Source organism: Dipodomys spectabilis, unplaced genomic scaffold, assembly GCF_019054845.1.
Source record: "Dipodomys spectabilis isolate Male_0828 unplaced genomic scaffold, ASM1905484v1 ptg000436l, whole genome shotgun sequence".
NCBI classification, from domain to species: domain Eukaryota; kingdom Metazoa; phylum Chordata; class Mammalia; order Rodentia; family Heteromyidae; genus Dipodomys; species Dipodomys spectabilis.
Window position 1 is genome coordinate 4,276,751 of NW_024871113.1, and position 122,308 is coordinate 4,399,058.

The 122,308-nt window shown below is 39.4% G+C and overlaps 1 protein-coding gene and 2 pseudogenes across 2 annotated transcripts; 2 read left to right on the top strand and 1 right to left on the bottom strand.

The window, feature by feature from the left end:
• Positions 1-14,230: 14,230 nt before the first annotated feature.
• Positions 14,231-46,574, bottom strand: Nudt9 (nudix hydrolase 9). 2 transcript variants are annotated; one of them, XM_042668453.1, is made up of 8 exons: positions 46,499-46,574; positions 34,450-34,689; positions 33,402-33,497; positions 30,936-31,022; positions 28,614-28,725; positions 26,721-26,867; positions 18,392-18,476; positions 14,231-14,723 (listed from the first exon to the last, which is right to left on the bottom strand). In XM_042668453.1, the coding sequence occupies exons 2-8, from the start codon at positions 34,644-34,646 to the stop codon at positions 14,557-14,559; spliced, it is 891 nt and encodes a 296-aa protein (XP_042524387.1). In that variant the 5' UTR covers positions 34,647-34,689; positions 46,499-46,574; the 3' UTR covers positions 14,231-14,556. The 2 variants fall into 2 exon arrangements, with proteins under 2 accessions (XP_042524387.1, XP_042524386.1); XM_042668452.1 differs by lacking the exon at positions 46,499-46,574 and adding an exon at positions 43,597-43,933.
• A 10,608-nt stretch (positions 46,575-57,182) lies between these two features.
• On the top strand, positions 57,183-63,117 carry LOC122097812 (annotated as a pseudogene).
• A 58,513-nt stretch (positions 63,118-121,630) lies between these two features.
• Positions 121,631-122,308, top strand: part of LOC122097813 — a 1,588-nt pseudogene continuing 910 nt past the window's right edge.

Below are 122,308 nucleotides of genomic sequence, written 5' to 3' on the forward strand. Positions count from 1 at the left end.
TAGAAGATTTCTCTCAGAATCCATAGACTGGTAAAGGCCATATTGAGTTACTTTACTGAATTCACTCCTATTGTGCTTATATTCTATTATGACGTATAATTTTTTTGCTAAGAAATGGTAACTGTCCACACCACATCCAGACCTCTAGCAAAACTGGTAAGTCTCAAGCTCCAGATGAATATGTGTTTTATATAAAGTTGTCCTCTCATTTTAGCTAGTCATGATGGTTCCCAATAATATGCATTATGCAACATGAAAGACTAAAGATTTGTGTACAGAAAGCATAAACTCAAATAACTCCGGGGGCTGAACAGGTACACACTGAACTGCAAGGTATAAGGAAGAGTGGAAGGTGGGGTGATATTCTGAGCCCATCTGTGTCCTGTCTAAAGGCACTGGAGGTTTTTTCACATGTTCTTCTAACCTTAAGAAACCTGTCTGGAGGCAGAAGTCAGCCTGATCGATCTTAACAATTGACAATGGAAACAAAACTCAGAAAGAAAAAAAAAAAAAAGTAGACATGATCTCCTCACGCTTCAATTCCAGGCTCTACCTCAGCATGAAACTGCTCATCCTGGCTGGCCTTTTGTGCACTGCTGCTGCTCTGCCCATCCCTGTGAGTACTTTCTCCTAGTTCAGATTCGGACTTGGAGTCTTGGAGTTTCTGAGCTAGGAAGCCTCTCCTCTCTCTTTCCATTTCACTACAAAGGAAGGTCATAGGACAAGGCATAAGCCACTCTTGCTCAGTCTAAGTCCCTGCTTGGTATACATCCCAGCTCTGTACCATTTGCTAGCTGAGTGACCTTGAGCAACAAGTTAACCCATACGCTCCCTGTTATAAAAATGACCTTGGAATGGTCTGAAGATGATTTTTTAAAAAAATAAAACTTCGAAAGCACTTAAAATTCCTAATTGAAACAGGAAACTTTTCGAACTCAGCAATATAGAACAAGGCTTCTGAAATGGCCCAAATCTCAATTATGCAACTGAAGAGATTCATTTATCTCCGGTTCTCTCTTTTTCCTCTCTCCTCGCTCCTTTTTGGCAGTACTACTAGGATTTGAACTCAGGGCTCGGCACTTGCTTGGCAGGTACCCTACCACTTAAGCCATATTCCCCCAGCTCTTTTTTTCTCTGGTTGTATCTGAGATAGGATCTCATTTTTTTTTTTACCTGGACCACAATCCTTGGATTTGCATTTCCTGCCATAGCTGGATGACAGACAAATATTACTGCCCAGCTATTTATTTTTCTTAATTTTATTTTATCCAGATTGGCTTGGACCGTGGTTCTCTTGACCTCCATCTCCAGTATAGCTGAGGTCACAGAAGCACACTACTGCTTTTGGTTTAAAGGGGGTCTTGAGAACTTTCCCAGCTCGTCTCAAACTGCGATTCTCCCAGGAAAAAAGGCCAGTGTGAGCCACCAGCTCCTCCTAGCTCAGGTTTTTGTGTGTTTTTTTTTTTTTAAGGCTCTTGCAGAGATGCTCTGACACCAACTGATGATCTACTTCTTTGCATCTGATTTTATGGAAAAAAATTTAAGGCTACCTATTCTGGTTACTAAGTTATGGATGTAAAATCTTCTGTCTGAACTATACAGTCCACTATACAGATGAATCCTAAAAAGATTCTATGTGGAAGTCTTTGGATTAACAGTTCTAGCTGGGCACTGGTGGCTCACACCTATAATCCTAGCTACTCAGGAGGCTGAGATCGGAAGGACTGACATTTAAAACCAATGTGGGCAGAAGAGTCTACAAGTTTCCATCTCTAATATAACAGCTAAAGGCTGGCTGGAGGCATGACTCAAGGGGTAGAATGCCAGGCACGTGAGCCTTGAGTTAAAATCCATTCAATACAACCAAAAAAGGAAAAAAATTGAAACTGCTAGAACGATTTCTATCCTTGTTTTTGTGCATTGATATATACTTACTTTTTCCTTAGAAAACAACTAGGAATAAAATAGCTGATGCTTTCTAAGCTTTTTTATTTTTTATTTTTATTTTTTGCAATACTAAGGTTTGAACTCAGGGCCTCATACTTGTAGGCAAATGTAAAAACCATTCCCTGGGTAACAAACCTAATTTCTTTAGATCACAAACTTCGTTTTGCCAGTAATGCTAGTATTGTTGATGGTCTGTTGTGGGTGTTTTGTTTTGTTTTGTGGTGCTAGGGATCAAACCCAGGACTTTATGCATGTTCAGCAAGCACTTTTCACTTTTTACCAAGTTCTATACCCCTAACCTGACAAGTATTTTTAATTATCTAAATCACCAAACAATTCATATTTCCTATTCCTTTAAGAGTATTTACCCCAAAATGTTGTAGTACATATATGTTGTTAATTCTAAGATGCACTCTATCTCATGGCTTAGCATCTTGGAAATCAAGATGCACCTCACAGACAAGATGAGATACAGCCTCTGTTTATTTTTACCTACATTTTTATTAGTACCAATTAGTTTGTAGAAAGGGGTTTGATTTTGACATGTCCATATATTCATAAAAAGTACCTTGATCAGACTCACCCTCTCATCACTCTCTCTCATTCCTCTTACCCCCTTCCCAAACTAATCTCAACGAGTCTCATTCCTTTTTCACACGTGTGTAATGTATTTGGCCATATGTACCCTCCTTTACCATTTCTGTTGACCCTCCTACCTCTCACTTAAGTGTCAGTTTATTAGTAGCATATTCTCTTTTTTGTCCTATACAATGCATTTTACAATAGCATTTTAGAATATATGCAATGTAGCGATCCCAGATAAACATTAACTTCACCTTAATAGACTTTTGCTATGAATGGACTCTAGTCACACCTTCCACATCTGTATAGCTAAGATCTACAAGTCCTATCTGTGTAATGGGTTGTAGCCTGAATATGTAGGACACCAATTAGGCCACCATCTCCTCTGTGACAGAGGACTGCTAATAAGGAGTCTTGCAAAACTTGTGTTTGAGGATACAAAGTTTAAGTTCATACTCCTATACTCCCTACACTTTGAACTTACATTGGAAACTAAATGGAACACACTTGATTTCAAGCATTTTTAAGGCATGTAAAAAAGTAATCTTAAGAAATATAAATAAAGGCATTCTTTGGATGTAAGTTTACGAGCAAAAGGGATTTTGTATTTTTAATTATTGGACAAAATGAACTCAACTTCTTCCCATTCTCTCTTAAACATTGAACTGTTTTATTTCGGAGGTGAGGTTAGGTCATGGACAGGTATAATGCTCAATCGTGGCTTGTATCTATTCTCATCTCAATCCAAATCTCTTCTTAATATATTATGTGTTACCACATGAGGCTCACCTTGTTGCTTTTATCATTTTACAAGGTGAATCTATCTGGAGGAAGTTCCAGTGAGCAGGTACACATCGTTATTTTTTCAAAAGACATTTGTCATTTTATAGGTTTGTAACTGTCCAAAATGACTGACATCATGTTTCTTCTTATAGAGATTTAACTTTTACCCACAAGTACCACCATTTTCCCCTCCGTTCTCATTCCCCCAGGCACCACAGCTGGTAAGCATGGGTTTGGGCAATCTCAAAGTTATCATTTGGGTGATATGAAATTGTTCATAATTTAATATAGGAATATGAGGCTTTAAAAGGAAGGGGTTTGGCTGCTCACATTCTTTTCCTCACAGCTTGTGGAGTGTGACAGAACTTACAAATACCCTCAAATCATCAATGACCATCCCAGGTCTCATTATACTGACCATCTTGGGTCAGTATAATCAACTGCCCAAACTTGATCACTTTGACTTTTTTTCTTTACAAAGAGTGCCAACCTTGTCTGACATTCATTCTTCTGCTTTTACTAAAACACCTTGATGCTTTCTATTCTCAAAAAAAAAAAGTTTTCCCATATTTCTATTAACTTTTCTCAAGACAATGAAATGTCTGCTCTTCCTGCTAACTTTTTCAATAAAGGCCAGAACAAAACTAAACACATGCGAGTTCCCTTCAGTCCTGTAGGAGAAGACATCTTCAGTCAGTTAATATTGACTGCCTATGATGGAATAGGCTCACTGGTGAGTGGCAGAAATACAGAAGGCATAAGGTAAATTCATGATCTGGTGAGGAAGAATCACAAATAAAATGTAATGTAGTTTGTTAAGTGCTACAAATGAAAAAAAATACAAGGCTAGTTAGACTGTAGGTCAGACTTCACAAAGCAGGAATACTTGAGCAAGGTCAGGGAGGAGGAGAAGGTAGAGAAATGTGCGTGGCACAGACCTGCAAAGCACAAGAGAACTGAAGGAAGAATCATTGCTACAATGAGGCTATAACACAGTTCGGCACCATAGTGAATTTGGACAGTATTTAAGAACTGATGCTTTCAAAAGTATACTGGCATTTTACAATGGCATCCTGCTAAAGTTCTTGTCTGAGTCCTAAGCATTCTAAAAGTACAAACATGATTTTGTATTAATTTCATTTTATGTCTAAATGTAATAAATACTTTACCACATTATTTCTAAATGTTTCTCATTTGTGAGTAGTCTTTGGAAATGTGTTACTGAAATTATCCTTGATAGAATATTTCTTTATCTTTAGTGGTTTCACATGTCAAATCCTAGCCACTTAATTTCTTGGTACTGGCATTTATAATTAAATACTAATTATTTTGGTTATAAGTGGTGTTGAGGTGCATTGTTTTCTTTTTCCTAGGCTTTTTTTTTTTTTGCTGAAACTCAGTAAGATTTGTCTTAAGTTGGCACAAATCCCTAAAGTCTTGCTTTATAATTAGAATTCAGGCACTTTAATTAACATTGTATGTATTTATGGTATTTGTGGGTGTGTGCCTACCTGGAGGAAGTGGGGGTCAAAAAGGAATTGTTACCATAAAGGCTCAATGTTAAGGAATAGAGTTATATTGTCAAATATGTCAACAAATAAAAGGGAAAATGATTTAGTTACTTAAAATGCAACGATAAAATTCTCTATTACCATATATTTAAAATTACCTAAGTGAAAGTGTCACTAACATTTGGAATGGAAACTCTTCTTACCACTAGATGGCAGAATGGTATTTAAAAGAAGGCAGAGAATGAAACTACTGTAGAGTAATTTGCAGTAATGGTCAACAAGGACACATAAAACAGAATCCTGGGTTTCACAAATTCAGCAACGTAACCATACTTCTTTAAAATAGAATCCAGAGCTTCCTAGGGGAAATGTCTTGTTTACTGCTATCCCTAGACCTAGACACACAAAACTGATCAATACTACTATGTGGTGGGATGCATACATACATGGATGGGTGGAAGGATAAAAGAAATGAAGACAAAAACAAAAGCTAAAAGGAAATGTTCATTATTTGTTTTATTTACAATTCACTTTTTTTCTTTGTATAGATTCCAATTCCTTTCCCTTTTTTTTATGATCCAAATCAGGTAATTATACATAAAACTTCCTTTAAGAAAATATTTGTCACAATGAAATCCTGTACAAATAATTTTTGGTAATAAAATATGTATTAATAAGACATTGAGCTGGGTACTGGTGGCTCATATCTGTAATCCAAACTACTCAGGAGGCTGAGATCTGTACATTGAAGTTCGAAACCAGTCAGGGCAGAAAAATCTATGAAAGCGGGGCACTGGTGACTCAAGCCTGTAATCTTAACTACTGAGATCTGAGGATTGAAGCCAGCCTAGGCAGAATAGTTTTCATGAGACTCTTATCTCCAGTTAACCACTCAAAACCCAGAAGTGGTGATGTGGCTCAAGTGGTAGAGCGCTAGCCTTGAGAGAAAGAGACTCAGAGACAGGGCCCTGGCTCTGAGTTCAAGCCCCACAACCAACCTCCCTGCAAAAAAAAAAAAAAAGTCCATGAGATTCTCCAGTTAACCAGCAAAAATGCCAGAACTGGAGCTTTGGCTAAAGGGGTAGAGTAGCAGCCTTGAGTGAAAAAAAAGCAAAAGTGTGAAGCCTGGAGTTCAAGCCCCAATACTGGGGGAAAAAAGTTTTTTAATTAATACAAATAAAAATCGAAAATCTTCTAGACTTAAACTTGATACCAAGAATTAATAATTGTCTTTTCAAACTGTTATTGATATTTTAGATGATTTGAACAATTGAATGTACAAAATTCTTCTGCCTTTGAAAAACACAGCTACTTATGCTCTGAAACATTCTGTGATTATGTAAACACAGAGACTGGTAGAGAACACTGAATTTGAAATCAAAGTCTAGGGATCTTCAGCTCTGATGTTTCTTTGAAGTAATCAGAACTACTGAGCCTTACTTTCCTTCTTCTAGAATACAAATGAAAGCAGATGATTTATAAAGTCTATTTTACCTCTATAATTGTCCTTAATGGTGAAAACTGTAGTATGTATGTGTGCATGTTGATACTGGTGCTTGAACTCAGGACCTCACACTCTCACTCGACATTTTCATGTCTGACACTCTACCACCTAAACCATACTTCCAGTCCAGACGCTTTGCTGGTTAATTGGAGATAAGAGTACTACAGACTTTTCCACCCCATACTGGCTTTACATTTCAATCCTCAAATCTCACTCTCCTGAACTAGGATTGTAAGAAAACACTACTACTGGTGCCAGTGGCTCATGCCTGTAAACCTAGCTACTCAGGAGGCTAGACCTAAGGATTACCTTTCGAAATTAGCCAGGGCAAGAAAGTCTGTGAGATTCTTATCTCCAATTAAATCACAGTGGCACTGTGGCTAGCTTTGTGCAAAAGGAGCTCAGGGACAGCACCCAGCTCCAGTAAAATATTTATAAAAATTTTTAAAAGAATGAGGTAAAGTACCTGGCAAAGAATAAATTCTTACTGAAATATAACTTGTCCTAGAAACCTTTGAAATGATGTTAAGGTTATGAACATGGAATAAACTGTTTAAATTTTACTTTTAACAACATTTTGTGGAGATAGTGGTTAACTATATATGAGATTGAGTTAAAACCCCAAAAAGAAAAAAAAATGTGTATACCATATTGATTTTAAATCTTTAAATTATACTTTATTGAAATTGCAGGCTACAGCACTATTAAAGCTTCCTTTCTTAAAAACTGCCTTAAAAAATAGAACTTTTTACAATCTAGTAAGCATAGGCTTAGTAACCTTCACAAGAAGTCCCTTTTCTATGTTTGAAACCCACAAAAGGAACTAGGGACTAGAGGTATGATGACACATGTCCGAAATCCTAGCTCTCAGGAGATGGGGAAATTGAGAATTTGCCTGGGATACTGAGCTAGAGACCTTGTCTCAAAAATGAATTTTTTTTTTAAAGGAGAGGGAAGTATGGACTTCATGTTTCTAGAGCTAGGTTTGGAAAAGAGGTAGAGGGAGGGTACTTAATGTATCAGCAAATATGAATCTTAATTACAGAATTTTAGAAAAATGCAGAATCCCAAAGGCATGCTTTTCACTTACCAAGCTAATATAAAATTATAAAACAGGAAAAAAATTCTGAATTATAACTGATTGTTTTATGTTTCCTTCATTCTAGACTTTGACAACTAATCAATTTATAACGGTAAATATATTTTTCCCTGTTAATCTATAAAGTCTATAAAAAATGTCACATTTAATCCTACAGAAGATGTGCTGGTTCATTCTGATAATTCAAACACATAAAAATGCACAGCTGTGTGAATGTAACCAGAAAATAACTTCAATGCATGAGAATAATTCTACATTTACTCAGTCCATCTAAACTATGATAGGACATAATGATTTCTGCTTTCATTTATGAACCTGAGAGTGAAGAACAGTAAGAAGACAGGGCTACAGAAAAAAAAAAAAGACAAAAAAACAAAAAACAAAACTGCTTGTGAAAAGTAACATAGATTTAGTTATTTATTTACTAGTGAAAAATTACCACAAAACACATTAAGCATTCTCAAATCTAAATCCCAAAAGATGTTTTATGATAAACTTCACTTTTTGATGTTTGTTACCACAAAACACATCAAGCATTCTCAAATCTAAATCCCAAAAGATGTTTTTTGATAAACTTTTAATGAGGCCCTTTAGTAGTACAATGTTACTCAGAATCTAAGTTTAGGAAAATATAGTACTAAAATGTAGCTATAAAAGATAACACTAAAAAAAAAAATCCCATTTCTCTGTCTAAAATGTAATTTTCAGTTGAGCACCTGTAATTCTAGCTACTTGGAAGACTGAAATCTGAGGATCATGTTTCAAAGCCAGCCTGGACAGGAAAGTTCATAAGACTATCTTCAATTAACTACTCAAAAAACTGGAGTGGTACAAAGTGATAGAGTTCTAGCCTTGAGCAGAAAAGCTCCCAGACAGTGAGTGCCCAAGCCCTGATTCAAGCCCTACAACCAACAAAAACATAATTACTCCATGTAATCATTTCTGAAATCAGGATACATCTCAAATTAGTCAAAATACACTTAATCTAAGATTTTCTTTTCTTCACAATATCATAATGAACTAGAGCATTTATAGTTCATGGTATTGTGAACTCATGGAAATGCAGTACTTTTTTTTCTTTTAAAAATCTTTTTGTTACTATAAGATGACATAAAGAAGGAGTTGTTGCAGTTATACAGGTCAGTAATGAGTGCATTTTTTTCACCCCTTCCCTTGCTTTTCCAGTTTTTCCCTCTCACCCCTACTATAAGTTCATTTTCAATAGTGTCCAGTGAATACCACTGCTCCATTTATTCACTCTTTGTCCCTCCATTTCTGTGCCTGCCCTTCCCTCCCCCAAAGACAGAACAAACAAATAAGGCAAAAAAGGAAAAAGTCTGAATTTTATGTCGTGGGACTTGAACTCAGGGCCTGGGTGCTGTTACTACTTTGAGCCACATCTCCACTTCCATCTGGTGGTTAATTGGAGCTAAGTCTCATAGCCTTTCTTGCCCAGGCTAGCTTTGAACAGCTATCCTCAGATCGCAGCCCCTTGAGGAGCTAGGATTATAGATATGAACAACCAGGCACCTAGCCCAAAACTCTGAATGCTTATCTCAACAATCGTGTTAAATTTTTTCTGACAGAGGAATTTCCCAGGATTTTCTAATGTGAGTGCCAGGCCATGATCCACTTAGATTTTGGAAGTGGTGGTTCCTCCATGTGAGAACCTTTCTAAATCCCCATGGAACAATCTGAACATTCCCCTACCTTCTTCAGCTGAGACATGCCTTCCCACCATAAGTCTTCATCATTTGTGTGCCTGAGATAAAAAGTTTCAGATTTCTTCAATACAGTAATCATGAAAGCATTTTTTAAATATGCCAGGGAGCTTAGGAGCCAACAGTAGCTCCTGATCCTAGAATAACCTAAGTCTTAGTTCAAATAGTGTGTGTTCTTCCTACAACCCATTCTTTTTACCAACATTAGAGTTGACTTCCAAGGGCAAATCATAAAGTCTCTAATTATGTATGTTTTAGAAACTACCTTCTATGATTTAATTATTATTACAAAATTAGCAGTTTCACCTTTACATTCAAGCATAGCCTAAATTTCATTTGCACTACTTAGGTACCTGTATAAACATAGTAAATCTATTTGAAAAGCAAATATTGACTTTTCTAAGACATTTGACTCATTCAAATTACCTTTTTTTCAGCATTGTTAGCATTCTCACAGAATAACTTAGAAAATACTCTCCCTCCCTTCTTTCCCTACCCATCCTTCCTGTTCATTTTTGTTGTTCTTCTCTTCCTTCCTCCCTTTCCTTTTCCTCTCCTCTACCCCCATGTTAGTAGGGGAGAAAGCAGGAAAAGGCATCCTGAGAATAAAACAATAATACAACTAACTAAGCATTGTTTATGCCTAAGAACTGTCATAGTTAAGCAGTGTTTTGCTTAAATATTCTTACATATGTTCTCAGACATCTTTCAAGTAGAAAGGTTCCCCATTTAGAGTAGATTTGTTGGGCAAACTGCTGACCTCTTCAAACAGAAGGTTCACATGGAAGCTACAAAGTAAAACTTTTCCAATAAAAGTTATGTAAGTAAATCTTCAAAAACAATGTGTATTCATAACTGCCCTAAAATTTCTGTTCAAGTATCATTCAACAGGGAGCTTGTCACTAACCAAACACAGTACTTGCATAAAGTGTACACAGTATGTTTCTCCAAGCCAGTTCCATAACTTTCAAATACAGTGAGACAGTTAAAAGACAAAAACCTTCTAATGAATTAAAGGAATTTTCTAGATACTGAATCTTCACTTCAAATTCTTATATTATGTAATACAATACTAAGAAATAATTACTCAAAATACTTTACCCATTAACAACGTCAAAAAAAAAAAAATAAACCCACTGGAGGAAAGCAAAGGAAAGGGTGACATTGTCCAGAAAGAAATGTACTTGTTATCTGACTTATAAAACAGTAATCCCTCTGTATATCTCTTAATAATAATAGATCACTGATAATACTGATCATTGATTTTTCTTTCACAGTTAATCACTTCTATTCTAAATCAACTGGGGGTAAGTCCCCAGTTTTATGCTATTATTAACTATATATTTGCTGAATGGATAAGAGACAGTGGCTTATTAATTTTTCTTATTTTCTAGGGCTTCTTTGGGGTAAGATTTTATTTCTGATTATATTGACAAAAGTAAGTGACAATGGGGCTGGGAAGGTGGCTCAGAGGTAGAGCGCTTGCCTTGCATGCATGAGGCCCTGGGTTTGATTCCTCAGCACCACATGAGCAAAAAGAAAAAAGCCGGAAGTGACGCTGTGTCTCTACTGGTAGAGTGCTAGCCTTGAGCTGAAGAGCTGAGGGACAGCGCCCAGGCCCAGAGTTCAGGCCCCACGACCGGACCCAAAAAAAAAAAAAAAAAAAGTAAGTGACAATGTCAAAGAAGGTAAGAATAACTCCTCTATACAATAAAAACGTATGCAAATTCAATCCGAATGGATCCACCCACTTAGAACCCATCTCCCCCAAAACCTTTAGATCAAAGTTTCTGCATATCTATAAAGGTAATCTTTTCACAAGGCATGCTATCTCACAAAATCTAAGGTTAAACAAATTATGCAATACTAGGTGAAGAACTTTTAAATAGGCTTTTGTCTATAGACAGTGAGAAATGCCTTCTAAAATTATATGGTCTTGACCAAACTAGGTTATGGTTTGACCAAACCTAGTTAGTTATGATTACCTTGCCTTTTCACGTGGCAAGTTAATACATCTTACTAACACAAGAGCATTAGCCTGCTTGGTGAAAAGAATAAAAACTTGAAACTTCTACTTTGAATATCCATCAAATTTGTTTCCATTTAAAATAAACATTTTTAACTGAGTGCAGGTGGTTCATACCTTCTAGCTACTCAGGAGGCTGAGATCTGAGGATCACGGTCTGAAGCCAGCCTGGGCAGGTCCATAAGACTCTTATCTCCAAAGGACCAGCGAAAAACTGGAGGTAGAACTGTGGCTCAAGTGGTAAAGCGCCAACCTTAAAAAAAAAAACTCAGGAACAGGCTCTGAGGCCAAGCCCCAACATACACACACACACAAAAACCGAACACACAAGATGTGTATGTGTGCATGTATAATATATATGTATCTGTACAAACACACAAAATGTGTGTGTACATAAGTATCTGTGTATACATATATATTTAAATATATAAACCAGAAAAGTATTTTTCTTGTTATTAAATATCTGAATCAATGTTATTAAATTTTATACAGAAAGTGTTTATTACAATTTATCTTGGAAGAAGCTAATGAATGGAAATATTTTCAGTCCCAATTTTGAGAAAGATACTGAATTTTCTCTCACCTAGCAACTTTCCTGCTATTAAAGTTTTACTGCCTTAAAGTACTTATCAGTACTTTTGCCACTTCAAATACTGTGTCAGGCCCACCAGAGACAAATTGGGAAAAGTTAAGATCCATGTTGTAGATAAGACAGTTGATGCTTCAATGTACCAGCATCTAAGCATAACAGAGCTATATTGTTTTCTATCCTAATTCACAATCACACTTGTATCAACATATCATCAATATCACAAAATGGGAGAGATGGCAAGATGAAGAAAAAAATTACAGTGGACATACTTTCATATACTAACTGTAACTTGTACTATTTCAACAGAAATAATTCCCACAACTCATGCCGGAAGCTAAATACGGTTAGTAAAATCTCCAAATATCTTTCAAGCACTATTATGTATTTTAAGCATTTTAAATCCTTAAAGAGTTTTACCCCCTAAGGTTCTGTTCATACTAGTAAGTCAATATCATGATAAAAGTAAATGTAAATAAGACTAACTTGATTAAAAAGTTTCTTCAAAGGATGTTATTTTTAATCAATTTTATTACATGGGCTGGTTGTATACCTCAATGGTCAAGTGCTTGCCTAGAAGGCTCAAGGCCCTAGGTTCAATCTCTCAGAATGCCAAACAAAAACAAACAACAAAAAAAATTTTATAAGTTAAAATTTCAAACACTAAAAGCAGCTGGAATTTTCAAATTGCTTCTTTAACTACCAAATTTTTAAACTTTTAATAATTATGACCTTATGTAAATCTGATTTTATTTGAGATTTATTTCAAAAGTTAAAGAGTACTTGCTGGCAAGACAAATACTGATTGTGGCCATTTATCCTTAAATAAATGATATCAAATAGATAGATGATATCAAATAAACTGTCTTCCAGCTAAAGTTGAACAATTTCAACAATGCTAGCCAATTAGGAGCAATTATAAACTTCAAGCTACCAATCATAGTCAAATTATTTTGTAATGCCAATACTGATTATGTAACATATAACCTTCCAAATTATATCCTTAAAGTAGCAAGTCACAGGACCTCCTAACTTTAGTACATGCTATGACAAAGAATAAAGTTTGGAACTAGATAGATTGGAATTGAAATCCAAGTTGTTTCCCTAAAGATTGCCCAATAGGGCAAAGGCAATCTTTGAAAATACCAAATTCCTCATCTATAAAACAGGACTACTACTGTCTAACTTCACAGGCTTTATGTCTTAAGGGGTATAATTACATAGATGTTCAATAAATAATGTCTATTATTTTACCAGTTTTATTAAATATCCCTAAAAGAAAAAAATATTTCTTATGCCTAAGGAATATTTTCCTAAGTCATGAAAAAAGTCATGAAATAAAGAAGGGAGTATTACCTAGTAATACAGAAGCAAGTATTTCTCTCAGAAGGTCTTAACATTAACATCTTAATCTGTTTTTTTTTTCAATAGATGGTGCTGGATATTACAGTTATGAGAAGATTATAGGCTTCTATTTTATCATTAGTTGATAGTAGCTTTGTCATTTTGCATGTGCTATATACGTTCCCAGTGAAAAATGCCACAAAAATCTATTATCTACAGACTATTTGTTTTAAGTATTTTAAGTAAAATTTTAGTATGTCTTTATGAATTTCAGTTCAAGTGTATCAAAACTATAAAGCATAAGTAGATGTCACATTTCATAAAAATTGTTCAAACTCTCTTAAAAGCCTTTGCAAGTAGTTTCAGAATTAGCTCACAAGGACAGGTAGCAGTCTTTTCCTTTCCTGTTTGTTGCCTGTATCCTAGAGATCCTGGTACACTATCCTCTCTTTTCTGCTGTGACTTATATTAGCCATGTGTCTCTTTAAAAACTGTTTCAATCTTTAACATGCCTCTCCAACAAAAACAAAAAACACAATCAATTCTGTCCTTTCCTGATTTCAATTCCTTGTTAGTTTTTACCTATTAATTAAGCTATAACTTTTAATATTTATAGGAAAGTAAGTATCTATAAATGACCAATTACCTGAATATTTTCTAAGTTGAAAATGTCTTAATATGAGTTCTTGGGCTGGGAAGGTGGCTCAGTGGTAGAGTGCTTGCCTTGCAAGCATGAGACCCTAGGTTCGATTCCTCAGCATCACATAAGCAGAAAAAGCCAGAAGTAGTACTGTGGTTCAAGTGGTAGAGCGCAGGCCTTGAGCTGAAGAGCTTAGGGACAGTGCCCAGGCCCAGAGTTCAGGCCCCACAAAGAAAAACAAAATTTAATCTTTATTGATTAAAATAACGGAAAATTCCTTATAAAGCTGCTTAAATACAAGGTTTCTAAATCAGAGTCCATAAGATCATTTGAAGGAAAATACTGAAGGGAAATCAGATTAGACATTAAACTATACACATCTAATGGTAGAACTCCCCCAAGGAGTCTGCTGTGGTGGAAACATCCTTTAGGCCTCTGAAGATAAGAAGGGAAAAGAACTAACCAACAAAGACTACATGGAAAGTACATGTCTATATTTTTATTCTCAATACAATTCTTCAAAAAAAAAAAGGTTATTTAAATTTAATATAAGCCATGCTTAAATTTAGAATACTTGTAAAATATGACAATTTTTAAACTTTTTTACAAGAAAGTTTACAATTCCATGTTCAATTTCAACATACTTGCTCATTTTATTCTGATGCAAAATCTTCTATATACAAACATTCTGAAAGAGAATAAAATAATTTCCAAATGACCTTTTTATAGTATGGTTTCTGTGTACTGCCTTCTTCTCAGCACAGGTCTTGGGTGGCCTTTGGCTTACACTGAGACCAGCAATAGTCCATGTTAGTCAGTTTCAGAGTCTTCACTCCAGTGTGCATCTCGTTTCTCTGCCACAAGTTTGATGAAGTGAGAGTGGCTGGCATAAAGCTTGAGTTTATCACTGATATCCACCCATTTCACTTTTCCAGCATCATCTCCAGCTTCTAGATTAAGATTATCCATTATCTCACCTGGTCATCAAATTAAAAATACACACACACACAAAAAGGAATTTATTTATCCATATTATCAGCATAATTCTCTATCTTCTTCTGTTCTTACTATAAACTTAAATCATAAGCTAGGTACTCATGGCTCATACATGTCATCCTAGCTACATCCTAGCTGAGATATGAGGATCATGGTTCAAAGCCAGCCCCAGCAGGAAAATCCCTGAAACTCTTATCTTCAATTAACTACCAAAAGCTGGAAATGGAGCTGTGTTTCAAGCAGTAGAGTGCTGCCCTTGAGTACAAAGGCTGAGAGACAGTGGCCAGGCCCTGAGTTCAAGCCCCAGGGATGGTATAAAAAATAGACAAACAAACAAACTTAAATCAGCACTATATTAGTAGTTAAGGAAATTAGAAAACAAAACATTCCAAATGCCTGAGTTCAACTAATTTCCCAAATATTAGGTGGAGGTTCCAAAAAGAAAACTGTTCCTTTAGCTGGCTCAAGCTTGTAATCTTCACTACTTAGAAATCAGAGATCAAGATCAGGGATCTAAGACAGCCCAGGTAAAAAGAAGTTTGAGAGACTCATCTCCACTAATGGCTGGGTACCATGACATGTAGCTTTATCCCAGCTATAAGAGAAGCACACAGCTGGGTGCAGTATTGCACACTGTCATCTCTAGCAATAGGGTAGCACAAGTAGGAGAATTGCAGCCCAGGCAGGCTCTGGCAAAAAGTGAGACTCTACCTTAAAAATAACAAGGAGGTTGGAGATATAGTAGAGTAGCTGCCTAGCAAGCAAAGGTTCTAAGTTCAATCTCCAGTATTGCCAAATTTTTTTTTTAAAGGAACATTTTTAAAAGGGGGATTACTCCTTTTCTTGTCTGTGATGATTTAAGATTTTTAAATTTGTGTAAACTAGTTGTACAGGAGGATTTTATTGTGCCATTTCCATATCCTCATACAATGTACCCTTATCACCCTTCCCCCCTCTATCACGCTAAAGCCCCTGGCCTCTATTCCTAAAACACGTTCAACAAGTTTCATTGTTCTATTTTCTCTCTCTCTTTTTTTTTTTTTTGTTGGTTATTGGGCCTGAACTCTGGGCCTGGTTGCTGTACCTGAGCTCCTCAGCTCAAAGCAAGCACTCTTAACACTTGAGCCACAGCGCCACTTCCGGCTTTTTCTATTTATGTGGTGCTGAGGAATCGAACCCAGGGCCTCATGCATGCTAGGCAAGCACTCTACCATTGAGCCACCTTCCCAGCCCATTGTTCTATTTTCATATATGCACATTTACTCTCTCCATTCAAGCCTTCTACCTCCCTCTCATTCATTTTTAAGTATTAATTGTACCAAAGGATTTCACCATGGCATTTAGCACATACACATATATATATATTTTTTTTTTTAATGGAATAACCATTTCTATTATTCTTAAAAACAAAACAAAACAAAAAAAGAGAGTCGGGAGGGAAAGGGAGAGAATCAGGCAAAGTGGTTCAAGTCTGTTACCTACTTGGAATGCAGTGGTCAAGGGTAGGACATTCAAAGCCAGTCCAAGTAGAAAAGAAGTTTGAGCGACTCCATCACAACCAATGGCTTGAATATAGGTAGCATATACCTATCATCCTAGTGTCATGGGGTAGCACAATCAAGAGGATTACAGCCCAGGATGAACCAGGCATTCAGTGATATTTGACCTTGAAAATAACCAGGGTCTATGTCTATTGTCATGTAACTGCAACATACAGCCATCAATGGAAAGAGAGAAGTGAAAAGTAAATCTAAACCCAAATAGTTAACTGTTGGATTTTGTAAATAACAACTTCCTCTAAAATCATGTTTTACCAGAATTAATAGTTTTCCACTCATGTCTGTGGGCACTTAATTCTATTATACAAATATTATACAAAATTTTTAGCAGTTTAGATTGGTGTAATCTGACATGTAGAGTTCAAGAGTCACCTCTGTCATCATCACATGAAAAAAGCTAAACTAAAAATTAACAGTTCTTAGATCTCAGAGAACTGAGGTTAGGGGCACCCTGCCAGCCCTCACTGGAGAAAAATTCTCTCTGTCTTCCAGCAGGGTGAAGAGAAAATAATAATTTTGAAAACATCTAAAGTACACTGCCCTCATGTACAATTTTTTTTTTATAAAGGCCTAGATAACTGGGAGGAGGGTAATACCAACTGCAGGCCAACTAACCTGGGTGATCTGAGGCAGAAAGGAGGAGAAGCAAAGCTGAGAAGCACTTGTGGAGGCTGCAGCTCAGGAGCACAGACAAGCTCAGGGAAAGAAAGTCATAGGATCCTCCTAGGGTTCCCTTATCCTAAAACTTACAGTAAAGGAAGATACTACTGAGAGAGGAGCATATCTCAGACCTGATTAAGGAAGGAGTCTGGAGAGAAAAACAAGGGCATGGCTGGGAATGTGGCTTAGTGGTAGAGTGCTTGCCCAGAATGCAAGAGGCCCTGGAATTGATTCCTTGGTATCACACAACAAAAACAAAAACAACATAAAACAAAGACATCTGTCAGGTGCCTGTGGCTCCCACCTGTAAATCTAGCTACTCAGAAGACTGAAATGTGAAGATCACAGTTCAAAGACAACCTGGGCAATAAAGTCCTTGAGACTTTTCTCTCCAATTAACCAGAAAAAAGCTAGAAGCAGACTTACGTTACTCAAGCCTTGAGTGAAAAAACTCAGAGACAGTACATAGGCTCTGGGGTTCAAGCTCCAATACCAGCATGTGTGCATGTGTGAGTCTGCATGTGCACATCCACATGAGCACACATGCACATGCACACACAGACACCAGAGTAAATTTTAGCTTTTGATACCTGTGGCTATAGTAAGCAAATACAGCATAACTAGCCAGATAAACATATAACCTTACACTACTTACACTAAGGCCTACTTGCCTTAAATCTTGTCCAACTTCCAAAAGAAACTGCAAGGTACACTAAAAGGCAAAACTAAACAGTCTAGAGACAAAGCCAAGCAACAGAATCAAACTCAGATATGCCAAAGATCTTGGAATTAGAAGTACAGCTTTTTTTCTTTAATTTTTAGAAAGAGAAAAGACATGGGGTAAAAACAGTAAACAACTCATAAACTAATCAACTTCTGAAGGATCAGTTTTTAAACCTCAAAATAACAAATATGTCAGCAGTTTTGTACAATTCACTCTAAACTACATTTACATATTTCTCTTAAGTTCTCAGTCCTAGAAGGATGAACTGTTTCAGCATCAGAGGTGTTGTATAAAAATAACAAACAACTTTGCTCCCATAAAAATCTATCCTAAAATCAGTAGCTCTTGGTCTACATATGGTTGTGCTCCAGTATGGTGGCTGAACCTGATTCTCTAATCCAAACAATATAGTAAATGTGAGTATAAAATTACCTGTCTCAGCTGGGCACACGCCTGTAATCCTAGCTATTCAAGAAGCTGAGATATGAGTTCAACACCAGCCTAGGCAGGAAAATCTGAGATTCTAATCTCCAATAAATTACTCAGAAAAAGACAGAATTGGTACTGTGGCCCAAGTGGTAGAGCATTAACCTTGAGCGCCAAGAGGCTCAAGAACAGAGTCCAAATTCCTAAATTCAAGCCCCAGGACTGGCAATAAATATATACACACATACATACATACATACATATATGCATGCATACATACCTGTCTCATCATGGTAGTTTACAGCTTCTGTTTCCATCCATGCATTATCAGTGTTTCGAGGATCATCAACATATCCCTTATATATCTATTTATTAAAAGAGAAAGATTAAAAAAAAAAGTCTAGGGTGAAACAGGAATAGGCAGAACAAAAGCATGTTACCTTCATCAGATTCAGGAACATAAACATGAACATATTTAACAATGCAGACTATTATGCTTAAAAATGTTAAGATAAACCTGCGTTTGATAGCTCATCCCTATAGTCCCAGCTACTTGGTATGAGAGAGATCAGGATGACAGCTGTTGAATACCAGCCTGGGAAAAGAGTTAGTGAGATCCTATCTCAACCAACAACCCAGGCATGGTAATTTATATCGGTAATCCCAGCTACTCAGGAGGCTTAAGTAGTAGACTGTGTAATCTAAGACCAGAATTGGTCAAAAATACAAGATTCTAATTGGATAAAATTCTGAAAAAAAAGGGGGGGGAGGATGGAGCTGGCGCATGGCTCATGTGGAAGGGCTCTGGCTTAGTAAATGCAAGGCCCAGAATTCAAAACTTGGTGCCACCAAAGAAGAAAAAAATGTAGGACTGGCATGTGGCTGGGGTGGTAACAAGTGCAAGACCCTGACTTCAAAACTTTTTAGAAAAAGAAATGTAACTATCATGGAGCCTTCAGCATCGCTTCTATATACTTGTTTACATTCCTGCAGGGTAATATTCTCTTTTGAAGCAATTTTAAAATTCATTAAATTCATTACTCTTAAATTTCAAAACTTGAGAGAGATTGGGGGGGCATAGCTCAGTAAAAGAATATGTACTAAGCATGTAGGGGCTCCTAAATTCAATCACCAGCAATAAAAAGAGTATTTGAGGAGGGGGGACCAAGATGGCGACGGGGCAGTAGGGAAACGCCACAGCTCTCTCCAACCAAAAAGAGAGTTCGAGTTCCAACCTTTAATCTCCCCAAGAGACCGACAACAACAAAAAGACGAACACTCAGAGAAAAACCAGAGGTGGAAAATAACAAAAAAAGAAAGAGAGGAAAAGAAGAATTTCAGAACAGAGAAGAGCGAAGACCCCTCCCCCAACCTTTACTGGCCGCGCGGCAGTGCGCCAAGCCGCCGCCAGCCGGCCCGGCGGGGGCTGCCGGAGCCACAGAGACACAGGGGGCTGCTTGCAGATCACCAGGTACCGGATTGCAGAACAGCGGATCGCCAGGAACAGAGAAACCTAACAGCCGGGAGTCTCCACGAGGATCCCACCCCCATCCATCACTCTCCACCGGAGCGGAGAGGCTCCATCCCGCCAAAGCCGCCCAGCACCAGCAGCGCCACAAAGGGACCTGTCGGCAGAACACCCGCCCAATCGCCATAGCAACTACCCGGCGGGGGGCCGCCCAACCCAGCCCGCAACCACCCCAACTGAACTCGGATTGCAACAACTGACGACCTACAGGGTGAATAACAGGGGACAGTGAATCCCTCAAGGGAGACCAGAGCTGGAGGGAATCCCCAGACCCTGACCTAGACTCCCTACCCCAACACCTGGACCACAGGACCCACTAAAACTGGGAACTGTTCAAGAGCTCCACCAGCCGGTGGAGCACACTCTGCTGGCCAGGCCAGAGCAAGAGCGCCCCTGGAAGGGAGCTTAAATGCTCAAGCCAGGAACAGCGCCCCTGGGTCAAGACTACCAACAGTAGAAGAAATTTGAACTGTGTCCTCCAGGCTGCATAACCTAGGTGGTATACACATTAGCACAGGCCTAACGAGCGCGCTCCAGGCTGGGGCCGGAACCAGGCCTGGAGACCGGCACCTGAACAAAGCAAAAAGGGTCAGAAGTGGGGCTGTGACTCAAATGGTAGGGTGCCAGCCTTGAGCTGAAGAGCTGAGGGACAGCACCCAAACCTAGAGTTCAAGCCCACAACCAGCCCAAAACAAACAAACAAAAACACATCAGGAGCCCATAGCAGACTCCAGTATTTGGGAGAGTGCATCCAGAGCATCTGATCTTCCCAAGAGCACCCGCAGGAGCAAACACAAGCAGTCTAGGCTGCTCAACCCTTCCAAAGGCGGGAATTGCTACAGCAGAGAGCTGAGAATCCTAAGTAAGTCAGAATAGCAGCTGGAAATAGGCTCCCAACAGAATCCAGATCAGGCACAGACTCTCTCTACCAATACAGAATCAGCAACCAAGCAAAGACAGACACACCAAAACAAGATTGAAGAGCAGTCTCCTGAACCCCCATGCGAAAATCACAGAGAAAAATCACAAGGTTTACCACTACCCAGGACAGCAAGCTCACCTCAAAAGCCAGCAGCCACGCAGGGGAGAGCCCCAGTGGGAGCAAAGCAGGAATGGAAGACAAAAACTACATCCAAGGGTTGCTGGAGGCAATGACTCAAGAAATAAAGCGAGAAATGGATCAGAAATTGAAAGAGCACAAGGATGAACTATCAAAAGATATACAGGACATCAAACAAAAGTTGGATGCAAAAATAGAAGCTGCACAAACCTCAGTAAGAAGTGAGATAAACGCCAAATTAGAGGTAATGCATACTGATCTCACCTCATTGAGAGGTGAGATCAGTACTCTGAGAACCAACATTGAATCCATAAAGGGATCCATTTCCACCATGCAAACCACAATAGAAGCCACGGTCAACAGACTGAATGAAATGGAAGGTAGAGTGTCAGATACAGAAGACAGAATACCAACTGGACCAAAAAGTGACAGATATGGAAAAATCACTCAAATTAAACCAAAGGGAAATTCAAGAGCAAGCAGATAATGCTAAAAAATTTAACCTTCGCATAATCGGAGTGGACGAAGGTGAGGAATTCCAGAGCAAGGGAATGCAACACCTATTTAACAAGATAGTCAATGAAAATTTTCCCCACCTCAAAAACGACCATCTTAACTACATCACAAAAGCTTATCGAACACCCAACAAGCAAGATCCCAGGAGAAACACTTCTAGGCACATTATAGTAACAATGATGGATCTGAATAATAAGGAAACAATCCTGCATGCAGCAAAAATGAAGAAGGAGCTATACTACAACGGGAAAAAAATTAGAATCACTGCAGATCTCTCCACACAAACAATGAATGCAAGAAAAGCCTGGGAAAGCACCATACGAGCCCTGAGAGCCAATAACTGCCAACCCAGACTGATATACCCGGCAAAGCTAGCATTCACATTCGATGGAGAACTGAAAACTTTTAATAGCAAAGAAAAACTAAATGAATACATAAACATTAAGCCAGCATTACAAAGAATTCTAAGAGGGGGGACACAACCTGAAGAAAGCAACCAGGAACTGGGACCTGCCCCAAACAGGCATTACTCAAAGTCTAACTGAGCAAGCACAGGAGGAAAGGAAAGAAGAAAAACTTAGGAAAACGGAATGGCAGGGACAACAATGCATCTCTCTATACTTTCTCTTAATATAAATGGGCTGAATTCGCCAATTAAAAGAAAACGAACTGAGGACTGGATCAGAAAACAAGACCCATCCATCTGTTGCCTTCAGGAGACCCACCTCTCAGCCAAACATACAAACAAACTCAGAGTGAAGGGGTGGAAAAGGATCTACCAATCAAATTCCCCCAATAAGAAAGCAGGTGTAGCTATCCTGATATCTGACAAAATAAACTTTTCATTAAAATCAGTACAGAAAGACAAGGACGGACACTACATATTAATAAAGGGAACAATCCAAGAGGAGGATATAACCATCATCAACTTATATGCCCCAAATATCGGTGCACCCAGATATGTTAAACAAATGCTCTCAAACTTACAGAATAAAATAGATCCCAATACGATAATACTAGGAGACTTTAACACGCCACTCTCACCAAAGGACAGGTCTACCAACCAGAGGATTGGCAAAGAAGCTACCGAATTAAGTGAGGCCATACTTCAAGCGGAATTAACTGACATCTACCGAGTATTTCACCCTAAAACAACACAGTACACATTCTTCTCAGCAGCTCATGGAACTTTCTCCAAAATAGACCATATCATAGTTCATGCAAGGAACTTAAGCAAATACAAAGGGATCGACATAATCCCCTGTATCCTATCTGACCACAGTGGAATCAAGCTAGCTCTCAATAACAAAGCATACCGCAGAAATTTCTCTAATACATGGAGATTGAACAGCACACTCCTTAACAAGGCCTGGGTAACAGAAGAGATCAGAGAAGAAATAAAGCATTTCCTACAACTCAATGAAAATGAAAACACCTCACAAAGAAACTTGTGGGACACAGCAAAAGCAGTCCTGAGGGGCAAATTTATTGCCCTCAGTGCCCACATCAAGAGAATGGAGACAGACCAAGTAAATAATCTCATGTTGCAACTAAAACAGCTAGAAAAACAAGAAAAAATGGGACCTAAAGCTACTAGACGAAGCCAGATAACCAAATTGAGAGCAGAGATTAACCAATTAGAAAATCAGAAAACCATAACCAAAATAAACCAAACAAAAAGCTGGTTCTTTGAAAAAATAAACAAAATTGATGGCCCGTTGGCAAGATTAATTAAAAAAAGAAGAGAGGAAACCCATATTAATAGGATTAGGGATGCCACGGGAAACATCACAACACGTACCCAAGATATCCAAACAATTCTAACAGACTACTTTCAAAAGCTATACTCTCTAAAGGAAGAAAATCTGGCGGAAATGGATGCATTTTTAGAGAAATACAAGTTACCCACACTGAGCAAAGAAGAAGTTAACCAATTAAATAAGCCAATATCCTATAATGAGATACAGGAAGCTATCAAAAGTCTTCCAACAAAAAAAAGCCCAGGACCAGATGGATTCACAGCAGAATTCTATAAGACCTTTAAAGAAGAACTAATACCCATACTCCTCAAGCTCTTCAGAGAAACAGAGAAGGAGGGAGCTATCCCAAACTCATTCTACGAAGCCAATATCACACTCATCCCCAAACCAGGCAAAGACCCAACCAAAAAGGAGAATTACAGGCCAATTTCCTTGATGAACACAGATGCAAAGATCCTTAACAAGATTCTAGCTAACAGAATCCAGAAACACATAAAAAAAATAATACACTATGATCAGGTAGGCTTCATCCCAGAAACACAGGGATGGTTTAACATACGTAAGTCAATAAATGTAATCCAGCATATCAACAGAGCCAAGGTCAAGAATCACATGATTATCGCCACAGATGCAGAAAAGGCCTTTGATAAAATTCAACATTCATTCATGCTAAAAGCTCTGGAGAAAATAGGAATAGAAGGAACATTTCTAAAAACAATAAAAGCCATTTATGACAGACCAATAGCCAATATTATACTTAATGGGGAAAAGCTACAACCAATCCTCCTAAAAACAGGAACAAGGCAAGGATGTCCACTGTCTCCACTCCTCTTCAACATAGTCCTAGAACCCTTAGTCAGGGCAATAAGGCAAGAAAAAGACATTAAAGGGATCCACATAGGGAAAGAAGAAGTGAAACTATCCCTTTTTGCAGACGACATGATACTATACCTCCACGATCCCAAAAACTCCATCCCCAAACTTTTAGAAATCATAAGTCACTTCGGCAAAATAGCAGGATACAAAATAAACCCACAAAAATCAGTTGCCTTCCTATACACTGATAATGCACAGGAAGAGAGGGAAATAAAGGGAGCAACCCCATTCACAATAACCTCCCAAAAAATAAAATATTTAGGAATTAACCTAACCAAAGATGTAAAAGAACTATTTAATGAGAACTATAAAAAGTTAAAGAAAGAAATTGCAGAAGACACTAGGAAATGGAAAGACCTCCCATGCTCCTGGATAGGCCGACTTAATATAGTAAAGATGGTGATACTTCCAAAACTAATATACAAATTCAATGCAATTCCTATTAAAATCCCAATGACGTACATCACTGAAATACAGAAAACAGTCCAAAAATTTATATGGAACAACAAAAGACCTAGAATAGCCAAAACAATTCTAGGGGATAAAGACAATATGGGAGGGCTATCCATGCCGAACTTCAAACTCTACTACAGAGCTATAATCATAAAGACAGCATGGTACTGGCACAAAAACAGGCCCGAAGACCAATGGAACAGAATAGAAGATCCAGATATAAATCCACAGGCCTACAGCCAGCTGATATTGGACAAAGGAGCCAAAGACATACAATGGAAGAAACACAGCCTCTTCAACCGCTGGTGCTGGGAAAACTGGGCAGCCACATGCAGAAAACTAAAAGTGGACCCCAGCCTATCACCATGCACCAACATCAACTCAAAATGGATTAAAGACCTTAACATTAAACCTGAATCTCTGAAACTACTACAGGACAGAGTAGGAGAGACACCTGAACTAATAGGCACAGGAAGGAACTTCCTGAACAGAGTCCCAGGGTCACAACAAGTTGGAGAGAGACTCGACAAATGGGACTACCTTAAAATAAAAAGCTTCTGCACAGCTAAATCTATCGCAACTAAGCTAGAAAGACAACCAACTAATTGGGAAAAAATATTTACCAGCAATATATCAGACAAGGGGTTAACATCCTGTATATACAGGGAACTCAAGAAACTAATCCCTCCCAAACCTAACAAACCAATTACTAAATGGGCAAGGGAACTAAAGAGGGACTTCTCAAATGAAGAAATAAAAATGGCAAAGAAACACATGAGGAAATGTTCATCATCCCTGGTGGTGAAGGAAATGCAAATAAAGACAACCCTGAGATACCACCTTACCCCAGTCAGAATGTCCCACATCCACAAATCAGCCAACGACAAATGCTGGAGGGGATGTGGAGAAAGAGGAACCCTGTTACACTGCTGGTGGGAATGTACACTTATACAACCACTTTGGAAAGCAGTCTGGAGGGTCCTTAGAAAGCTAAAGATTGACCTCCCTTACGACCCAGTCATACCACTTCTAGGCATCTACCCTGAACAACAGGAACCAATATACAAGGACACGTGCACCTCCATGTTTATTGCAGCACTGTTCGCAATAGCTAGGATATGGAAACAACCTAGATGCCCCACCACAGATGAATGGATCCAAAAATTGTGGTATCTATACACAATGGAATATTATGCAGCCATTAGAAATGACAAAATAATGGCATTTGCAGGGAAATGGATGGAGCTAGAAGGAATCATGTTGAGCGAGATAAGCCAAGAACGAAGAGACAAACGGTACATGGTCTCCCTGATAAGTGGATGCTAAATCCAAAAGGTTAGGTGATACGATAAAACAGGACTTAAGAAACAAAGAACTTCCGCTCATCTGGTTGAACCACTACTAAATATCCCCATGCTGCTGATCACAAATATGGTATATAACATGTGAACACTGTTATATATTACAGACTGTGGTAGACAATTTGTTCCAGGGAAGTTAGAATGAACTTGTGACTTTGAAATTATGTAATCATTTAATCACAATAAAAAAAAAAAGAACCTCGGGGAAGGGAGGGAGGGAGGGGATGGTAGGGGGAAAACAATGGAGGGGGTAACAATGTTCAAGAGGAAGTGTACTCATAACCTCACTCATGTAACTGTAACCCTCTGTATAGTAGCTTTACAATAAAAAAAAAATAAAATAAAATAAAATTGATAAATGTAAAAAAAAAAAAAAAAAAGAGTATTTGAGAACAGTCAGATTTGCACATGTTTTTTAAAAATGTTTGATTATTTAAGCATTTTTGTTTTAATAACTTCTCTGATCATAATTTCATAAACACATAGATTATTCTAATTAATAAAGGGGATCTATAAATAAAACTAAATAGTGAAATTTAAGCAATTAATACATAAAAGGATTTGGATGCAATCATCTAATACAAATGTGACCTAAAATATATGGAAACGTAACTTGTAAGGCATTTTCATAATTACAGACTATATAGACAATACAGACATGATACCACAACAGACACCAACCAGAAAAAAATCTTTATATAATTTAAAATATAAATGTTTCAGAGAGCTTTATGTAAACAGAAACAAGATTTTCCTGTTGGATAGATCCTTACCAAGTAAAAAATAGCTTTTCTGTCATATTAGCTCATACCTAAAGAAATACTGAGGAAAAAAGGAAAAAAATAATAAAATTGGTCTACAACTGGGCTATAAATTCAAGGCAAATCTATTTATAATAGTGATCTCTCTATATCTTGAGTTGCTTCTATGAATATTTATCTCAAATATACAAGAAGTCTATTTTATTCAGAGAAGGTTCCAGGTGAACTTGAAGTCTATTTTCATTAATTTATAGGACTATTATTTAGTTCCCTCCTGGAACCATCATTTCTTACCACTAATTGTTCTTGGTTGAAGAGTTTGTGCAATTGTTCTTCTATTTCCCTCTTTTCAGCACTGGATTTCTGTAAGGAATTGAGAGCTTCCTCACCAAATTCTCTTTTCAATGTGGCACTTATCTTCTCTCCTGGATCTACCATTCCCTGAAGTCAAATTAAAAAAAAAAAAAAAAGTTTTGTCAAATTGCAAAAAAAAAAAAAAATTCAATACATACCCTACAAAATTAAGAAAAGTGAGGGAAAAGGTGGGTGGGGAGGGATGGGTAAGAATATTGCAAGGGGTGACATTGATCAAAACAAACTGTATACATAAAGAGCTTTATCGAATGGCAACTTGACTGTACAACTACTTAAAAGATAATAAATAAATATAAAAATAATAAATATATATACATATTTAATTTTAAGTGAGTAAAAGATGTCCAGGCACTGGTGACTCATACTTGTAATCCTAGCTACTCAGGAGGCTGAAATCTGAGGATCACAATTACAAGCTGGCCTAGGAAGGAATGTCCATGAAACTCTTATCTTCAATTAACCACCAATAAAAAAAAAAGAGCCAGAAGCAGAGCTAAGGTTCAAGTGGTAGAGTACTAGCCATGAGCAAAAAAGCTCAGAGATAGCACCAGGCACTGAGTTCAAGCCCCAGGTCCAGTATAGAAATGTAAAGATTAAAAAATTAATAAGCTATGATTTACTGCACAAGTATTGACTGAGTGGCAAGTATATATTTCTAATCCTATCTGCCCATAATAGTCACCCCTATTCCTCCATGTCAGCACTTACTATTATCTTTGTCCAAAATGCTTATTCCCAGGTATGTACACAATTCACTTATTCACTTCCTTCAGACATTTATTCAAATGACACCTGTTCTATGAGGCCTATTCTAACTGTACTATCTCAAATATAAGATCTCAAGAACTTCTTATTCTTCTATCTTGCTTTTTTTCTTAATAGTTATAACTTTCAAGCATAAAAAATATTTACACTATTTATCTTATATGCTTCTCACTGGAATATTAGCATCAAACAATTGTTATTCTGCTGTTTACTCAATTACTAAAATACTAGCTGACAAAGGGTAGATTCTCAAGTTACACTGAGCAGATGACTAACACAAAATTGTATCACGGCAAGTTGTCCTTACTGATCAGAATTTCAAATGACAATAAAAATATAAAAGCTTATGATGAAATCATTGTTTTGCTATTGCACTTAGCATGAGTGAAATTTGATGATCTGTCCTATATTAATTTGCCTAAAGCTTTATTCTTGCAGACAGCAGCACCCTCATAGCAAACCATCTCATTTCACAATAAGGCATCAAATATAAAATACGCAACCACACTTATTATAAATGATTTAAAAGGTCACTTCAAATATTTCACCAGCATGCATTCAAACTGTAGGCTAATAAAGTGCTCCTCATGGTGACATGGAAAACTGTAAAAGTATAAGAAGCAAGTATAAAAGCTATTGTTCTGTTTACCTCTCAACTTATCAAAATTTATCAAAAAACACTAATAAGAGTTTTGAGTTGGAACTAGGGTTGGGATAGGACCAACTTTAATGAGTGCCTACTACATGCTAGACACCTAAATGCTATCTGTGAGGTATGCATGATTCTATTAGAGAGAAGATTCTGACCTCCAAATCACCCACTTGCAAACAGAAAGACCAGAACACAAGACTAGCAGTAATTACTAAGTCCATCTTCTTCTCTAAAGGTGTTACAATGACACCAGTGCTAAACTTGTTCCTGGTAGTGACAGAATACCATTGCAGTGGGGAAAAATGGAGTCAGTAAGGTCCACATACAACAACCCTAGAGAAAATGAAGTAGCTAAAAGAATTTAAACATTAATTTGACCAAATTGTAATGCTCACTCCTGGGATTGCCCATTCTCCACAGTCTTTCCTTTTTATGGCAACAAACTGTAAGATGTTCTTCCCAGAAACAGGGTGGGAGATTTTATTTCCACTGCTATCTCTTTTCCACCTGTGAACAGAACAGAAAACCACAAATGACTTAAAACAGACTGAGTTTCTATCTCAAGCCTGAAAAAAAAACTATAAAGAGATTCTTTCCTTTTTTTTTTTCAATTGTGAAAATACCGTACAGAGGGATTACAATTACATGGTCAAGATAATGAGTACATTTCTTATCAAGCATTGTTGCCTCCTCCTTTGTTTCCCCTTCCCATCCCTTCTCATCTCCCACTCCCCACCCCTCCCCTGGATTATTTTCTTAATAACTGATTAGATATCAAGTTTTCTCAAATCAACTAGTTTTGAAAAAAAAAAAAAAGAACAAAAAACAGCATTGTACATTTGTACTTTTTATAACAGATACTATATTCTCCATAATGAAAATTCAGGATATAAACAGTTTTTAATATTTAAAATGTTACCCAAAAAAGGTTAAGGACAAAATGCAAAGCAAAGACTGAAAGAATTAAGAAAAAAAAAAAATCAAAGGGGCTGGGCGCCAGTGGCTCATGCACCTATAGGCCTAGCTACTCAGGAAGCTGAAATCTGAGGATCATAGTTCAAAGCCAGCCCATGAGACTCTTATCTCCAATTAACTACCAGAAAACCAGAACCAGCGCTATGACTTAAGTGGTAGAGTGCTTGCCCTGAGCTGAAGAGCTCAGGGACAGGACCCAGGCCCAGAGTTCAAGCCCCACGACCAACAACAACAAAAAAAATCCAAGGACCCTCTTTAGAACTTACATATGGTAAAAACAAAAAACAAACAAATCTAGTAACTTTTGCACTTAGCAGTTCACCAAGTATACTGAACAACAGCTTGTATGACACTGTTTTAGCAGGTATAAAAGGTAGTTTTCAAGCCAGATGCTGGTGGCTCATGCCTATAATCTTAGCTACTGAGGATGCTAAAGTCTGAGGATCAAATTCAAAGCCAGCCCTAGCTCTTTTTCTCTTCTTTTTTGTTTGTTTTGGTGTTACTACTCAGTGCCTGGGTGCTGTCCATTAGTTCTTTCTGCTCAGGGCTGACAATCTGCCACTTGAACCACAGTTCTACTAATGGCACTGAGAAATTCCTATTTCCTAGTGATATCATAACACCTTACTCTCATTTAGTAATGTTGGTGTAAGCAAACTTACTCTACTGCCAGTCTTATAAAAACACAACACATAACAAGTATGTACAGTATATAACTGCTTGATAATGTATAACAACTAACTGTTTTACTGGTTTATATAGTTACTATTTTTTTATTGTTCAGTTAAAATGTACTCCCTCTATTTCAAAAGCCTTTACTGTAGAATTAGAATGCCATGCATCTCCAGCAGCAGCCACATATATCTTGTGTATACAGTACCTCCTGATGACACCCTGAGACCATGTGGAGATGACTAGCCTACACCTCCTAACTTGGTGAAAATACTGTCTATGCTATTCACACAATGACAAAACCATCTAATGATGTTTCTTAGATCATGTTTCTATTGCCAAGAACACATGACTATACTATGATGCTTTCATATTTCAAGATTTCCATCTTATAAATGAGCCAGAGCTTTTCAGGGAGGTAGTTTTTTTTTTTTTTGAGGGAGGGGGGGGAGAGGGTCTGGTCATGAGACCTGAACTCTGGGCCTGGGCGCCGACCCTCAGCTCTTTAGCTCAAGGCTAGCACTCTACCACTTGAGCCACAGCGCCACTTCTGGCTTTTTTCTTTTTGCTTATGGGGTGCTGAGGAATCAAACCCAGGGCCTCATGCATGCAAGGCAAGTGCTCTACCACTGAGCCACCTTCCCAGCCCCGAGCCAGAGCTTTTCAATGAAAGGGAATCAAATCTTTGAATTCTTACTTTTTTTTTTTTTTTTTTTTTAGTGTCCTTTAAAATGCTTATACATCACTGAAAACAAAACAATGCTTGATAAATATCGGATGAGTTAACTTTGGGTAATATTTAATTTATTCCTACAACACTAACCTAATTTTTCACATACATTATTATTGTAATTTTTCAGTCTCTTGAAAGTCATTTATGTGACTATATATGCATACATGTATGCATGTGAATATATATAAATACAAACACATACATGTGTAGATATACACAAACACATAGGCATACATAGACACATGTATATACATCTATACGTACACAAATGTAGCTACAGTCTATTTTTCTGATCACTTAGCTATTTGCTCCTAAAATGTTTTATTTGGGTTCATACCTGGTTATAATGGGATCTGCAGCATGATTTGGACCCCATCTCCCCAAAAGCCCCCGGCCAACCAATCCTGTGCGCCCTGCAGGATTTCTGTGGAAAAAGGAAGAAAGCTGTAAAGTCAACGGAATGTGGTCAGTAAGCAATATCACATATCCGACACTGCAATCATAAACCATATTACACTGTTACTATTACTTAGTTTTTCTTTTATTCATGTTTCAAACTTTGGACTTGAGCCACAAGAAAGATCTGATTTCCAAAGTAGTTACACAATGTTTTCTTATTTATCCTAAACACAAACTTGAAACTTACCAGACTCTTCTAATGCTCTTTACCTTATCTAATAAGACTTCATTATTTCAGAATCCTAAACCATTCTTGTTAAAGTAGTTTGTTACATATTTACATTAATTTCCTCAATGAGTTCACAGATTTTTGCAGCATATAAGATAGTTAAATTTCATAGACTTCACATTTCCAAATTTAATTTTATAAAAACACTTATTTACTTTTTAGCCATATACACTAATCACTATTGATGCCACACATTATTACTTAATATTTCTAAATGTGCAATTTTTAATGCTCCAATAAAATGCCCTATTCTATAATCTTATCTCTTTATAATCCTATTTTTTGTCTTCCCACTATGTAATTACAAGTCATCTCTTTTCATTATACATCCCTACAACTGCTCTTATGACTGCATTTTTATATTGCTTTTACTAGACTCGTAAATATTTCAGCAAGACTTGCAAATAAACAGAAATACAAGAAACTTGGCCAGCTGACAATAACTCTTTTCAAATAGAGAAAATGTTAGTTTTCAATAGATGACCAAGTCTTATGATCTGTAAGTCAGAAACTAAACTAGACATATAGACTCTATTGCCTAAGAAGCAGAAAAGGTTGCTTGCAAAGACAGAAATGAAGCCAATAGAGTAAGAGAAAAGAAGAGGCATGACAAAATAATCCTGATAGATTTCCAATTATATCTTTTCCTAAAGAGAGCTGCTTTTCTAACACAGGCTTTGTACCTATCCTTTTATATACATATACATTCATATATTTTACCCAGAAAAGAATGTAAGGACTAAGTTACATCCAAGAGTTTGACTTGAAGGACTCAATAACATAGAAGAGTATATTACAACAAAGATCTAAGCAAATCTGAAAGATTGGATTGAAATCAGAACACTATCATTTCCTTGTCCTAGAAGAACTAAGACCACAGACTCTGCAGCATCTTTACAAGGCATAATCATAACTGAGCTGCTTCTCTTAAACTATATTTCAGTCATGGTAATTTTTATCTTTTATTATTTTATATTTTATATAAAATTTTATATATTATTTATATTTTATTATTATTATTAAATAATATTACTAATCTATTTTTTTATCTTTTCAACCTATCTCCCTCATTGTTATGTCGTCTTACAAGAAATAAGCAAAGTTTAAAGATGTACAGAAAATGATTTTAATATTGAGGGTAGATAGGTTAAGATAAGGTCTTGCTATATAGCCTTGGCTGGCCTCTAACTCACAATTTTCCTGCCTCAGTCTCCCAAGCACTCGAATATATCCTACCACATACTTATCATACATATACCATACACATACCATACATATATCCTACCATACACAACAGAAAAGAATCATTTTTTAAAGTGTACAAACAGGGTTGGGAGCTGGGTGACACTGGCTCATGCCTATATTCCTAACTATTCAGGAAGCTGGGATCTGAAGATCATAGTCCGGTCTGTTCAGGAAACTCTGTGAGTAGCTAATCTCCAATTAATCACCCAAAAGCCGAAGCAGAGTTGTCTCAAGGGATAAAGTGTCAACCTTGAGTGAAAAAGCTAAGGGCAAAATAAAATTTATCTAGTAAAGTTTATGCCAAATGTGCACTGGGTCTTTGGGCCTCACTAATGTAGCCTTTCCATTCCAACACAAATAAATAAATGACTAAATAAATAAATAAGGGACAGCACCGAGGTCCTGAGTTCAAGCCTTAGTATTGGCATTAGAAAACATAATAATAACAGGACTGAGGACGTGGCTCAAGTAATAGACCACCTATCTAGCCAACTGTGAGGATAGAGTTCAAACTGCATTACTAAAAGATAAATTCTTACTTATGGCATAATCTTGTTTAATAAACACCTACTAAAAATACAATTTTTAACTTTTTTATTAATTTATTCAAAAAATTATTTGAATTATTTCTACCTTCAAGATGAAATTACAAAACGATGCATTCAAATCCTGCCTCTGCTACTTACTAGCTGTATGCAAAGTGCTTACATTCTTACCTGTAGAGCTAAAAGTAACCACCTAGAGTTCTATGAAGATTTAATGAGTTTACATATATAGTTTCATGTTATATTCAGTGCATTCAATTACATAATAAATATTAACTCATTTTACCTTTTGAAGCCCCTTTACTGCTTCTTTTCTAGTACCTACCTAGGTCTTCCATTTTCAATCTCATACAGGCCATTCTGGCTCTTTCTTTCAACATGCCCATCTTTTTCGTTAAACTTGGGAGAAAAGCTACTTTCACTGTAAGAAGAACATCAGTATAAAATTTTAAAAACAATAATAAATCAATTTGTTATTCATAATAAGCACTATCCTTGAAACAGCACATTTTAAGTGTTACTTTTTATTTTTATATTTGAATGTATATCGCTCTCTACCTTTGTCTCTCTCTCCCTGCCTCATCCTTTACCTATCCATTTTCTATTTTTTTTACACTAATCTGACTTCTCACCATCTTATTCACAGTAATCTGAGAAAGAGTCTGAAAAATATTTTTACTACTTCAAATTCAAGTCTAACTATATTAGAAAATACCATAAAGGATGTTAGCCTTACTATCTGGGAGACTGAAATCAGCAGAATCAAATTATAAAGCAAGCCCACCCAAAAAGTTTGAGACCGCTTCTCAATCAGTCACTGGGATTGGTTGTGTATACCTGTCATCCAAACTATATAGGAAGCTGTGGCTCACATCTGTTATGTCATCTATAGCAAGAGCAAAAGAGGATTTCAGTCTAGACATAAGACCTTATATCAAAATAATCTGTGCAAAAACAGGACTGAATGTGTGACTCAGCAGCAGGGTACACCTGCCTAGCAAGCATGCATCTCTGAGTTCAAACCCCATTTCCACAAAAACAGCAGCAACAAAAGAGATGTATCATTGATAACTCAATTGTTAACATATGAAAAAAAGCTGTCATAAGCAGTTACTTCAAAACAAACAGCTATTATCTGAACCAAAATAGATTTACTATTAGGAAAGAGCCTCATAAAACCCCCAGGAGAATAAACAAACAGGAACTGATTTTGGGAGGGGGTACAGAAAGGAAACAAATGTGGAAAATGAGTTATAACAAAGTCAAGCATAGATAAAAGTGATTTATCAAGTGCTAAAAAGGACAGTTTACAAATGTAATCACAACCTTTTCTAAAAGTCCTATATGTAGCTAATATCAGCTGATTTGCTCACCTGATTTGAGGATCTGCCCACCTAGGTCCAGCCAAGACAGAGACTGCAGTATATTCCACAGGGTTGTAGTCTTGCCACTCAACAACCCAGCCCACTTTCTCATTAGGAACCTGGCTCCGTTCAACTTTAGATCCTGGGTAGGGAGATGTCCGAGCCTTGTTGTGAGAATTCTCTTTGGCATCATTAGAACCAGACATGATGTTGGTGTTAAGATGAAAACAACAGGACAAAAATGGGTTTCTGGGAAGGAAACAAAATTGTTTTGTAGAAAAAACAGAACAGATTCATTAAAGAGTAACTCAAAGACTCAAACACAGTTTTCAATTTCAAAAACTGTTTAAAATCAGAAAATTCACCTATGATGTATATAGTATCACCCATCTTTGAGGTTTCCAAACCTAATTTTTAGTAATTAAATCTCATTAATGTAGCTACCACATGATTTTAGCTGAGGATAAAAAACACAAGTTCACTTATCTGTTTAGAAGGGGAAATTTAAGAACTTAATCATAAAAATAACTGTGGAATAAAATTTTGGGTTTATATGAAGGAATACATTTTTAAAAAGCAAATCTAACAAAAATAAAATGTACAGCAAAAAAAGCATACAAAAATAGGAAAATGAAACTGCATTGTTATAAAATTCTTACACTGAATATGAAGCAATTAGTGTAATATCATTTGAAGGCAGACTGATAAATATATATATATACACTAAAGCAAAATTTAAACACTATGAAATAATTGTATAGTACATTCACACTAGTTACATACACACAAAATTTTTCATGTCTCCTCTTGCCTAAAATATTTAAAATAACATTCCTGATGACCCCTAATAAGACATTTAAAGAAAAGGTGGATTCCAGGACATGGTAAAGTAATGGCAGCTCTTTTCCTTCTCATACCATACTAGTCAATTTGCTCTTATTATTATTATTTTTTAATTTGGTCAGTCATGGTCTGAACTCTGGGCCTGGGCACTGTCCCTCAGTTCTTCAGCTCCAGGCTAGTGCTCTGCCACTTGAGCCACAGTGCCACTTCCAGCTTGTCTCTGCTTATGTGGTGCTGATGAATCGAACCCAGGGCCTCATGCATGCAAGGCAAGCATTCTACCCCTGAGCCACCTTCCTAGGCCCCTCAATTTGCCTTTCTTAGATAAATGGTTGATAGGAAAACACTCACTTGACCATGATGAATAGTGAATTGGATACTGAGACATATACACACAAGTGTGTGTGTGTGTGTGTGTGTGTGTGTGTGTGTGTGTGTGCACTAGGAGGCAGACCGCTTCACTTGTGAGTGCCACCATTTAAAGAATTTGAATCAATCCTGCTTAAACAATTCAAAGAAATTAAAGAGTGAGTACTTCCAAACTCATTTTAGGAAGCTAGCATTACCCTGATGCCAAAAGTAAACAAAGATATTACAAGGAAAATACAAACCAATACACTAGATGAATAGTGATATAAAAAAGACAAACCAGGCATCAGAGCCTCACACTTGTAATCCTAGTTACTCAACACACTGAGATCTCAAGGATCAAAGTTCAAACACAGCCTAGGCAGAAAAGTCTGTAGGACTTCATCTCCATAAGAACCAGCAAAAAGCTGTACTGAAAGTGTTCTTGCTATGAGCAAGCAAGTTAAGCAAGCACAAGGCATTGAATGTAAGCCTCTGTGCTGGCAAAGAAAATGAAAAAAAGAAAAAAGAAGAAGAAATACTAACAGAATTCCACAGAACACTAAAAAGATCAGACATCATGACCAAGGGACTTACTGCTGAAATGGAAAGATGGTTCCATATACAAAAATCAGTAAAAATCAACATGCCACAAAACAGAAAAAAACCACATAATCAGCTTAATTGATACAGAAAATTCTTTTCACACAGTTCACCCTTCCATGATTAAAAAAATACAATGGAAGAGCTACCTCAACATTACAATAATGACTATAAATGAAAAGCTCAGAGCTAATACTCTGGTAATTAATGAATTAATTTTCTTCTAAGATCAAGAATAAGCCCTTTATTTAATATGGATGAATTGTCCTAGCAGACCAATTAAACAAGGAGAAAAAAGGTCAGAAGTAAAATTATCTCTATCTGCCAATCACACCCTCACAAACACAAAAAAAAAGTCCATGAAAAAACTGTTATAATAAGTGAATTTAACACATAAAAAGTAGTTAAAGCTGGACACCAGTGGTTCAAGTATGTAATCCTAGCTACTAAGGAGGCTGAGATCTGAGGACTGGAGTTCAAAGCCAGCCTAAGTAGAAAAATCCCTGTGAGACACTTACCTCCAATTAACCACTCAAAAACTGGAAGTGTCGCTGTGGTCCAAAGTGGTAAAGTGCTAGCCTTGAGTAAAAGAGCTTGGGGACAGGGCCCAGGCCCTGAGTTCAAGCCCCATGTCTGACAAAAAAAATTCCACGTAACCAAGAAAGCAAAACTCTTGCACAATGACTACTACATAACATCACTGAAAGAAATAAGACAGCAACAAACACATTCTATTTGTAATGACTGAGGACTTAAGTTAGCAATATTATCTAAAGTGATGATCTACAGATCAGCACTATTTGTTTTTTCTAAAACTAGAAAACTATATCCAAAGTTCCTTATGGAATCTCAAAGAAGCTCAAATAGTCGGAATTAGCTTAAAAAAGAAAAGAACAAAGTTTAAGGTCTTATTCTTCCTGATATAAACATATACTATAAAGCTAGGATGATGTTTCCATAAATATGGAATAGAGACCAGACATAAACCCTCACAGCTAAGGCCAAATGTTTTCAACAACGGTGCAAAGATCATTCAATGGGGAAATGACAGTCTTTCCAACAAATGATAGTGGGAAAACATTATTTGCATGTAAGGAGAACCTTCCCCTAATCTTACACCTTTACTTTATACCTCATATAGACTAGCTAAGATTGAATGAAGGCTGGAGGTATGGCTTAGTTGTCAAGTACTTTCTAGCAGATGTGAGGCTCTATGTTCAATACACAGCAGCCCAAGAGACAAGTAAAAAAAAATTAAAACATAATCTAAATATGGGAATTAAACTGATAAAACTCTGACACTGGAAACCTTCATAATATTTGATCTGGCAATAATTTCTTAAATATGACACTCCAAGCATAAGAAACAAAAAAACAGGTAAATTACATACCAAAATATTTAAAACTTCTCTATATCAAGGACACAAGGTCATGAAAGCATGAAAAGAAACCCATGAAATGGGAAAAAATTGCAAATCATCTATCTATAAGGCATTGGTTAATATTCAGAACACATGAAGAACCCCTACAACTCATCAAGAGAATCCAATTACAAAATGGGCAAAAAATGTTAGATGTTTCTCCAAAGAAGATATATATTGCTAACAAGCACATGAATAGATACAACATCACTAATGATTAGAAAAATAAAGCCAAAACCACAATGGGTTATCACTTTGCAACCATAGGAAAAACATTATGAAAAAAGATACAAAGAAGGAACAAATGTGGATGAAACTTACTTGCTACTGAAAATAGTATCAGGTGATTTTACATTCAGATGATTAAAAAAAGCAAGTTACAGAAGTATATGCAATTTCCATTTTTATAAAACAATTATCTTGTTTGAGAGAGTAAAAATGAGTTGTCTATTACTGCTATCACATCATAAACTCTGTGCCATAAAACAATATGTTGTATATCTTAATATTTCTGTACAATTCCAACATAAAACTTGCTGGGCTAAAACTACTTACTTCATCAGCAAAGCTACCACCTATATAGAGAGTTCAGAGGGTCGTGGCTCCTACTCTTTAGATGCAAAGCCACCTATTAAAAAGTAGGTGACTACTTCTTAATAGTCTTTCTCAGACCAGAGCTGAAACATTTTTCCCATTTTTACAAGTTCAATTAGATCAGGTACGCATGGATAGTCAAGAGTGATTTCCAAATCTTAAAGTCCTTAACCCTAATCATATCTACACAGTCTCTTTTCTCATGTAAGGCAACGTGTGTGTGTGTGTGTGTGTGTGTGTGTGTGTGTGTGTGTGTGTGTGTGTTGGGGGGAGGGGGGGAGCTGTTCCTAGGGCTTGAACTAGGCCTAGGCACTGTCCCTAAGCTTTTCTGCTCAAGGTTAGGGTTCTACCTACCATTTGAGGAACAGCTCCACTTCCAACTTTTTGGTGGTTAACTGGAGTTTAGACTCTTATGAACTTTACCACCAGAGTTAGCTTCTAACCAAGATCCTCAGATCTCAGGCTCGTGAGCTGGGATTATAGGCATGAGCCATGGCACTCAGCATGGACAATAAATATAAAAAGGTTCCAGGGATTAGGATGTGGTTATCTTGGAGGAGGTGCTGGGAACATTATTCTGCTACCACAAATGTCTATGTTATATTCTATGAACATAGGAAAAACTCAAAAAATATATATAAAAATTAAAAATTCCTTATCTTCATATAACCCATATAACATAAGTTAGAAAATACACTACTGAAATGAGTAGAGGTAGAAGGGAAACAGGAAGAAAAAAGAGCAAGAAAGAAGAGGAAGAGGAAGGATAGAAAAGGAGAATAGAACTAAAAAGGAAAAAGGGTTGGAAGAATAAAAACATTAAAAACAAGGAGAAAGTGAAGCAAATTTTTAAAAGAATTAAGACTATCACATAAACACCATAATAGGTGTTTATGAACAAATTTACATCCTTTGGTCAAATCATATATTCACATCTGTATTGATTTTTCATTTGAAAATTTAAGATTAAAGTTCTTAACTGACATTCAAATATTGCGCATCGCACATTCTGACTGCTCAACGTTTGTGTGCATAGTAATGATGGAAATGTAATCACACACGTGTGCCCAAACTCATAATGGACAAGAGTGTACCCTAACATCAACTATGGGACTTCTGACATAACTTGTGGTAGAGGTTCAACAAATGGTATAAATGTACAATTCTACAGGTACATTATATAGAGAGAAGTTAATATGTTATTGTAAAGAATTTCTGTATGGGAAATTTCTGTACTTTCCATTCCCTTTTGCTGTGAACTTAAACTGCTGTAGAAAAGAAAGCTTAAAAAAAAAAAAAACCACCAAGCCAGGCACAGATGGCTCACACCTGTAATGCTACCTATTCAGGAGGCTAAGATCTGAGGGATCTTGGTTCGAAGCCAGCTCAGGCAGGAAAGCCCATGATACCTTGCCTCCAATAAACTCACAAGTGGAGCTGTGGTTCAAATGGTAAAGTGCTTGAGCTCAGGGACAGCACCCAGACCAAGATCAAACCCCCTAAATGGAGGGGGGGGGGGGATCATGTAGCCAGACCTGGTGGCTCATGCCTCTAGAACCCTAACTACTCAAGAGGTTGAGATCTGAGGATCAGTTTGAAGCCAACCAGGACAGAAAAGTCTGTGACACTCCTACTTCTAATTAATCAGCAAAATACTGGAAATAGAGATGTAGCTCAAGTGGTACAGCACCAGCCTTGCCGTTGAAAAAGGCAAGTGAGAGAACGAGGCCCCCAGTTCAAGTCTCAGTACCAATATACACAATAAACAAACATTTTTAAACACTCTTAGAGTTAGGAGCCAGTGGCTCATACCTGTAATCCTAGCTATCAGGAGACTGAGATCTGAGAATTGTGCTTCAAAGCCAGCACCAGCAGAAAAGTACACCACTCTCTTATCTCTAACTAACCACCAAAAGACTGGAAGTAGATCTATGCCTCAAGTAGCAAAAAAGCCTTGAGCAAAAAAAGCTCAAGGACAGCACCCAGATTCTGAGTCCAAGCCCTAGGACCAGCATTCACACACACAAAGAAAATGCACTTAAAAAGCAACTATCTATGCTGTCTGTGCTTTCCCAACTAATCTAACCCCTCCCAATTCTTGATCTTTTTAATACCACTATAGTTTTGCCTTCAAGAACTATCATAGAAGCATACAGCCTATTGGCTTCTTATATGCATATAATAGTGTTCATATCTCCTCATGGCTTGCTGGTTTTTAAAAAATTTTATTGTCAAGGTAATGTACAGAGGGGTTACAGTTACACACATAGTAAGCAAATTTCTTGACCAACTTGTCATCCTCTCCCTCATTTTCCTCCCACTTTCCCTCCCCCCAAATTGTGCAGTTCATTTCTAACATATTGTCTTGAGTATCACTGTTGCACTGGTTCACCCTTTGTCCTTTGTCACCATTTTGTTGTTCCCTAATTACCTTCCCTAATTCAGAGAAACATGTTTACAATACCCGGGGTACCAAAATCAAATACAGGGACAACAGGATAAGCCATAGAGGGAAAAAACACACACACACATTAGGAAAAAGAAATTATATAGTATATTTAAAACAACAACAAAGAAAAACCTCTTGTTTTCATGTCTTGGCACTAAGTAACATTTTATTTTCTGGATATACTAGTTTATCCATTCACCTACTGAAGGACATAAGCACTTACATTTGTATAAATGGCTGCTTCCAGGTTCTCATAATTATATATAAAGTTCCTAAAAACATCTGTGTGTAGACTTCTGCATGAACCTAAGTTTTCAAGTCATTTAGGTCACTACCAAAATGTATGACAACTTCGGAGAGGAAATGTCAAATTTTTTTCTTGATTTTTAACTGGTTTCTTTCTTGTGTGTTTATAGCTCTACGCGTAATTAGGCCCGTTCTCTTTCATTCACCACACTTACAGGTTTTGAAGTAACTGTTACTTGTTTGTACTCACTGTGTATGGGGAAAATATTAGAATCATCATCTGATCAGTGAGTAAGTTATTATCTCCAGAAACTTAACATTTGTGTAAGGTAGAATATTTGACTGTAACTAATTTTATTAGTAAGTGGCAGACTATCAGGCATGGTGGCATATATCTGTAATCTCAGCCCTTGGGCAACTAATAACCAGTTCCTACCTAACATAAACTACATAGTGAGAAAAAATAATAAATTAGGAAAAGAAGGAGAGTGAGAGAAGTCAGAACATTGAGGAAGGAGGAGAAAAGGAGGAAACATGTGTTACTAAAAGCAAAGTTTAGCTTATAGGGGGAGCCTTTCAATTAGACCAGGAAAAAAATATATACACAGGAAATTGACTTTTATACTACTCTATCCCAACCAAGCACCAAAACAATTTTTAAGGTTTTTTTTTTTTTTTACAATAGGGATAAAATACATGCTGCAAAGTAAAAACCAGCTTTCTACTTAGAAGTAGTAAACTTCTAAGCAATGTATTATTACTTATTTGATACTCACACTCTTAAGTTTAAGTACTATTAACCTTCTTTTGGAAGAATGTGCATTAAGGCCAAAAGATTAAATAAAGGTCACACAAAGAATCTAAATCCAGGCAAACTGACTCCAAATTCCAGGCTCTAAACATTATGCTATACTATGTCTATTCCATTTTTAGGTCACACAATTTATATGTAAGCAAAGGAATGAAATGTAAAATATTCTCCACCAATGATTGTCCTAAGAGAACTTTTTTTCCTAGAAAAGACATTTGAAAGATTCTAGTCAAATCACAAATACTATGGAGGGCATTGTGGTACATTGCCTATAATCCCAAAACACAGGAGGCTGAAGCAGAAGGATCACAAGAACAATGTAGCTTAGCTATATACAACTTCCAGGCCAGCTGAAGCTTTTTTTTTTTTTTTTTCTTGTGCGGGTCCTGGGGCTTAAATTCAGGGCCTGGGGACTGCCCCTCAACTTTTTTGCTCAAGGCTAGTGCTCTCCATGTGAGTCACAGTTCCACTTCTGCTTTTCTGGTGCTTAATTGGAGATAAGAATCTCAACTTTCTTACACAAGCTGGGTTTGAACCATGATCCTGAGATCTCAGCCTCTGGAGTAGCTAGGATTATAGGCCTGAGACACTAGCATTGGGCTTGAGCTACTTTTTGATGCTACATTTCTTTTGCCTCTCCCAAGATGCTTTGCAGTATTAGTGTCAGTTACTTGACACACACAAAAAAGTTGGCTTAACTTTTGGCTATTTTTCTGTGCAACTATATGAAGTCTCTGGTTCTTCAGATACCTTATTAGCGTTTCCAGCATTAAGAGTAACTATCGAGCAGCTTTACATCATTATGGGGGGTGGGGGGAATAACAAAAATAGCATTAGTGACTTCCAGAGCAGACAGACCTGTTCCTTTCTCTCTCCTAACTTACACTGAAAGACAAACACGTACACAAGGAAAACAAATTCACAGTGGCAGAGAGGACACCACGAGTGAATGAGAGGTTTTAACCAATGTTAGCAAGATGGAAGGTAGACAGAATAAATTAATTTTAAAGCACACACCAATGTGTGAGGAAGGGATACCATTTCTACAAGAGAAGTTCTGAAAAACTCTGTGTGAAGTCAATGGGCATAAAGCTCCTAAGTGGTTACTGACCCAGTCAATAATCTGCCTCCTTCCACACCCTCAAAACTAAGTTGGAATAGTTACGTGTACCTCCAAGATAAAGTCAAAAGTTTTTTTTTTTTTTTTTTAATAAAGTCTGGAAAGAAGAGGAGGCCCTGGCCTGTTCACCTACCTGTATCTGCTCTCACATTCCCTCAACTGAAATCTTCCAGTCTAGGCACCCTAGTGTCAAGGGCCAACGGTCTACCAGGCTTCCTATATAAAGAGAGCCGTGTGCTTGCTTATATTAACAAGCTGACAAACATTTCCATTACCCGTGGTAAGTAGTCATCAAAAAGAATATGCCGGCCCAAACCTGGGATACTGAAACCTCTTGTGATCCATAATATTGGTGACTCATAGCCGACCGCAAATTTCAAAATGAGCCAGCCTGAGACTGGTCTCCAAAACAGCCGGCTAAAATGCGGGCTGGAGACATACTCCAGTGATAGAGCACCTGCTGTGGGCGAGAGTAAAGTCCCTAAGTTCAAACCCTAGGAGAAAGAGAGGAGGAAGAAGAGGGGGGGGAGGGGGGAGGGAGGAGGATGGGGGAGAAGGAAGGAGGGCGGGAGGCTAAGTCCAGCAAGGCCCTGATCACTGGTTTTCCTCCGAAGGCCCACCGATCTCCGCGCCCTCTGGAAAGCTGGCCTGCGGCTGGGGCTCCTTTCCCACCCCCGCCCAAGGCCTCGCGAACCGGAGGCGGCGGTGGGAGCGGGAATACCTGCACGGCGGGCTGGGGCGGCACACCGAGGACCCGACGGTGGCGGAGGCCAGGGCCACCGAGAGAGACACGGCGGCAACAGCGCTTCCCAGGGGGCGCGCGGCCATCGGCGCCCGGCGCGGGCCGCTCTCTGCCCGCCGCGGCCCGAGCCGGCTCCGGGGATCCGACGGGCACGAGGACCCGGCCGCCCTCCCGGTCCCGGAAGGGACTAGCTGCCTTGTCTAACCGCACCGACGCCGCGAGCCCGCAAAGTAACCGCCCAGCGTTCTCCCAGGTGCGCCGCGGAAGCCCACACCCACAAAGAGCGCCCAGGGCTCGGGCACCCGCAGCCCGAACGCCGGCCACAGGCCCCGGGACGGCGCGGCGCGACGGCGCTTTACGGCCGAGCCGGCCGCAAAACCAAAGTCGCGCAGGCGGAGTGGCGCCTTGCTTTACGGACGTCCTAACTTGCGCAGGCGTACTTGCGAACCAACGTCCCAGTCGGCGCCGACGTACTTGAGACTAGATGGAAGAACTTCCCGAACAGTGCCAGAGAAGAGGCTTGGAAAAAGGGGGAAACAGGGAAGGGATGTGCGAGATGTCTGCAGGCCCTGGCTTTTTATAACTGGACGCCCTAGACATATCTTGAATAACTCATCGTTACAGGAAGAGATAGAAATGAGATCAAATCCATGCATCTTGAGGCGTTTCTCCTCCTTAAAAAACCCTAAACCAAAAAAAAAACAAACCCAGGTCATTCTATGTTGTTGCTAATTTCACGAGGCTTTGCCTGGCTGTGGCCCTGGGAAACCTGTGACATTGTAGGCAAATCGTAAGATAGGCACAGCTTGGATGATAAACTCATAAGGCGAAACTTATTCTCAGTTGCAGAGTGTCCAAACCAGAGTTTTAGGTTCCAGGACCAAACTTCGGGTGGCCACTCACTCAAACACACTGACTAAAGATGAAAGCGAAAGGTTTATTAAGGCATAATAGGCCAGGCAAGAAAACACTTTAACCCATCTTCAGGGTTCAGACCTGTACCTTAGGCTTAAGTAGAAAAGGAATTGGTGTAAGGTTGAGAGGTATGCAGACTGGATCATTTTCTGATAGCTGGGCTTAGAAGGGGTTCCTGAGAAGTGCCTGCTGTCTGAGGGGATCCCTTTGCTCTGGGTAAGAAAACCATTGTTGCCTGGTGTATGGTCCCTGCTGGGAGGCTCTGCTCTTCCTTTCCTTGGGGGCAGATTCCTTCATCCCTCTGGGTAAAGATATCAGATCTAACCTTCTGGGATTCCAAGAGGGATGCAAGGTGAATGGCTCAAAACAAAGACATTTACAAAAATCAGAGGCTGAGATGCCAAACTTCTCACCTGCTTTTAATTAATTCAGGGAGTCAGTGCTTTTCAGCAAAAGAATCTTCAGTACCTATTACAAACCCAAGTTGTCTAAAGTTTTCATTTATTACCATTTCATTTATAGATGTTGAAAATGTATAAACTTCAGGTATACAATAAACTGTTTTAACAGTATGTTACAGACGTACTCTAAAACTTAATCATCTTACAAGTCAAATTAATCAAATTTTAACAGCCACTATCCTGCAAACTGCAGAACTGTTACAATAACTGTGCAGCTTTCCGCACTGACACGTGTATGCAGTCAGTACTAGTAAGGATTCCACACATTTAAAATCCTGTCTTTGGGATGACCCAAGTCTTCCTTAAAATGCCTGAAAAAACAAAGTCGAGACAATTTGCTCTTTTGTTCAGCCAAAATCTGATGGCTGGCAATAATTAGTCCCTTAGCCTTTCTTAGAGCAGTTAGTTTAAAAGACTTACAATGATAAATTCTACCCTTTCAGACAAGTCTACTACAGTTTCTTGGAGGACTGGATAGCCTCTCCTTAGATATGCAAATATCCAGGGAGATAAACTCACAATAAACCCCAGTCCTTGTAAGAGGTGAAGTCTGGCTTCAACTTGCAACACTGCCTCCAATCACAAACATAGAGCTTTGTCTCTGGGTAAATGCCAATTAAATTCAGATAGCCTAGGCACATCTTAGAACCATTTCTGCCTTTACCTTAGCATAAACATTAAAAACATCTCTAGACAAGATCGGGCATGTTAATTTTTGTGTTTTATAAGAAGCAATTTTCTTATGCTGAAAAGATGTTGAAAGTTTGAAACACCATAGTAATCAATATTTTTAAAAAATTGTCCCACTGATAAAAAATTAAAAAAAAAAAATACTCAGGAGACAGGCACCAATGGTTTATATGTGTAATTCTGGCTACTCAGGAAGGTGAGGTCTGAAGATCAAGGTTCAAAGCCTGCCTGATCAGGAAAGCCCATGGGACTCTTATCTCCAATAAATTACAAAAAAAAAAGCTGAAATTGGAGGTATGGTTCAAGTGATAGAATACTCCCCTTGAGTAAAAAAGAAAGAGCAAGTCCTGAGTTCAAGCCTCAAGACTGGTACAAAAAAAAAAAATCTAGAGGGGAAAACTGGGGCGACATTGTCCAAAAAAGGAAAGTACTCTTTACCTGACTTATGTAACTTTAACTCTCTGTACATCACCTTTGCAATAATAAAATAATAATACAAATTTAAAAATAAACAGGGACTCCTCTTTAGTTTCTTCTCCAGCTGGAGAATTTCTGCCACTTTCTGGTCGTTATGGCAACAGACCTTCAATAAACCTTTCCTTATCACTTTAGTTTTGCCTTCGTTTGTTGCTGACAGTTCTTTGATAACAACGTATTTTTTTTTTAATCAAAGCCAGTAGCTCACGCCTATATACTTGTACTCTAAGTACTTAGGAGACAGAGACCAGAAAGATCATAGAAAGAAATAAGCTTGGGTAGAAAGTTAGCAAAACCCCATGGAAACCAATAAATTAAGCATGATTATTTAAACTCACTTGTGATCCCAGATACTCAGGAGCTTGATAGTGTTAGTCCGCCTGGGAAGGTCCCAGTGCCAGTCCCCGTGCCAGCCTTTACATAGGTAAACTCTCCACCCGGTTTTCTAAGCAGGAAGTCTCACCCAGCACCTGTGCTGGGTGACTGGCACACCTGGAGGTAGTTACCTCCCCCTTCTCTGAGGTCACATCCTGGACTGCAGTGTCTCTCCTCCTTCAGACCTTGGGAGGTTACCAGGCTCTAAGGTTCCATCCTGTGTGGCCATACCTTGCCCCACCTATCCACACCTTCTCCCCCCCCCCCCCAACACACACCTGCATCGTCACCCACACCCACACCCCCGCCCTAATCTAAAGAAAAAGAAAAAGAAAAGCTGGAAATAGAGCTGAGGCTCAGGTGGCAGAGAGCTAGCCTGGAGAAAAAAAAAAAGCTCAGGTACATTGTTCAGGCCCTGAGTTCAAGTCCCAGGACTGGTACACAAGGAAAGAAAAGAGGAGAAAAGAAAGAAAAAAAGAAGAGCTTTTAAAAAGTTAGAGTATATTATCAAGCATCTAATGAATCTATGCCATTACTTGAGACTATCTTATTATTAGATTTGTGTTTCTAAGATATAAAAATGAGTGAAGACAACATTTCAAAATATTTAGGATAATTCCTTATGCTAAGAAAAAAGAAACCACTTTGTAATTTCCTGCAATATTCTGCTAGTTTAACCCAGTCAAGCTACAGTCTTAATCTCATTTTTTTTTCCAGTAAAAATGTTTTTTGTTTCTTGCTTACTTCCAAGTGCTTAAGTCATGGAATGGGCTACGACAGAAAAAAAATTTCAAAAAACAACAAATTTATATGCTAGACCTTGTTTTATCTTGGTCTAACGTATGTCCCACTTCCTGTTACACACACATGGTACAGAGCAATCTTAAGATATTTCATGTTTCAACATCACCAAGGATACTCCTGATGAATGTGGCAAGCCACATGGCTCAGACATGCAGCAAAGTGCTTTTCGTATGTACCTTTGTGATATTGTTTGGAGTGCACTTAAAGTTGTTCCTCACCACGGTAGCTACTTTTGAAAAATATGGCAAATAGGTGCAGAAGGAGATGAGGTTGGGAAAATTTTAAATGAAGCACACAGCAGAGTGTCTGCCACAATAGGCAAGTTACTTGATATAAGCGGCCCAGGCCTACTCTGGTTCATACACAAATTAATTCTGTAAGATGAGACCAAGTCACTTGGTAACTATCTCAATGAGTCTTTATGATACCATGCAGTATGCAGCCAACCCTGCACAATGGCTATCCATCTATTACTTGCATTATCCCAGAGTCAGGGAGGAAAGACAATACAAGAAAGAGATATGCAACAGAAGGTCACATGCATTTAAAACATTCAAAGGTACAGATAACAACAAACTGTAGATACATAACCCTAACAGTGATCCCATAGTCATTATTCAGCAGAGTTTAATCTGGATTAAATGGTGCATCATCATTTCTAATTCTATGTTACCTTCTACTGTTCTCCACTCTTTTTTTCTAAATCATATTTTGTTATCATTAAGTAATTGTACAATGGCACTGCCATTCAATAAAGCAGTTTATGAATATAATGTGCCTTGATCAATGTCAACCCTTTCAACATTCTCACCATCTCTCCCAAGTCATGACTTTCTTTGCTTTTCTTAAATTTTGTAGGATATATTTTGATTTTTGACTATTCTCCCCTTCCTTCTGTTCATTTGTCTTGCTGCCATCTTGATTGCCCAATGTGAGTCTTGCCCAGCTACATATCTTGCCAATACTATTTCTATCTACGCTACCAAATTCTTAGAATGTTTACAAATGTTTTTTTAACACTCCTATGTCAGGTTCCAATGTTCCATCTTCCTCTTCTCAGTTTGCAGTGTGGTGTTTGATTAATTGGAAGCTACAGGTAGAGCATGGGAAAACAAAATCAAACACAAAAATAATCCAGCAATATTATTTTCATAAATGTATGCTTTCACTGAGACTGACATTATCTCTATTTTAAAGAAAAGGAAATTAAAGGAAAGAAGTAGTCAAAGCTGTCTTAAAAGATGCTGAGTCATTCCTGGGTATCTATCCAGAATATCACAAGGCAGAATACCATAATGACACTTGCACATCCATGTTCATTGCTGCACTATTCAAAATAGCCAAGTTATGGAAACAGCTCAGATACCCTACAATAGATGAGTGGATCAAAAAATGTAGTACCTATAAACAATGGAATTTTTCACAGCCATTAGAAAGAAGAATAATATGTCATTTACAGGGAAATGGATGGACCTAGAACAAATCAAGCTCAGAGACACAGTAGAACCTATTTTCTCATATGTGGAAGCTAGACTTAGAATACCTAGGGACATGATAAATTATACAGGACTCTAGGCCTTCACAAACAGTGAGACTAATGGAGGATACTCTTGAGGGACACAAAGGCATAATGTCCATGTGCATCTGATCCTATAAAATAATATTTATCGACATGAACTCCAAGAAATGGAAATGAGTGTTTTTCCCCTTTGTTGCTGTTTTTGTTTTCTTTTTGTCAGATTTGTTCACTTATCTGTCTTTAGGAGGGTAAGTGGGGCATAGAAATGGAGGGACAAAGGGTGAACAAATGCAGCAGTGGCTTTCACTAGATACTATGTTGAAAATGAACTACACAGCTTGGAGGTGGGGATGGAAGGGATAAACTGGGAGATATTTAGGAAAGGGTTTACACTGCCCAGAAATAAACATACTCTTTACTTGACTTATATAACTGTAATCCCTCTGCATAACATATTTATAGTAACAATAATTTAAGATTCTGAGTTAACAAGGAGAAGACTGTAAAACTAATTGTTGTAGCTCAAGAGTTAGGGGCCGTATTTCCTTCAGCGAATGTCAACAAATTTATAAGTGCTAAGATGAACAAATCTTTGCCATGAACATAGGCATTTTAGTTCTCTCCTTCCTGGCTGCCCTGTTGTAAGCTGCTGCCTGTCACACACTCTCTGTGGCCTTGGACAGAAACAACAACACTGTGAGCCTAAATGACACTTTACTTATTTGTGTCAGGTTGGCAGAACCATGACAGAATTCACACACACACACACACACACACACACACACAAACACACACACCTAAATATTCTCTTTTGCTCCTCAGAACCTCTTTACATTGGAGAGATATGTACTAAAACATTAACTTAAAGAAAATAGGAACTTTTCAACTTGCAGTACTTAGAACATGATAAGCACATAAGAAATGATGTTTTGGCAATTATTCCTTGCACTACCATCTCCTCTACAGCTTATTTGCCTCATCCTTTGGAGTCGAAGGTGCTCAGCACTCCCTTACACTGAGGTACAGAAGACAGCCCTAACAGACCCTGAAGGGGATCTGAAGGGTTTTGGAGAATGGAAGTGAAGTTGATGACAATACTCTCCAAATCTGGACCCTCCAACTACCCCAAAACAGAACACTTTAGTTTCTCTGGACCCTTCTAACAGCTATAGACAAACTTCTAGCCTATAAAGCATTTGTTTCTTCAGATGTCACTATTCTAACTGACACACAGGGGGCCAACAGAAGACTACCAAGGGACACATGGCTCAGCCTCAGTCACTTGGGACACCATCTTTCTCCTTCAGCCCCACCCATAGAATCATAGAGTTGCTGCATAGATAGTCATAATCTAGAGAGGTGGTCACAATGCTTGGATCATACACAAAACACAATTGGTTCCAAATCCAAGATCAAGAGCCAAAGTCATGCCACAGCTCTTCTCTTAGATTTGGAATCTACAGAATTTGGACTTTTTCGTCTACTTTAGTAAAATATCAATTGGAGATCATTGTACAATATGCTTTGAAACCAAGGCCCATTGGGGTTCCAAAAGAGCAGAGAGCATTTGCTCAACAGAACCCCCAAAGCAGGGAGCCGAAGGCCAAGCCTCCACCAGCCAGTGATCTGCCTGGCTGACTTCAACTGACATTCAGGAAATGACCCGGCACTGGGCTTCTTCAGTGAGTTATGGCAAGTACTCAAGTACTTTGGGCCCCCAAGAGGAAGGAAATCCCAAGACCATTATTTAGTGGGGATCCCATGCCTATCATAAGGGAGGATTATCTTAGCACACTGTCCTAGCTTTTTGATATTGACTGATATCCAATCTATGTCCCCACATGGGGGATGATGGTGTCTCCCATACACATAAAAACCATCCAGTGGGCTCCTATCTTTACCACAGAGGAGCATAATATGCACAGACCTTCCTGGCTTAACACCAGCCAATATGCCCACATAATTCACTACAGAGAGTAATGAAAATCATCCACGGGAGCTCCTTTTTTTGTCTTGAAGAATCAGAATCCATGCAGACCCTCCGTGCTTACCAATGCTGGCAAATATCCAGCCATCCCAAGGCCTTCTATAGTGAAGGACAAAGACTGTAGAAAATCTCTTGCCTTGCCACTAAAGATGGTCACCCTTATAGACCCTCCTGGCTTGATGATACTGACAAATCTCCAACCATCCTATGTTTCCATACATTGGAAGATGGAGACCCCAGGTGAACATCTACTGGAGCTTTTTTTTTGCCGCAAAGAATGGTCATCTACATAAGTCCTTCAACCTTACCAACACTGATCAATATCCAACTCCATAGAGTGGAAGGAGTCCCCATCTAGTGGATAGAGTCCCCCCAAAATCATCCACTGGGGCTGCAGAGGAGGATTATCTGCCAAGACCCTACTAGATTTCTGACCATGAATGGAAGAACTTATTATATCCCTTTGAGGAAGAGGTCAGACCCAAAACACTTTCCCCCACTTTAAGGACAGAATCCACTGTACACCACCTCCCCAGTGAGCAGTGATGATGACAGCATAATCACTGAGGACACCCAGTATCCTCAGTGGGTCTCAGATTCAGCTTATAACCACTGTTTCCCTTCACGTCATTGACAGTGTAGCCCTTACAAAGACAGACAAATTATCCAAGCCTGCATCCCCTGTACCCTTCATTGAAGGCAGGGGCATTGGTAAACTGGCTTCCAGGAACTATTCAGCAGACAGAGACACTAAAGCAGGGAAGGGCAAAGTGTCCTCTGAGGTCACGAAGACAATGGGATCTGACTTGAGCCCTGAAGAAATCCCAGACCTCCTGCTGCCAGGCATAAGGTGACAGCAAAGGACAAATATCTGCTTCAGGAAGATGAATATCATTTTGACAAAAAAAATCCAAGAGCTCTCAAACAGTTGAGAGCAAAGTTGTTGGAGACACCACCAGCATAAAAGCTAGTTCATCAGCTGATGATGTTCAATTAGACAGGTCCCCCTGAAAGATCACTAAGAGTGTATCCTTTGACCTGAGCCTCAGAATAGCTAAGGACCAAACCACTGAACTGTTGCTAACTGCAACCCAAGGCAGCGTGATAGGATATTAGGCAGAAGAAAATTAGAAAAGGCAGAGAGAGAAATAAGAGATGAAAATTAGCGGGGTCCAAGAGTCCCAATGCTCTCTGGCACTTGGACCTCAAGTCCCCACAAGCAAGCATATTTATTTGAGTTAGCACAAGGAAGGTTACTATGGACACATACAAAATCAGAGCTAAAACTGAGTTTGTGAGAGACACTAGTTCCCTTATGCTTTTGAGATAGGATATACATATATACATATATGGACATATATAGATATAGATAGATAGATAGATAGATAGATAGATAGATAGATAGATAGATAGATAGATGGATGGATAGAAAGACAGACATGTGTCAATATATTTAGCCCAAGATAAAAGTTGTCAAGGTCTCCAGTGTAGCTGCCAGCCCAAGGGAAGGTGGAAGGGGAGGGGAGTAGCAATCCAGTCTCTAACCTCCAGAGCTGTCTGTTTTAACCCTTCCACAGCCAGCTCTCATCATTCTGAATGCTGTTAAGGCAGCCTTCTGACCTCTCAAATTTTTTCCAGGTTTCACAACTCAACTCCAGAGCTCCCTACACTGAACACTTGGCTGCTAGGATTGCAACCAACCAGCCAAAATGGAAGAAGGGTGCTTCTTCTACCAACATTTTGTACAAAACCCTAAACTTCCAAACAGCTAAGGGAGAAACTTCTAGAACCCAGGCTTCTCAATCTACTTTGGAAGTAGAGGATTTAAAGCAAGCTGGAACCAACTCTCTCAGCAAGACTGTGCAAGAAACTGAGAATACCCAGTCATCTGTAGCCACACCTGTGGATATCCAGGTTTCTAGAACTCATTCAACAGCCCAGCACACTACAGTAGACAAGGCCACTGAGAGCACCAAGATCCTGAATCAAACTGCTAGCCTTACCAAAGAGGCAGGCAAACGCGATCGATTCCTACCTGCTAGGGCAAAGGAATTAGCCCAACTCACTGTCCTCAGCGAAAATAAAAATAGTAATGTAAGTCCCCAGGGCCAACCTAAAAGACTTTTGGCTACCAGTGACAATCTAGAAACTGAAGAACCTACACCAATCAAGGATGACTTAACAAAAAATTATGTCCAAACCCTGCACACCGGCGGAGTTAAACTTCTACCTACCATATTTCATTTGGTAGACATTAAAAGGGAAGAAGGAAGCTAAATGCAATCTGAAAATCACTGGCATCAATGTTAGTTATAATCATGCACTGGTGGAAACAAAACAAGAACTAATTAAGCTTCAACACAGTCAGGGTCAATGCCCAACATCTCCCTTGCCCAGTCTACATAACTTCACAAGTCAGACAGAGTCACCAAACTACAAAGATAAAAATAAATGCTACCAACTGCCCCAATTGAATGACAACTTACAACAGAAGAGATTGGAGGCACTAAGGAAGATATCTGTGTTAGAAAAAGAAATTCTACTTCAACATCAGCTGCAACAAAACAAGAAGCAGTTATAAAGAAACTTTGTTTATTAAGAACTATAACATCTTTTCTGGAACATTCAGTCACAAGTAATGAGCCATATGGAAAAAAAAAATCTCACCAGCCACCAAAAAACTTTTCAAAACCACAATGATAGGGACAAACATATACTTTAAACAACAACACTCAACAATTATTAAAGCTTACAGCTGAAGACAACAAACTAGTTACCAAAACGTTGTCACAGTTTTCAACTACTGGAAATACCAGATACCTACACATACCAGTCACAGCATTAAAAAACAAACAAACAACAACAAAAAAAACCCAATGACCATACACCTGCAAGGAATGCAATGAACCTAGACGATAATTTCAACAAAGGAACATTTTGCACAATAAAGTGAATGAACTAGGCACTATCCAGCTGAGAGATGACCAATCAAAAAGATAGAAGATGAAAGCACCATTGTCAACAGAGATCCTTATGAAAAATGTCCTGTCAAATACACAAGAGAAAACAGAATCTGGATAGATAAACTTACATAGAAGCTGAATGAGAAACAAAAAACAAAATTACAACAACAATAATGAAAGGAATGTGAATGAGAGACAAAAGAGACAGAAAAACTGACATGAGCAAAATAGAAGCATAATAGAGCATAATAGGAGATGCTAGAAGCAACATAAAGAAACATCCAGAAGACACCAAGAATAAACCCAAAGTACATTGTAAGACTACTCATGAACTACGAACATACGTCTAGGCTAGAATAACCCAGTCCCACAAATGACTGGTTTAGTTTTCCTCTGTTATTCATGATAGACTGAGTGGCCAAGCATTTGTGGGACTATGAACCCTAGGCTTGGAAATATGATCCAATATTTCAGAAATGCTCTTTTATAGAAAGGTATAAACAGTTTTCCAGAAATTGTATGTGATGAAAATTTCTAATATGAATTTCCATTTTATTATTTATATATATATATAATTAGACTAGAAACAAATCTTCAATGTGACTTCAGGTCCAGTATTAAAAGTTCATAGTGATTTTTTTTGTACAATTTTGAGAATTAATAGACAACAAAAATCTCAAAAATAATTTCACAGAAATAATTTGTATATGAAATGAGTTGCTTTACTTTTAGCATTTTAGACATTTTCTATGTTTTCTGTAATGCTTCCGAGAATTTGTAAGAACTGTAAAATATCCAGTGATGTCTTCCCTTAGGACTTCCAAAAAATTGGACTAACACTGAATTGTACTTTGAGGCCTTTTAATATTTTTTGGTAATGTGTGCTGTTTAAATTTTTATTAATAAAAATAATTAATAGCTTACTTGTGATTATAATTTTTAAAAGAAAGGATCTGCCTGCAAATGAGAGTGAATGGCCTAGGAGCGGATGTGCAGGAGGGGTGGGATACAGGCGCGATGCGAGAAGGCCTCGGGGGAGGCTCTTGAGGGAGTGGAGCAACTGGAACAAATCAAAGAACACTGAGGAATATTTAGGAATCAGACTTCATAGTGTATTTGATGGGGGATAGGGCTGTAACAGACAAAGGCACACAAGAAGACTCTAGAGTTTGGGTGACAGGATAAAGTGACAAAATTATACTAATCAGTTTTCCCTTGCTGGGAAAGCATCTGAGAAAACAGCTTAAGGGAAGTAAAGTTTGATCTGGCTCACTATTTCAGACAGCAGCAAGGAGAGAGGTGGCAGAACAGAGAGGAAAAGGGAATGAGGAGGAGGAAATAGAAAAGGGGGCATAGAGGGAGGAAAGAGGAGGAGAAAGGAGGGGTTGAGGGAGGGAGGGAAAGAGAGAGAATGAAAGGGAGGAAGAAGGGAAAGAGGGGAAAAGGTAGGGAGGGGGAAGGGAAAATGAGAGGGAGGGAGGGAAGAAGGAAAAGGAAGCTTTCATCTTTTCCTCCTTTTATTCCATCTGGGCCACAGCCCATGGGATGGTATCACCTCATCTGGGAAAGGTTCTCTCCACTTAGTTACTCCTCACTGGAAACAACCTCATAACCCAGATGTGTGCTTTCCTGATCTTCTAGCCACTTCTCAGTCTACTCAATTTAGCTCGATTAACCATCATAGTCCACCCCTGTCAACACATCTCATTTAACCTGGGGAGATATTTGACATCTGCCCCTATAAAATGCTATGTATATCTCAATGCAGAATGTATTCTGTTCTTAACCAAGAGTCCATACAGTTGCACAGTTCCAGTATCGCTCAAAAGTTCAAGTCCAAAATTTCTTCTGAGATTTGGGGCAAACTCTTAGTTATAAGGACCTGTGGAATCAAAAAGTAATTTATAAACTTCCAATACACAAATGAGCATAACAAAAATTACCATCCCCAAAGTGGAGAGTTGTGATATGGGAAGAATGGGACCAAAGGAAGACTGTAAAGGTAGCAGGACAAGCATTAAATACAACAGCTACATGTCTACAATCCACAGCCTATGGTAGTCACCTAAGTTGCAAAGGCTCTGGGCAACTCTGTTCCCAAGCTCTTGCTAGCTGCAGCCTATGTGCTGGCTCTCTACCTTCAGCTCATACTACTCATTGTGGCTCCCCTGACCGACATTAACTTCCTGCATTCTCTATTGCATCTTTTGCTTCAACCTCACATCTACCTTTGAAATCTAGTGAAGGCTTTTGTGTCCTAACTCTTCCACTGCAAATTCCTGCATGCTTAGCACTATGAGGCCAATGCCAAGATCTGCTGCAGTTCAAGCAGGAGCTGGTCCCGGAAGATCATGGCTTTTGCTGTCCCTGAGTGCCTGGATGGCCAACCAAGGGAAATACTTCCCTAAGCAGCCTTCTGTGAGCAGGGCACCCCTGAGCTCTCTCTCCAGAAAACATGTTCTTTTTTTAAAATTAATAAGTTTTTTTATTATGAAAATACTGTACAGAGGGGTTACAATTACATGGGCAAGATAATGAGTACATTTCTTATCAAGCATTGTTGCATCCTCCTTTGTTTCCCCTTACTATCCCTTCCTTCTGACTCCCCCCTGCGCCAAAGTTGTAAATTCGTTTTTTTCATGTAATGTCATGTACATCTTATTGTTACAATAGGTCCACCTGTATCCCTATTTAAACAATTTGTTTTTTCCCTTCCCCTCCACAACTTATACCAACATCAAATACAGTGAAAACAGGGGTTACACCGTGGGGGAGGGACATACAAAGCAACAAAGAAATATCTTATAAATATGTTAGAAACAATAGCAAGAAAGAAAAACCATGTTCTTTTCAATGAATTAAATCTTTTCAGACTTGAGCTTGCTTGTGGGTGCAATCTATACATTGTTGAGACAGTGCAGAGTAGAATCATCACCACTGGGGAGAACTATAAACAGTTAATGATACTGTGTCAGCACTTCTTAAAGCAGACGAGGAAAGGAGAGAAGGACAGACTATTGGAAGCAATGTCAGTAGATGACTTGTCATTAATCTGGAAGAAGAGAATGGCTCTGTTTCAACATTTGACATGTGTCCTTCCTATCCTGGATAAAACTTTTAAGGAGACTGCAAGAAGAACGAACTTGTAATATATGTGCAGAGAAGTCCCTACTTTTTTTTTTACTCCTTGTGGCCATCTGCTGATAAGCCAGGAGTGCACTCCTTCTCTAAGGATGATACCCCATTTGCCGGGGTATCATCAAGGGCACTGCTTGGATATTTCTCTCATAAAGAAAAGTAGCTTGGATTTAGGGTTGAACTTGGGAAGCCCGGTGACCTTAGGCGGCTTCGTGACCCGGCCGGATCCTGCCTGAATGCCTCTGCGGGCACTCTGTGCTCTGCGCACCAACGTGGTGCCCACCGGTGTCGGGGCCAGGCCGCATGGCTCTCTGCACCGCCTCTCCCCGGGGAAGGACCCACAGCTGCACACCCTAGCCGAGCCGCTCCTGATCTTTCTCAGGGTTGCACCCCCAGACTGGAATCCTTCTAGGAAGTCAGCTAGTTGTGGCTTTAGAGTGACAGTAGATTTAAGATTCCATAAATAAGGCAACAATGCTTGATAAGAAATGCACTCATTACCTTGCTCATGTGATTGTAACCCCTCTGTATGGTATTTTCACAATAAAAAGACATATACATATATAAAGACCAGGGTAACCAAGCAGGTGGAGTGAAAAAACAGCATTTACTGTAAAAATTTCCACCCAGCTCCTCGTGCTCTAAGCCATAGATTTCAAGTTCTTGGGGTGGACCGTGTTTGCTTAGAACAGGCTGCTTTACTCATTTAAATCACCCACGAAAGCCCCGAAGGAGGTGTACAACTACCATCTTAGTCTAAGAGGCCTATTGTAATATAAAATAACACAGACTTTTTAACCTTCGTTTCTCCATGAGTTATCACAAACTGAAATAATAGGTAGATGGGGGGAAGGGGGAGAGGGTGAGTGAGGGAACTGTTAAAAGGTAACGTTTAGGAAGAAAATGACAATATTAATATTGCATTATTTTAAACTGGACCTTTCTCCTTTAGTAAGCTTCTGGATTCATGTGAATAGAATTGGCATGTTATGGAAACCATCCTAAAAATACAAGAAGTAATGGAAGTGTTGTGTCACTGTTTAAATCACAGAATAAAAGCTGCTAGTGCAAGCTTTTTAAAAAAGAGATTACTATGAATTTTGAACAAACTTCTGAAATTTATACTTTTGAGGGCTTTTTTTTTGGTATTTTATTGGTAGTGCTGGGTTTCAACTCATGGCCTTATGCTTGCTATGCAGGCAGTGCACCAGGAAAGCCACACTCCAGGCCTGAAATTTGAACTGAAGAGAAAATGATACAAAAATATATTTATCCAAATTGTCCTTGCAGGAGATGAAAAAGAAAAGGGTGATTTTTTTCTCACTAAGGAATAATTCACTCCCTTTGCATACAGTATTATCCTTTACAGAATTCTTGCACTAAACTAGAGAGAGAGTACAGAAAAGTGAAGCAAGCAAGAGGCTTCTGTTGTTGACAGGCTTATTCCTTTCCCTTTTGAGAAGAATAACATGTTCTCTTGAAAGCTGACATAGACGAAACTCTAACACTTTTGTGTACCAAAACAATCACCTGAGACAATACACCTGATCCTCTCTCTCATATGACCACAGTGTGTGGTTCTACGCTTACAGACAATTTTTTATTCTTGGTCAAAGATAAAAATCTTGCTGGGAGTTTTTTTTAAACTTCTTTTGGAGAGTATACCCTAACTTAAGTAGGGATGATTAAAAGTCAATGATTACAGTTCACCAGTAGCTCTGGGCCCACAGGTGCCTTGTTCCCAGGTCAATGAAATTTGTGCCCTCCATAAGGATCTATCTCCTACTTGAACACTGTAAGGATGAAGCTAAATGTAGAGGATCAATGGCATGGTGCTATTCTCATTACCTGACAGTAGACTGGCTCTCTCTTTCATTCTGTTTTTCAAAAACTTTGTTTACAGGCTCCGTGTTTACCATTTGGAGAGATATTCATAAAGCATTCATGGTTGTGACTATATTGCAAAGACTCTTTCATAATTAAGATCAATAATGTAGTTGAAGAGAACAATTCATATGCCTGTTATTTAGATTTCTGTATAAAAATAACTCTGGCTGGGCACTGTTGGCTCATGCCTGTACTCCTAAGCTATTCAGGAGGCTGAGATCTGAGGATCACAGTTTAAAGCCAGCCTGGGCAGGAAAGTCCCTGAGACCTCTTATCTACAATTAATCACAGAAAAAGCCAGAAGCATGGTAGAATGCTAACCTTGAGCAAAAGAGCTTGGGGACAATTACAGGCCCAGACAGAGTTCAAGCCCCAGGGCTGGAGAGGAAAAGGAAGGGGAGGAAACTTCTATATTAAATTGAAAATTTTTAATTTTGTTTACTAGCATCTTAGGTGATGTCATATTTGGTAAATATATTCAAGATACCAAAATAAAAGCATCTGCATACAATCTGTTCTTTTCTCACCAATCTCCAATTTGTGAAACTGGTAATTATATTTTTCTGAGAGAGAACACTTAAATATGATCTAAACTGTCACAGATACTTAAAACATTTATGCTGATTTGCTTCCCTACTTGTGTTTATGGCTATTCTGTCTTCCCCATGGTCTCTTCCTTCTCTCCTTTTTCTATTCCTCCACTTCCTCCTCTCCTCGTTCTCCTTTCCTCTTCCTCAGAAGAAGAAGGATTCCGAGGAATCCTTCTTCTCCTGTTCCTCTCTCTCCTTTCCTCCAATTCTCCACGTCTTCCTCCTATTCTCCCTCTTTCCTTTCCATCCATGTTTTTGCTTTTCCTCTTTTTCTTCTTTTGCTACTGATGGAACCAAAGTGCTTGCACATGCTAGGGATATATTCTACTTCTGAGCTAGATTCCCATCTCAAATTCTGTTCTTAAATGAAAATGATGGTGTGTTCCAAAACTGTCGACCTACAGTACATATTTACCATACTCTATGCCTACTATAGGCTTCTGATCCAGCACTTTCAAATGAGGTATGGAACCGGTTCCAAAGCCATCTGGATGTCTTAGATTTGATTGTTAGTTGACACAGCTCTCAATAGCATTGGCATGTTGCCAGGGCTCCTGTAACTGACTGACATATTTCAGTTGGGTTTTATCATAGGAAATAGCTACAGCTAGAAACTCACTCACCAAAGCACTTGAACACACAGCCTAATGGTGGGAAAATGTTTCTGCAATGATGATTTCCACAAAATGCCCTGGCACTTGTGTGTGTCCTTTCTATGAAAGCCTATCATTCTGAGTTGCTCCCCTAATGTGAGCTTCCTAAAAAATGAAGCCTTTCTATATGGTGAAATTTGGCTTATCAGGCACAATGCAGAGTTATTACTATATTTTTAAAATTAACTTTTCCTCATTCACATTTTTTTTGTCAGTTGTGGACCTTGAACTCCTGGCCTGGGCACTGTGTCTTAGCCTTTTTTTTTTGTGCTCAAGGCTAGTATTCTACCACAACACTACTCCCAGGTTTTTTTTTTTGTTGTTGTTGTTGGTTGTGAGGCTTGAACTCTGGGCCTGGGTGCTGTCACTCAGCTCTTCAGCTTAAGGCCAGCACTCTACCACTTGAGCCACAGCAGCCCTTCCCGTTTTCTGGTGATTTATTGGAGATAAGAGTCTCACTGACTTTCCTGCCTGGGCTAGTTTTGCTCAGGGATCCTCAGATCTCAGCCTCCTGAGTAGATAGGATTGCAGGTGTGAACCACCAGCATCTGGCTACACTTCCGGTTTTTGAGTGGTTTATTGGAGATAAGAGTCTCACAGGGGCTTTTCTGCCCAGGCTTCGAACTGTGGCTCAAGTGGCAGAGTGTTAACCTTGAGCACAAAAACGGCTAAGGACAGTGGCCAGGCCCTGAATTCAATCCACCAAAAAAAAAAAAAAGCCATCTACCTATATATTTATCTCTTACCCTCTTTTTTATCTCTCTATTTATGTTTTGGGGTCTTTTGTTTGTTTGTTATGGAGCTTGAACTCAGGGCCTATGTGTTGTCCCTGAGCTTTTTTACTCTAGTTTAGAACTCTAACATTTTGAGCCAAAGCTGCACTTCTGGTTTTCTGGTAGTTAATTGGAGATAAGTGTCTCATAGACTTTCCTACCTGAGCTGGCTTAGATTATAGTTCCTCAGATCTCAACCTCCTGAGTAGCTAGGATTACAGGCATGAGCCACCAGCACCTGGCTTTGTTTACCTTTTAATGGATACATCAAAGTATAATAATATACTTGATCCATGTTAAAGAACATTATGAAATGTTTATATAATATTTAATGGAATCTAGACATATCTATAGCCCCAAATTACTTATCATGTCTTTCTTGTAAAACCTTTCAAAAGCCTTTCTTTAAGTGTTCTGAAATGCACAACATATTGTTATAATTTATAATCCCCCTAAGATGCAATATTATACTAGAAATTCTTGTTCTTATCTAATTTTATATTGTATATCACTAAACCTTTCTTCGTCTTTTCCTCCCTCTGAAGTCTTTCTAGCCTTTAGTAACTATGATTTTATTCTCAACTTCTCTGATATTTCCAAACCTCTTATTTAGGATTTCTCTGCTCCAGACATAGAGATTTAGCAATATTGTCTTTCAATTGCTGTGTTTTCAAAGAGTTGACTCTTAACATCTCCTCTCACCGCCCCTGCATTTGCAGATCCATATCTGCAGCATCATTAAACGCAGCTCACTCTTCTTCTTGAAACCTGCCTTGTCCATTCCAGAATGATCTCTTTCAATAAATCTCTATTCTTTTTGGTTTTTTTTTTTTTGGTTGGTAGTGGGGCTTGAACTCTGGGCTTAGGCGCTGTCCCTGTGCTCTTCAGCTCAAGGCAAGCGCTCTACCACTTCCGGTTTTCTAGTGGTTTATTGGAGATAAGAGTCTCATGGACTTTCTTGCCCAGGCTAGCTTTGAACCTCTATCCTCAGATCTCAGTCTTCTGAGTAGCTAGGATTACAGGCGTGAGCCACCGCCCCCCCCCCCTCAAATCTCTATTAGTTTTGCTAAATATATGACAGCTAGGTTTTTAGATATTGTCTAAAGATTGTACTATTTTTTTTTAATTACAGAAAATAATTACCTTGTTGAAAATCATACTTTAGCAGGGGCATAAAAGCAACAACAATATTGCTTTTGAGCTTTTATTTAGCACTGTGATAAAATTCTAGCAGGTTCAACTATGTTAAAACCCATTCAGAAGGAAAAAGAACTGTCAAAGAGGTTTCCAAGACCACACAAGCTCAGTACAAAGAGCAACCACCATATCAGACGTGACACTCACTACCTAACATGGCTCTCCAAAGGCCGAAAAATCCTCAGTGACTTTGAAGGCAGTGGTGACATAGATCCTCAGGAGACAGGGAATAATGGCCTGTCTCCATTCAGTGGGGATGGCCAGCCTTTTAAGGATGTTTGTGGTGAAGGAGGAGTTATTGGTCCAGATATTCAAACAGAGTTCCCAGGCCAAAGTGGGTCGGAGACTATTAATCTTGACCCAAGACTGCCAGGTTACAACGAGCTTCCAGAGACAGGACATGGTGGCAGTGTCATTGGAGCCAGTAGTGACAGAGCAAAGAGACAGGTACTGGTATGAGCCTGGTTGAGCACAACAATGACATCGTAGGGAATATCAAATTTTAGGGAACTCCCTGGAAAAGAAGGAAACAGAGTGAATACTGACAGCCAAAATGCTCATCAAGGAAAAATGGAGTTCCATTATCCAAATTCACCCTCCAGAAAGAAAGGAAAAGACAGTAGTAGAAATACAAATGAAAGCGCTCATTACAATGAAATCCGTAAACATGGCAAGGGTAGCTCCAATAAAGGACCAGAGCAATCTAAGTGGTATGAAGTGAGAAACCAAGGCTTTCCAGTCAGGGCAAAAGTCAAAGCCTGCTAACACTTTCCCATAGCCTTGGTAATGAAATTAGAAATGAAATAGGCTCCCACAATGTCCCCGGTAATGAGAGGAGCATTATAACTCATGGCAGATAAAGCCATGATGAACAACATAATTCTACAGGGAATAAAGTGGGAGAGGAGGGCATCTGCAAGAAGAGGTCCCTGGAGATACAGGAGACCTCATTCCCACAGGAGCTTTAGCCCTTCTAAAAGGGACCATAGCAGTGAGTCATCTGACAGTGGCAGTTCAGGCGAGAGTGAGGGTGACAAGTCCCCTGAGAGCTCCTTGTTGGGTGTAGTTTAAACAGCACTCATCTGCAAGGTGGCCTTGAAGGACAATTCAGGCATAGGAGGAAGGACAGGGTCCCCAAACTGAGAAACATGGCAACTCTGGCCTTCTTGCGGGAGGTTTTGCTGTTTTCATGGCCATAATGTAATATTCTATTCTATATGATAGTGCTTTTTTTTTTTTTAAATAAGGAAATAAGACCCATGAAGGAGCTATGTTACTAGGTAGCATGAAGAAATGTTTTTTTAGTTTGTGAATGTTACAATATTTTGCTGTTATTTGGTATGAAGACATGAAAATATGCAACATTTCTCTGTAACAATGTATAATTAAATGATCTATAGGAACTGTTGTCTGTGTCACATTTCACAAGCAACAACAAGATTAGTTCTGCCTCTGGCAAAGGTAGTGTGTGCTTATTCGATGAATCCACTGAGTGCAGCCTGAATGTGCCCCTTCTTCCTGCTGACCCCAGCATTTGCTCACCTTCCTCTGCTCTAATGAAGATTTCCTGTTTCATGGTCAATTGTGTTCTTTTCTCTGTTGTATATCTGTCACTTTGAATGAAGCAAGTTTTATTTCCCAAAAGAAAGCTCAGGCGATCACTTTGAGCAATTTTACCCGCTTTGTGATTGGAGACCTAGGTGGAGGAGGGCCACAAATTCAAGGAGAAACACAAAGGAAAAGGCAAGGTAAAAATGTACTTCCATGGATACTGTTCATTGGCTTATCCCAAAGGATTTCTAGCTCCCTTCCTTGAGGGCAGATGCTTTTCCAATAATGATGACCTTCTAACACAGATCTGGAAATCACAACTGGATCTCCTAATAAGAAAGGAGGAGGAGCTCTGGAAAGCTTGCCTCTCTCTGAGAAAAGGAACATACTACATCTAGCACTACCCTTCCTCCTTTCTGAGGCTCTTCTTCACTTAAAATGAACATGACCTTTGAGATGCAACCGTCATTTTCTAGGCAAGAGGGAAAGGATAAAATAATCCTAGAAAAGCCACAGAACCAATCCTATCAGGCATTTCTTGTTTCCAGTGTCTCCGCTCCATGACGTAAATAATTCTGGACTGTGATCTCCATTGTTAGTTGTGTTTGTTGCTCATATCTGAACCAATTGTTTAATGGTCTTCTTGTCCTCCCTGACATTCTTCTAAGTGAGAAGGATTGAGAGGAGAAAGAGAGAGCAAAGACTGACTTGTCAAGCATAAACTCCCAACAACAGAAGTCATGACTAACACATTAGATTATTGAGTTTATTAATGTGTATAAGTCAAACTGGTTGCCATGCTTGTAACCCTAGCTACTTAAGAGGTTGAGAATGGGAACACAATGATTTGAGGCTAGCTCAGGCAGAAAAATTCACAAAAACCTCTTCTCAGCCTATTGCTGGGCACAGTACCATCCTGAGCTTTGTGTCAGAGACTGACATGATACCAAGCAATTCCAGGAAGAAAAGTCCAAAACAATAAGCCCCAAACTAAGCAGATTTCTGCTTAGGTGCATACTCAGACAGGGAGACCTTACCCTATAAAATTAACTAGTAAAATATAAGGCTGAAGACATGGCTTAGTTCTAGCATGTCAGCCTAGCAAGTGTTTTAACCATCCATACTGCTAGTAATAGTAATAATGGTATATGACATTAAGTGAATACAAAACTATAGTAACTTCAAAAGGGTCTGAACTACTTTGAGTAGAAAACAGATGGTTGCTTATGAAATGCAAGCGGTAAGGTAATCTATGGAACAGATCTAGAATGTCACATCCAAACAGGTAGTAGTAATGGCTCAAATGATCTGAAGCTCACCATTTGCATCATGCAGAAATCCTTCAGTGTTCACATTCTCCCTGTTACATGAGCATCTTTACATCTTACCAATAGATGTAGAATTGAGAATACGTGTTCCAATGACTACACTAGGAATTGTTCCTAGCTTGAGCTTAGAGTCTTGCTGTTAAACAATAAGTACGCTGTCATGTATCACATATATATAATATACAATTATATGTAAATGTGTACAGAGCCACAAATCATAATAGGTATTATGTGTATGTATGAGGAGAGAGAGAGAGAGAGAAAGAGAAAGACCCTTCAAAGAAATGCTAGCCAGGCACCAGTGGCTCCTACCTGTAATCATAAGTACTAAAGAGATTGGAAAGAAAAAAGAAAGGAAGGAAGGAAGAAAGGAAGAAAGGAAGGAAGGAAGAAAGGAAGAAAGGAAGGAAGGAAGGAAGGAAGGAAGAAAGAGAAGGAAGAAGAAAAGAAAGAGAAGAAGAAAGGTTGACTAAACCCCAGAAATTACAAATATCTTGCATTTGTTCTCCATCTTCTGGAACAGCAAGGGAGTCTCAAGGGACAGCCTTCCATATCACGTCTTGTCACCATCAGAATTCCAAAATAAGTGATTTTTAGCACTTTGTTTTCAAATAAAATAATTGATTTTTGGAACCTTAAAAGATCCTTGGTTTAATCAATGAAATAAAGAAAACTATATTAGAATCTAATTTACATAGAAAAATTTGGCTCAAGCCAATACTCCTAAGTTATAATGGACTTTTATATGTGAAAACACCTGGGGTTATAAAAGAAAAACATGAGTAGAGAAAGCAAACATTCACTTGCATATTTTTTTTTTTGATGTAACTATTGTTTTATTTATTTATATTTCTTTCTTTCTTTCTTTCTTTTAATTTAATTTAATTTAATTTGTGAACATACTGTACAGAGGGGTTACAATTACATGGGCAGGATAATGTGTACATTTCTTACCAAGCATTGCAGCCTCCTCCTTTGGTTTACCCTTCACATCCCTTCCTAGCCTCCCCCCCCCCCCCCCCAATCCCAATCCTTCTCCTTCCCCGCACCGACGTTGTAAAGCTCGTTTTGGACATGACAACTTGTACTTCTCATTGTTGCAACAGGTGCACTTGCATGTTTTCAGATAGAGCCTCCCAAGGCCAAGAATCCTTGTCTGTGTCCTATGGGGAAACTGCGCATGTCAGCTCCCAGGTCAGACTTTGTTTCCTGACTCTACACTGTAGTGTTCCTGGATACTTCTCCCAAACACTGGCAAGCTTCAACATTTTCTTCACCCATTTAAGGGAAGCCAGAAAGAATTTGCCAGAAGGAATTCACCATGACAAGGCATTGTTTTTGGACACAGTCCTGGGAGTCTAGCCATATAGGATGCTCTGCAGTCACAGCATGCATCTCTTGCTGAATTATACCATCCTAACTTTCTTGTTTTTTAATAAATACAGGTATCTAAAATAGGGCAGAAAATGTTCTGAAGTTGTCTCATAAGGACAATTTATAGAGTGGAGGCAGTCTGCCACCATGTGCCCAAGAGACAAAATGGGTGCTACTAGTCCTAGGAGCAAGCTCAGCTGTTACTTCTCTGCACTCCTACCTTCCTCTCCTGCTGGGATTTGTCTGTTTGTAGCTATCTCCATTAATATATTCTAAGGAACTCCAGCTGTGAGGTGAAAATACCTGCTTCTGTTTGGATTTGTGTGAAAACACTTACTAAATGAGCACATCTGACAAAACTTTGAGAGGATCCAAAGAAGAGAAACTGCTCCTGGCACTCATCAGGGATACAATAGAGCGAAGGAGAACGTAATTCAAAACAAAAACACCCAAACTAAGCATGTCCTGCATCAGTGGCTCAGGTCTGTAATAGTAGGTACTCAGGAGGCTGAGATCGGAGGATCAAAGGTTAAAGCCAGACTGAATAGGAAAGTATTGAGTCTATTATCTCCAATTAACCACCAAAAAGCCAGAAGTGGAGCTACTGTTCAAGTGGTAGTGTGCTAGCCGTGAGCACAAAAGCTCAGGCCCTGAATGAAAAAAAAAAAGTGCTCTTAATCCCTCTCCAGCCATAGGTAAGGTAAATGTGGTAGCTGAACAACAGAAATGTAAATGAAGTGAGGAAGAAAGGATTCAATAGGAGCCACTTTTCTTCAGGAATTAACACCTTTAAGAAGGTGGCAGACAGTACAACACCATAAGTAAACAAGGTGTAAGTGTCTATGTTCTTAAATCACACTACAAATATGTTAGAGCTTAAGAAAGATCACCTCAAGCAGAAGACTGAGAAGTAGGGGAGAGGCACACCTTAAGAGAGCAGGAAGGAAGAAGACTAAGATAGGCAGGACTTGAAGGGCAGCCCTAATAGCTCCTCCCAGGTTGTTAAAGTGGTCTTTGGAACTACATATTTTACATTCCTTTGAACCAGTATACGAACTCCATCTTTCAAAAACAACCCCAAGTAATATAATCTCTGCTACTCAGAATATTAATGCCTAGAACCATATATGTTAAGATATAGTACTAGATGACCCAATGGAGGAGAAGAAATGGATGGGATTGAATGGAAGTCATAGAATGAGGATCTGATAGCAAAAAGAGGAAGAGTGAGGGTTAAATCTGTAGCAAAAATCCAATGAAGTCAGGAAACAAAGGGCAACAAAGTACAGTTCAATCTTTTTTTTTTTTTTGGGTCCGGTCGTGGGGCCTGAACTCTGGGCCTGGGCGCTGTCCCTCAGCTCTTCAGCTCAAGGCTAGCACTCTACCACTTGAGCCACAGCGCCACTTCCGGCTTTTTTCTTTTTGCTTATGTGGTGCTGAGGAATCGAACCCAGGGCCTCGAGCATGCAAGGCAAGCACTCTACCACTGAGCCACCTTCCTAGCCCACAGTTCAATCTTAAGGTTAAACATCAGAGAAAAAGAAAGTAAAAATGAAGAGTAGACTCATACTATATGCAGGAAAATCTACAGAAACACATTTGATTTAGAATCTGGTAATAAGGATAAAAAGAACTACAACAACTCTGTCATTTAAAAAACAATATTTAAAATACAAATGTATGGGGACAGTTTAGCATGACATATATGCCTTTTATTAAAGTATAGTTGTTGTTATATTTGAATTTTAAGTAGGTTGTTATGATTGTTAAAAATGATAGACTAAGAACAGAATTTTAATCATTTAAAATTAAACACTTTCTGCCAAGTGCCTGTGGTTCATGCCTGTAATCTTAGTTACTGAGGAGGCTGAGAGGTGAAGATCACAGTTCAAAGCCAGCCACGGCAGAAAAGTGTATCAGACTCACCTCCAATTAATCAGCAAGAAGCCAGAAATAGAGGTGTGGCTCAAGAGCACCAGACATCCTTGAGCAAAATAGCTAAGGGAGAGTGTGAAGCCCTAAATTCAAGCACCAGTACTGGTACCTCCTACCCCCAAGAAAATAAACCATTTAAATCAAAGAAAGGTTGGACAAATGGGATTGCATGAAATTACAGAGCTTCTGCATGGCAAAGGACATAGCTAGCAAGATCAATAGAATATAGAAAGCCCACAGATTGGGAGAAGATCTTCACTAGCCATACAACGGACAAGGGTCTCATGTCTAAAATATATCTGGAACTCAAAAAATTAAATTCCCCAACAACAAATCCTCAAAGAAACAACTTCCCAATAAATAAGTGGGCTAAAGACTTAAAGATAAACTTCTCTGAAGAGAAAAGAAGGATGGCCAATAGACACATGAAGAAATGCTCAACCTCCCTAGCCATAAAAGAAATGCAAATTGAAACAACATTGAGATACCACCTCACTCCAGTTAGAATGGCTAAAATCAAGGACTCTAATAACAACAGATTCTGGAGGGGATGTGGCCAGAAGGGAACCCTACTGCATTGTTGGTGGGAGTGTAAACTTGTTCAGCCACAATGGAAAGCTGTAGGGAGGTTCCTCAAAAGACTCCAACTAGAGCTCCCCTATGACCCAGCAATCCCACTTTTGGGCATTTACGCAAATGATCACAAACAAGACCACACTAAAGCTACCAGCACGACTATGTTTATTGCAGCATTATTTACTATAGCTAAGATATGGAACCAACCCAGATGCCCCTCAGTAGAGGAATGGATCAAGAAAATGTGGTATATATACACAATGGAATTCTATGCCTCCATCAGAAAGAATGACATTGCCCCATTTGTTAGGAAATGGAAAGGCTTGGAAAAAATTATATTAAGTGAAGTAAGCCATGCCCAAAGAAACATAGGTCCCATGGTTTCCCTTATTTGCAATATCTAGTATATGTCTGAGTCAAGCAGAAAAGGTCAGATAAGGTGATGTTAGGAAAATGTACCCTAAGATAAGTATTCAAATGTTTTTTTTTTCTTTAATGCCATTGTTTCTAACACATTTATAAGATTATTTCTTTGGGGCTGGGAAGGTGGCTCAGTGGTAGAGCGCTTGCCTTGCATGCCTGAGGCCCTGGGTTCGATTCCTCAGCACTACATAAGCAAAAAGAAAAAAGCCAGAAGTGGCACTGTGGCTCAAGTGGTAGAGCGCTAACCTTGAGCTGAAGAGCTGAGGGACAGCGCCCAAGCCCAGAGTTCAGGCCCCACGACTGGACCCCCCCCCCCAAAAAAAAGATTATTTCTTTGTTGCTTTGTATGTTCCTCCCCCACAGTATAACCCCTGCTTTCACTGTATTTGATGTCTGTATAAATTGTGGAGGGGTAGGGGAAAACCAAATCATTTAAATAGGGATACAGGTGGACCCGTTGCAACAATGAGATGTACAAGTTATTATGTCGAAAACGAACTTTACAACTTTGGTGGGGGGGGCAGGGAGGTGGCGAGGGCAGGGAGGATTGGGTGGGGGGGCAGTGGGAGGATGGGAAGGGATGGGAAGGGGAAACAAAGGAGGAGGCTACAATGCTTGATAAGAAATGTACTCATTATCTTGCCCATGTAATTGTAACTCCTCTGTACAGTATTTTCACAATAAAAAAAAACAAAAAAAAGAAAATAAACCATTTATTTTAGATATTTAATCAAGTTTAATAATTTAAACAATTTTTACTTAAAATGATAAGATGTACTGTTATATAAAAAGCAAAATATATTTCAGTGTGCGGTATTTCTGATGTAGTTGGTCTGGTGTCAATCTTTAATCACTAAATTGAAACCAGAGTAATGTTCATGATATAAACTCAGGAGCTGAAGAGTCTAAGGTTTTCATTTGTACCAGTGTCTCAGGTAATTATAATATAAGCCCAAGTTTTAAATCACTACGGGCATCTTTTCCCATCACCTTTAAGTGATTTTCCTGGGTCTCCTTGTAGGTCCTTCGTAGGTCCAGATCCTCTATGTTAGCCAGGCACTGTGCCTCAGTCTATGATGAAGAAGTAGTTTGTCCTTCTGGATATCCCATACCAACAAGATAACATTAGCATGAAAAGCGAATTGGAAAAGATCATACCAAAAGGACCCTAGACAGACTCCAGTGAACTAGAAATTGCTCACATTATTTGTGTCTGGTTTTCCTAATTTGCTGCTCTGTGGGAAATTATCTAGGGTTATAGAACCCTGGTGTCCTACAGGTCAAATGCATAGAGATCATCAGAACAGGCTACGACCCCATTGTTCACTAAGACAGAACCAAGTGTGACAAAGATACAAAATTGGAAGTGAAGGAGACCAAGTTAAAATTTGGCAAGTTAAATTGTTAAGGGATGATCCATGGATCTACAGCAGTCTCCCACCAGATCTGTCCTTGGCCCTGAAGTGACAGAAGATTCTCATCCCCACAAAAAATTGTTATTGAGGAAGAGGAGTCCACAGTACTATCTAACAAGCAGAGATGCCTGGGATTCTGAAAGATATTTGTGAAATCTGCTTCCACCCATAAAACCATCTGCAGCCAATGGAAAGAATCTCTATTATGAATCTTCAAGCTGGCATGTGGTCTCCCAGGGATTCTGAGCAAACAAGGTATCATGATTCCACCTTGCTCTTGCTTCATCTGTCTCAAAAGGCAGTGAAGAGAAGCCTGTGATTAATCAAGTGGCATGTATTTTGTATAAATAGCTTCTATAGCAGTTACAGAAGATCAGCATATAAAATTACAGAAAACAAGGAAATATAAAGAAAATTTATAGTTTTCTCCCAGTCTACACAGAAGACCTAAGTCTAGTGCAGACTAGAGCCATGACCATAACAAAGCCCAGTCCTGGAACTCCATCCCAAGTCTCTGCTCCTAGCAGGGTCCTGGGAGTCTTAGGAAATGCTCCAGACAGTAAACCACGTTACAGGCAGTTTTGAAAACCAGACTCCAAAGATGGCAAATTTTAAACTTAGAAGATGTCACTAGCTGGCAACCTCATTCACTTTTCTGAAAAATATTTTGTATAAGAATAAGCATAGGGCTTTATGGTCATTCTCAGTTTTAATCAAATTTGAAATAGTTCTCTCTATGGAAAGTGTCAACATGTTTCATCTTCCTGGTATTCACTTTGTTAAATTCTAACTTAATTGTTCAAAAAATTATAACATTGCAATTATCCCCTTAGACAATGTTTATGTAGATATTAATGTGACCATGTTTTTATATATATTTAGAATGTAGCTCTAACTTCCATTTATGTGAGAAAGCACGCACCCTCTTTGTCTATGAGCCTGACTTACTTCATTTAACATCATTTTCCCCCCCTTCCATTTCCTTCCAAATGCCATAATACTATTCTGTTTATCACATTTTCTTGGTATATTCATCTGTAATAGGGCATCTGGGCTCTGCATTGGGTTTACTTTCAAGGCTTAGTTTGTGGCTAGTCTGTTTGTGGCTAGCATATACTTTTCCCTAGGAGTGTTTTTTGAAGATTAAAGCATTGAATTTCCTTGTCTAATATGGAATTTCTATACCTCATGCTTTACTTCCCTTAAAGTATTTTCCCAAACCAAAGGTCACTTGGGTTTTTTAAATATACAAACAGGTGACCTTGTGTTATAATGTCCATGACCCCTTACCTTAAAGCTCCATAATAAAAAACATGAGTGTTTTTATTGGAATAGTAATAGCCCCCTGGAAACATTTAATCCACTTTTTGTTTTTGCACACCTCTTCTATAAAACCTTGGATTCCCTGTTTCCTTAGATAATAGCCAGCAGTTTTCTTAACTGAAAAAATCTCTTTTATTTCTTACTAACATTGAGACTTCCTTAAAACCAAGGACTAGCTCTGTTGTGCTTTGTGAGGCTGAGCCTCTTGGCATCCTCTTTCTCCTCAACCTCCACACCAGGCTATTTGCTTTTTATATATAGTTTCTCATAAGAAGTATTAGAAGTCTAAGGCAGAAACATCTTGTGGTTTTGTTTGTTTTTCTGTTACCACGTTTTGAACACAGGGTTTTGAGCTTGCTCCATTTGTGATCTGACACTTGAGCCAGTCCAGCTTTTTGCTGGTTAATTGTATAGAGTCTGAGATGACACTGATTTAATTGATTATTATGCATTGTATTAAAATATTGAAATGTCACAATGTATACCATCAATATTTGAAATTATTATGCATCAATTTAAAATGAACGTAGTTTGGATCAGGATTCATTGTATTCAAAACTTGACAAGTTGAATTGAAACCCCTTTGTACAAATATTTAGATAATAAAAAATCATTTTTAAAAAGAAAAAAACATCCTATGGATTTAAAAAATGGAGTTAATCCTAGGTAGAGTGATAAACCTGAGAAACTTACAGCAAGCCAGAAAGCATACACTGGTTTTTTCTCTCTGAGTGACACAGAGTGAGCTACTCTGATGTATACAGTATCCTAGCTCTTCTAGAGCAAGGTCATCTTATATCCTGCTAAAAAGAGGATTTTATTTCCTAACACAGTCAAGGTTAGCAGAACCTGTCACCAGAAAGTTATATCATGGGCCTAAAGGTGACTCTTTGATGCAAAGTGTTTGTTGAACAAAATCAAAGGACGGGGGAGGGGGTGGTTTCACAGTGTCTAAAGATCAGCCATTTGTCTATATTTGATGTTTACTCAGTAATGCTTGAACCTGAGAGAAAATGCTACCTAGCTTTCAGTCTGACCATCATGGCATCACAGCTGTAGAAAAGAAGTTCCCAAGACTTAATAACTGCAAACAGCTTAACTGACTTAGGTCATTCAGAATGATATAGAATCAAGCTTTCATATTATAACAAGCAGTTAAGTAATTATAATACATGTTTATTGACTGTCCACTTAGAATTTATTAAGCCAATCTTCTTTGTATAATGCCAGCATGTTGCTTTCAGGAAAGCACAAATCATGTGGTTTAAATGGGATAGAGAGATATTTTACATCAAATACTAAGAGTAAGAATCAGCTATCTATTAGTATTGTGACGATAATGATGATAGTAATGATGATAATGATGCAGTAAAAGGGTTTGAACTCAGGGCCTCACACTTGCTAGGTAGGTACTCTACTACTGAGCATGCCTCCAGCTCCTCAGATTTTCATTATTTGAATAGAAATTAAGGTAATGGGCCTAGACACATGGGTGGGAATCCCTCTTCACTTAAAATAAACATTAAATATGTATATATGTAAATAATATACTATTATGATAAATATAATGAATTTAGGAACTGAAGGAAAATTGAACACATGTAAGTTTAAACATGAGACAAAGGAGTGGTGGAAAAAGGCTCAATGAATAGGTACAGATGATCATATTCTTTAAAATAATATTTTATGAAATGAACTCCAAGAAAAGAAAACAAGAGATATTTTTTAGTTACCATCATTGCTGTTTTTGTTTTCCTTTTGTCTTGTTAGTTTGCTTGTATTTGGATGGTATTGGAGGGCACATAAAAGGTGAAACAAGGATGAACAAATACAGCAGTGTTGTTCACTGGATACCATGTGGAAAATGACCTGGATATGCTGTGGGTGGGGAAAAACTGGGATAGAGCGATGGAAGGGGAGACATGGTTCATTACTCATCACCTGATTTGTGTAACTGTAACCCCTCTGTGTATCAACCCTACAATACCAATAAAAACTATTTCTTTTTTTAAAATGTAAGTTTAAACATGTAGGTTTATGTTAGGTTTTTAAAAAGAGGTAGCCGAGTAAGAACAGCAGCACGCACGTGGTATTCAGGTAAGGGGTAGGTTTATTCAGTAGACCTGCTGGGACCAGGCAAGGTTGGCACTCCACGTGGCTGGGAAAGGCCTGGGAATGAGAGAGAGCTGGGAAGAGAGGAAAGAGCTAGAAAAGAGCAGAGAGAGAGCAGAGAGAGAGAGATAGAGCTAGAAAAGAACAGCAAGAGGGCGTCTGGGCCTGCGCTAGGCCTTATGTAGGGTATGGGTGGAGAAAGGTGTGGCCACATCAAATTCAGATGTGACCTCAGCGGATGCAGATGTGACGTCTTCCAGGTGTCCCAGTTGCCTAGGTAATGCAGGTACTGGGTGGAGACTTTGCTGCGAGGAGGGTGGAGTCTGCTAGCCATCCAGGAGCGAACCTTACAGTTTAGTTAATGGAAAAATGTATTTATAAACATCACCAAGCTGTCAGAGGCTTAAATCAACAGGCATTTTATTGAGTTCATAGGCCTCCAGCTTTGCTAGATTGCTCAGCTGATCTTTCTAGAGCTCCTTCTTGGATCTGTGGCTAGCTAGCTGGGCAGCAGAGGGCTGAGCCCCACCTCAGCCTCACTTTGAAGCCTGGTGTTCGGAAGGATGTGCCTTCATTGTCTTTCTCATGGCCTTTCTTCCTCCTGCAAGCTAGCTTGGGCTCATTCCCATGGCAGTTTCTGAGCAAGCCCCTTCTAGTACCTGGCTAGTCTTATGATTGATAGTGATTCCCTAGCAAAAGCCAATGATGAACGCATATCTTTTGGCATACAAGTATATTGGACTTTCATAAAGAGAACTGGTGGTAGATTCATAATTTCTAATATATGGAACAGAGACTTCTTTTCATGTGGAGCTGAGCCTTACCCCTGTCCATAGCGCTAATTGCTAGAGGTTTTTAGATCATTAATCCCAAGTAGGTCTATAGGAAGTGTGATTCTTCTTATGCGATAAATGAGATCAATGAGCAACACTTCCTTATACTAGTGCCACAAACTTTTGGTTTTTTATGATTATAACAACATTACAGATGGATTCTGTTTATGGTAGTCAGCTTTTCATCAGGATAACAAATACCCGAGGTAGTCCATTTATAAAGACGAAAGGGTTACTTTGACGCATAGCTTTGGAGGCTCCAGTGCATTGATGAGCCCTGGTGGGGGGAAGCACATCCTGATAGGAGAGTGGAGCAGGGACAGCAGTGTTCACTTAGTGACTAGGAAGTAAAAGAGGGAAAATCAAAGAGTTGGAATCCCTTCCTTTCCTATTTGCTTTGAGGACACTTTCTTAGTGATCTAAAACCTACTAGACTCTATCTTTTAGAGGTTCTAGCAGCTTCCAGTCATACTACCCTGGGAATTAAGCTTTTAACATAAGAGCCTCTAGAGAACATTAAAAATCCAAACTACAGCCAGGTACCAGTGGCTCATGTCTAAGCTACACAGTAAGCTGAGCTCTGAGAATTCAGGATCAAAAGCTAGCCTGAGCTAACAAATTTATGAGACTCTTCTCTCTCAAATTAACCAGCAATAAGCCAAAGCTGCAGGAATTTCCATGGCTCAAGTTACGGAGAGCCTTGAGTGACAAGATCAGGCACCAAGCATAGAAGTGAAGTAAAAGCACTCTTGTACACACACACACACACACACACACACACACACACACACACACTTAAGCACCACAAAAGTCTCTATTATCAGTATTTATATCTCCAAGGGAGATGTCTTTAAAATAGAGAACATTTTCTGGAAATGTCTTCAGAATCTGTGGTACTTATTCATTCTTTCAAAAAGTATTAATTTTAAGATTATTTATGTTCACACTAATGATAAATTGACTCTCCTATTAAGTAGTCCCAAGATTGTTTATAATATAAAATACAAATTTAATAAATAATATAAACACTTCATAGGTAAATACTAAAAATGGTGGCAGTGGTTAATTTTATATGTCATCCTGGCAAGACCAGATCATTCATAAATATTATTTCAAAATAGGTTTGTGAATCTGTAGGCCAAGTAAATATTATTGGGTACGACCGACTCCACAATGAACCTAAAAAAGAATGAAAAGGTGAAGGAAGCATGCATTCCCTCTCTTTGCTGGAGCCAGGCTATTACTTTCCTTTGTCCTGGGACACAAGTTCTCCTGAGTTCAAGTCTTCAGACTCTGAACTTATACCTCAGCCTCCCAGTTTCTCAGGCCTTCAGACTTAGACGGAACAACCTCATCAGCTTCCCTAATTAAAAAGACCATGTCATGAGACCTCTTGGCTTCCACTGTTATCTGACCCAATTTCTGTTATAAATATCTTCTCGCAGAACTATGTGCTGATGGCTCCAGCCTGGAACCCTAGGTACTCAGTAGTCTCAGATATAAGATCTCAGTTTGAAGCCAGCCTGGGAAGGAAAGTCTAGGAAACTCTTATCTCTAATTAACCATCATAAAAGCTGGAAGTGGAGTTGTGGCTCAAGTTATACAGTGTTTGCCTTGAGCAAAAAAAGCTCAAGGATAGAATTGTCCATAAAGGGTGGATGTTTATGAACACCAGGTTGAATTAGGTCACTTAAGAAAAAAATGTAGATAAAGAAACACGAAGTTTTGAGGACCGAATATTGAGACACACAAACTTTTAGAGGTTGAGATTATGAGGAAACATGACATTGAGGTATACTAGAAGCAAGGAAAAGCTTGATTTTCAGAGCATATAAACTGAATGACTATGAATCCACACTGACATAAACCCAGATCTGAAATGTAAGTTTAAAACCATTTCAATGTTATTGGACATCAGTGGCTCACGCCTGTAATTCTAGCTCATGTATAGCAAACAATGCAATTAATCTGTCTCTATGGATGCTTTTAGGTTTCTTTTCTTTATGGCCTTTCCTAAGGAGACATTTTAGATATTAATCTCCTCCTCCAGAAATGCTTTGTAGTTGCTCCCATCCTAATTGTATGCTTGTGCCTTTTACATAACAAGAAAATTTTCCCTTCTTGGGAGTTCGGGGGTGAAAGCACAGTTGAAAACATCCGGTCTACCTCACAGTCAGACTGAACAGCAAGAAGCAGCACTGATGAGCAGCAGTGCCAGCAAACTCAAATCATCTTCCACTCCTCTTGCCAACTTTACATCCTCTTCCAGGCACCCCGGTAGCCATACCACTCTGGAGCAAAACAGTGTTTTCTGGCTTTCTTTCTAAGCTTCCATCTCTCCCACTTGACATTCCTAGATGACCAGTGTCCCTCCTTACTTAGAATAAAAGTGTTCTCACTCCTCTATCTCACTCCTCTATCAAATGTACACATTTGGCAATTTACCCCCAGCTGTTAAAGAAAAGGAGCTAACCACCATAGTTCCTTCCTATGAAAGACTTTATCTGCCTCCAGGGAACACTTGTGTTGATTGGTGTTTCTGAAATGGGGTCTTGCTACACTTGGCCTAGGTTGGCTTTGCACTTGTAAGTCCCCTGTCTCAGCCTTAGGTATTGTAATTTCAGATGTTGAATGTTCAAAGAGTATTTCCATCCACTAAGAAAAAATTCTCCCTCTGTGGAAGGTAAACTTTCCTAGTGGCACCATGAAAAGTAAGCAACAAGGTGCTCTGAATAAAAGCTGCTTTTACCACAGAAATAATAGGCCATTCAGTCATCAGCAAGTTTTCAGAATGCTATCTTGCCTCTCCTGCCCCATCCATCTTTTCTATTCTTGTTGCTTTTGTTGTTTTGGGGGAGGAGAGGTTTATGTTTTGGGGAAGTTTTGGTGGTACTGAGGTTTGAACTCAGGTCCTTGTGAATGCCTAGCTGTTGCTCTACCACTTAGGCCAGGCTTCCAGCTCTACCTTTTTGGATATGGAATTTTTTTTTACCTACATGACTTTGAACCATGATCCTCCAAATCTGAACCTTCTGAGTAAGTTGGGAAGAAGTCAATGGTATGCTGGTCATCCAGTTACTTTTCTCTTGGAGATTAATTTTGTTAAGTGCAAAGGATAACAAAAAGTTGGGAAGTAAAAAGAAGGAGCTGTGACTTTGCATTAACATCTGCAACAAAAAACAATTTTTATCTTAGAACATTACGTTTTCATGAGAATAATATGGAAATTAGCCCTAGCAGCAACTTAAAGTAAGTTATGTGAACACAAAATTATAGAATCATGGTGTTTTCCAAAGGGCCACTTAGAGTAAAAGTGTCAGGAAACAGCTACTGTATATTTGCTTTGCCATCAGAAATCAGGAAGGAGTATTCCAAACTATAGAAAACCAGAGGCAGACTGCCTTGGTACACAAGGTAGAGTTATAACAAGAATCCTCCCTAAAGGAAAAAGTTGATACTCAACTTTTAGGAGAGTAAATAATAATGAGAAAAATGATGGGAATGTAAACCCAGTGTATAGAATTCCAAGAGGAGTAAAATCAGTGATTATCCACTGACTGCCTGGACAGAAAGAGTAGGACCTGAAGGATATGTTACTCAGGAGCTGAGCTGCTCCTGGAGGAATGAAGACAACTGTGCACATACTGTATTAGAAAAGCAAGTTAAATAATACCTTGAAACAGATAAGAGGCAACACAGGGAAATTATGGCCACTTGATCAATACATGGTGGATTGCTAAGAGGACTAGAAATAGCTGACCAAAGAGAACTTTTCAGAACAAGATGTCTTGTTTGTTTTTTAATTGTGCCGGCACTATGGCTTGAACTTGCAGCCCCACGCTGTCACTTAGCCTTTTTGCCCTCATAGGCCTCAAGTAGTAAAGTTCCAGCCTTTCTCTACTTTCTCCTAGGGAAAGCATTGAGAAGCACCCTTTGGTAGCTAGGTGCTGGTGTTCTTGCCTGTAATCTTAGCTATTCAGCAGGCTGAGATCTGAGGATTACAGTTGAGGCTAACCCAAAAAGTCCATGAAACCCTTATCTCCAATTATCCAGGAAAAAGCTGGATTGGAGTTATGCCTCAAGTGGTAGAGTTCCTGTTTTGAATGAAAATACTATAGACAATACCCAGTCACTGAGTTCAAGACAGTACACACCCACACCCACACCCACACACACACACCCCTTTTGCTTGCACAATAATGGTTTCAATGAAGTCAATTCTGCCCCTCAGAACCCCTTAGCTCTTGTAAATTTTTCCACTGGAGCCAGGACAGATATCAGCTGACCATTTCTTTCATCAGGTTGGTGTTAGCTTTCCATCTTCCCGGTGAAATTCACCAGTCCCCTGTGCAGAAAGCAGGAAGCCAACTAAGTTTGGCAAAGGAAAGAGCAAACTCTAAACAGGGTTCAGAGAGGGGAAAAGTAGAAGCCCCAGGTCTTACGATTAGTGCAACCAAGAAAATTGTGAAGCCCCTTCGAAGATGTCACCAAGGCCAGTTATCAATGGAAGATCAACTTCCCAGTGGTATAAAGTACAAATCATTCTGTAAGACCTTTCTTCTGTTTAAAAGTTCTAGCACAGGTGCCGCCTAGGCCAGAAGCCAAAGAGCACTAAACCCCTGGAATTGGTCATGCACCACCCCAAGGTCTCTCTCTAGCTGAGGCCCTGAGCTTCCTGGCCCACTTAGGGCCTTCTCTCCCTTGGAGAAAGTGGAGAAAGGCTGAAACTTTACTACTTGAGCCACAGCTCCACTTCCAGCTTCATTGTTCATTGGAGATGAGAGTCTCATAGGCTTTTCTTCCTGAAGCACATAGCTTCAAAAGCAATTCTGAGGCTGGACACCACCTGCTCTTGACAGTTCACCTAGAGTGGGGTGTGTTGAGTTCACCATGAACTCAACCTTCCAATGAACATGAATCATAATAAGGCAATGAAATATTTGAAAATTCTGGTGATTCTCCTGTTTACAAATTCAAGAATTATATATTTTAGAAACTGTGGCAGTCACTCTGGCATTCATTTAGGATCCACAGAATTTCTTACCAATTTAAATATAGTAGCTGTATATTGAGGACTTAGGATTAGACACATATTAAAATATGACACACATCTTTCCTGGTGATCATAGTTCAAAAGTATCCAGTTATAATTACGAAAACATTAAGACATGTCAAAACAAACATGAACCTTAACAATTATTTGCAAATATAATTGCAATTTATAATGAAAAAAGATTTGAGATTTGTTCCAATAGTTTTTGATCAATCTCAATCTTACTCTCACTTTGTGCTAGATTTTTTTCCCCCACAACCCTTATTATCTTGATTAAGAAACTATCGCTCAGACAACATAAATAAAGTATTTACCTAAAAAAAAAAATAAAGAAGCATGAAGAATAGCCATGGAGCCTGCTGGGAAGGGGAGCAGGTCTGAGGAGACTGACAGGAAGGCAAGGGTGATGTTTTAACCACCAACTACCGGTTTAGATGCAGTGGGCTGAAGATCTGAGAAGTTGTTTACAAATAAGTGCGATTTACAGTGGACTCAATCTAAACACACCATCCCAAATCCTGACGCCATTGCAAAGGAAGGAAACATCTTCTCCAAAAGAGGTCCTCCCCCACACATACACACACTCCATGATAGTCTCTTAGCCTACACTCATTTTTCTTTGCTGTGCAATATTAGCACCAACATCTTCACACCTTGACCCCACCACAAAGCTTAGTAGGTTGCAGACACTGACAGGTGTGTGCTAAGCTGAAGTGGAACTGAGTAACTGGGCAAATGCAATGAAGAAATAGTCTTTCCTTGGAAGAGCAGACTTTCCATAGGGTCACAGGAGAGGTCGTCAGCACTGAGCAAGGGGCGCCCACCTTACTGGCCATTCCCATGCAAAGGCCAAAGCTCAGGCTGCTCCAGGCCTCTAAACAGCGTGGAGGCCTGGTACTTGAAAGATGGAGGCCAAATCAGCCTCGCATACGATTGAGATGGCCACACACAGTGAAGCCCAGGAGGCTTCTGTCACTTCTGCCTTGTGGGGTAGCCTCCCTACAGCAGCACCGGGTTTCAGCGCTGAAGTCTTGGAGAGGAAGGCTGTGGGCTCTGACAAGGAGTGGTACACGCCATTATTTTTTGTGTGTTGTGCGTTGAGGTGTGGATCTGGGGAGCGTCTGCGCACTTCAAGGAACGCCAGGTTCCTCCTGTGCAGAGGGCAGACTCCAGGCCCTTGCAGGCTGGGCAGGCGCATTTCCTGCGAGCAGCGAGATGAAGTGCGGGCGCTCCAGCTCCACCTCGTGGCAGCACGGGCGCGATCTGAGGTCCGCGCTGTCCAGGGACCAGTCGCTGCACTCCAGGGTGGGCAGCCGAGGGGCCCGCGGGCCTGAGCCCAGCAGGGCAAGGCGCAAGTCTGCTCTGGGTGGAGGGCGGGTGGGCGGCGGCAGGCGGCTGGCCAGGAAGCTCGGGGGGGGGGGGGGGCCTCGGCTAGGGCAGACCCCTTGGGGTGGCGCCTGGCCAATTCCAGGGGCTCAGCTCTCTGCTGGCTCCTGGCCTAGGCGGCGCCTGTGCTAGAACTTTTAAACAGAAGAAAGGTCTTACAGAATGATTTGTACTTTATACCACTGGGAAGTTGGTCTTCTGTTGATAACTGGCCTTGGTGACATCTTCGAAGGGGCTTCACAATTTTCTTGGTTGCACTAATCGTTAGACCTTGGGCTTTTACTTTTCCCCTCTCTGAGCCCTGTTTAGAGTTTGCTCTTTCCTTTGCTAAATTTAGTTGGCTTCCTGCTTTCTGCACAGGGGACTGGAGAATTTCACTGGGAAGATGGAAAGCTAACACCATCCTGATGGAAAAAATGGTCAGCTGATATCTGTCCTGGCTCCAGTGGAAAAATTTACAAGAGTAAAGGGTTCTGAGGGGCAGAATTGACTTCATTGAAACCATTACTGTGTCCTCGATGGCAGCCTCCTGAATAGCTGGGATTACAGGCAAGAGCAACAGAACCTAGTTAGCAAAGGGTGCTTCTCAGTGTTTTCCCTAAGCCATCACTCCTTGAGAACCCCAGGTGAAGTACAGAACGGGTTGTCTTCTCAACCCTGGGGATGAAAGGAGATGTCTGCCCAGGGGACAATTCCATGCCTGTAGCCTCTGTGTCCAGGTCAGGCTCCCCCAACTCTGTGCAATCCACCTTTCTCACGTTTGGTGAGAAATCCTGTACATTTTCGGTGATTTCTTGTTTACAGAATGAAGTTCATATCCTTAATATGCACTTAATATGCTCTAATATGCACTGTGTCTTTCTCTTTTTGTAATTAGTAAACAATATATTATGTTCATTATCTTGTAAAGAGATTCAAATAAAAGTATTCAGACACTTTAAACAAATCAACATGCAAAGACTAGGAAGGCACAGATAAAGCTGGTAGTTTTCATTCTGGTGTAACCTGTGTCATTTTGTGCCTTAGAATCTCACATTCCCTCAAAAGCAGATAAGTTTGAAGACATTCTCTATCTATCTATCTATCTATCTATCTATCTATCTATCTATCTATCTATCTATCTATCTATCCATCCATCCACCTATCTATATATCTATCTATCCATCTTTCTGTCTATCTATCTATGTCATAGGTACCATTTCCAAACAAGCTTACTGCCTAACAATAGGGGGATGGTTAAGTAAATTTGCTCACTGGTCCTTCATCCGTTTTCCAACTCTTCCAACTTCCACCAGCAGGAACTCTCTGTTTACTTTTTCTTCTGCATCAGGAATGAGTCCTCCCTTCCTAATCAAAGGCAGCTTGAAAGAGGAATGGAGGAATGGGTCATATAAACCATGAACGTGAGGATCCCTGGTAATGAGCAGGGAGGCAATGTTGTGGCCTCAGTTTCTTCTTAGTTTCAGAACTTGAAATGAAATTCAGGATGCTTGGGTCCTGACTGCGTTACTGGACACAGGCTACCTACAGCCTGGAAAAAAGGCTTTCAGTTCAGACTCTCTTATCATCTTCCAATGTTAGACTGATTCTTTAAAAAAATCTAACTCTGATCCCGATCAGTCCTGACTGTACCTTCCTAGGGCTTTCCTGAATGGCTCAGGAATAAGACCAACCCCCTCCTGGGACTCTCCATAATCTGGTCCAGGTCTTCTCCATGGCCTCTACTCTCCAAATAAAAGGCCATCCTCCTTCCTGTTAAACAGCTCTCCACTGCTTCCTTTTCTGCAGATAGCCCCTTCCCTCCCTTTACTTGGCTGTTATTCAACTTTGGGGTCTCAGATGTAACTATACCCTCAAAGCAGCCTTCCTTGACTCCAATTTTCAATGCAGGCTAGGATTAGTGCTTCTATGTACTCTTTTATAGCACTTGCTATTTAAATATTCATGAAACTGGGTATCGGTAATCTCAGTCGGACTATAAATTCTATAAAGTTATCCATTACTCTTAAATCAAATGTAGCATTTGTCAACTAAACATGTACTGAGATATCATACTCTGGCCAAGAAAATCTCATGAATTTATGGGCAAGGCAAACTGCATCACCAGCTGTCTTGCTGGTGAACAGAGGGCCTTCTCATTTGGCCACCTGTGAACATCGCACCCATGGGAGCCCAGCTTTTGCTTTCTCAAGCAACTACACAGTGCTGCTAGGGTGCTTGGAGCATCAAGCTGTAGAGACTTATTGGTGCCTGTATCACATAGCATGGGATTGTGTCCTAACCCAGTTTTTGAGTGCCTCTCCTCTGAGAAGGATCATTGATCCAGGGATTAAGTTTCTAATTGCTGACTATTGTTCTTGGCTAATTGTCCTTAGCACCGTGAGACTCATAACTTAGATGCCAGCCACAAGATACTATATGGGAATCTAATGTCCTTTCAGGAGTAATGACTTCACATACAACTTTTCTTCAACTTTTCTAAAGCTGTAGATCATTTTATTTTTTATTTATTTCTGCCAGTACTGGGGCTTGAACTCAGTGTCTGGACATTGTCCTTTAGCTTTTACCTCTCAAGGCTAGTGCTCTACCATGGGAGCCACATCTCCACATCTGACTTTATGCTGTTTAATTGGAGATAAGTCTCTCAAGTATCTAGAATTATAGGCATAAGCCATCTATGCCTGACTTCCATTTTATTATTTAAAAATTAATAAATGAATCTCTCTTTTGTTCTCTGTCTCCATTTCTCTCTCTCTCACACACACACCCACACCCACCCACACACACACAGAATTCATTTTCCCTGTTGCCAAAAAGGCTGAAGGCAGAAAACTTGATCTCTCAGCAGTGAACACAGACATTTACTTAACACTTTGTAAAACTAATAGTCCGTTGTATGCATAAATTATTCAGTTCTCTAATAAATAAAATAAGATCTCATCATTTTTTAAAAACTCTTTATAACAGCAAAATTAGTGTTTTGTTAATATATCCTTGAAAATGTATATTTATATATGTATGCAACTAGGAGATCAATTTCCTGGAAGTGGAATTTTGAGCTCAGAAAGATTTCTGCATTCCTAATTTTGAGAGTTTGCCAAATCATTCCTTTAAAACCTACCAAACATATAGTAAAAATACAAAACCAAAACCAAATACTCCACACTCATTTCTTCTACCTGTTGGGTTGTTTTGGTATTATTTTGGAAAGGACTGTGTACAAGAATGGCCACCAAAGGAGGAAGTTTCAAGACATCAAAGAATGTGTGCATATTGTTCAGAGGCCTGCCCAGAGTGCTATTTTTCAGACACACGAGGACAGAAATCTACCATAAACACAGCAAAGACAGGAGGACCTCCACTCCTCAAGGCAGGAGGAAGGGCTTTATCTACAGAACTAAATCAAGGTGCAGTGAATCTACCCAGGCTTTTTCAAAAACAACTAACACATCAACCATGCCAGTTAAGAAATAAGATATTCTTAGGAGAGGACCACAACAGTTATGTACATATGATCACACAAAATGATGTTTATCGAAATGAACTCCCAAGAAATGCAAATGAGAGGTATTTTGTTACTTTGTTTTTTGTTTTCTTCACATTGTAACTGTTTTTCTTTTCTGTACTTTTTGTCTTATATGTAAGTTTATCCATTTAGGGGGAGGGTAAGCAGACAAAGGGTGAACAAATGCAGCAGTGATACTCAGTGGACACTATGTTGAAAAAGAACTATACAACTTGTAGGGGGGTCAAGAGGGAAAAATGGGAGAAAATGAGGGAAGAGGTGACACTTCAAAAAGAAATGTACTCTTTATCTGACTTATGTAGCTGTAACCCCTTTGTATATCACTTTTACAATAATAAAAAATAAAATAAAAAAATAATTCTAGCAGCACTGGCTCATACAAAATGCTCAGCTGAGTATCTTAATGATTTTATTTATCCTAGCTGTCTGTGTTAAGGATTTCCTTTAGGCTCTTGATTTAGAAATGCTTCCAGAATTACCTGGTAGAACTTAGGTCCAAGATGGATGAAGCCATGCCAACCTGAATCCTTATAGGTGCTTACCCTTGAAGATATTCATAAAGTTTTTCTATGGATTAAAGCTATAAATATACCACATTATTTAAAAGGAAATACATTAGTATTTTTTTATGTTCTGTAAGCACGTATCATTAATCTTCAAGTCACTGAAAAGTTTCAAGGAGCTTGTTGGTTTAAAAAATGCTATAACTATTGACTCAAAGTCACATTTGAAGTTCTATGAAGATTCAAAAGTTCTGCAGTGATTAAAGAAATCAGAAGAGTCTTGAGTTAGTAAGGAGGCAAAGAATCATTTGCCAAAGTTATTCATTTGCGAAAGGCAGATTAAAATTTAATGAAAGAAATACAGTACACCATCCACTGCAATCGTAATGAATTAAAAGTTGACAGAAACCTGTCCACAGTACTCACAAAAGAAAGATAATGAGATTTTTGTTTTTTTCTTGATGAAAGGAAACAAAACTACATGTGAAGTCGGGCCCTGGTGACTCCCACCTATAATCCTAGCTATTCAGGAGGCTGAGAACTGAGGATCGAGGTTCAAAGACAGCCCCAGCAAGAAAGTTGTGGAACTCTTATCTCCAATTAACCACCAGAAGACCAGAAGTGGTGCTGTGGCTCAAGTGGTACAGTGCTGAGGGATAGCACCCAGGCCCAGAGTTCAAGCCCCATGACTATCACCACCACCACCAAAAAAATAAAAACCAACTACATGTGAAATGCTTAACCAAATGAACATGTCTGAATGACTAGTTCTAAGTATCTAGCCACAGAAATATACATAGAGATTAGAAAATATCATTAAAAATCTGGTGCTGGTGGGTCATGCCTGTAATCCTTGCTACTCAGGAGGCTGAGATTTGAGTATCACGATTCGAAGCCAACCCAAGGAGGAAATTCCATGAGACTTTTATCTCCAATTAGCCAAAAGAAAACCAGAAGTAGAACAATGGCTCAAAGTGGTAGAGTGCTAGTCTTGACCAGAAAAGCTCAGGGAAAGCACCCTGGCCCTGAGTTCAAACCCCATGAATGACTAGAACAAAAGAAAAGAAAAGATCTTTAAGATTCAACCACACAAACTGGATAAATGGTCCATTTTTTTCCAACAAAGGACAAAGAAGGAGAGAAAAAAAATCTATGGACTAAAAGTGATTTGTAAAGTGGGCAGCAGTGGCTCATGCCTCTAATCTCAACTACTCAGGAAGCTGAGATCTGAGGATCCTTATTTGAAGCAGCCTAGGCAGAAACATTGATAAGACTCTTATTTCCAGTAAACTAACAAAAAGTTGGAAGTGGAGATGTGGGTCAAGTGGCAGAGCTCCAGCCTTGAGAAAACCTGAATTAAGACCCAGAAACTGACAAGTAAACAGTGATCTGTAGAGGTTCAGAGATAGTGTTAAGATTCTGATTCAACTAAAAAAAGAAAATATTAAGACTGAGGAAATTTAATATTGATTTGAAAATGTGTGTAATATTATCTTTAGGTGTGCTGATGGAATTGTAACTCACATTGGGATTTGAACTCAGGGCCTCACACTCACTCAGATTCATTGCTCTTGTTTGTCCTTTTGCCACTTATGCCATGCCTCCAACCCAGATGTTTTTCTGGTGCATTGGAGATTGGACTTTTTCTGGACTTTTCTGTCCAAGCTGGCTTTGAATCTCCATCAATTAGAACTTGGCCTCCTGACTAACTAGGATTACAGGTATGAGGACAAGTGTCCAGTGGAATTGTACTTCTTCTCATTAGAAAGTCCATAGATGGATATTGTATATGACATTGTTACCAGAAACCTGTGCTATAGGCCAATCTCTGGAGTTATTAGGTCTCGACCTCATTAACTGCTGTGGCTCTGGCCAACAAAGAGAAGTACATGTAAAGTACGAAAAGAAGTTATTTTTGGCTTACTGAAAGCCCTTGCTTAGTTTAGAAGCTATTTTCCCCTTGAGGCAGCAGATTCAGGTTCCATGCAGAAGGGCACAGGCAGGGCAGAGATGGAGGTGATGCCCAGCAAAGCCCTGGCTCTGTGCTAACTGCTGGCTCCAGGGTTTGGGGACAGTGGCTCCAGGGTGTGTGTGTATGTGTGTGTGTTTGTATATGAGAGAGAGGGAGCGAGAGAGAAGGAGAGGAGGGAGGGAGGGAGCACAAGATCAAGAGTGTGCCAATACTGGGGCTTGAGCATGGGGCCTGAACTCAGGGCCTTGGTTCCTTAGCTCAGCTTCTCAAGAATCCAGGTTCTTCAGCTTTTTCATTCAAGGTTGTCATTCTACCACATGAGCCCCACCATTTATCCTCCAGATGTGTCTCCTGAGTAGTCAGGACTACAGGTATGAGTCACTGCATAACAATTTCATATTCCTACTTAGGGAATTATAGTAAAGGTAACCAGTGAAACCTCTTTATTGTTAATGTATTTTTTATTTCTGCTGCTCTTTTCAATGGCCTGAATAGATTAATCTTCTTCCTCTTCCCAGAGCCCCAAATTTTCCTGTCCTACTTTGCCTTAAATCAACATATCTTGTATTTTGATTCACAAGCTCTGGAATTTAGGGAGATCTTATTGGGTGGGTAGCAGCATAAGACCCCAGACAGGTAGAAAATCTGAATGAAGGGGCTTATACATAGCTAGATCTCAAGAGGCCTGTCCTGAGGACATTGGGAGAAAAATTTCTCTCTGTCAAGATCTCAGTCTCCTGAGTATCCAGGATTACAGGCATGAGCAACCAGCACCCAGCAAATATGAATTTTTAAAAATGTTGTTTAGGACTGAACTCAGTGGCTCACTCCTGTAATCTCAGTTACTCTGGAGGCCGACTGGGAAGATCACAGTGTGAGGCTGTCCCTAAGCAATAACTTGGGATTCCCCACCTGAAAAATAAATAAACTAAAAGGAACTGGGAGTGTGATTCAAGTGGAAGTACTTTCTGTCTTGTTTTTGGCACATTTGAATTACTATCCTGCTTTTGCAATTTTGGGTCATTATCAAGTAAAAGGTCATTTAAACGCAAATAAACACTTGGATATTGGAGCAGTGACATCACCCTGATAACGAGATAGCTACTGACAGACTAATGGGTGGGCAGCATCTAGGATGTGGATGCATTGGACAAAGGGGCCATTTGTACTGCAAGCACAAGAAGCAGTAGAGTTTGAGATTTCCCTATGCTACCTAGAATAGCATGAAATTTAAAGGATAGGAACTGTTTATCTCTACAACTGTCCAAGTGGGATGTTTTCACATCACAGTTGATTTCAGGTAACTGAAACCACAGATATGCAGGGGCTGGGGGCTACTGTTATTAACTGAAAACAGGCAATAACATGGGAGGAAGAGGGGGATGAAGAGAGGAGGAAGAGGGGATAGGAGGAGGTTAGGGGCGAGGTAAAGTGGGAAGGAGGAGGGGAGGGGAGGGGAGAGGAAGTGGGAGAAGGATGGGTGAAGAGTAGGGAAAGGAGAAGGAGGAGGAATTGGGGGAAAAGGGAAGGGGAAAGTGAGGAGGCAGAGGGGCATAGGAGCGGTGGGGGGAAAGATGAAGAAGGAGAAGGAGTGGCCGTAAGCCAGCTGGAAAACCTTAGTTGTGGGAGCCTTTGAGATACAGCTGGTTCTACCTCAAATTCCCCAGAAAGCCCTGCCCTGGTACCTACCGGCTGGTGGTAGGAGAGAACCAGGCTTCCTACTTTGCCCCCACACAAACACATGTACACATGGAAATTTTTTTTAAAGGAAGGTAGGAAATTAAGAAGACACAAAATGGAGATTAAGAGAAAGCTAGATCACCTAAGGGTGGATAGAAACTTTCAGAGGTAATTAGAATGGGGGTTACCTTGATTGTGGTAATAGTTTTATAATATACATATTACAGCTCAAAGCTCATCCAACGGTAAACATAATTTGATACAGGTTCTTGGGCTTCAACTGACTTCCAAAATGTGAATGAAGGAAAACCAAAAATGAAACAAAGTCTCAAAGTCCAGAATCACCAAAGGAAAAAGAAGAAAGGGAGGTAGGGAGGGCAGAGGAAAGAAAAGCATGAAAGTCAATACTGCCATCCTTTCTATTTACAGCACAGAAGAGAAATTCCATGGAAGCTCACTAAAGTAAATATATAACAAGAATCATATAGTATATATATTTTATTCTCTGAGATAAATACATTATATAGAATATATCTTATATAATAAAACATCTATGTATATTTTTTTCAGGTATAAGGTTTGATCTCATGTTTGTTAGTGCTAATAGAAGTCTTTGCCATGAGCACTGGCATTTTAGCTCTCTGCTTCCCAGCGGCCATGCTGTGAGCCACTGTCCTGTCACATACTCTCTGTGGCCTTGGACACAAACACCAAAGCCTGAAGACACTGTCCTTAAGTTATTTGTATCAGGTTGGTAGAACCATGACAGAACACATGCTTCTAAATATTCTCTCTTGCTCCCTGGGGCCTCTTTGGAGATATATATATATATATATATATATATATATATATATATATATATTATATATATACTCTGGATATATATATATACATATATATATATGTATATATATACACTTTGGAGAGATATATACTAAAATGTTAACTTAAATGGGAACTTTTCAACTTGCAGTACTTAGAAGATGGTAAGTACATAAGAAAGATTGCTTTGGCAATTCTTCCTAAAAACCCATGTATTTGCACTGCCTTCTCCTCTACAGCCCATTTGCCTCATCCTTTGGAGTCCAAGGTGCTCATCTGTCCCAGTGGTGCAGAAGGCAGCCCCAACTAACCCAGGCTACATCTGAAGCATTTTGGAGGATGGAAGTGGAGTGGATGACAAGACTTCAAAAACCTGGACCCTCCAACTGCCCCCAAACAGATAACCCTTTGGCTTCTCTGGACTCTTCTGACACCCATAACCAACCTTATAACCTATAAGCCTTATAAATCCTTTGTTTCCTTGGATGTTGTTACTATTCTGACACACAGGAGAGCAACAGAAAATTACCAGGAAGCACATGGCTCAGCTCCAGTCACCTGTGTCACCATCTTTCCCCAGCCCCACCCCACAGCATCATAGAAGCCTGAATAGAGTCACAATCCAGATGGATGGTCAGACAGTTTGTGGGATGCCTCAGATCCAAGCGAGAGAGAGCCAAGGCACATGCCACAGCTCATTCCTTGGATTTGGCAGCTAACATTTTTTTTTTACTTATTTTGCTCTAGATAGTAGAGCCCGAAACCCCCAAGGCCCTGGGCCCCTAAGGGGGTGTCCACGGGGCAGACAACATTGCCTTTGGCAATGGAGCGCAATGGACAAGGAGCACCGCCAGCCCAAGCCATCACCAGGCAGCGATCCGGATCTGCAGGGGCGACTCCGACTGACAGCCAGGAAGCGGCCCTGCGCAGAGCATCTTTAGTAACATACCGCAGGTACTCTAGTACTGTGGGCCCCCAGGAGGAGAGCATCCCAGGGGATCCCGTGGCTTTTAGGAGGGAGGACTATCTCAGCAGGCCCTCCTGGTTGTTCGACATTGGGAGATATCCGGTCACCTTATGCCCCCACTTAGGGGATGATGGAGTCCCCCAGAAAACATCCACCGGGGCTCCTATTTATGCTGCGGAGGAGCGCAATGTGCGCAGACCCTCGTGGTCTATCGACACCAGCCAGTGTGCCCACATTGTACATTATGGAGCTCGAAGGAAATCTTCCGCCGGGGCTCCGTACTTTGTCACCGCGGATCAGGCTGGGCGCAGATCCTCCGAGCTCAGTGACAGTGGCCAATTCCCACCCATGCCCAGTGTCTCCACAGTAGAGGACAAAGGCCTTAGAAAATCATCCCTTGCCTTTGCCACCGAAGATGGCCACCTTCACACACCCTCCTGGCTTGAGAACACCAACAAGTACACCACCATCACGGGGCCCCAAACGCCGGAGGGTGGAGCCCCCAGGAGACCATCTACTGGGACTCCTCTTTTGGGCACCCTGGAGGATCGTCCTCGCAGATCCTCCATTGTTTCTCAGAAAGATTCCGTCCTGAGTCCGCACGAATCCCGCAAAAGATCCATTGAGGCTCCTGTGTCCAGCGCCCAGGAGGAACCTCAGCCCCGACCCTCTGGGGTTTTGGACAAATACCCATCCACCACAGGTCCCCATTTAGAGGACGGAGCACCCCATAAAACAACAGTTGGGGCTCCTGTTTCAGCAACCCAGGATGATCATCTTCACAGAGTCTCCTGGGTTGCTGACAAATATGCAACCCCACCCAGCCTACATAGAGTAGACACAGCACCTCAAAAACCACCTACTGGGGCTCCTGCCTCAGTCTCCCAGGAGAGTATGCGCAGACTTGCCTGGCTGAAGGAGAAGTACCCTTTCATGTCCACTCTCCACCAAATGTTCGGAGCACCCCAGAAACGATCTAAGGGGGCTCCTATTCAGGCCTCCCAGGTGGATCACCCACCACGATCCTACTGGATTTCTGACAGTGAATGGAAAGACCTAGTGTACCCCTCTTCTAAGGAGGAGCAGCATCTGCTGCACAGCCTCTCCCCAGAGAGCAGCGATGATGATAGTGTAATCACCGAGGACATCCAGCCATCATCTGGGGCTCAGATGCAGCTTGCAGCCACGGCTCCCCTTCACGTCATTGACAATGTAGCCCTGAGAAAGACAGACAAAGTACCCAAGCCTTCATCCCCTATCTTCCCTGAAGATAGAGACATTGGTAACCTGGCTGCCAGGAAATATTCAGCAGCCAGAGACACAAAAGTAGAGAAGAGCGAGGTGTCCTCCGAGGTCACCAAGACAATGCGATCTGACCTGAGTCCCCACAGAGATTCCAGCCCTCCTGCTGCCCTGAGAAAGGTGACAGCTGAAGACGATCAGCTGTTTGGGGTCCCTACATATTCCAAGAAAGGACACCAAGAAAAACAGCACAGGCAGTCCACAATGCCTATCTCCCCAACTATACAAACACTTCAGGAACAAGGTTCAAAGACTTTATTGATGCAACGACCTGCCAGCTCTCCAAGACTTGAGAACAAAGTTGTTGGAGACACCATCACAGAAGCTGTTTCATCAGAGGATGATGTTAAATTAGACATGACCTCCTCAAAGATCTCTAAGAGGGTATCCTTTGACTGGAGCCTCAGCAGAGAAGAGAACCAAGCCAGTAAATACCTGGCTGATAAGGATGCAGCCAACAAGCTGAAAGGGGGCAAGATTGCACACAAAACCTTAAACTTCCACACAGAAAAGGAAGGAACCTCTAGAACCCAGACTGCCCAAGCTACTTTGGGAGTAGAGGATTCAAAACAAGCTGGGACTACCTTGCTCAGTGAAAGCATGCAAGAAAGTGAGAGCTCCCAGTCATCTGTGGCCACATCTGTGGACATTCAGGCTACTGGAACTCATTCAACAGCCAAGGACACTACATTGGACAAGACCACTGAGAGCACCAAGATCCTAGATCAAACTGCTAGCTCTAGCAAAGCAGCAGGCAAATCCTCTCCATCTCTACAAGTTAGGACAAAGGAATTAACTCTGCCCAGTGGTCTCAGTAAAAATAATTCTAGTACCCAGTCTGATAGTCTTTTGTCTGCTAGTTACAATCTGGAAAGTAAAGAACCTACTCCAGTTAAGGATGACTCAACAAGAAAATATGTGCTTCAAACCCTGCACCTGGGCCGAGTTAAACTCCTGCCAACCATGTTTCAACCAGCAAAATGGAAGCTGGCAGGTGCGTGTGATCTAAAAATTATAGGCACCAATTTTGGTCAAAAACATGCCCAAAGACAGAAATCACAAGAGCTAACTAAACCTAGAGTAGGAGCGCAAGAGTTAACTACAAAACTTGAAGAAGTAAGTAAACATCGAAGCAATCAGAATTTGTACCCAGTGCCTCCCCCCAGTCCCTATTCCTCCCTCTCAAGTGAACCACAGAATCCATATGAATGGATGTATTCTAAGAACAAGTGCTCCATAAATCAGGCAGAGTCAACAAACCAGAAAGACAAAAATCAACACCACAAATCAAACAAACTACCCCAACTGAAGGATAATTTACAACAGAAGAGATTGGAGGCACTAAGGAAGGTATTTATGCTAGAAGATGAAATTCTACTTCAATACCACCAGAAACAGCAATGAAGAAATTTTATTACAAGTTATAACACGTCCTTTGTGGAACATTCACTTACAATAATGTGCCAAAAAGAAAACTTTCTAACCAGCTACCAAAAGTAGTGATAACAAATACTCTAACCTATAGGTAAGAGGAGACAAACATATACTTTAAAGAACAAAGAACTTAATTATTAAAGCTTAAACTGAAGACAAAAAACAAGTAATCAAAACCACCAGTCACAGCATGTAAAAAACTAATGATGATATACCTGCTAAGGAATGCAATGTATCTAGACAATAAAACCAAATAAAAAGACAGAAGAGGACAAAACCAACATTGTCAACAGAGATCCTTATGCAGGATTTTCTATCAACACAAAAACAAGAGATACAAATACTAATTGTTTATTTTTTATCGAGAATCTGGATAGATAAACCTATGAAGAAATTGAAGGAGAAACAAAAAGCAAAATTACAATAACAAAGGAATGTAAAATGACAGAGAAAAGAGACGGACAAACTGATATGAGCAAAATCAACAGCCAATAGAAGATGCTCCACACACCACAAAGAACCATCCAGGAGACATCAAGAATAAAGCCAATGTACTTCTGTGAATACTCATGAACTAAGAACAGGAAGAGATATGCATCAATCCCTCTAGAAAATATTGGAGGATTACTACCAGAGATCATCCCTTTGATTGTTCATCACAATATTTTAGCTATAGAACAGTTTTCACAGACAAGAACACTACTGAAGTGTTTAGAATCTTACTAACTAGACTGTAATATCTTAACAAATGGAAAACTGTACATTTTATTTGAAAAATTTCCTCACAATTTTTGTGACAAATAAAGTTTACCGTTCTTTCCCATTTCAGGAACGTTCATGAAACATGAGTTCATATTGTGAGACTACAGTCCCACAAATGACTGGTCAAGTCTTCCTCTGCTGTTGTGACAGACTGAGGTAGTTGACCATTTACTTGTGGGGCTGTGAACCCTAGCCTGGGAATATAACCCAAGGTTTCAGCAATGCTCTTGTGTAGGAAGGTACAATCAATTTTATGTGCTCCAGAAATAGTAAGTGATGAAAATCTTCAAATGTAAATTTTATTTAAATATATCTAAAATTTTTAAAAATGATATTTAATGTTATTTATTTTTATATTTATTTTAAATTTCCTTCATGTTTATGTTTTAATTTTACTCTTAAAAGTATATTTAAAATTATATTTTTATTTAAATATGTATATATTTAATTTTTTATAATTTTATATTTTATATTTTATTTAATATATTTTTGTCTTATTATATGTTTATATTTATTTTATTTATGTTATTAAAATTATTCATCCTTAAAATTCTTCTTTTTAGACCAGGATCCTCCTACCTCTACCTTCCAAGTAGCTGTGATTTTAGATGTGTACTACCATTCCGGGCTTCTGAAGACTGGTTTTATAATACAATCACTCACTAAAGGTACAGGAAATGCCATCCATGGTCTCTATATTAGTGAGTTAACATTAATATTTCAGGGCTAATTGTGTTATCTCATAATTTATTTAATTTAATTTTTTATTTTTTAAAATATTTTTGACATGACCTTAAATTCTCCTTTGGAAGTGATTGTTTATTTTGTTTTTTGTTTTCTTTTTGTGTGTGTGTGTGGGGTGGTGGAGGAAAGAAAGACCCTATGATTGGGACTGCTTCTTCTTGGGTTTTTAAAATTTTTTTTTGTAAAGATACTGTACAGACAGGTTACAATTATATGAGTAAGGTAATGAGTACATTTCCTATTGAGCATTGTCAACATCTCCTTTGTTTTCCCCCACTATCCCTTCCCTCCCTCCCTCCACAAATCTTCCCTTCCCCCACCTGAATCTGTAAAGTTCTTGTTCAACATCATGTCTTATAAGTCTCATTGTTACAATGGGTCAACCTGTATCCTTGTTTCAGAATTTTGTTATTTCCCTTCTCCTCCCCAAATTAGAAAAATGTATACACAAGATGCAGGGCACTGGAATCAAATACAGTGAAAACAGGGGTTATAAGAACATACCAAGAAAAAATAAATAAATCACATAGTACATTAAAAACAACAGTGAGAAAGAAAAAAAACCTTTTGTGTCCATATTTTGGGGTTCATTTCACTTAGCATTATCTTATATGGTCATATGTACATAGCTTTGACCTTTTCTGTTAGAGATTAATACTAGACATATACTAGTTATTGCAAATAAGGGAAACCATGGGACCTATGTTTATTTGGACCTGGCTTATTTCACTTACTTTCCAAGTCTTTCCATTTCCTAACAAATGGGGTGTGTCATTGTTTCTGATGGAGGCATAGAATTCACTCACACACACACACACACACACACACACACACACACACACACACACACACATCATATTTTCTTGATCCATTCATATACTGAGGGGTATCTGGGTTGGTCCCATATCTTAGCTATGGTGAATAATGCTGCGATAAACATAGTTGTGCTGGTAGATTTAGTATACCCTTGTTTGTGATTGGGTAAATGCCCAAAAGTGGGATTGCTGGGTCATAGGGGGGAACTCTATGTGGATTCTTTTGAGGAATCTCCATACCACTTTCCAAAGTGGTTGAACAAGTTTACACTCCCACCAACAATGCAGTAGGGTTCACTTTTGGCCACATCCCCTCCAGCATCTGTTGTTATTAGATTTCTTAATTTTAGCTGTTCCAACTGGGGTAAGGTGGAATCTCAAAGTTGTTTTGATTTGCATTTCTTTTATGGCTAGAGAGGTTGAGCATTTCTTCATGTGTCTATTGGCCATTCTTAATTCCTCTTCAGAGAAGTCTCTCTTTAAGTCTTTAGCCCACTTATTAATAAGGTGGTTGTTTCTTTGAGGATTTGTTGTTGGGGGATTTAAGTTTTTGAGTTCTAAGGATATTTTAGATATGAGGCCCTTGTCTGTTGTATAGCTAGTAAAGATCTTTTCCCAATCCATGGGCTTTCTATTGATCTTGCTAGCTATGTCCTTTGCCATGGAGAAGCTCTGCAGTTTCATGCAGTCCCATTTGTCCAAACTTCTTTGATTTGTTGTGTTTCTGGTTCTTTATTAAGAAAATTTTGGCTTGTGCCAAGGAACCCTAGAGTTTCTCCTCTTCCTTCCTGTAATGTTTTCAGGGTGTCTGCTTTGACTTTGAGGTCTTTGGTCCATTTCGAGTTGATTCTAGTGCAGGGTGATATATAAGAATCTAGCTTTACTTTTCTATAGATGTTTAACCAATTTTGCCAGCACCATTTACTGAAGAGACTGTCTTCTATTCTATTTTTAAAACTCCCTTATTAAAGATTAGGTGGATATAGATCTGTGAGTTCATTTCTGGGTCTTAAGTTATATTCTATTGGTCCTTAGGTCTGTTCTTGTGCCAGTGTTTTGATTACTATGGCTTTGTAGTAGAGTTTGAAATTTGGTATTGATATTCCTCCAGCACTGTTCTGTCTGCTAAGGATTGTTTTTGCTATTTGAGGTCTTTTATTGTTCCATATGAATTTCTGGAATGCTTCTTCTATTTCATTGAAGAATAAGGTTGGCATATTGCTGGGTATTGCATTGAATTTGTAGATAGCCTTTGGCAGTATTGCCATTTTCACAATGTTAATCCTCCCATTCCACAAGCATGGGAGGTTTTTCCACTTCCTTAGTTCAACTTTGATTTCCTTTTTCAGATTTTTAATTTTCATCATAGAGGTCCTTTATGTCTTTAGTTAACTCCTAGGTATTTTATTTTTTTTGTGGGGCTACTACAAAAGGAGTAGCTTCAGCCATGTTCTTCTTGTTATTGGCATACAGAAAAAAACATTGATTTTTTGAGGGCTAATTTTATAACCTGCTACTTTGCCAAAGTCTCAGATCAGCTTGAATATCTTGGGAGTGGAGTTCATGGGGTTCTTTAAATACAAGATCATGTCATTGGCAAAGAGGGAGAGTTTTATTTCATCTTTCCCTATTTGGATCCCCTTTTTGTTTGTTTGCATCGTCTTATTTCTCTAGCTTCGCATTCTTTTTTTTTTGTCAGCTGTGGGACATGACTGAGTCTGGGCACTGTCCCTCAGCTCTTCAGCTCAAGGCTAGCACTCTACCACTTGAGCCACAGTGACACTTCCAGCTTTTTCTACTTATGTGGTGCTGTGGAATCGAACCCAAGGCCTCATGCATGCAAGGCAAGCTCTATCACTGAGTATCTAGGCATTTTAATACTAAACTGAAGAGGAGTGGAGAGAGCAGACATCCTTGTTTCATTCCTGAATTTAGAGGAAATGGCTTTAGATCTTCTCCATACTGCTGGCTGTAAGTCTGTCATACACAGTCTTTACTATTATATTCTACTATTACTGTTCTACTATTATATTGAGGAATGTTCTATGGATTCCTAGTTTCTCCAAAGCTTTCATCATAGGGGTTTGGTTCTTGTCAAATGCTTTTTCTGCCTCTATTCAGATAATCATGTAGTTCTTATCCTTGCTCTTGTTGATGTAATGAATTATATTAATTGATTTGCATATATTGGACCAGTTTTGCATTCCTGAAATGAATCTTGTTTGATCATGGTGTATAATTTTTTTGATAACTTGTTGAAGTCGATTGGACAAAATTTTGTTGAGAAGTTTTGCATTGATGTTAATCAAAGAAATGGGTCTATAGTTTGCTTTCTTTGATGAGTCCCTGTCTGGTTTTGGGATAAGCGTTATGATGGCTTTATAGAAAGAGTTTGGTAGTAAATTTTCACAAAATTTCATTGAAGAGTTGGAGAAGTATTGGTGTGAATTCTGCTTTGAAGGCCTTGTAGTATTCAGCTGTAAATCCAACCAGTCCTGGGCTTTTCTTGGGTGGGAGGTCTCTTATTGCTGTTTCTATTTGATGCTTGATATGGGTCTGTTAAGTGGATTTAAATCTTCTTGGTTTAGTTTGGGCATGTCAATATTTGCTAGAAATTTGTCCATTTCTTCCAGATTCTCAAACTTATTAGCATAAAGCTTTGAGTATTCCCTTATAATATTCTGAATCTTGTTTTTTTTCCTGTGGTGTTGTTTCCATTCTTATCTCTGAGATTGTTTATTTGGGTGTATTCTCTTCTTTTTCTGATAAGATTTGCTAAGGGTCTGTCAATTTTGTTAATTTTTTCAAAGAAACAACTCTTTGATTTGTTGATTCTTTCATTTTTTTGTACTCTAATTCATTTAATTCTGATTTAATTTTTATTATTTTTTCCGTCTACTGGATTGGGGTTTGGCTTGCTGCTCTCTTTCAAGGAGTTTCAGGTGCCTCATAGTTGTTGGTTACAGATCTCTCCAATTTGTTGATGGAGGAACTCAGAGGTATAAACTTGTCTCTGAGTATTGCTTTTGCTGTTTCCCAGAGGAGCTGGTAATTTGTGTGTTCATTTTTGTTAAATATCATGAACATTTGAATTTCCTTTCTAATCTCTTCCATGACCCATTGGTGGTTCAACAGGGTGTTGTTCAGCCTCCATGTGTTACAGGATTCTATGGTGGCTTTTATTCCCTTTTGATCTGAGAGAATGCAGGGCATAATTGCAGTGTTTCTGAATTTGGACAAATTTTCTTTGTGACCTAAAATGTAGTCTATTTTGGAGAATGTCCGTGTGCTGCTGAGAAGAACATGTATTCTGATGCTGCTGGGGGAAATATTTGATAGATGTTAAGTCTAGTTGATCTATGGAGTTGTTTAGATTCCAGGTTTCTCTCTTGGGTTTTTGCCAGGTTGATATATCCAGCGGGGATAGTGGTATGTTAAAGTCCCCAACAATTAATGTCTTTGGATCTATGTGTGATTTTAGGGAAAGCAGTTTAACTTGGATAAATTTGGGTGCTCTTTTATTTGGTGAACAGATACTTAGAATTGTAATATCCTCCTGAAGGAGAGATCCCTTTATTAGTATGTAATGACCTTCTTTTTCTCTTCTCATTAATTTGAATTTGAAATCTATTTATCTGATATTAGGATTGCAACTCCTGCCTGATTAGTAAGGTAGATTTTATTCCAGCCTTTCACTTTCAGAATATGTTTGTTTTTGTGGGCAAACTGTGTCTCATCAATGCAGCAAATACAAGGATCTTGCTTTTTGATCCAACTAGAGAATTGCTTAATTGGAGAGTTAAGTCCATTAGTATTGAGAGTTAGGAATGAGAGGTGTTTGGTAGTTCCTGCCATGTTATTCTCCTTCTTGGGGGCTGTACCAACTGAGTTCTTCCTATGATTCTCAGATTCTCTGTTTGGGGGCATTTCTTGATCTTTATCGTGTTCTTGCTGGTTTTCTATGTGTAGGACCCCTTTATGGCTCGGTAGAGATATATTGTTTAAATTTTTCTTTGCAGTGGGAGGATTTTATTTGCCTCTCCATTATGGAGTGTTTAGCTGCGTACAGTATTCTTGGCTGATAGTTGTATTTAGGGTGTGGCATACATAATCTGAAGTTATTTTGATTGTTTTCCCTTTATAGGTGAGTTATATTTTCTACTTGGCAGATTTAAGGATCCTGTCCTGGGTCTCTATTGATCCTGTGTGGATTACAATGTGACTGTGGGATGTACTGTTCTGGTCTGGTCTATTTGGGATTCTAAAGGCTTCTTGTATCTGAATGGGCGTATCTTTTTGTGTGTTTGGGAAGTTCTCTGCTAGGATCCTGTTAAATAAACTTCCTAGGCCTTAAACTTCTGGCTCTAGGCCCTTCTCTACACCCATTTGCTTTAAATTAGGCTTTCTGATGGTGTCTTCTAACTGTTGAATGGATCTATCATATTTCTTTGATTTATCTTGGATACTTATCTCTTCTTTCTCTATAACGTCTAGGATGTCTTCAATCTCAGAGATTTGATCTTCTGCATGGTTTAACCTACTGTCAAGACTTTCTAATTGTGTTTTATTTCCTTTCCTTTTAATTGGTCAGATTTGATGGCTTCATAATCTTTGTTGAGCTTTATTTTAGATCTTGTATGGAATTCTTTTTTTTTTTTTTTTTGGTCCGGTCGTGGGGCCTGAACTCTGGGCCTGGGTGCTGTCCCTCAGCTCTTCAGCTCAAGGCTAGAGCTCTACCACTTGAGCCACAGCGCCACTTCCGGCTTTTTTCTTTTTGCTTATGTGGTGCTGAGGAATCGAACCCAGGGTCTCAGGCATGCAAGGCAAGCGCTCTACCACTGAGCCACCTTCCCAGCCCTTTTAAATCTTTTTTTTTTTTTTTTTTTTTGTCGGTTGTGGGTCTTGAACTCTGGGCCTGAGCACTGTCCCTCAGCTCTTCAGCTCAAAGCCAGCGCTCTACCACTTGAACTACAGCGCCACTTCCTTGTATGGACTTCTTTACCTCCTAATTTTTTTTTTTTTTAGTGTTCATTCTCAAATCCCTTAGTTGATTGTTTATAGTTTCATTGCACTCCATTTCCTTCTGTTAGACTTTATTCAGCATTCCCTTTGTGGACTCTATGGATTCCTCCAGCTTTCTGTTTATGGATTCCATGAATTCCTCTATTAGTCATTGGTTATTCTCATTAGGCTCACACAATTCCTCTATTAATCCTTGAGTGACCTCATCAGGCTCATGAATTTCCCTATCACGCTCACACAGAGCCCTTTGCAGGCTTTCAATCTTTTCAGTCAGCATGCTTACTAGTAGTATTTATAGAGCACTTTGGGAGCTGTCCTCTGGATTATTCATTAATTGCTCTGTTACCTGATTATCATGAGCAGGAGTTGAGATAACTGGACTTGCCATTTTGCTTGTTGTTCTCTGGCTTATTCTGCCCATTTGGGTATGAAAGCAAAACCAATTCCATGCTAGAACACTCTTTTAAGGCAACCATCAACTCAGAGCCCTGTAGTTGCAAAGATTGATTGACATAGTCAAAATGTGCACAGATACAATCTAGTTAAACCACAACTAATTAGGGATCAATGGACTAAGAAAATCAAAGAAGGAGTCAGCAGACCAGAAACTAAAAGGTTTAGGGAAAATTGTGAAGAGAAAATAGGATTAGAGAAATGTTGTGAAGGTAGGGGTGAGAGGGAAGATAACTAAGACCTAAATTCAAAGAAAGGAAAAAGGGAGAAGGAAAGAAGAGAGATAAAGAAAAAGGAAAAAAGAAAAGTAAAAAATTAAAAATGAAATGATCTAAGTATAGGGCTGGGAAGATGGCTCAGTGGTAGAGTGCTTGCCTTGCATGCATGAGGCCCTGGGTTCGATTCCTCAGCACCACATAAGCAGAAAAAGCTGGAAGTGGCACTGTGGCTGAAGTGGTAGAGTGCAAGCCTTGAGCTGAAGAGCTGAGGGACAGCGCCCAGGCCCAGAGTTCAGGCCTGATGACTGACACACACAAAGAAAAAAATAGCTAAGTATAAAGAAATAATTAATGCCACAATTAAAGGAGTCAAATCTGAGAGTTTGTGAATTGAATAATTAATATCTGAATTAAGTATGCACACACTGTAGAATAAGGTCTAATAATCAAAGAAGGGTATGTATCTAGGGATGAACAGAACAGCAATTAAGTAAAGCAAAAAATCCCAAAAAGGACCAAAAAGGAAACGAGTAAAAAGAGAATTAAAAAAAAAAAACCTAAAATAAAAATGAAAAAATAGAAAACAGTTTTTTTTTTTTTAAGTTTTAAAAAATTAGGTAGAAAGCTGGGCGCTGGTGGCTCACGCCTGTAATCCTAGCTACTCAGGAGGCTGAGATCTGAGGATCGAGGTTCAAAGCCAGCCCGGGCAGGAGAGACCGTGAGACTCTGATCTCCAATAAACCACTAGAAAACCCGAAGTGGTGCTGTAGCTCAAGTGGTAGAGCGCTCGCCTTGAGCTGAAGAGCTGAGGGACAGCGCTCAGGCCCAGAATTCAAGCCCCACGGCCGACAAAAAAAAAAAAAATTAGGTAGAAAAATTTTTTTTTCATTTTTTTTTGGGGGGTGGGTGGTGTGGAAATCTTGTATCTCCCCTGTGTCCGTAAGCAGTCTCTTGGTGGAGTCTCTGGTTTGCTTGCACTCTTTGGTTTTTCTGTGGTTGGTTGGTTTCTTAAATCAGTTTGAGCAGGCTGGAAGAAGCTCTGCCTTAATGGGGATTTCATGACTCCCCTCCCAGGCTAGTTGAGTGGGGGTGGGGATATCTACTTTGAGTGTCACAAAAGAGGGATAGCTGTTGCCTCTAGCTTGGAGTTGCTGTGAGGGAGCTAGGTTGTAGGTAGGATTGAGGCCTGTAGTAATCAGCTTCCCTGAGGGGCTAACTCCTGAGATACTCACACAGCCCAGCCTGGAGCCATTCTCAGGATTTATGAGTATTGGTGAGTAGAATCTGCTCGGACACTGTCTGTGGCACCTTTGTCCCAGATCCTATCTGGTGATATGGTTGCAGCAGTTGCTGCAAAAACCAGCAAATGCTTAAATCTGTCTCCTTAACCAAGCAGCCTGAATTTTTCATCTCTGGCCAAACTCTCTGTACTATGATGGCACACTTAGTGTGACTCTCTAGCCTTGGACTTTTCACTAGAACACTAGCACTGGCTTCTACATGAGAGCTTGTTTAGCCCCCAGCTTCTCCTCAGCCATCTTCCTCCAAACTCTCTTGGTTCTTTTGTTTTTTTGTTGTTGTTTTTTGCAATAGGGCTATTTTCTATTATAGTTAACTTGACAGTCTTTTTGATGTTCTTGACAGTTTTTTATATCTATAGGTATGTTATTTTGTGCAAATGTCTGCCTCAGAAGTCTTTTATCTAAGATCAGAGGCTAGTGTTTTTTATTTATTCAAAAATGTGACATACAGGTAATATATTAAGAGACCTGTATCATAATTAGTAGATGCTTTAATCAATTAAAAAAAAAACAAATGGAATGCAAATGTTGGATCTTGTTTTTGGATCCAATCTGCTATTTTTCTTCTTTGGATTGGAGAATTGAGTCCATTAATGTTTAGGGTTATTATAGAGAGATGTCATGTTTCCTGCCATTTTCTTGATTTCCTGTACTTTGTTTTATTCCTTGTCCTGTGTTTACTAAAATGATCACCTAATGATTTTTGTCTGATGTGTTTCTTTGATTTTTGATTGTCTTCTTCAAATTGACTCCTCCCCTTAGAATTCTTTGTAATGGTTTTTTTAGTGATCATGAATTTCTTTAATTTTTGTTTGTCATGGAAGGTTTTGGTTTCACCATCTAACGTAAATTATAACTTCACTGGTTAGATCAGTTTGGGTTTGCAGTTGTTGATCTTTTAGATTATACTATTCTAGGCTCTGTTATGTTGAAGATTTCTCTGGAGAGGTCTGCAGTGATTCTGATTTTGTTTCCATTGTAATATAGCTCCTTCTTTATTTTTGCAATCTTTAAAATCAGTTCCTTGCTATTCATATCTAATGATTTTACAATGATGTGTCTAGAAGTGTTTCTTCTTGGATCTAGTCTATTGTGGGTTCTCTATGCATCTGTTAAGCAGGTAAGATTTTCTCTCTTAAGAGTGGGGAAGTTTTCAGCTATTATTTTACTGAACATGTTTTTGATGTTTTACTATTAAATTCTCCCCCCTCATTGATCCCAACTATGTGTAGATTTGACTTTTGGGCTGATATTGCCAATTTCTGGACTTCTCTTTGGTAGGCTCTGAGTGTTTCTTCCACACTTTTTACTTTTTGTTCTAGCACCTCTGTTTTATCAATTATGAGAACTGATCTCAGAATTATAAAAGGTTCAATTTCCACAATCTAAACTACAATGGAATCAATAGGTAACAGAATAAGTGAATCGGAAAATATTTATATTTATTTTTAACTTATATGTATTATTTTTATTTTCTTTTCTTAGTTGTATTTGTACTTTATTTTTATTTTACTTTTAAATATGAAAATTACATAAATTTATGGGCTTTTTTCTTTATATTTTTTCCTTTCCTTTTTTTTTTTTTTTTTTGTTGGTTCAGGGGCTTGAACTCTGGGCCTGGGTACAGACCCTCAGCTCTTCAGCTCAAGGCTAGCGCTCTACCACTTGAGCCACAGTGCTACTTTTGGCTTTTTCTGCTTATGTGATGCTGAGGAATCAAACCCAGGGCCTCATGAATGCAAGGCAAGCACTCTACCACTGAGCCACCTTCCCAGCCCCTATATTTTTCCTTATAGATTTTTATTTTCATATTTAATTTTTATTCTTTTATATTTTATTTTAATTTCTTAATATAATATTTTAAATTATAAATATTTCGTTTATATATTGTATATTTTTTACTTTTGCTTTTTATTTTATTTTTATTTTAGTATTATTGAAATTATATTTAAATTATTCTTATTTATTTTTTCTTTATATCCATTTTTTACATTATTTTAAAAACATTTTAACATTTAAAAATTTTAATTTTTTATATTTATTTTATTTTGTTCTTTTTTATATTTATATTTTTAATATTTATATCTATTTTAATTTTTAAATATAAGTATTTATATTTAATATTACATTTATTTTTACTAATATTTTTACTTTATTTTTATGTTTACATTTCATTTTATCACCATTAAAATTTATTCTATAAATTATGTTCATTTATTTTTCTGTATATTTTAATTTTATATTTATATATTTTCTATTTTTATTTCTATTTTTATTTTTAATATTCATATTTATTTTTATTTTGTTATTAAGAAAATTATTTGGGCTGGGAAGGTGGCTCAGTGGTAGAGTGCTTGACTTGCATGCATGAGGCCCTGGGTTTGATTCCTCAGCACCACATAAGCAGAAAAAGCTGGAAATGGCACTGTGGCTCAAGTGGTAGAGCGCTAGCCTTGAGCTGAAGAGCTGAGGGACAGCGTCCAGGCCCCACAACTGACAAAACGAAAAAGAAAAAAATATAATATTATATGCATTTATATATATAATTTTATTTTACTTTATACTTCATGATATTGTAATCATGCTTTGTATTTATATTATTTTATATCTTATTTATAGATCTTACATTTATTTTTATTTTATTTATTTATTATTTTATTTTATTATTATTATTTTTTTTTATTGTGAAAGTACTGTACAGAGGGGTTACAATTACATGGGCAAGATAATGAGTACATTTCTTATCAAGCATTGTAGCCTCCTCCTTTGTTTCCCCTTCCCATTCCTTCACATCCTGCCCCCCCCCCCCAAGTTGTAAAGTTCGTTTTCGACATAACAACTTGTACATCTCATTGTTGCAATGGGTCCACTTGTATTGCTATTTAAACAATTTGTTTTTCCCCTTCCCCTCCACAAATTATACCGACATCAAATACAGTAAAAGCAGGGGTTATACTGTGGGAGAGGGACATACATAGCAACAAAGAAATAATCTTATTCTTGTGTTATAAAAGTAAGCTTTTTGGAGGGGCAGGGGTCCGGTCATGGGGCCTGAACTGTGGGCCTGGGCGCTCTCCCTCAGCTCTTCAGCTCAAGTCTAGCAGGCTACCACGTGAGCCATAGCACCACTTCAGTTTTTTTTTTTTTCTTTTTCTGTTTATGTGGTGCTGAGGAATCAAACCCAGGGCCTCATGCATGCAAGGCAAGCACTCTACCACTAAGCCAAATTCCCAGCCCTGTTTTACAATTTTGATAATTGCAAACAACATAAATGGTCACAGCCAAGTTTCTAGAGCTCTTCATTTGTATTTCAAGTTTATATACAATTGGTTTCAAGATACCATTCTCCTTCTAGCTGCTTTACTTTCAGCATGATCATTTTCCATATGTTCTTTGTGATGCTTTTAAGAACTTATAAGAATTGCATATTTCCCAATTTTTTTTCCCTGAAGACTTCAGAAAAATTTGAATTAACACCAAATTCCACTTTGAAGCAACCTAAATTATTAGCCTTCACCTTCTCTGGTAATATGAGCTATTGTTTAAAAACGTACTAATAAAATAATAAAAATCCTACTTGTGATTATAATTTTTAAAAGAAAAGATCTGCATGCGAGTGAGAGTGAATGGCCTAGGAGAGGATGTGTAGGAGAGATGGGATGCAGGCGTGAGGAGAGAAGGCCTCAGGGAAGAACAAGTTGGAGGCTCTTGAAGGAGTGGAGCACCTGAAACAAACCAAAGAACACTAAGGAATATTGAATTAGACCTCATAGTGTATTTGATGGGGGACAGAGCTGTAACAGACAAAGACACAGAAGACTCTAGAGTTGATGTGACAGGATAAAACTGGGTTAATCCATTGTTCATGCGTGTGAAAACAGCTTAAGGGGGTCAAATTTGATCTGGCTCACTATTTCAGACAATTAGGGCACTGAGGATGGCAGAAGAGAGGAAAAGTGAAGGAGGAGGGGAAAGAGAAGGTGAAGTGCAGGAGGGAAGGAAAGGGAGAGAAAGAGGCAAAAGAAGGAAGGGAGGAGAGGGAGGAGGAGAGAAAGATATAGGGAAGGAGAGGGAAAAGAAGGGAGGGGGAGAGAAAATAGGGAATAAAGGAGAGGGAATAAGGAATGGAGAAGCAAGGAAAGAAGTAAAAGCGAGCCCTCTTCCTTTCCTTCTTTTATTTCATCTGAGTCCATGAGATGGTGTCATCTAATCTGGTTCTCCCCACTTAGTTACTGCTCATTGGAAATGACCTCATAGGCAATCCAGAGATGTGCTTTCCTGATCTTCTAGCCACTTCTCAGTCTACTCAATTTAGCTGGATGAACCATCACAGTCCACCCCTGTCAACACATTTAACCTGGAGAGATATTTGACACCTGCCCCTCCCCAAACACTCATGTGTTTCCCAATGCAGAATATATTCAGTTCTTAACCAAGAGTCCATACAGTTCCAGTATTGCTCAAAAGTTTGTCCAAAATTTTTTCAGAGAATTGGGGGCAAATTCTTAGTTAATAAGGCCCTGTGGAATCAAAACAGTAGGTTATATACTTCTACTATACAAATGCACATAACAAATTATGATGGATGATGATATGGAAAAAAATGGGACTGAAGCAAGATTGAAAAGGCAGCAGGACAATCCTTAAATACAGTAGCTATGTGACCACTATCCAGAGCCTGTGGTAGATCCATGTAAACTGCTGTTCCCAAGGCCTTGCCAGCTGCAGCCTATGAGCTTGCTTTCTTCCTTCAGCTCATACCACTCATTATCTGTGGCTCCCCCTGACATACATTAACTTCTGGATTCTCCATTTCCCCATTGCATCTTCAGCTTCAACCTAACATCTACCTTTGAAATCTATGTGTCCTAACTGTATTGATAATTATGTATGACCTATGAAAGTTGACATAAACATACACAATGACTCATGGCAGAGAAAAATGCCCACCACTGTAAGATTTACTTCTTGCCCACATGTAAAACTTCTGTACAGATCTGCTCTGCTATCCTTATTCATGGCTCAAGTGCTGGAGGCTCCATCTCTGTGCTGGTATGATGGACAAATCACTAGAAAAAGAAACTAAGTCATATGATAATTCTTAGGTCTTGTACTGGAAAATAGCATGTAAAAGATTATCTTAATCTTCTTACTGGACAAAACATATCACACTACTACCCCATTTTCATCACGTTGCAATCATAATAACATCAAGAACTATGAATGAATTTTTTAGTACTAATGTGTTTCTTTGTGAAATTTTGTACTTTTTTTCTTAAGAAAAAATTTCTATCAGTATCTATGAAGTGATTATGTAGAAAGGAACAAATATCAAACTGACAGCAAAAAGAAACAAACATTAAAACTGGAGATACAATTTCATTTCTACAGCATAAAAGAAGACAAGAAGAAATCTCAAGTGAAAAATTTCAGAGAATACTTATTTTGACCAGGTGAGGGAGACTAGCTGAAGGAATAAAAGCACCTGAAAAGAGCAGTGAGAGGTTTGGGAAGTGCATGGAAAGCACCTGTGTAATGAGACTAGCGTGTAATGGGAATGTTGAGAAAGTGTGGAGATGACCAAGGAGAAAATTTAACTAATTGCAGATATAAATGTATGCCTATTTTAAGGAGTGACATTCAGCGTCATTGTATACATAACTGCTTTTTAAAATGACAACTCATTGTACCACTAAAGATAATGTTTTTAAAAAGGATAATGCTTTCACATGTATCCAAAAAGTATTGGTAATTTGTAAGTATGTTTGGGGAAATATAACTAATTTGTGTGTTCAATTTGTAAAATTTCATAAAAATATATACCTATTATCACTATTATACATTTCTGAGATGTATTTAAAGTCCTGATGATGAATTTTTAAAATGCTAGTTACTTACAGAGGTGTCCAGATGTGCTTACCCACTCCAGCATCTCAGAGGGTTGAGTATTTGTCCTCTCCCTTCACTGAGCTTTCCAGAGAGAAACCACTTTAGTTCCTCTACTGGAACCACAGGTGTACTGCTGAGGCTTTCTGTCATGAAGTACCCCAACATCTGAAAGAGGAAAACAAACTGAAATCATTCCCTTAAACCTTGTTGATTTAGAGATGATTTCCCAACATAGTTTGTCCTTTCTCTGTTTCCAATGCTTGAAAAGCATGACAGAAAAATTTGCAAACCTATGGATCATCAAGACATCTGATGAAGGGGAATAGTCACTCACACCTGTTGGCTACTCAGAAGGCTGAGATCTAGAGAACTGGGGCTGAAATTCTACATCAGCCTGAGGAAGAAAAGGTGCTGAGATTTCATCAACAATTAACCAGGGAAAAAACAGGACTGGAGGCATGAGTCAAGTGGTACAGTGCCAGCTGACCGTGCAAACCCAAGCCCTATAATCACAAAGCTGGGAGTTCAATCCCTACACCAAAACAAACAAAACAAGCAAGCAAAAAAAAAAAAAAAACTAGGAGACAATCTTAGTAAGCTGTTTTTTTTCTCTAAAACTAATGTGCTTGTGAAGCTAAGGATAAACATACCTTATCTAGAATCCATCATTTCCTCTGCAAATGTTCCTTTTTCTCTATGCACTTAATGTCATTTTTATTAAGGTTCACTTGTAGTGCACATACAAATTTTGATGTATCACCAGAGGATTGATAGCAATATTACCATCATTTCAAAACTACTTGTGGCATTCATCCTTAACTTTAAATAATTCCAGCTATACATATGACACCACACAGAATTTTAAAAATTATAGCTTAATTCACTGAGCATAATGTTTATGAAAATACCCATCTATATTTTGTGTCTGTAAGTTTAAGATATTTTGCTTTTGACCAGTATTCCATTGTATTGAAATACTACAATGTTTTCTATCCATTTACCATGAGTGAACATTTGGGGATTACTGGGGGGGAGGGGGTGAACATATATCTATAACTCTGGACCTGTGTGCTGTCCCTCAGCTCTTCGGCTCAAGGTGAGCCCTCTACCACTTGAGCCACAGCGCCACTTCTGGTTTTCTGGTGGCTTATTGGAGATAGGAGTCTCACGGACTTTCTTGCCCAACCTGGGCAAGAAAGAAAGAACCGTGATCCTCAGATCTCAGCCTCCTGAGTAACTAGGATTATAGGCGTGAGCCACCAGTACTCTTTCTTCAGAGTACTCTTCATAAAAGACATTTATAAAGTGCATCTTTTATGAAGAGCACTCTGAAGAAAGAAATATATATTCATTTTAAAAAATTAAAACAGCTATTCTGTCCTGCAATACTGGAAAGGCAAAATGTGTCTGGCACCCAAAATGATCCTGAAATGTTACAAATTAGAAAAACACTTTTAAAAAATCTTAACTTTTCTATTAAAAATATAAAAACTGGTGTGTTGGGGAAACAAAATCTTCAGGTTAGGCCCTGCCAGAAAACCACACACACATCCAGACACAAAGAACAAAGGAAAGGTTTGTTGCCAGCAAAGGGACTGGCAAGACCCCTTCTCACAAAATGAGAATTCTGGCTATTGTTGCAGGTGACTTATATAATCTATGAGGCTAGGAGGCGGAGACCTTAGTGTGGACCTATGGATGTGTGGCCTGCAGACCTGTGGATCAGGGACTTCATCATGGCAGGCTAGGATTTAAGGCTGCTTCCCAAGTGGCAGATAAGGGGTTAGCAGCTGCCCAGACTTGAAGGTCACTTTAAAGGGATCTTGTTGCCTTATGTGGTGGTTCTATTCACTAAACCAGCCAAATTGTCAACAGCAGTGTTTAAAATATACATGGGTAATGTGGCCCAAAGAGCAGCATAGCAAGAGCAACTCACAGTAATGTGATCTTAACTTCTGCCTCCTGTGTGCATCTTTTTACCTATTTCCCTGAAGTGACAAGTGACAGCCCTGTGGTTCTCTTCTCTTTCTCTCTCAAACTTCTCCCCCACTCCCTCCCGCCCTCCCTTTGCTCTCTGCTCTTTCCTCTCTCTCTCCTTCTCCCTTCTCAGTCCTTCCCCCATCTTTATCTTTGCTCTCTCCTCTCTCCTTCTCCCTCTATCCCTCCCTTTCTCTCTGCTTTCTCCTCTGTCCTCTTTCCCTCCCTCTTCCTTCTCTCTCCCTCTGCCTCTCTCTAGCACTCTCCCGCTCCTCTCTCCCTCTCCTCTGAGCTTGTTTGCTCATAGCTAGAGCTCTACCACTTGAGCCATAGCTCCACTTCTAGCTTTTTTGATAGCTTGAGATAAGAGTCATGGACTTTCCTTCCTGGGCTAGCTTTGAACTATGATCCTCAGATGTCAGCTTCCTGAGTGATTAGCATTATGCATATGAGTCACCATCACCTGGCCATGGTTATCTTATTGTTATCATTAGAGCAGCAGACTGCTTAGGGTTATGTTCAGTATTTTCAAAATGAAGTGCAGGGTTTTTTTTGTGTGTGTATGTGGAATGTATCTCTCTACTATGAAAGAAAAATATTAATATTGGTTATGTCCCTACTGTTTTAGATATAGTTGTAGTATATCACAATTGCCACACAGTTATTTGGTACCTAAAGATAGGTTTGGGAATATCAGCTCAATAACTGCTTATTGGAGTATATATAATCAAGAATAAAATTTCAAATTATATGACCTCATCACTAAAGATGCATCATTTATGACAATTAGTAAATGTTTAATTTACTGGTTTATGAACTATTCCCTTGTAAAGCAAGAAAAATTACAGTAAAAGTGAATATATTTATGCTAATAAACTCTTGCAAGAATATTTCAACAAGAATCATTTCCTTTCTAGGCTCACATTGAACTGCAAAGGTGATATACAAAGGGATTACAGTTACATAAAGTAATAAGTACATTTCTTGTCAATCAGAGCTACCTCTCCTCCATTTTTCTCCTGCTTTCCCTCCCCCCAAACCCTCAAGTTGTAAAGTTCATTTCCAACATATTGTCTTGCTTCACTATCCCTTTTCTCACCATTTTGTTATTCTCTTTCCCTTTCCCGAATCAGATAAACATATATACAAGACACAGGGTACCAAAATAAAAAAAGTGACAAGAGATAAACCCAAAGGGGGAAAAACAAAAGAAAAAAGAAATAACTTCACACAGTATATTAAAAACAACAAAAAACCTTTGTTTCCATATCTTGGAATTCATTTCTATTATTTTATATGGCAATATGTATATAGCTCTTGAGCTATTGTGATCCTCTACTAGGACTATCCTAGACATATAGTAATTATTACAAACAAGGGAAACCATGGGACCTATGTTTCTTTGGGCCTGGCTTACTTCACTTAATATGATTTTTTCCAACTCTTCCCATTTCCTTACTATGATGGAGGCATAGAATTCCATTGTATATATATGTATACCACATCTTCTTGATCCATTGATCTACTGAGGGGCACCTGGGTTGGTTCCTTATCTTAGCGATGGTAAATAATGCTGCTGGTAGCTTTCCTGTGGCCTTGTTTGTGATCCTTTGAGTAAATGCCCTAGAGTAGGACTGCTGGATCTTAGCAGAGCTCTATGTTTAGTCGTTTGAGGAACCTCCCCACACTGCTTTCCAGAGTGGTTGAACTAGTTTACATTTCCACAAACTGTGTAGTAGCATTCCCTTTTGGCCACATCCCCACAAGCATCTGATATTTTCCTTGAAAATGGCCATTCTAACTGCGGTGAGGTGGAATCTCAATGTAGTTTTGATTTGCATTTCTTTTATAGCCAGAGATTTTGAATGTTTCTTCATATGTCTATTGGCTATTCTTGTTTCCTCACCAGAGAAGTCTCTTTTTAATTCTTTAGCCCATTTATTAATGGGGTGGTTGTTTGAGGATTTCTTATTGGAGGGTTTAATTTTTGAGCTCTAGGTATAGTTAGATAATGAAGATCTTCTCACAATCTGAGGGCTTTCTATTTATCTTACTAGCTATGTCCTTTGCCATGCAGAAGATCTGCAGTTTAATGCAATCCCGTATTTCCAGCCTTTCTTTCTGGATCTTTATTTAGGAAGTTTCGACCTGTAGTGCAGGGGTTTTTAAGTCATGTTTACAACCCAGATGCACTGCGCACTATGACATTTTGCAGCTGGGTACTGACCCAGACCTCTCAGAGGCTGGCATGGCTGGAGTGATGGGGTCGTGGGGGTCATGGGAGAGGGGATGGGGGAGTTGCCCAGCAAGCTGTATCTTCAGAGTCTGAGAATGAAACTGCCAGGGCCTGGCTCTGCCTCTCTGCCGCTCTGCCGCTCTGCCCTCTTCGCCACTCTTCCAAACCAGACAGACTCTCGTGTTCCCAATAGGCTGACAGACCTGGGCCTCAGGTGCCGTGGACTCAAGATGAGATTCCAGCTGTCATGGCCGGGGGGCTGGGGCCTGAGAGAAAGGAGGCGGCCGCTGGTCTGACCCGTGGAGTCCACTTTCTGCAGCACCCCGTCTTTTCCTAGAGCTTCCCCAGCGCCCTCTCCTCCTTAGCCTCCTCGGGTCTCTGGGCTCTCCCAGCAAGAAACCACTCAAGAGCCCATGGCGCTGCGCTCCTGCGCCGATGCCTGGGCGCCATCCGCACAAACCGCCTGGAACCGTCCAACCGAAGTCTGCCCAAGGGGGTCCGTGACCTTCCTGAGCCCACGGAATTCGGGGCGCCCGCCCCCCACCCCTGGGAAATGTCACTTCTGCCAGTTCTGCCCTCAGCTCCAGCGGCTTGTCCTGGCTTGGGCGATGGCTTGGGAAGGGTGGGCCTTCCTCACTTTCTGATGGCGCTGCTTCTGCTTTGGGTTTTTTCAGTCCCTCGAAGCTACTAGGAAGCTTCATGCTTACGTCTTTGTATGGGATGTGCTTTCCTTTCTCTTGTGTGCATAAATAACTTCATTGTTGAGCATATAAAATTTCAGGACACTGAAAAATTACTTTCCAAGGAGGTTAGAGACATTTTAAACGTACCAGTGAGTGGATGAATTCTCCTTGCTCCAGATTCTCCTCACCACATGGAGTGGTCAGTCATTTTAATTTTAGTCTTTCTCATAGGCACACAGAGTAACGGATCCTCATCCTTGGAGAATGCATTCTAAAATGCCCTCCAATGGACACCTGCCACTGCATCGAATATACTATGCTTTTCCTGTTCATTCTTAATGTACATTTATGCAACATCGATATTTGACTTATTCCCTTACATTTATCCTTAGAGAAATAATTTTTACGGCATTTCTTTGGCATATATGCATTGATAGCTTCACTACTTTTGCATCTGGCAGTTAGTATTAGATAAAATATGGGTTAAGCCAGGCACTGGTGGCTCACGCCTGTAATACTAGCTACTCAGGAGGCTGAGATCTGAGGAGCGTGGTTCAAAGCCAGCACAGGCAGGAAATAAACCAAGAGAAAACCCAAAGCGCTGTAGCTCAAGTGGTAGAGTTCTAGCCTCCAGTTGAAGAGCTGAGGAACAGAGCTCAGGCCCAGAGTTCAAGCCCCACGACCAACCAAAACAAAAAAAAATGGGTTAACTGAACACTAGCAATACCATTAATCAATATATCAAAGAGGTACAGACTCCTGGACAGTTTGTGTATGTGTGTCGGAATGCTAAAGAAAAGAATGCCTATGTTCTTGGCAGGTTGGAACAGGACAGGCAAATTTTCATCATGCAGCTTATAATAGCATGTAATATTTGTATTTGGAATTGTGCATGTAATGTATTTAGAAGTCAATTGATCACAGGTAGCTGAATTGATAGAAACCAGAATGACAAAGCTGGATGCTGGTGGCTCATGCCTGTTGTCCTAGCTACTAAGGAAGATGAGCTATGAGGATAACAGTTCCAAGTCTGCTGTGGTATGAGAGTACTTGAGACTGTTATCTCCAATTAACCACCAGAAAACCAGAAGTGGAGCTGTGGCTCAAAGTGGTAGAGTGCTATTCTTGAGCAGAAAAGCTCAGGGACAGTGCCCAGGCCCTGATTTCAAGCCCCACAATAAACCAGAACCAAAACCCAAACAGATAACGTGCTGAGTGCTGCCTCTATTTGGATTTAATTTATATTTATCTAGTGAATATGGATATTAAGCATCACTTTATATGATTATTACACTTTTCTGATCTTTTTTTTGCTCATATTTGTCATTGCTTTTTTTGTGTTTGTTATAATTGACTTATAAACATTCTCATTTCAAGTCCACCTTCCTAGCATGTTACAAATACTTTTTTCTAAAATTGTGTCTTGTTTACCTTTCCAATTTCCTTTTAAAATGATTATTGTAAAGGTGATATACAGAGGGGTTATTGTTACATAAGTCAGGTAACGAATACATTTCTTTTTGAGCAGTGTCACCTCTTTCCTCCTTTTCTCCCAATTTTTCCCTCCTGAGCCGCCTCCTCTCAATTTGTAGTGTTGATTGTCAATATAGTGTCTAGTGAGATACTCACTAGAGTATCATTGCTCCATTTGTTCACCCTTTGTCCCACCATTTCTGTGCTTTTCCAAGTTCTTGTAAGTTTTATGAAGCCTAATGGTCATTTTCCTTTCTTTTCTTTTCTTTCTTTCTTTTTCTTTTTATTTTTTTGTTGGTCATGGGACTTGAACTCTGGGCCTGGGCGCTGTTCCTGTGCTCTTCAGTTCAAGGTTAGCACTCTACTGCTTGAGCCACAGCGCTACTTCCAGCTTTCAGGCTGGCTTTGAACCGTAATCCTTGGATCTCAGCCTCCTAAGAAACTAGGATTACAGGCGTGAGCCACCAGTGCCCAACTCATTTTGCTTTATTTTATAGCTCACTTTTATCTGTTGTTCTGAGAATTTGTTACCTTCCTCAAAGTAGCAAAATTTGTTACATTTTCTCCCAGGAATTGTGTGATTTTAGGTTTTATATTTAGGCTAATAAGATATTTTAGTTAATATTTTAGTTAATTTTAGTTAATAGAAGTAGTCATACAAGTTGTTTTTATATGCATAGCTAGTTTTTCAGAAAAAAAACTATTATTTTCAAGTGTGAAGGTGGAATTGTAACTCAGGGCCTCACACTCACTCAGATACATTGCTTTTGGTTGTCCTTTTACCACTTATGCCATGCCTCTACCCCAACTTTTTTCTAGTTTCTGAGTCGTGCAGACTTTTCTGCCCAGACAATTTTAAACCTCTATCCTCTGGATCTTGACCTCCTGATTAACTAGGATTATAGATATGAGAACAAGTGTGCAGTGGAATTGTACTTCTTCTCACTTGAAAGTCCACAGATGGATATTGGATATGAAACTGATACCAGAAACCTGTGCCATATACCTGTCTCTACAGACATTAGGTCTTGACCTCGACAACTGCTGCGACTCTGGTCAACAAAGAGAAGTAGATGTGAAGAAAGAAAAGAATTCATTTTGGGCTCAATGAAAGCCCTTGCTTAGTTTAGAAGCTATTTTCCCCCTAAAGCAGCAGATTCAGGGTTCCACAGAGAAGGGCACAGGCAGGGCAAAGACAGAGGTGATGCCAGCAAAGGCAAAGCACTGGCTCTGTGCTTCCTGCTGGCTTCAGGGTTTGGGGATAGTTTTTTTTGCTATATTTCAAGGATGAGGTATCATGGACAATGATTGGGTGTGTCTTTAAATCCTCCCCTTTGTGTGTGTGTGTGTGCGCGCACGCGCACGCGTAAGTGTGCCAATACTGGAGCCTAAACTCAGGGCCTGGGTGTTTTTCTTCAGTTTTTTCATTCAAGGTTGGCATCGTACCTCATGAGCCACGCCTCCACTTCTGGATTTTGACTGGTTAATTGAAAATAAGAGTCTCATGGACTTTCCTGCCCAGATTGACTTCAAATTGGGATCCTCAGATCTCAGGATCCTGAGTAGCTGGAATTATATACATGAGCCAGTGGCACTCAGTTAAAATCTTTCCCATTGTTAAAAGAACCTCTATTACAAAATGACACAATGCCTGGAGAACGTATAAATAATTTGAGTAGGAGAGAAGCGGAAACTCAGACTCAAGGATGGAAGGATTGAGCAAAAGTTGTTTACTATACATGAAAGGTCTATTTTTTTGTTTGAAATACTTCATAGTTAAACATTTATAAATAGAAGTTCACCGTAAGACCTTTTAGGCTCTTCCTCAGGGCCAAGAAGAAGAAGAGAATTTTGGCGAATTTGAAAGCTCCTAACAATGGCCACACATTTACTAGATGACTAGAGGCTGGCTTCCAAGCACAGGCAATCTTGGGAACAGAGCCACACGGTATGGACACCATGCTTAACAGTGGGTTCCCAAACCAAAGGAAAGCTGTAATTTAGCTAAGGAACCAACAGTATTCTGAAGGTTCTACTGTTTGTGAGCTCAGGAAGAGGCAAGGAGAGGGTCTTCCAGGGAGGTGGTACTCCTTGGCCCACACAAACGGAATGTCCCCATGGTCAGTGCCAGTGTAGTTTGTGCTCCCCTTCACGTGGCTGGCACTAGTTTTGGCCACACCACTTCCCCACATCCTTCCTGAAGGGTCCTCTTTTCCTCTCTCACTTCCTACATTCTCTCCCCACTCTTAACTTGTGCCCCAGGGGAAAAAAAACATATTGTTTTCTTTGCTTAACTACACAAACATATGACTGCAAGAAATTTCTTTTGAAATCCATAGTACATTGGATGACTTCTGGCCAATCTTGCTTGTTAACCAAGTCTTTGCTGCAGTTAAACCCCAGACTATAATAAGATACAATTCACGTGGTCTCAGAGAAGGCTAAGCATCTTCACCTAAGCTCAGCATCTTCACCTCCACCCAGGAGAATTGAGGAATGGCTTTGTGTAAGTTTCATTTTCCTTGGCAATCCCAATTACCTTATGAAAGATCATGATTATACTGGACCTACCAATGAGAAAGCAGATGTTGGAAGAAAGTAAGGGATTAACCAAGGTCATAAAATTAGCAGGAATCAAAAATGAAATTAGATCTCGAGTTCCTATTCCTTGCTTTGTTTATTGAACTAAGCTTTCTCTAAGCATTACCATCATCTAAGCAAACAGCACTTAAATGTGTCAAGATATTTAAAATTCTCAAAGGATTTCTGTATGTGTTCAGTCCTCATAAAGATCTTGTGAGTGTGGAAGAGTAGACTTTGGTCTATGTTTAATGGGAATGAAGTAGCTAAAGCTAATGACTTGGCCAAGGTCAACGGGTGGATTAGGGTGGGAATCAGGGCCAGAAGCCACATCCCCACTTTCCTCCACTCAGGCGATGTTCCCAGAATTGTGCTCCTTCCAGATTCACTGTCAGAGGACAAGACCATTACCTCCCTAGCAGTGCCCAGAGGAAAAGCTCACAGGCCCGGGAAGTGGCATTTGAAGGTGACATAACACAGGAAATGACTCAAATAACTGGAGCACAGGATGGCAGGGAACCCCACCTTGAGGCCAGACAACCAGCCACAACCTTGTGTGTTTGTGTGAACATTCACAAGAGTTCTCTCCACAGATTCTCTCTTCGCTCTAAACTTGTCCTTTGGGATTGAAGCAAAATATTTTTTTCTGACAGATTTAATTAGAAACCTTTAACACGGCTCCTTGACAAGCAAGTGTTTGTCAGTTCCTGCACATTTTCAGATGCTCCCCATGTTCTAGAGGAGGCCATTCCTTCCCAATACAAATACACTCATGGAAGAAGTAAAATCAGGGAACACCAAGAGGAAATAAGAGGAATGAAGCTGAGAGTCTTTGACTCTCACCTGTAATCTTAGCTATGTAGGGACTGAGATCTGGAGGCTTATAGTTCAAGGCTAACCCCTAGGAAGAACACTCTGCAAGACATCACCACCAGTTAACCAGGAAAAGTTGGGCTGGAGGTTGGACTCAAATGGTAAAGAACCAGCTTATCAAGCATGAAGTTGAGTTCAATCCCTAGGACCACCATGAAAAAATGAAAAGGAATAATAAATAAATAAAATGGAAGAGTAAAACTATTCTATGTAGGCATTGTATCAAATTCCTTTCATGGATGACCTAATTGAATCCATAAAGCGTTCTGTAAGGTAGATGTCCTTTCCACACCACTTTGCAGATGAATAAACCAAGGCACAGAGAAACTGGGTAGTTTCTCTATAGACAATCAGCTGGCAAAGTGGGAGAATCAAGATAGTTTTGGGGTCAGTGGCACTGGGCGTTGAATTTAGGATTATGATCTTATTATCCAAACTCTCTAAATTTTAAGCTATGCCTCTAGCTCTTTTTGCTTTAAGTTATTTATGTGGTTTATTTTCCCTCTGGGGCCTGGCCTAGGCTCAGGATCCTCCTACTTCTGCCTCCAATATAGATGGGATTCCAGACACTAACCACCACACTAACCTTGGTGGTGGAGATAGTGATCTCATTTTATGGAAGAATAGCCTTGAACCAAAATTCTACTGATCTCTGCTTCCCAGGTAGTTGGGATTATAGGCATAAGCCACCACCCTATGCTTTGACTCTAAATCTTAACTTTATATAATTATTTTATATATTGTGGTTATGAAAAGGCAAAGAATTCCGAGCCCCTATAAGGTGAAACTACTACTTCTATTCCTAATAATCAAAATTTATATTGCTAAATCATGTATTAGGTGCCAAGCAAAGGGTGAAGGCCTTACACAAGTTCTTTCATTTCATCCTCAGCAGCAGTTCTACGAGACAGATCATTTTATTCAATTTCCAAATTCATAGTGATTAATCAGCTTATTCAGCATCACACAGTAGAACACTCATTTTCATCCAGGAGTTTTAATTAGGATACGGTTCATTTTTCAACATATAAACATGTCAAAAGAGAATCTATGGCCAGTCAGAAGCATGCTTACAGATTTGGAAGTTACTCATTGAAGAGTGTTGTGCTTTTTTTTTTTCCAACATCATCTGGTGCAGATGCCTCCTAACAGCAGGTGATGGATGGATGGAGGCCTGAGAGGGAAGGGAGGACCCAGGGCCTAGCTGTCTGCATGGCAGGGAGCTATGTGAGGATGGGTAATGGAGAGTCAGAGCTATAGGCTGTGTGGGTTTCCCTGTGAGCACCTCTAGCCAGCTGCCTCCCAGAAGCCCATGCAGGCTCAGGTTTGCATCCACAGGGGGGAGATATGGAGATTGGGGCAGCCAAGGGATGGGATGCTGAAGTTCTGGGGGCCCCACTGGCTTTTTGGAGGGGATAGGTAGAAGGCTCTGGGAAATTGGTTTGTATTGCTTGTTTCTTTCCATGTTGAGAAGCACTGAGTTTAGCACAATACTGAATGGGTCTCTTGGCTCTGCAAATGTGATGTCAAACCTGCTGCTGCAGAAGAGAGTGCTGAAAGAGGAGCAAGCACCTGTCCATCCTCACATAGACACGAGTCCTCTGTGGTCAGGATGAGAATGCCAACTGGGGTGGTCATGGACAGTCCATTTCCCTTGGAAGTGGGGAGTGTGAAATCCAAGAAGAAAGATGACAAGTGGAAGTGGCCCTAAAGTCATGTTCAATGGAGGCTTGAGCCATTTGTGAGTCAAGCAGAAGCTTCCTAAAGCCACAGTAGATATATCTACTCTTTAAATTCTATCTTTAACTGTTCTAGAAATCCTATTTTGTCATGAGCAAATAGTCACAATGCTTCCACATAGCTACTGGGGGAACACAATATTGAATATGGTGAAAGCACATCATTCAGAATTAAGAAGCTCTGAGTTCAAATTCAACTTAAGTCCTCTGAACCTTGTTTTCAGTAACAGAATTATGACTATAATCACACTGGGCTTTATATGGTTGAGATGAAATCAGATATTACATATCAAGGGATAAGGATATTTTTAAGTGAAAATGAGAAAATCTGAACAAATAGCAAAATCCACTAAGTGTCTATAAAAGAAAGATTAGATGAAGTTCTCTCAGTCATCCATTCATCCAGTGTTCTGACTAGACCACTAATGTGACTACGTCAGCAGAAACAGGTACAGAAAGATCCTCCTCTCCTGACAAGACCAGTCTGGCACAGCCTGCACTTTTTCCAAGACGTATATTCTGGATCACATGAATACGTCTTAGCAGATACTAGGAAATACAGAATAGTTCTCTTAAAAATGCACTGATCCAAAGGGCCCTTTCTTTCTGGCTCTGCCAAATGAAGAGTAAGGTAAAACATTCAACTTCTCTTCAAAGGTATCAAAGGAAAAGTGGAAGGAAAGGTGGCTGTGAACTTTATGTTGATCAAGTCCACCTGTCCAACATTTCATTTGAGACTTACTTCACACCTGTGTCCACTGGAACGCTCTATCAACACCTGCTCACAGAGGGGAACACATTACCTTCCATTCACAACTCCCCTGCCCCCCTACACACACGATTAGGTCACTCAACAACAAAGAAACAAAGTAATAACTTTAAAAAAAGAACCTCTGAGGAGATGTGGCATCAAGGCTGCAGGAGACCGGGGACCAGAGATGTGCTTAATGGCCCGGCCCCTCTGCAGGTGCAGTGTGATTCCCGGCCTTAGGTGACTGGGAGGCTGAGTCCCTGGGTCTGGCCCAGTGCCTGAGGCTGGGTGGGGGATTAGAGAGGGATGTTAGGGAAGGCCTAATCTAAGGGCCAGGCCAAGGGCAGTCCTAGTGCCCTGGAGGTCATGAACTTGTCAGTGATCCAGATTACCCATGGACTCTAGGGGCCTCTCTCACAGCCCCCCACCCCTGTTTACAGCCCACCCCCACCCCCAGATCCTCTCCTCAACCTCCATGCAGGCCTCGCCCAGTAGGTGGAGTCGAGGTGAAGATGGCCGGGTTGGTAGCCTTCATTGAACCTGAAGTTTCTTGATGTCAAGTTTGTCCTTCATAAGTGACCTCAGGGTCGCCGTGTCTGGGAAATGGAAGCGCCCAGTGTTGACTATTAGAGACAAATTTGACATCAAGAAACTTCGGGATGGAGGCTTGTCTAAGCGGCTGGTCATGGTCTATGGAAACCACAGTCAAGGATATAAGAAAGAACATAGAGAAGATCATCACTTAGGCCAGCAATTCTGGCCTAGAGGAACTCTGTGAAACAAACTCTGTAGAGGAACTGGATGGCACCATGCTCCTGTGGCTCAACCAGCAGAGAGCGAAAGGGAACCAACCCCGCGAGTGAGCCAATTGGTGCCACAAGGGCAGTTCTATGCTTTGGCAATGGGTGGTGAGTTTAACCCTTCTGCTGGTTGGTTAACCCATTTTAAGCAGAGGCAGGGCATTCATTAGCGAGATTAATGTTAGAAATGAAACATTAAATGGAGATGATGTTACTGTGGAAGATTTCTATAACAACTTTCGGCATTTTATTGAACGGGAGGACTTGCAGCTTGAACAGATGTGCAATGCCGCTGAAACTGAAAACTCTTTTCCAAGTGCCCACTTCCCAAGCCTTCAAAGGTAAATGCACTGTCCATGAGCACAGGTCATTGGAAAAGTCACTGACATATGGTGGGCAGAGTGAAGAAACCTCCATCTTTCGTGTCAACC

Bases quoted from the DNA above. Each gene is read 5' to 3' on its own strand.
- Nudt9 (XM_042668452.1), bottom strand. From the start codon at position 43,703: ATGGCCGCGCGCCCCCTGGGAAGCGCTGTTGCCGCCGTGTCTCTCTCG. The intron at 28,726-30,935 runs GTATGAACCCAA...TTCTGTTCACAG, and splicing joins GCAGATCCCATTATAACCAG to GTGGAAAAGAGATAGCAGTG. The intron at 14,724-18,391 runs GTATGTATGCAT...TTTGATGACCAG, and splicing joins AAACTACCATGATGAGACAG to GTGAGATAATGGATAATCTT.